The sequence below is a fragment of the Cervus elaphus genome, chromosome 1, assembly GCF_910594005.1.
Source record: "Cervus elaphus chromosome 1, mCerEla1.1, whole genome shotgun sequence".
Classification (NCBI taxonomy): domain Eukaryota; kingdom Metazoa; phylum Chordata; class Mammalia; order Artiodactyla; family Cervidae; genus Cervus; species Cervus elaphus.
In genome coordinates, this window is record NC_057815.1 from 93,445,403 (window position 1) to 93,589,581 (window position 144,179).

General features: G+C 38.2%; 6 protein-coding genes and 7 pseudogenes across 7 annotated transcripts in view; 3 read left to right on the forward strand and 10 right to left on the reverse strand.

The window, feature by feature from the left end:
- Positions 1-5,541: 5,541 nt before the first annotated feature.
- LOC122703004 (olfactory receptor 4C16-like) lies at positions 5,542-6,510 on the reverse strand. The gene has a single exon (XM_043917079.1). The coding sequence runs from the start codon at positions 6,508-6,510 to the stop codon at positions 5,542-5,544; it is 969 nt and encodes a 322-aa protein (XP_043773014.1).
- Positions 6,511-17,052: 10,542 nt separating this feature from the next.
- LOC122675850 lies at positions 17,053-17,953 on the forward strand (annotated as a pseudogene).
- A 6,040-nt stretch (positions 17,954-23,993) lies between these two features.
- Positions 23,994-28,135, forward strand: LOC122675917 (olfactory receptor 4C46-like). Of its 2 annotated transcripts, XM_043875230.1 has the most exons (2): positions 24,009-24,909; positions 28,128-28,135. In XM_043875230.1, exons 1-2 carry the CDS (start codon positions 24,009-24,011, stop codon positions 28,133-28,135), a joined length of 909 nt encoding a protein of 302 aa, XP_043731165.1. The 2 variants fall into 2 exon arrangements, with proteins under 2 accessions (XP_043731080.1, XP_043731165.1); XM_043875145.1 differs by lacking the exon at positions 28,128-28,135 and having other exon boundaries at positions 23,994-24,938.
- A 2,399-nt stretch (positions 28,136-30,534) lies between these two features.
- LOC122703008 lies at positions 30,535-31,499 on the reverse strand (annotated as a pseudogene).
- A 5,312-nt stretch (positions 31,500-36,811) lies between these two features.
- LOC122703013 lies at positions 36,812-53,657 on the reverse strand (annotated as a pseudogene).
- On the reverse strand, positions 40,836-41,768 carry LOC122676025 (olfactory receptor 4C16-like). The gene has a single exon (XM_043875342.1). The coding sequence runs from the start codon at positions 41,766-41,768 to the stop codon at positions 40,836-40,838; it is 933 nt and encodes a 310-aa protein (XP_043731277.1).
- Positions 53,658-73,359: 19,702 nt separating the features above from the next.
- LOC122676090 lies at positions 73,360-74,279 on the forward strand (annotated as a pseudogene).
- A 5,901-nt stretch (positions 74,280-80,180) lies between these two features.
- On the reverse strand, positions 80,181-81,095 carry LOC122703023 (olfactory receptor 4C11-like). The gene has a single exon (XM_043917107.1). It carries the CDS (start codon positions 81,093-81,095, stop codon positions 80,181-80,183), a length of 915 nt encoding a protein of 304 aa, XP_043773042.1.
- Positions 81,096-90,836: 9,741 nt separating this feature from the next.
- On the reverse strand, positions 90,837-91,743 carry LOC122676168 (annotated as a pseudogene).
- Positions 91,744-97,796: 6,053 nt separating this feature from the next.
- On the reverse strand, positions 97,797-98,735 carry LOC122676316 (olfactory receptor 4C15-like). The gene has a single exon (XM_043875538.1). It carries the CDS (start codon positions 98,730-98,732, stop codon positions 97,797-97,799), a length of 936 nt encoding a protein of 311 aa, XP_043731473.1. The 5' UTR covers positions 98,733-98,735.
- A 15,873-nt stretch (positions 98,736-114,608) lies between these two features.
- LOC122676417 lies at positions 114,609-115,518 on the reverse strand (annotated as a pseudogene).
- A 15,088-nt stretch (positions 115,519-130,606) lies between these two features.
- On the reverse strand, positions 130,607-131,532 carry LOC122676479 (annotated as a pseudogene).
- Positions 131,533-143,807: 12,275 nt separating this feature from the next.
- The window catches only part of LOC122676528 (olfactory receptor 140-like), a 927-nt gene continuing 555 nt past the window's right edge, over positions 143,808-144,179 (reverse strand). The window contains exon 1 of the mRNA XM_043875893.1: positions 143,808-144,179. This exon is cut by the window's right edge and continues 555 nt beyond it. Coding sequence (XP_043731828.1) covers positions 143,808-144,179 — 372 coding nt within the window.

The following is a 144,179-nucleotide window of genomic DNA, read 5'->3' on the forward strand; positions in this document are numbered from 1 at the left end:
CTGGGCAGTGACCACTGGGGACGGCTGGGAGGAAATGGATTCTCAACCTTGCCAATGAGACTTTCAGGCTGGCAAAGCTTCCTGGGCCCTCCACGTAACGGCCTACCTTTGCTCTAACAACCCCATTTCTAGGAGTTTATCCTGAGGAAGCAGGTAAAGGGACAAACACCTGTGTGCAAAGATGCTGGCTGTAGAGCTATTTACAAGATCAGCAAATGTCCCATCATGAGGACTGGATTTAATGACTCACAGAAGAGGAGGCAGCTTATCAAAGTGGTGAACACAGACAGATAGACCAGACAACAGGAAAAGGATGAGGCAGAAATACACACACACACTATTCAGTAACACTTAACAAATCAGCTGTACCTTATGACCCACTGCCGTTTCTAAAAACACATTCATGCCTACAAACCATCTAGAAAAATGCACATCCAGTCATTAACTGCAGTTCACTATTTCTGGAGAGAATGATGGGGGAGTTGGGGAGGGGTCAGAAAAAAAAGGACGGTTCCTTTCCAACAAGTACACTTCTGGACTGTTAGTATATGAAGTCGCAAATAATCAGAGGCACACACAAATAATGTGTGATATTAGTAAACTGCTAAGAAAAAGTGTTTGCAAATGGTGCACAAATAAATATGTACATTAGGAATGGACCATTCAGCTTTCAAACACAGAGCTGCCTGCGAGGAGTCATCCATGTAGAGAAGTGATCTGGGATAAATCTATGTGAATGGCATCATTCCATCCATATAGCAGAAATAATCATAGCACACAATAGCAATAATTATGTCATTAACTTAATTTGACAGATGAAAAAATTGAATCTCATCAAGATTAAGAAATTTGTAAGACCCAATTCTCTAACCTACATTTATTTTGCCATCATATACCTTTTTTAGTAATTAAGACTAATCATAACATTGGAAACAAAATTTAAATACACCTCACACACAAAAATATATCAACATGATTATTAATTGATACAAACAATGACTTGTTTAGTCCAAACATGGATATGTAGAACTCTTCTTTGGAGGAACTGCTATGCATAATATGGGTCTCTTTGGCTTCTTTAAAATTGGAGATGACTGTTCCTCAGTTTAATGTAGGGTTATTTTTTTTTTCTGTATTATTGCCATAAAAGTCAATTCTTCCTAATCCTCTGTGAGAAATAGTCATAAAAATAGGTAAAGTTCCTCTGTGTGTCTTCAGCGGTGTGCTGGATACGTTTATATTCACATAACAGCCTGTGAGGGGGGTTAGTCTTCTCACTGATATTAGAAGAAATAAAAATATAAGGTTGCAAGAAATGCACCCCAGATCAAGAAGCTGCAGGTGGGAAAAGGCAAGATTCTAATCTGGGTTTCTAATTCCCAAACTAAGATGCTCAGTCACTGGGATTGTCATTTTCAACATTTTGCAGAAGAATTAGGTGAATTCTTTCTTTTACAATTAAAAATAAATTTTAAAATTTAATTCTTTAAAATTGCTATTGTTTTTGAAAAGTGTTAAAACATAATTACTATATACGTAAACTCATATCAATGGACATGAGTCTGAGCAAGCTCCAGGAGATGGTGAAGGACAGGGAAGCCTGGCATGCTGCAGTCCATGGGGTCGCAAAGAGTCAGACACAAGTGAGAAGCTGAACAACAATATACATAAAGCAACAATCTTTACTAAGCATTACCACTATTGAAGAACCTACCTTCTGGTCTTAGATGATATTAATGATATTTGAGGGTATTCAGAATTAATCCCATCTTCAAACTGACCTCCTCTTAGGATGAGGAACTTTCAATAAGAAAGATGCGACACATTCAGAAAGAAGCTATTTAGAGAACTCAATATCAAATCAATAGGAGATAAATCAATCTATATGTTTACATATTTCTTTCTAGCCTAAAGAGTCAATGAAATTTCACAGAAAACCTGGAACTTGAACTTAGAATCAATTGATATAGAAAACCATGGAGAAATGATCATCCATGGATGGTCTACTCCAAAACGCATGTCTACTCCAAAAGGCAGCAGGCAGAAAATGTGGTGGAAACACCTTCAAATGGATCTTTCAACTCTTGATAAGTCTTTCTCTGGAAATGTAAATAACAAGTAAAATCATTTTCAATTGCATGTGTGGATATTTAACAAGGTTCCAATACAGGTTTAAGGACTTTGTCTTATAGCTGCTCTTTTCTCTCCTAGGAACTAATTATCTGCTTTGATGGAAAGGCTTTTTCTTAGAAGCAGGTATTCTGAAGACACATGCTTGAGAAACACTCATTCTTGAGTGGGGAGTTGTATTCCCTGCACTTGCAGCTAAAATCGGTGAATCCCCTTGATAGGAGCCTGGTTTTCTAAGAAGGACAAATGCCATGTGAATGACAAGGAGAGCAGCATTCCAGCCTTGGGACCTGCGATGTGGTTAATCTGTGCACTCATGTCAGAGAGAGGACTTCTTTCTTATTATCAGTATAACATTCCTGGAAACCCAGTACTGATTTCCTGAGAGCTGGAGCAGCAAGGCCATGAAACTAACGGCAGCCACTTAAAAGTGTGTGAATACAAAGCTTGTTTTTCACAATCATTAGAAGGCTATGACTATAGAGAGAAACTCTGAGAAGTTTTTCAATAAGTTATGTCTGGGACAGTTGTGACAGACATTATGGAATACTAAGTGACATTACACATCTGGATAGATACATAAAACACAGGAAATTAATTCTGATTTCAAAGTTAATTATTTGACATCTCTGTCACTTGGTATCATTTTGGTCCTTGTAGGAAGTATGTAGTGATAAGCTATTGAGGTATTACTTTGATTTCTTGATGACTACTGAAGCTGATAATTTTTAATGTTATATTATAGGCAATTTCTATACCTTTTTTCGGAAGTTTTTTTGTTTTTTTTTTTAAGAGCTCTGTGCAATTTAAAATAGTAGTTCTGGGTTTCTCATCACTAAATTGTAGGTGATATATATATATATATTCTAGATATAGTTCTTCTTTCATATATATGCATCATATATAAAATGAATTTACATATACAATTTTACACATAAATTTATATATAATGTAAAATTTTGTACATGTGAATGTAGATACAACTTTTTCCTACTCTGTGAATTGCCTTTTTATTTTTAAAATGTATGATCTCTAATGATCAGAAGATTTCAAATATTAACAATGTTCAACTTTTTAGTTTCTTTATAGTTCTTGATTGTAGTTTTTTACAGAATTTTTATAGGTTTAGCTTTGACTTCTTGATCTATGACTCATTTTGAGCTAATTTTCGTCTATAGCATGAGATAGTGGTTGAGGTTCCTTTTTTTCATATAATGATATCCAACTGATGTGGTAAAATTTGTTGAAAAATATATTATTTCTGCTTTAATTACTTTGATATCTTTGTAAAACTTTTCAGCTATTTAAGTATATTTATGGACTTTCTACTATGTTTCAATGATTTTTATGTTTATTCTTATATCAATACTTCACAACCTTGCTTTTGTTCATTTAGTTGTTTTTATATTTTTATTTCATATTAAAATACAATTGATTAGCAATAATGTGTTAGTTGCATTAACAGCAGCAAAGTGATTCAGTTATACCCATACAAGCATCCTTTGTTTTTTAAATTATTTTCCCATTTAGATTATTACAGAATATTAACCAGAGACCCCTGTGCTATACAGTAGGTCTTGATTATCTATTTTAAATATAGCAGCATGTACATGTCAATCCCAAACTCACAGTCTATCCCTCCCCTCCCCCCCTTTTCCCTGGGTTATCATAATCATGTTCTCTAAGTCTCTGAGTGTTCCTGTTTTATAAATAAGTCTATTTGTATCTTTTAAGATTCTGGCATACAAGCCATATCATATGATATTTGTTTTTCTCTGTCTGACTTACTTCACTTAGTATGATAATCTCAGGTCCAGCCTTGTTGCTGTAACTGGCATATTTCATTCTTTTTAACTGCTGGGTAATATCCCAGTGTATATATATATACTGTATCCTGTTTCTCCATTCTCTGTTATGACATTCAAGTTGCTTCCAAGCCTTGGCTATTGTAAACAGCAGTGTGATGAACCTCAGGCGGCATGTAACCTTTTGAACCATGGTTTTCTCCTACTGTGTATCCAGGATGCGTATGCTGGGTAACACAGTATTGAGTTTTCTCAGGAACCTCTGTATTGTTCCCCTTAGCTTTCGTATCATTTTACATCCACAGTAGCAATGTAGGAGAATTCCCATGTCCCCCTACCCTCTCCAGCATTTATCATTTGTAGACGTTTTTAATGATGGCCCTTCTGAAAGCTGTGAGGTGATATCTTATTGCAGCTTCAACTTGCATTTCTTTAATACTTAGTAACATTGAGCATCTTTAATATGCCTGTTGTTCATTTGTATGTTGTCTTTGAAGTATCTAAAACAGGATTATTTTCCTTCGCTAAAACTGGTTTGTGTGCTACCTATTCATCCCATTAATTCTCCTTTGGAATTTCCAGAAACCACTATACTTTTTCCTGATTCTAGTTTTTTGTTTTCAAGAAAGGAAATTCATAATTCATATATGTGTACATAAATAATTCTTTCTCAAGCATAAATAACTTCTGACTTATCTCATTCAGCATATTCAATATATTAATATTTTGAAATTCACTAACATCAACTGTCTACACTCTATCTCCAACCCCACATAAATCTATTTATTTTATAATATATATGCTATATTTATAACAGTCCACCATTATTTTTTGAATACCATGATTGGTGTGATTCAAGAGAAACCTTAATATTGTCCCCAAATTAGAAGAAATCATACTAGGAGCACAATATGCACGTGAGCTAAGTCACTTCAGTCATGTGAGGAGCACAGTGTAGATTTTATTTAAAATGTTAAACTGAGAAGAAACTTAACAATTAAATCCTTCTTAAGACTGAAAAAACTGACCTCAGAATGTTAACTTTCCATCTGAGAAGGAACGATCTGGTTAAATATATGGTAAGAATTTGGAGTGAACAATAAATAATTGAAAGAAAAAAAATGCTAGATTATATACTGTCTCTTACTACATGAAGCTACTGCAGTTATTTGAATCTAGTATTAATCAGGGGGAAAAAGGCTAATTGAAGGGCATTGAATAGATATGATGAAAGAGAAGCTTTTAATAAATGTTGAGAAAACAAAAGACATACTAAGTTGTGTATATAAGAATATAAGGCAAGGTTACATAGGAGCAAACAGTAGACAGCAAGGTGAAGAAGGGTGGGGAACACATTAGATGAAAACCACATAGACATTGATCCCAGGCAAGTGAGAGACATAGAGACGCAGCATCTAAGCTACTGGGCTTTAGAGCCTGCTTATACCTACTGTCCTCTCGTCCTCTACGTAAGACTGACTCAACGCTAACGAGTATCTGCGTGCACACATGCTTTCAACCTTAAGGGCAGTGGCTGTCACGCACGAAGATAGAATTACATGACTTCACAACGAGAAGAGAATGGTCTCTATGGACTTTTTCTAGGTCAGTTCAAACACTGAGCAAATCTTGAAATTTCTATCCATCTTTTGTCATCTGACATCAACTTCTTACTCCATAACATCCTCAGGGCATTTTTCACTTCTGCATTCCTCAGAGTATAAATCAGAGGGTTGAACAAAGGTGTCCCAATTGTATAAAACACAGCTATCGTCTTATCCATGGAGAAGATGGTTGCAGGGCGAGTATATATAAATATGCATGGACCAAAGAACAAGATGACCACGATGATGTGGGAGATGCAGGTGGAGAGGGCTTTTTTCCTCCCTTCAGCACTGTGGTTTCTCAGAGAGTGCAAGATGACGACATAGGACAACACCAGCATGACAAAACCCACTGTACAGATGGCCCCGCTGTTGGACACCAGGAGGAAGTTGGTCACATAGGTGTCTGCACAGGCAAGTTTCAACAAAGGCTGCAAGTCACAGAAGTAGTGATCAATTACATTGGGACCACAGAAAGGCAGACTCAAGACTAGAAAAATCTGAGCTGATGAATGCACGCAGGACCCCAACCAGGTCAGGGACATTAGCACACCACAGACTCGATGACTTATGATGGTCGTGTAGTGTAGAGGCTTACAGATGGCCACATAGCGGTCAACAGCCATGAGGACAAGGATGAAGATCTCCAGGCAGCCAAAGAAATGGAATGTAAAGACTTGGATCATGCACTCACTGAAAGAGATAGTGGCATTCTTCAAAAGGGCATCAGCAATCATCCTAGGAGCTATGGAAGTAGAGAAGCAGGCATCATATAAGGATAAGTGGAAAAGGAAGAAATACATTGGACTCCCTAGTGCCCTGCTGGTCTTGATGGTAACAATAATCAGCAAGTTACCCAGCAATATCCCCAAGTAGAAAATCAAGAAAATGACAAACACTATTTTCTTCCTAACAGGATCTTGTGTCAACCCAAGCAGAATAAACTCAGTCACATTATTTTTCAGCTGCATGATTTCGTGAAAGAGGAGATGAGATGAGTACAAAATGATTAATCTGCAAAAAATAAGGAAATAATTCATAGGATGTTACATGATATTATGAAATATTGCTTTTGGAGGCCATTGTACCTATGATTTCTTTATGACTCATGTTAACACTTTGTGTGATAATTTTTAATGGTTACTGCAAAGGTTTACTGTACGTTTCAAATAAACTTCTGAAAGTAATAATTTCCTGTAAGATTTTCTTTTTAGAAAGCTTGCTAAGTTTGATATCAATATTGATTAAATTTTCCAATTTGCTGAATGTATAATTAAGAGATATGTCTTTGTTATTTTTTTCATTTGTTTGTCATTTTCAAAAATTTTATGGCACATGTTTTTCATGGTATATCACTTGGGATTTAGGATATACATGACTGCCTATGGAGGTTCATGATATAAAGTCACACTACACCTTTAACTCTGTTAAAAACATCATTCATAAACACTTATGTATCACATAATTGCTATACATAGAAATATACAATCATATATGTGTATACATATATTTAATATGTTCTACCTCTTCCTTGAACTCTTATTCCAATTATTGCAGCTTGAGCAATGGAACAGGAAATATACCCTTTAAATTATCTGCTGTTAACATCTTGAATGTGAAATTTTGTATTAGACAAATACTAACAATCAGAAGTAAACATTATTTCATATGCCATTATCTCATATATCCCAGTTTATCTTTTTTTCCAACTTCTAAAAACACTATTTAGAATACTCAGAATTCCTGAAGTTACGGTATTAAATGAAGAATGGTGGGTTATTACTCAAAAGTTAGTATTTTTCTCTTAAGTATCTTAGATCTGGAAAAAATTTGGGAGACAGCTGTGTGTCATCAGATGGTTGGTATAGGATCCAATCATGGTTTTATTCCCAGGAGAGTTTGTATTGTTCAAGTATCTGAAAATTTGCAAGTCTCAGAAAAAAGCAAAGAAGGAGAAACCAGAAGATGTACTTTTAAAAAGAAGCAATGCTGGTTTTCAATAGATACGGTCTTCACTTCTACGCTTCAAATGGATGTTACAAATTTAAAATGACTATATTTGTTAAAAATAAAGAGATAATCTTTTGACATGGGAGCTAGGAGAGAAGAGCTAAAAGAAAAGCAGGCAGGCAAAGCTGAAAAATGGATAAGGGTGAAACATTATCTAGTTAGCATTAGGCAGATTCTTCCATGTTTAAAGAGCTATCTTACAGCAGAGGCCACAGGGAGAAGCATCGCTTAATTTAAGGAGACTCTTTGTCCACTTCCCCCTGACTCAGTTGCCCTAGATGTCCATCTTTAGAGGAAATTCTACACTCAATTTATTTCTTTGCAGAACTTGCCATTCTTTGTGAAAAGTTTAACAGATTGTCCGAAGATTATTTATCACTCAATAGTCCAAGTAAAAGAGTATATAATCTACCCTCGTTGAGCTCCTCACTCTGTCCCCACGATTCCTGATTATTATTATTCCTGACCCACAGACACCTTAGAAAACAGCCGGCCTGCGAGTCAGAAGTGCCCCCAAGGTGCTCGTTATTCATGCCATATATATATATATTTATTTATTTATAGATATATTGATAAATTAATACTTCTTTTCTTTTCAGATTGTATTAGACATAGAACTGGTGCCTGGTGGAGGGCCAGGGTAAGTAAGGCCAAATGTGGAAGAACACTGGCAGGTACAGGTGTTGACGAAAAGGGAACATTTCCACCCAGCATTTCTCAGCAGCGCTCATCCCACAGAAAGGGCACATTACCTTTCACCTTAATTATTCTTTTCAGGTCTTCATGGCCATGTTTCTTCCAAAAGCTTTCTGAGAATTAGGTATTCACCTTTTCAAATTAAACCTTTGAAATGTGGAAGGTGCCAATTAAAAACTTGTGGTGCTATTTGGGAGAATATGAGGAGTGATGATTCTGTACTGTGGTATACAGTACTCTGTGCAACGCTGTCACATGGGGGTGGAAGGGTTGCTCTTCTCCCAGAGCTCTGTGGGGGTCACTGTCTCCACGAGCCTTATGCTTATTCCCAGGACTCCTGGCTCCAGTGAGGGTTCATCTTGTCACACTACCTACATCCACAGTACGTATGAACTTTCTCACACTCTGCTGTCTCTAGAATTTGTAATGAAAACAATAACGCATGAAATGCATTCCTCTATTATTTAATGACAATAATGAGCTTTAACATGTCAAGATTCATTGAGTTCATAACATCATTTTTCCTTGTTTGTGTTCATTTACTTCTTATATTAACAGTAAATCTTTAAAAAAAAAAAAAGAACTATTTCTTTTGCAGAGTTTTGTGGTAAAAAGTGCATTCAAAACAGATATGGAAATATATTAGAAAATTGTGATGGCTAATTTTTAATTACACCTCTAGAGTAAAACATGGAAACTGTTTTTCACCTACCTGTTAGAGGACAGTGAGTAAGTGTCGATTCTGACCATCCCTTTTGATAGCAACCTTTTCACAGAGCAGTGAAAAAAATGCTCTTCTCTGAATCCCAGGGGGAATATTTTAAGAAATAATGACATAAGGTTTTGGCTTCATAGTGTTCTCCCTAAAGTTTTCCCCACTATGCTAGTCAGAAACATCTCATATGTAATAAACAGCTTTCATTTGTCTATTTAGCTTATTAGGAAAACAAGTTAATTTTTCTCATGCCCTTTAATCACACATAAACAAGTATTTGGAATTCTTAGCTTCTTCACACTGAACAACCTTACCAGGGAAAAAGAGGAATAAAACAAATGAATGATAGAGAGAATAGGTAAAAAAAAAAAAAAAAGAAAGAAAGAATAAAAATAGTTATTCATGTAAATCCATGGCTGATTCATGTCAATGTATGAAAAAAAAAACTACAATATTGTGAAGTAATTAGCCTCCAACTAATAAAAATAAATGGAAAAAAAAGGAAAAAAAAGAGGATGAGTTAAATAAATTATGGAATGTATTAAAAAAAAGTTATTCATTAAAAAGAAAGTGGGTCATCCAGAAACAACTCTGCTACCTGTTAGTACCTAAATTATCCTTCCTGGTGTTCTAACTTAGCAGATCAGAAAAGTGTGTTATAATATAGTCAATGAAATGAGATATTTAGATAGGATCACGGACTCAATGGACATGATAATAATGACATAGGGCATGAATTAAATATTTGAAGTAAAAAAAAGCATAATCTAAACTAATCTTAGCTCTGCCCTTTTTAGCTGCCTGATTTGAGGTAGGCACTCTACACTTCTACTTCTTAAAGTGTAAAATAAGTATAAAAATGATAGTAGTAACTACAGAGACAGCCAATCCCTAGGCAGGTTGATAAGAAGTCTGGGGTCCCCAAAGAGGAGAAGGGGGTCTGGTGCTCTCAAGGAGAAAAGGACAAATGCTTTTTTTCTGTATGTCTTAGTCAATATAACAATGCATCTTGCTTGTTTCTCCTTAAGAAGAAATTTCTGACTAATCTTGTTATCTTAAAATGTATATTATGGGAGTAAATGTATATTATGGGAGTGGGTCTGGTAATATCTTTCTACTGTTAGTTCTAATCCTGTCATCTTAAAATGTAAATTGTGGGAGTGGGTCTAGTAAGATCTTTACAACCTTGAGACATCATTTTGATTTTTTGTAATAATCAACTGAAAAAGTACCTAACTCCCTTTTCTAAGACTAGCGAAGGGGGCACTCTCCGTCCCCCTCCTGAAGTCTATGTCAGAAGCTTTCTCTGTCTCTTTTCATACTTTAATAAAACTCTGCTACACGAAAGCTCTTTAGGGATCAAGCCTGGTCCCCGGTCCTGACTCAATCTTCTTCTTCAGAGATCATGAATCTGACACCGTTCACCATAAGCTATCACACCTTATGTGTTTTTAATGAAGCCTAAATGACAATGTATCTTTCCTTTACAATTAGCTTTAGCTAATATTATTATTATTTTTTGTGTGTGTGATTTATATTTTTATTTTTTTTTCTTTTTTTTAATTTATTTATTTATTTTTTTTTATTAGTTGGAGGCTAATTACTTCACAACATTTCAGTGGGTTTTGTCATACATTGATATGAATCAGCCATAGATTTACACGTATTCCCCATCCCGATCCCCCCTCCCACCTCCCTCTCCACCCGATTCCTCTGGGTCTTCCCAGTGCACCAGGTTATTATTATATTATTAGTGCTATATAATAAGATTGTTTCTCACCTGTTTTATGCATGAAATAATACCAATCACGATGTGGCCATTTGCAAACCCTTGCACTATACAAATGTCATGAACTGGCAGGTGTGTGGAGTGACATAAGTCTGAGGTTTTCTTCATGGAATCATACAGATCTTCTTCATCTTCAGATTACCCTTTTGTGGCCTTAATGTCATAGACCACTTTTTGTGTGATCTGAACCCTTTGCTCGACATTGCCTGCACTGATACTCACACTCCAGGATTCTTTGTTGTTGCCAACAGTGGATTCCTCTGTCTGTTAAACTTCCTCCTCTTGATGGGCTCCTATGTGGTCATTCTGTGCTCCCTAAGGAACCACAGTTTGGAGGCAAGGAGCTAGGCACTCTCCATTTGTGTCTCCCAAATCACAGTTGTTATCATATCCTTTGTGCCCTGCACATTTGTGTACCTGAGACCACCAGTTACTTTACCTATTGATTAAGCAGTTGTTATATTCTGCATTTTAATAACTTCCATGTTAACTCCCTTCATCTATACCTTGAGAAATGCCCATATGAAAAATACCATTAGGGATGTGTAATAGAAAAGTGATAAAAAAAAAAAAAAAGACGCATGGAACCCACCATGGGTTCCACTGATGCAAATGTCAAAAGTGCATTACTGATGTTTCCATCAAAGAATATGAGATAAAAGAAAAATAGATCGCCAGTATACTTCATAGATTCTGCAAGGGAAGAAGAAATGGGTGCAAGAAAAGTGAGGTAAATTTGGATATCTCACACTTCCTGATCTTAAAACTTACTGTAAAGCCACAATAATCAAAACAGTGTGGTACTAGCATAAAGACAAACATATAGAGCAGTAGAAAAGAGAGCCAGCAATATACCATCACACGAATGGTTAAATGATTTTTTACAAGTGTGCTAACATCATCCAAAGGCAAAAGAGGTTTTCAACAAATTTTTTTGGCAAAACTAGATGTCTATGTGTAAAAGAATGTAGGTAGATCCTTAGCTTACATCATATCAAAATATACTCAAATGGATCAAAAACGTTAACATAAGAGCCAAAATCTTGAAACATTTAGAAAAAATAGAGGAAAAGATTCAGGCCATTAAAGTAGGCAATGATTTTTTTTTTCGATGACACCAAAAACAAAGGCACAAGAAGAAAAAGTAGGTAAATAGGACTGTATCATAATTTAAAACTTCTATGTATCAAAGGATGCAATCAACAGAGAGAAAAGGCAACCCACAAAATGGAAGGGAACAAAGACATATCTGATAAGGAGTTCATATCCAGAATACATAAGGAATTTCTACAAATCAGTGACTAATAACAACCCAATTAATAAATGGGCAAATAAGTTGAAAGGAACTTTTATTCCAAATTTGTATAACCATGTTCTTTACAGTATTATTCAAAAGAATCAGATGTTTAAGCAACCAAAGTATCCATTTCTTCATGAATAAATAAACAGTATGTGGTATGCAGTCAATAGGACATTATTCAACATTTAACAAGGAGCAAGTATATGACTCATGGTACAACACAGGTAAATTGTGAGGATTGTTAAATAAGTTATTCATTTCTCATAGACTTTATCTTCTCTAATAGGTTTATATTTACAGGTGAAGTGAAGTGAAAGTCAGTGAGTTGTGTCTGACTCTTTGCGACCCCATGGAATGTATAATCCATGGAATTTTCCAGGCCAGAATACTGGAGTGGGTAGCCGTTCCCTTCTTTAGGGGATCTTCCCAACCCAGGGATCAAACCCAAGTCTCCCACATTGCAGGCAGATCCATTACTGTCTGAGCCACTAGAGGAACTCATATTTATAGGTAGTTTGTAAAAGCATACAGTTTGCATACACCTCACATTCAATTTCCCCTTCATCAGATTATATTATTACAGTACATATGTCACAGCTAATTAATGACCATATCACATATTTTAACTAAAGTCCATACTTTAATTTGACTCCTTTTTTACTAATGCCATTGCTTCTCCTCCAGAATGTGATCCAAGCAACCACATTATATTCACTTCTCGTTTTTTTCAGCTCCTCCAGACAGTGATGATTTCTCTGACTTTTCTTGAATGACCTAGACCTTGATAGCTTTGAAGAGGACTAGTTATACGCTTTGCCTTAAAACTCTCCCTGGGGGCTTGTCTGATATTTTACTCACAATTAGACCAAGGTTATAGGTTATTGGAGAACCAACCACAGAGATAAAGTGCTATTTTCATCATATCATATCAGTGGGTAAGTACTCTCAGTGTGATTTATCACTGGGCTCTTAATTCTGACCACCTACCTGAGGTACTGTTTGTCATAATTGCTCCCACCTACCCTCCCCCCCCCCATAAATTTACTGTTTTTCCTCATTCTGCACTGCGTTCTTTGGAAAGAAGTCACTTAAGTGTGTGCACAGCTCACACTGACGTGGTGGAGAATTTGAGGGCAGAATATCTATATAAATTATTTAGAGTTCTTCTGTCTATTTTCCCCTAATTATTTAGTTATTCAATTATTTGCATCATTATGACTCGCAGATATTTATCTTGTACTTTCAGGTATATCTCAGTTTTATGTTCTTTGTTTTCTTGCTGACCTTTTTCCTAGCACTGGGCATTGGGGGCGTTCTTGTTTGGCCCCTGTGTCCCTTTGAATTATCTTCATCAGTGTGTGTGAAGGGAGGGGACACTTAAGGGAATGGCCTTCTTGAGAATTCTATACTTTGCATCATCCACAGGTAAATACAAAGGCAAAAGAGATACATTTGCACAGTCAAGGATTTCAGAAAGTGTGGGGTGAAGTTGGAATCATCTCTGTCTTCTGATATGCAGGTGAGGACATAAGTCTCCTCATGAGATCAAAGAATCCCTGGTTCCAGATAAACAGAATTTTAGGATTACTTGTTTTATTCTCAGCCGAGTAAACAGTGTTCAAATTTTCCTTGGGCTGAAAAGAGGGCAACTGAACATCCTAACCTCTGCATGAACTCTTAAAGAGCTAACATTACTTTTATTGAAGAGTAACAGTTTATATGACACTTGGAGAAAGAGAGTCTGATTAATGACACTGTGAGTGTCTAACACATATAGCCCAGCTATGGAGAAATAGAAAGCTTAGAACATTTCTAGGTGTGTTTTGCATTCTAAGGTCAGATGATAGAAATAAAGGACTTGCACAGCAACTTCTGATGAAAATGAGCCCTGCTTGGTAGGACTACTGGAACTGAGGATGCAGGAGATGAACAAATAGATATAATATCTTCTTGTGAGTTTCAGGATATATTCCATAGATATGATAGTTTGCGGTGGATGTATGAGAATGCAGACTTCCCTTTTCCTCAATGGCATCTGTGCATAGTAAAGTGAGAAACACTGCTAAACTGTAATCACAGAAGGTTTCCTTAAAGCTTCCATCCATTCAACAGACATTGGTCAAGAAAAGCACCTACTATTTTCTAGGGGCTCAAATTCAGTAGTTTATGGGTAAAAACTCTGATCCTTGTTGCTTCCTTCCAACTAGTGTGATTTGTATACATGCAATTTTAATATATGTATATCTATATGTCTACATAGTTATACAGATATAAGTGTGTTATGTGAATGATTCACATGTGGCTATTATTGATGTGTATATATATATATATATATATGTGAACATACATAAATATAGATGAGGTATATTTATATAATATTCTTCATATATATAAACAGCAAACAATTTTTTATTTGATTGTTGAAGTCTAGACAAGAGTATACTTGGAAAACACATAATTAGACAAGTACACCTTTAGTTAAATGTAGCTGCTGCTGTTCAATGTGATTTCAAAGCGTTTAGTTCTATAACTACCTCTATTCTTGCCTCAGCATCTTACTCATGCTCTCAAGTCTTATATTCTCTCCAAAATATCACTGTCCCTCCTGCCTAAATCAGAAGACAATTGTTATGGCTCAAGGATGTGCAATTGTTAATAATAACCCATCAACTAAGATGAGGTTTCAAGCAACATTAATTTTTTTTTAGCAGAATAAGTTTGATTTTTGTGAGAAGATTCAGAGTCTTGGGCATTTAATAGAGATTTATACAATAAATTTTTTCAACATCAGAATAAGAAATGATACCTAACTATGATAATTGAAGTATCATGTTTTCTAGAATAAATCTGGTTAAAAGAAATATTGTTTAGTACAACACATGATAATGATGTATTTCAAATTTACCAAAGAGTACATCTTAAAAATTAGGCATGGCTCATGTAGCTGATGCCAGCAAATGTTTCCTCACACAGAGAATACAAATCTATGCTCTTGTTGACATCCTTCTAAATATACATTGTTAATATATGAGTATATACATGTAATATGTATTATCCTATTTTTAATTGACTTATCATTCTAGCATACAATTCTATGCTCTTACTTTTCACTTTAAAAGACTTTAGATAGCATTGATTATGTATCTGCTTTGTTTTTATGAATGGCTCTATCAATGGATGGTATTACTGTAAGCATCCCTATTCATTAAACTCCTTTCAGATGTGTTTTAAGTCATTTTTTATCTTTCGCTGCCTTAGAAAGTGTTGCAATGATAGCTATTGTCCTTATGAGCAAGAGTATCTGTAGGGAATGGAATCACTAGATCCATGTCCATGTGCAGTTGTAATATTATAGATGGTGAAAATTACCTCTTAGGAGATTGTGCCCAATTACACTCCTACAAAAGTGAGGCTGACTAACACCCACAACTCATCAGCGCTCTATGTCAACAGACTTGCACCACAAAGGACACTTTATAAAAAAGATAGATGAAAATATCATCTAAATGGACATTAAATTTGAATGTATTAACTAGTGAATACAAATGAGCACATTTTCATGTGGTTAATTTTCTGATTGCTGTGACCCCATGGACTGTGGCCCATCAGACTCCTCTGTCCATGGGATTTCCCAGGCAAGAATACTGGAGTTGGGAGCCATTGCCTTCTTCAGAGGATCTTCCCGACCAAGGGATTGAACGCTGGTCTCCTGCATTAAAGGCAGGTTCTTTAACATCTGAGCCACCAGGGAAGCCCCTAAATATATTTAATAAGGAGAAAAGACTCTTTTAACATGGATTATTTTGCCTATTATTTATTTTGCCATATTTTAAGCTTTAAAGTGAAATCCATTTATATTTGAAAATTATGATCTTTCTAGCATATAAGTAGTAAACATCCTTTTCCAGTTTGACATTTGTAATCTGCTATTACCTTCTATTTGAATAAAATAAAGGTGTGAATGCATGCTCCTTCACTTAGTCGTGTCCTACTCTGTGACCCATGATCTGCAACTCACCAGGCTCTTCTGTCCATGGAATTTTCCAGGCAGGAATAAAGAGTGGACCGCCATTCCCTTCTCCAGGGGATCTTCCCAACACAGGGATTAAACCCACTTCTGCTGCATCTCCTGAATTGGCAGGCAGATTTTTTTTTTACCATTGAGCTACCCAGGAAGCCCTAATATAGGGGACATAAGCCAATTTGTCTAGTGTTTGGCATTTAGCTAGATACGATAAATAATAATTGCCTTTTAATTTCCATATTTTCTTACTTAAGATGAGAGGACAGGACTTTTAAGACATATCACAAAAATGTTAATGAAATGTTTCAGGTATGACTTGGAGCTTCTTGGGTTCATTTTATAATTTCCTGGTGTTTGATTTTAAACCTGAAAATTGAAACAGTGTTCTGATTTATGGGAAATGTTCTATTTATATTTTTCCTTCATTTTAGATTCACTGAGACTCTGTGTCTTAAGAAAGCATATTGAAAGAAAAAAAAATAATGAAGTGGACAGCATATTATAGATTAAAGATTTTACATGTTAATAACAGGAGCTGTCTTTAAAACTGTAAACAACTCGAAATGTTTGAGAAGTAGAATAAAAAGTAAACTTTGTCAAAAGCAACCTATTAAAATAAGTGACATGATGACCTGGACCAAATTACTGTGTATTCATTACTAAAATTTTATGTTTATTTTTTCTTTCTCTCTGTCTCACCCTCTAGCCTGTGTGTGTACTTATTATGTCTGAAGAATAATTTATTTTTCATTGTTTTCCCATTTCTTGCATTATTATTTTCATATGCAATCAAGGAAATTAAGTATTATACATTCCTTTTCATTCAGATAAAAGTAATACATAGTGGATAAATGAGTGCCCATTGAATAGTGGCAGTCCCACACTTATTTGGGCTCCGACCCTTGTAATCATAAGTAGCTTTCCTTATGATTACAGAATCTTTTTTCTAACCAGTGTTTTCCTCTCATCAAGTGAAACAATGCTGCAAAACAACAGTGTAACTGAGTTCATACTGTTAGGATGGACAGAAAATGGTGTATGCAATCTTCCTCATTTTCTATTTCGGAACCATGGTGGGGAATTTGCTTATTATCGTGACCATCAAGTCTAGCCGGACACTTGGGAGTCCCATGTACTTCCTATTTTATTTGTCCTTGGTTGATACCTGCTTTTCAACTTCCATGGCTCCCAGATTAATTATAGATGCTCTGTCTGCAAAGAAAATCATATCATACAATGAGTGCCTGACTCACGTCTTTGCACTGCACTTTTTTGGCTCCATGGAGATCTTTGTCCTGTCCTCACGGCCATTGATTGCTATGCAGCCATTTGCAAGCCTTTGCATTACCCAACCATTATGAGCCGGAAAACCTGCATCATCTTGATTGTTCTTGCATGGACAGTATCTTTTATACATTCTATGGCCCAGATTATCCTGGCCTTGAGATTGCCCTTCTGTGGATCCAATTTGATTGATCACTCTTGCTGTGATATGCAGCCCTTGTTGAAACTTGCCTGCATGGATATTCATGTGATGAACCTACTGGTGGCGTTTAATAGTGGGTTCATTTGCACACGCAGTTCTATAATTCTGATAACCTCATATATTGTTATCCTGCATTCACAGGGCAGAAGGGAAGAAAAAGGCTCTCTCCACTTGCCCTTCCCACGTCATTGTAGTTGTCTTATTTTTCGGGCCATGTATATTTATCTATTCCCATCCCCCGACCACGTTTCCCATGGACAAGATGGTAACGGTATTTTACATGATTGGAACCCCCTTCCTCAATCCGCTCATCTCCACACTGAGGAATGCAGAAGTGAAACATGCCATGAGAAAGGTATGGCGTGTCAGAATTACCTCAGAAAGCGAGAGATGAATGGAGGGCCTTGCTTGATTACTTACTGAGTCATGGTTTGACTTGTCTGTACAGATATATGAGAGTACGTCTTTATTGTGGGAATGATCTATTCTCTCATAAAGGGTTATGAGTTGCTCCTTTTTCTAGTTCACAAGTAAGATGAATGCCAAAGTTTCTCATTCTTACATGGACCATACTTACAAATTCTAACCTTGTTCTCCTGTTTATTTTGAAATAAATTCAGTAAAATAGTATGAGTTTTCTTTTTCTCATTTTTTTTTAAATTTCCGAGTCAATGCAAAGTTCACTGACTACATGTCATGCATAAGGAGGGCCATATAGTATAAAAAATATTTTTAAAATATAAAAATTAAATATATATATATATATAAAACAATAATGGCTCCATCATAAAATCATCTAATTTACTCCTGTATAAAACCAGCACACACATATATACATACAGACGCTGTACAGGTTGTCATGGTTATTTGTATTTTAGATGAAAAAGTGATGAAGTTAAAGAGATAAAGAAGAAAATAAAATGAGTTAACATGCAGGTGAAAAATAAAGTTAAGATAATAGAATAAGAAGTTGTACAAGGAAAGAAAATTTAGGATTTTTTATGTGTTTCAAAAGTATTTGTAGTTAAAATTTGGAAATAATGCAATCTTTAAACAATTTTTAGAACATCATATACACACGATGCATAATTTTGAATATTTACCTGCCCTCAAAAGTGATTCAGAGAAAAGAGAAACTATGAACTCTAAGCATCCTTTCACTTCTCTCAGGAAGAAGTAGAATTCCTGATATATATCCAGTGCTTTTTTGTTTTCATGCTATGTCTCAAAAAATATTACAAAGTTCCATATGTCCATTGAAAATATACAAACAGAAAATCTGAAGTTCAGAGAAGTGAACATACCCTTGAGATTGTTCTAAGAAGTACCAGAAGCAAGGCTTTAAACCAGATCCATATGTATTCTCTGTAAGAAATAAAGGCCTCTAATCCGCTTTATCCCTTAATTCACACATCTTCAACATGACCTACAACACAGGAAAAGTCAGGAATTGATGAAGTGGTCATGAACTGTTTTTATTCTAGTTTAGAGATGAATAGTAGAATATTATGATTAAGAGTATATGCTTTGAACTCAGACTCTATGAATCTAAATCCTGTCTCTACCATCTTATGGTCCTTTACTTTCAAGGAAAAGAGATGGAATGCTGGGCCTCATTTTTGTGTGTAGATTGAAAATGAAAATAATTCCTGTATTATAGGCTTGCTGTAAGGATTAAACAAGTAGTATACATAAAGAACTCTGAATAAACATGACAATTTAGTAAGTCTATTTTCATCATAAAGTGGATTTTTTTAAAAAATCTACTAAAATGTATAAATTTTAATAATAGCCATCATATATATTTACCAATAATAGTTTTATTTCACTCAGTGAAGGCACTTTATAATTACAAATGTTCAGTAATGGAGAAGGCAATGGCAACCCACTTCAGTACTCTTGCCTGGAAAATCCCATGGATGGAGTAGCCTGGTAGCCTGCATCATGGGTTAAAAAAAAAATATATATTTTTAATAAATAGATAAATGTTCAGTAAATATATCAGTCTAGTATTGTTAACACTATTAAATTTAAATCTAAGAGAATGTTAAACACATTGCTATTGCTTAAGACATAAAGAAATCTTTAGGGCACAAGCGTCAAGCTTTTTACATTTTGTGTCATCAACTTTAAATAGAGTTAATGTGGAATCTAAATCTAAAATCTAAAAACCGAAAGAATAACAAATAATAGTCAACTCACAGATGAATGGATAAAGAAGCTGTGGTACATACACGCAATGGAACAATACTCAGTAATAAAAAGTCAATTCTAAGGAGGTGGATGAAACTAGAGCCTACACAGAGAGAAGTCAAAAAGAGAAAAACAAACATTGTATATGAACACGTATATACATGGAATCTAGAAAGATGGTACCGATGAACCTATTTGCAGAGCTGCAATGGAGACAGACATGGAGAACAGAGTTAGGGAGGAAAGTGGGGGGTGAGAGGCGTGGAGAGAGCAGCCTGCAAACACAGACGCCACCGCATGTAGAACAGAGTCAGTGGGGTTTGCCTTTGGCTCAGGGGACTCAGACTGGGGCTCCGTAACAACCTAAAGGGCTGGGAAAGGGTGAACGTGGGAGGGAGGAACGTATGTACACCTATGGCTGATTCATGTCGGTGTATGGTGGAAATCAAACCCATACTGTAAAGCAATTATCCTTCAATTCAAAATACATGAATAAAAAATAGTCACCGCATACAAAAAGAGAATAGAAAAGTGTGTGCTAGGGGCTGAGGGCTTGAGGAAATACAAATAGGTTGATGAAGCTCTACAAACTTTCAGGGACAATATGAAAAAGTTTTGAAGATATAACGCAGCATAGGATGACGACAGTTGAAAGCATGGTGACTGTATTGCATCACTGAAATGTAAGAGAATAGAACTTAAACACTCTCACCAAGAGAAAGAAAAGAAAGCTGAGGGTATGCATGTGTTACTGAACCAGATGGGAGAAGTCATTTCACAATTTATTGCTGTTGTTGCTAAGGGCTGAACTCCTTTGCTCCGCCGTGGACTGTGTCCGCCAGGCCCCTCTGTCCATGAGCTTTCCCAAGCAAGAACCCTGGAGTAGTTGCCATTTTCTCCTCCGGGAGATCTTCCCGACCCGCCAGGGATTGAACCTTCATCTCCTGCACTGGCAGGTGCAGTCTGTACCCCGACTCACCTGGGACGCCCAGGTTCCTCTGTCCAGAGAATTCTCCAGGACAGAATACTGCAGTGTGTAGCCGTTCCCTTCTCCACGGGATCTTCCCAACCCAGGAACTGAACCTGGGTCTCCTGCATGGCAGGTAGACTCTTTACCATCTGAGTCACTTCCATGGTCCTCTATGTGTGTGTGCTCAGTAGCTCAGTCGTGTCTGACTCTTTGCAACTCCATGTACTAAAGACCACCAGCCTCCTCCGTCCATGAATTTTTCATTCAGGAATTCTGGAGTGGGTTGCCGTTTCCTCTTCCATGGGATCTTCCAACTCAAGAGTCAAACCATGCCTCCTGTGTCTCCTACATTGTCAGGTGGACTCTTTACCTCTGTGCCCCCGTGGGAAGCCCATGGAACCCTCTAATGTATGAAACAGATTTTGAATTCAAGTACTTTGACGTGGCTTCCTGCAATTTTATGCTTGCACTGCAGTCTGTGACTCATGTCTCATGCATTGGCAGACAGATTTTTTAACACTAGCTCTACCTGGGAAGCCCAATCAATACTAGGTTTCCAGAAAAGGTTTAATGTTGAAAAGAAGAGAGAAGTTCTCTCTCTGACATGAGTGTAGAAATTAACTATATTGCAGATCCCACACTAGAATTATGCCATTGTTGCTATTCACATAGAAACTCAGGTTCCGATGGAGAAAGGGAATTCACATGCTTAGGTTACATGTGCAGGGGATACAAGTCCCTACTCAAGAATAGGTGTTTTTCAAATATGTCTCTTCAGACAAAGCTTTTCCATCAAAGAAGATAATTAACTCCTTGGAGAGAAAAAGAACCTATAAGACAAAGTACTTGAATCTTAGTGGAAAACTCTTTAAATATCCATGCATTGCAGGCAACAATGTTTCTTTAGCTTGTTCACATCTACAGAGCAAGATTCATCAAGGGTGAAATGAATCCTTCCGTGTGTTTCCACCTCACATTATTCCTCCTGTCCCTGAGATGAGAGCCATCTGAATCCATTACGAAGTGAAGTTCCAGGTTTTCTCTAAACGCTTTTTGATGCTTTAGGCTAGAAGTGAAGATTTAAGCCTTATAAAATGACCTACTTATGCACTGTGGATGTGGTACTGAATTGTATGAATACTGTCTTTCTGAGTGTGTCATAGTTTTTGTACTGAAAGCTATTTATCCCAAGAGGAGGTCTGTTTGCAAATGGGATTAGTTCTGAATACCCCCAAATATCACTAAGATCATAGAAAATCTGAAGGTAAGTTCTTCAACAGTGCTGATTCTTATTAAAGATTGTTAGTTTCCATATATAGTAATGACTATGTTTCATCGCTTTTCAAATAGGGTAATAGAGCATTTAATCTTCACCCCATTCCTCTAAAGAGAGTTAATGAATATAATTAACCTAATTTAGCAGAAATAATTGAGGCTCATAGAGATTAAGAAATTTGTAGGACTTAATTCTCTAACACCAGATGCTCTTCTTTCTCCAAGAGACATGTCTTTTAATAATTAAGACTAATCATGAGAATGAAAACAAATTTGAAACACACTTCACACTCAAGACTTTTACATTTAGCAATGTAAATACTAAAGGATGTAAATTGTCATTTGTTTAATCCAAACATGAATAGGAAGAACTCTTCCTGTAATCAATCATTATGGATAATGTGAGTCTCTGTGGTTTTTTTAAAAATAAAATCCCAGGTGATTATTCCTCAGTTTATTTCATGGTTAAATATCTATTTGTATTATTGATCAAAATACCAATTCTTTCTGTCTCCTAGGTGCATAGACAGTCATAAAAATAAGTGAAGGTCCTCTGTGTACCCTCTGCAGTGTGGTGGAGATATTCATATATGTTTCCTCAATCAATTCACATAACAGCCTGTGAGGTGGACATCATTGTTCTCATTTGATATGAGAGAGAGAGAGAGAGAGAAACTGGGATGTGAGTTACCAAGAAATATACCCCAGAATCAAGCAGCTGCAAGTGGAGAAATACAAGATCCTTATCTGTTGTGGTAGTTTTTTTTTTTTTTTTTCTGATTCTCAAATCAGTATGTTTAACTGCTGGAATCATCATTTCAACATTTTGCAGAAGAGTCTGTGGGTTAATGCTTTGTAAGGAAATTGTGGAGAAAGGAAATAGGGGTGAGGAAGAGACAAAACTAAAATTGACCTTCAGTGAAAGTAGTACCACATGGTTATTCAAAATTAAGAATTTCAGTAAGTTTTACTGTGTGTGTATGTGTCTGAGTCTGTGTATATATATGTATATTTGTATTTCTTCAATGACATTGCCTCATAAACACTTGCCTCTGGAGTAGCATTAATTATAATTATTGTGATAATATATAAAAGTCTTTATTAGATCAACATAGTTTATTTTAACCTAACAAGATAGAACACTATTGCTAGTCTTAGATCTGCTCTATTTTGTCAAGATCCTTGCTTTCTCTAAGCTTCTCCTCACTAGTGTGAAAAATAAGTGTAAAAATGATAGTAGTAATCATTTCAGAGGTCTGCAGTGATAAATAATCAAATGTCTGAAAAAACATTTAGAGCACAGTAAGTGTTCATCATGATTTTAAAACTAGTTTTATTGTTGCTAGTGATTAGATTAGAGTTTGCTATAATTAGATTTTATTGTTATCATTATTAGTCTTACTATTAACATTAGTCTCTGATATCCTTTACCTTATGAAAATGGATGAAATAATACCATGTACAGGTTACTACCATGTCATACACATAGCAATCAATCACTATTAGCTACGGTTAAGTTACTGGATTTAGGCAACATGGCTTTTCAGTTCTATTACAGTATCCAGAGTCCCCTGTATGCATTCCTTTCCTATTATGGATGCCCCATAACACTTAATGTGAATGCTTAATTACTCTGTTACTTATAACACTTTGATCTCTATCTCCTTACTGAACCTCATCCAAGTCCACTTGGTCCCAGTCACAAAAAAACATCTTTACGAGAGTTATATGCAAAATTCACTCTTTCTCAAATTCGCCTTCATGCCTACACTCATGTGCTCATATTCTTACACTTATATTCTAATATTTACACTCAAATCCTCATGCACTCACAGTTGAAAAATCTTTAAGATATCAGAATATCTTCCATCTTAAAAAATCTTATTAGAATTTAAATATCTATAGAATCTAGGCAATTGCTATTTATTAGATGAAAAACAATAAATTCAAGACTGTGTTTAAAAAAAATGTGACTTTTTAAGGTACTGTGATCAACATGAACACGAAAAACATGGAAAATAGGAACAATGTGACAGAGTTTATTCTACTGGGACTCACACAAAATCCAAAGATGCAGAAAATCATATTTGTTGTGTTTTTGGTTGTCTACATCATCTCTATGGCAGGAAATGTATTCACCATGGTCGCCATCACTACCAGCTCATTACTGGGGTCCCCAATGTACTTCTTTCTGGCTCATCTCTCTTTCATTGATGCCTGCTATTCCTGTGTTGATACCCCTAAACTGGTCATAGATTCACTCTATGAAAAGAAAACCAGTACTTTCAAAGGATGCACAAATCAAATCTTTTGGGAACATTTCCTCGCAGGTATTGATATTAGCCTGCTCACTGTGATGGCCTATGACCGCTATGTGGCCATGTGCAAGCCCCTGCACTATACAACCATCATGAATCGCAGGTTATGCTGGCTGCTAGTGGGAGTGGCATGGATGGGAGGCTTTCTTCATGGACTCATCCAGATCCTCTTCATCTTCAGGTTGCCCTTCTGCGGCCCTAATGTCATAGATCACTTTCTGTGTGACCTGACCCCTTTGCTCAAACTTGCCTGCACTGACACCCACACTCTAGGGCTCTTTGTCGCTGCCAACAGCGGTGTCCTCTGTCTGCTAACCTTCCCTCTCTTGGCTGGCTCCTATGTGGTCGTTCTGCGCTCCCTGAGGACCAAGAGCTCGGAGGCCAGACGCAAAGCCCCCTCCACTTGTGTCTCCCACATGGCAGCCGTTGCCATATTCTTTGTGCCCTGCATATTTGTATACATGAGACCTGCAGTTATTTTGCCTGTCGATAAAGCAGTTGCTGTCTTCTACACGATGATAACCCCCATGTTAAATCCTTTAATCTATACCTTGAGGAACGCCCAGTTGAAAACTGCTGTTAGGAAATGGTTTAGTAGGAAAGCTATTTCAGGTGAAATATAAATGTGGCCAGAACTCAAAATTGATTGAACAGAGGTAACTGCCAAAAGGACATTGCTGATAATCTCTGCAAAGAATAAAGTGAAATAAAGAACAACAACAACAAAATTACGAAAAAGATTCTGTAGGAGGGGAGTAGGAATTGGTGCAAGAAAATGGGAAAAGCCAAACCCAGGACCATTCTTTGAATATGTAGAAAATTTTACCAAATTGGGACTTGATATCACTGAATCCATCAGTTTATATGGATTCAAAATGTTTATTCTAGTAAAAACAAAAGCCATAAAGTACATTCTTTCTTATTAATAATCTCAGTGACAATCCATAGAGATAGGCACTGCTATTTTTCCCTTTAACAAGTGAGAGACTAAACAGAAAGAAGTAAATTCCAAAATGAAAATATCAAAGAGCTAAAAAACAGAATCTAGCTGATCTCTCAAATCATGCTGTTAACTGTCAGGAAACAATGACAGAGGGTAACCTAGTTACCATGCAGAGGGACTGGGACTGTTTCAGACTATATATATATACATATATATATATATATACACACACACACATACATATCTATGTGTGTGTTATATTACATGTCATATATTATTACATGATAATATTACATATTATTAGCATAGTATATACTATTATTATATAATCAGTTACATTCCATGTATAGTAATATATATAGTTACATATACAATTAGTTATATAACATATTATCATGTTAGTATGTATGTGTGTGTGTTCCCAGTCATGTACAACCCTGTGATCCCACAGACTTCAACCCACTAGGCTCCTCTGCCCACGGAATTTTCCAGGCAAGAATCCTGGAGTGGGTTGCCATTCCCTCCTCAAGGGATCTTCCTGACCCAGGTAACGAAACTGCATTTTTGGGTCTTCTGCATTTGCAGGCAGATTCTTCACCACTAACACCACCTGAGAAGCCCTAGTATGTATACTATTATATAATAGGTTATTACATAATAGCTAAATACTAATAATTTTATTAATAATTATGCCTATCTATATACATCATAGTAGATTATTAGACATTGACTTATCACTGTGATATGTAATTGCAGTAGCTAGTCTCTTCTCCAGGGTATCTTCCAAACCCAGGAATCACACCCAGGTCTCCCACATTGCAGCGGATTCTTTTTCAGATGAGCCACCAGCAAAGTCCTAGAATACTGGAGTGGATAGACTATTCCTTCCCCATGGATCCTCCCATCCCAGGAATCAAACTGGGGTCTCCTTCATTGCAGGCAAATTCTTTACCTGCTGAGCTACCAGGGAAGCCCTCATAAAAGCAACAGGGCATTCAATCTCTAAAGGGCAAGTAATGAATATCCCATCATGTGTCCAAATTTCCCTTTAGCATTCAGAATCCTTTTGCACTGTCTATGTGACCTTCTGATGTTTATGATCCATCACAAAGAGTGATGATTCAAATCAAAGAATATTTTAAAGTCAAACAGAAATTTCAATTTATTAAATAAACTGTCATACTCATTAAAACATTTGCTTACTTGATAGAAATTGTTTCTACAAGTAACATGATGTATAGTTTATAATAAATATCAAGTGAATAAATATAAGTATTTACAGCAAGCAGAATAACAAGCACCTAGAATGTTGTCTTCCCTGGTTAGGGAAGATCCCCTGGAGAAGGGCATGGCAACTCACTCCAGTATTCTTGCCTGGAGAATCCCATGGAAACGGAACCCTGGGAGGCTACAGTCCATGGGGTTGCAAAGAGTCAGACATGACTGAGCAATTTAGCATGTGTATGGCACTGTCTAATTGATTATGGAATTTTAGCTCAGGTCACAGGGACTGAACCCATGTGGTTATTTTCTCAGATCTATAGTTGAAATAGAGAAAGAGCAACCAACAGATTCTTATTGTTGTTCATTGTACCATAATCCACTATGTTGATCCATTACATTCATTGATATTATGCTGACTGCATCTTCTGATCAAGAAGCAACAATTGCTTTAGATTTTTTTGTAAGACATTTCTGTGTCAGACGTTAGAATAAATCCAAATAAAATTCAGAGTACCAAACTCAGTGATCATTTATAGGCACAGTGGTATGGGACATATCAAGGTATTCCTTTTAAGGTGAAAGTTAATTTGTTCCCTCTGTCCTCTCCCATAAACAAAGAAAATGCACCATGCTCAGTGGACATCAATGTTCTTTGGAGAAAGCACATATTTTGTGTGGGTGTATTTCAATGACCCATTTATAAAGCAACTCAAAGAGCTGCTGGTCCTGAGTGAGGCCCGGAAAAGAAACAGCTCTCCACAGGTTAGACTGGCATTCAAGCTTCTCAGCCACTAGGGACAAACGATCCAGTAGATCCATGGTCCTTGACGTGTCAGTGGAGATAGGGCTGCGGGAGCCTTTGGCAGGCCTCCACATGTGAGCTGCCATGCAGGCACTTAGGATTGTGGAGCAAAATCTTGTGATCCTTTTCAGATAACTACGCTCATTTTGAGAAATAGCTCTTGGTTGCTTAACAGAGACTGAATACTAAACCATGGGCCACCAAGTTACTAGGCAACCTGGGTTGCTCATCATGAACTTGGTGCTGGACCCATCAAGGACATATTGCTTGGGTATACCCAGTAATAGCTCATTAGTCATTAATTTCATCAAATGGAAGCACAGTATATGTAATCGGGCTGAGTTGATATGTGTGTGTGTTCAGTCGGTCAGTCATGTCTGACTTTGGCCCCGAGGACTGTAGCACACCAGGTTCCTCTGTCCGTGGAATTTTCAAGAAAACTGGAATGGGTTGCAATTTCCTACTCCAGGAGGTCTTCCTAATCCAGGGATCAAACCGTTGTCTTTTGCATCTCCTGCATTGGCAGGTAGATTCTTTATTTTTTTTTTGTTAATCATATTTTAGTTGATTTATTTTTTAACTGAAGGAAAATTGCTTTATAGAATTTTGCTGTTTTCTGTCAAACATCAACAAGAATCAACCATAGGTGGACCCATGTACCCCCACTTCCAGAACCTCCCTGCCATCTCCCTCCCCATCCCACCCTTCTAGATTGTCACAGAGCCCCTGTTTGAGTACCATGAGTCATAGCAAATTCCCGTTCTTTACCACGGCTCCATAAACTCAAAAGTGGAAGGTTGCAGTGCTACAGCCCCATTCTGGGAAATCCCTAAAGGTCAGAAGGAAGGTAACTCCTCTCAACTGATAAAACTTCAAGCAGTGTACATGGTTTTTTACTTTGCTTGGAAGGAAAAATATCCACATGTGTACTGTATACTGACTCATGATTTTAATCAATGGTTTGGCCAGATGGTCAAGAGACTTGGAAGGAACATGGTTGGAAGATAAGCAACAAGAAAATTAAAGGAATAGGTATCTTTACGTACTTTTTTAGATATACTAAAAAAAATATGTGTGTGCCACATGCCACAATGTAAAGATTGGAGTGACACCACTCGCTACCACCTTTAGAAATCTATTAGCAAAATCTGTGCTTTCTATTGCCATTAACTTAGGTTTCACCTGCTTAAAGGTCTTATTTCCAAAGGCAGAAATGAGTCACCAGGAGACACAACAATGCTATATTGATCTGAGAGTTAAGACTCCTGCCTGATCAGTTTGGGCTCCTCATGCTTCTGAACCAAGCAGAAATGTAAGGTAGTGTGATCCTGACTCCTCCTTAAGGGAGAGAAGAAAAGTACGTCTGGAATAGAGTAGCTCCCAAAGGCCCCTCCTGAGTTACCATATCTGATGATTAAGATCAATAGAAAACTGCAACTACCCAATCCATTTACAGTTACTAATGACCAAGAATTTTCAGCAATGAAGGTCTATGCCATCCCACCAGGCAAAGATAATGAACAATTAGGTGATTATTGAAGGCACAATCATTCCTCTTTGCTAAAACAGCTCCACTTAATTTTATCTCCATTTTTACTGTTTTCTGCTCCTTAATCTTTTTTGTACAGTACCTCCTAATGAAAATAACTGTTGCATTTATATATTCTAAAATTCTTCCATTATTTTAACTGCATTTCTTTTCATAAAATCCCATTATCCAGTTCCTTCTCTATTATGATATTTTCAGTGATATTTCAGATCATCTTAAATGATCTTATTTTTAAAAACTAGTAAACTTGCACAAAAGATCTTTTCATAAAAGTGAAAAGTGTGGGGTTTTTTCCCCTAAATTTACTAGAAAATCTTTCTGAGAGTCTCTTCTTCACTTAGTTATAAGATTTCGTTTAAGTATTGTACCACAATATATTTGCTAATCAGTAAAACTTTATTTTAGAGAGGTTTTAGGTTCATGGCTAAACTGAGATTAAAGTACAAAGATCCCATATAACCTCCTGTCCCCACAATGGGACACTCTCCCCCTCAGAGGGATACACTTGTTAAAATCAAAGGAACCTACAATGATGCATCGTTATCACCCCAGATTTACAGTTTACATTAGGGGTCACTCTAAGTACTGCATATTTTGAGGGTTTTGACTTATACATTGATAAAATTCAAAATTATAGAAACAAGCAGAAGAATCTCACTGCCTTAAATATCCTTGGTGCTCCACCTATTCATCCTTCTCCCTTCCCTAATCCTTTACATTCATTTATACTCTTTCTGTCTCCATAGTTTTGCCTTTTTCAGAATGTCATGTAGTTGAAATTACATAGCAGGTAGTCCTTTCAGTCTGGTTTCTTCCATTTGGTAATATGCATTCAAGTTTCCTGAATGAGTTTTCACAGTTTAATAGCTCATTTATTTTTAACTCTGAATAGTATTCCATTGTTTGGATGTACTACAACTTATTTATCTATTTATGTCCTATTGAGGGACATCTTGGTTGCTTCCAAGATTTGGTAATCACTAGTAAAGCTTCTATAAACATCCATGTGCAGCAAAACTGCTTTCTTCGTGTGTGTGTGTGTGTGTGTGTGTGTGTGTGTGTGTGAATCTGTTTATAGGCCACATTTTGTCTTTTTACTAGCTTTTGTTTTGTTTTGTCTTGTTATTTTTCCCCCTTTATTTTAACAGCTCAGTTGGTAAAGAATCTGCCTGTAATGCAGGAGACCCCGGTTTGATTCTTAGGTTGGGATGATCCACTGGAGAAGGGATAGATTATGCAATCCAGTATTCTTGGGCTTCCCTTGTGGCTCAGCTGGTAAAGAATCCCACCTACAGTTCAGGAGACCTGGGTTCGATCCCTGGGTTGGGAAGATCCCCTGGAGAAGGGAAAGGCTACCCACTCCAGTATTCTGGCCTGGAGAATTCTATGGACTGTATAGTCCATGGGGTTGCAAAGAGTCAGACACAACTGACTGACTTGCACTTTTCATTTTTACAGGAGTGGGCTTTGATTCTGGTTCCAATGACTAGCCACTTACTTATCAATTTAGGTAAATAATTTTATTATACAACTCTTTAATTAATATTGGAAATGGTTTTAAATTATGTCATTAGGTGAAAAGCAAGTAAATATGTTTACAGTGATCTGAATTATTGATTCTATCTTTGTATTATTATTATTATTTTCTGTAGGGCACCAAGAGAGTTGACTCACAGGAACCACATTAAAATAGTTGCTACTCTAAATATCTCTCTGCTGCACAAATTCTTCCTTAAAGGTGTGCTTCCTTTGAAAACAAAGCTTGATACTAAATTTTTTCAAAGTATTTTTCATCTCTGCATTTCTTAAAGTATAGATTAAGGGATTGAACATGGGGGCAATGATGGTATAAAATAGTGCAAATACCTTATCCTCAGGGAAAGTAGTGGGAGGTCTAAGATAGATAAAGATAACAGGTACAAAAAATAAGATGACCACAGTGATATGAGACCCACAGGTAGAGAGGGTTTTGTGTCTTCCTTCAGCTGAATGATTTTTTAAAGTGAATAATATAACGCCATAAGAAACAAATAAGACAGCAAATGTAACTAAGGCAACCATTCCTGAAAAGGCAATCACAAGCACACCAGTGATGTAGGTGTCAGTACATGCAATTTTTAGCAATGGAAAAATATCACAGAAATAGTGATCAATTTCATTAGGACCACAGAAAGGCAAGCCGATTGCCATAAAAAATTGAGGCAAGGAATGGACGGCTCCACCAGCCCAGGCAGCTAAGAGGAGAAGATTGCATCTTGTTCTTTTCATGATAATCACATAGTGGAGAGGCTTGCAGATGGCAACATAGCGATCAAAAGCCATGGCAGTAAGAATAAAGATCTCAGCACCTCCAAAGAAGTGCATGATAAGGACCTGTAGCATGCAGTCACTATAGGAAATAGTCTTCTCTCCACTAGCAGATCTCCAATTAATCTGGGTGTCACGCTGGAGGTATAGCAGATGTCTATGAGGGATCAGTGGCTGAGGAAACAGTACACTGGCTGGTTACAAAGAGGACTGCACTGAATGGAGAAGAGGAGCAGAAGGTTTCCCATCAACAGGACAAGGTAACAGAATAAGAAAAACACAAAGCAAAATATTTGTATGTTCTGGTCATGTGCAAGTCCTAGAAGAATGAGTTCTGATATGTTTCTCTGGTTTTCCATTTGAGTTTAGTGTAGGTTACACACAAATGACTTATGTTTCTGAGAAAAAGAAGACATATGCTCGGGTGAATATGAGCACAATAATATAAAATTTACCAAAAATACATTTACATGAATAAAACCTTAATATTAATTATTGATTTAATAAATGTTTTTAATCTAACTTACTTTATAAATCTATTGCAAAACAATTTATAATGAAAATGATTTTGATTTACTCAATTACTTGTAAAGGTTTTAAATGTTTAAACACTATTTTGAAAGTAAAAAAGTTAATTGTTGTTAATAAAATATTTTACAAAACAAAGAAGGCTAATTGTCCCAAGGCAAGAAAATATTCTTTTGTATATTTTTCAATTCTTTTTTTTATTCTTTTTCCATTTATTTTTATTAGTTAGAGGCTAATTACTTTATAATATTGTAGGGTTTTTTGCCAATTCTTGTGGCCACATACATGAAGGCAACTTTCCTTTCCTTCTTTTAAAATTATCTAACCAAATTCCCTGAATTATCTGGGATGAATCCCAAAGAAACACAAATTTATATAAAATCCCAGCTTGAACTGCTGAACATTAACTTAAATAGGGCATCCTAAGGTTTTTATGATGGCTCAAGTAGCAAAGAATCTGCCTCAAAGCAGGAGACACTGGTTTGATCACTGGGTCGGGAAGATCCCCTAGAAGAGGGAATGGCAGCCACTCCAGTATTCTTGCCTGGAAAATCCCATGGACAGAGGAGCCTGGAAGGCAATAGCCCATAGCGTCTCAAAGAGTTGGACACAAGTCAGCATGTACACATACTCTGTGATCAAACGTAGTTAATGGGTCATGGTAAATCAATGTGATTGTTGTTACATCAAAAGGCAAAGAACTTTTAAGAAATATACATTAAGATTTACATTATAATTTATATTTTATTTATATACTATGATTTATACACTATGATTTAAATTGCAAAAAATCTACAAATTAATTTATTTCTCATATTTATATTTCACGTGTTAAGACAATTAAAAGATACATACTGATATTGAAGTTTGTTTCGGATATTGGTAAAGAACAATAAATGTTGTGAAGTTGCTCAGGTGTTTGTTGCTGGAAACTTCACGCAAAAAAAAGCTACTGTTAATAAAAGAGATGATATAGCAACTTTTGGTCCAGTTATCCCTCAGTGGCATGTGTTGCAGTAAAGAATTAGTGAAATGTTTATAGATTTTCATCTTTTGTAACTGAGGGATAATCTTTAGACACTATTTAATCAGTGTAAAATAAGTGCAAGATAGAACAAGTTCACTTCTAGATGTTATTTTAACCACTGATGAGGAATTATTTGTCCACAGTGGGTTTGCAAAAGTTAGCACACTTTTAGTGTTTGACAGTCATAGCCAGGCCCCCAAAGGTCTATTTAAAAGAAAAAAAAAGCAAACAGAGAATGAATGCTTTTATAGCAAGTGCATGATTTTCATATTTAAAAACCGTCAAGTCTAGGGCTTCACAAAATTATTATTAATGTTATTTATAGTCTCATTGATGATTTTAGATGGAAAATAGTTAACAGATAGCATTTTAAACGGCCTGTATGACACCAATTCTATTTTAAACTATTATTCAAAACTGCAATATCACAGAGGTTAAATTTTCTCATTATCCTACTTTGCTTTCACTCTCACTATAAAGCTTCCAACCTGTTTTTCTGTAACTACCAGAACAAAGTATCAGTTACACAGTGTTCATCAATTAGCATTAACTCAAAAGTATTTAAAAGGTTTTTTTGCAGGAGTTTCAGTGCATTTAAAAGTTTTTTTTGAGGGGTTGCAGACATTGTAGAATAATGTCTTCTACATAATTGCAATTGATACATAGATTTTTTTGTTTGTGAGGTGGAATAATATTGATATGAGAAATAAAAGCATTTATATAAAATTGATTTAAAGAAATGTATTATATAAGTAGACAAAAATAAATAAATAAATTAGAGAGAGATAACTTCATTAACTTGAATCTCTGACTTTAGAAGAGACCTAGATAGAGAGTCAAAATAATTCCTGAGAATTGGAAAGTAATTCACTAAAATGAGAACAGACAAAACCCTGACTCTTTTTTAACCTGAGGTTAAACAGGAGAGTTGAGATAAATGAGGAAGAAGGTATCACAAAGGGCAGCAATGAAAATAATGAAATCTCAATTCAGAATCCTCATCTGACCAGAAAGCAACGTGCAAATATTGGGTTAATGAACGTCCAGTATGTCTTTCTGAGTATTTGCACTTGTAAAAAATATTATGTATTTAAAAGAAACACATTTAATTGATAATAGATTAAAACAATATCCTATATTCTGAGTTATTATAATGTAACGAATGGTGTTAACAGAGGTAAAAAGAAATGTGAAAAGTCAGGTGAGGAGAAAACATTGTCATAAAACAACATTTTGAACATGAGATGGTAAGGAAATCTATACAAAATCTGAAGACACAATGGATGAAATAAAGAATACCAGGCAACCGCTAAACAGATGGTTCAAGTAACTACAGCAAAGTTCTGGGAAAGTTGAGGAGTGCTAACCTAACTAACCAGTGTGATTCTCAGGCTAATGGATTAACATGTTTGAAAGTCTCATCGCATTTATCTTAGAATTACGATATTATTACATAATACAGAAATTTGATGAAGAATATAAAATACCCAGTGATATATATGGTTCATAACATACTTCTTTTTAACACTCATTTTTGTTTGAGTAAGTCGTTTAGCTGTCAAAGAAACTGTCATGCCTACATAAAAGTTTAACAAAAAGAAAAAATCCCACATAATTTTAAAAAGTGCAATCACATAAGCGTCAATTTCAACAATATGGTAATGAAAAACTTTCAATTATTTTTGAAATTTTCGTTGGTTATTTTAAGGCAATTTTAACCCATATCAATTGTCTGATTTTCCTTGCATCATGAAAAAAATTCTCCAAAATTATCTTATTTCTTCATTTTGAAAATATCTTTGCTGTTCACTATGCTGTCAGCATAAGAACAGGCCCTCTCATATTTAACTTACATTCTCCAAAATATACTTAAATTTTCTCCTGTTTTATTAAAACATTGCATGTTACAAACTTATTTTTATTGATCTAGATGAAACTAGTCTATGTTAAAATGGTAGATGCTTTAAATGGAGAATTACTCATATTTATGGATACTCAAGCTGAAATTTGGTCTTATCTTAAAAGTAACAAGGGAAAATGCACACAAGTAGGTGATGAGGCGCAATGAAATGCATTGCCAACTCGAGGATGCTTTAATTCCGTTATTAAACAGAACTTTCCTTTTAAATGATACATGATTAAAATTAAATATGCTGTGACATTAGTATAGTAATTAAATTATCACGTTACAAGAGAAGCAATAGCTTTGAGAAAGAAACTACATCAAACAAACACACAGCATTGAATCAAGCTAGCACACGGCTGGGGACAGGACCCAAACCAGGGCCACAGACCTCAGGCCTGAGGGGCTGTCAGGGGAGTTCTAGGACGCATCGAGAAAACTCCTCCCCCAGATACTTACTCTGTCAATTTGTTCCTTGTATAAAAAATCTGAAGTTAATACAGAGAATAAAACCAGTAATTCAAACATAGCTCTCAAATATTTTGGAAAGTTAATGCATCTTAAATTTTCCACAGGTTTACAAGGGAAGCAGGATTAAAATATTCACTAACATTATCAGTAATGAAAGAAGTGTGTCTTTATCCCTCAGGAAATCATATTTAGGTCCTGGGTATCATCTCTTTTATACCTATGCCTGAAGAAAATTTGGTTGGGAAGAACAGAATATAAACTAAGTAACTAAGCAAAAATGAATGTCTTTGAAATCTCTTAATAATTATATTCCCAAAGGTATTTGTAAACATATCCAAAGCAAAGATTGTCAAGCCACTGTCCAGGGTAATGTCCCTCTTCCTCTGATTGTTTACTTTCCAAATTTATCTTATCTTGCCTCAGATAGTATTCACTTGGGGGCTCACAAAGGCTGTAGACAAGGCATTTCAGAAAACTCTGCTCTGTCTTCATCCAGTTTTCTGAAGGCTGGGAGGGAAACTGAAGTAGCTTTCAGAAAAACCTGAGATGACATAGGACAAAGAGAACCAGTCATGTGCATTTAAAGAATCAAACACGTGGACAATCAAGGTCCTACTGTGTAGCTGGTGGCTCAAACAGTAAAGAATCCACCTGCAATGCGGGAGATCTGAGTTCAATCCCTGAGTTGGGAAGATCCTCTGGAGGAGGGCATGCAACCCGGGTCACAAAGAGTCGGACAAGACCAAGCGACTTCACTAAGTCACTTAGACATTTAAGAGATGTCTGAGATCAGAATCCTGACCTCAGAATTTTCTTCAAACTTCATGATGATTGAAGATTCTTGTCTAAATTAAGGAAACACCTGAATGTGCCAAAAAAGATTTTAGTTTAAGCCCTAGTTGTCAGCTGGCTATACCTGTTTCTTAGTCTAATCACCTTTATTTCTCCGTAGAATGAAAACCTGTCTGAGGGAAAATGAGACAGATTGACCTAGTTTGACTAATGGAAGACACCATCAAAACACATTATTAGCATAATGAGAGTGAGGATTAACAAAATGCTTCCCAGGAGCTTCCATTTCTTCAGCTACATGCCTCCTTAAGCTCATGACATTTCACAGAATGGGAGATATTCCATGTTGCACTTTTACAAAAAACATCAGTTTTATATACTCATGAAGGTTGTTTAAATACAGTGATAAATATGGTCATAGAAATGCATTTATAAAAATGAAAAGAATTGCTCATTTTTCAAGACTTTTAATTACCTGAAATAAGGTACTAAGTTTTACTTACAATTTCTGTAAGTGTAGTGTAAGTAGGATAATTATATCCAATACATTGTTTTAGATGCAGGATTTGTTAATGTAAAATATATATATATATATACACAACATTTGTAAAACCTTTGGCATTGCTTTATTTGAAATTATTGCAGTGGAAACCTCAAAAAAAAATGAAAGTGTTTTAAGAAAGCTCTATGAGAGATGTCTCACCCAAGATTATCTGTTTCCTGAAAGAGGTCAGAAAAGCCAATCATGCAGTTTTCACAACTTTCCCTGAAAAAAAGTGCTGAAATGCACTCGTCATGTCAGGGAATACAAAGGACAGAATGTTCCCGAATGTCAGTGCTGGAAAGGACCCGAAGGGCATCAGATCCACTCCCCTTGTGGGCAGTCTCAGTCAAGTGACAGGGGAGAGTGGCTGAGGGGGCTTCACTCCTCAGGGTTGCCCCTTTGAATGACAGCACACGCTCCTTCCGTATCTGTTGCACTTGTCAACATTAACGATTGTGTGGATAAAATAGATCCGGCAAAGGGCAGGACAGCCAGATGTTCGTTTTCCCGCAGAGTGTTTATCTCGGCCCCACACTTTCCTCATGGCATTCTTCATGTCTGCGTTTCTCAGGGTGGAGATGAGAGGGTTGAACATGGGGGCAATCATGGTGTAAAACAGGGCAAAGACCTCCTAGCTCCTGACACAAACAGCCATGGGGACATAAGTGAAAATGAGAGACAAGAAGAACTTGAAGACCACAGTGATGTGTGAACCACAGGCGGAGAGGGCTTTGCGGCGGCCCTCGGATGAGCCAGTCCCCAGGGTGGACAGGATGATGATGTAAGAAATCACCAAGGCAACAAAGGTCAAAATGGACAACACCCCTGTGGTGGTAATGATTGCAATCACCCGCAGTCTAGTGTCCGTGCAGGCCAGCTTCAGCAAAAGGAATGCATCTCAGAAATAGTGGTCTATTTGATTGGGGCCACAGGAAGGAAGTCCAATAATAATACTTGCATGAGAATGGCTAAAGGCTCCGATAGCAGAAGCCATCACAAGGACAGAGCACACCTGTCGGCTCATGATGACCAGCAGTGAAGAGGTCTGCAGATGGCGGCATAGCGGTCACAGGCCATGGCCACCAAGATGAAGAGCTCAGTGGCTCCAAAGAAGTGGGCATAAAACACCTGGGCCATGCAGCTGCTGTAGTAGATGGCCTTCTGCTGGGCCAGCAAGTCAGTGATCAATTTGGGTGCCACCGTGGAGGGGGAACAGACCCCCATCAAGGACAAATAGCTGAGAAAAACTACATGGGCTGTTCACTGAGGCGCCTGCCCCTGATGGTGAGAAGAACGAGCAGATTCCCTGAGAGGATCTCAATACAGCAAAGTAAAAACAGCACGAAGCAGGCAACTTCCTCATTCTCATCAGTAAAGAGCCCCAGGAGGATAAATTCTGTGACATTTTCACGTCCCGTTGCTTCTGTGGGTTTGATCGTTTAGAAGGGCAAGTTAGTATACCTGAAACACGCAACTTTTTCAAGTTATCTATGTATTTCAAAAGTCACTCATCTAGTCAATAAATATATATTGATGTTTCCAAATGAAACAAACATTATAACTGCTGCTAAGGGTACCGCAGTACACAAAATACACACATCTCACCCGCACATAAAGTTTATTAGAGAAGACATACAGTGACAATAATAGCAAAAGGTAATCGACTTATTGAGGTGGAGCCAAGGAGAATGCAGAGTCTGCATCTCCCCACCGTAGGGAGCCTAGATGACAGTGGTGGGGATGTCAACACCCATGCAGATGGGAGGAACCTCTGAGTGACTGGAGAATATTAACTCGAGTGAGGTCTCCTGGAGGTCCACATTTCAACACCAAGACCTGGCTCTACCCGACTCTCTGCAAACCCCAGTGCTGGAAACCTTGGGCCAAGTAATCAGTAAGACAGGAACACAGTCCCGTTCAAAAAAAGGAAAAAAAAAAAAGAGGCAAGAAAAATATATAGATTACAGACAAAGAAGCAAGGTAAAAACCTACAAAACAAAATATATGAAGAGAAAATATATTCTTATATTTTTTAAACTACATGAGAAAAGAATTTAGAGTAACGACAGTAAAGATGATCCAAAATCACAAAAAACAGAGTGCAAACAAAGATTGAGAAAATACAAGAAATGTTCAATAAAAACATAGAAGGACTAAGGAAAACATGTGGAGATGAATGGCACAATAACTGAGATGAAAAGAATCAATAGCAGAATAACTGAGGCTTAAAAAAGGAATAATTGAGCTGGAAGATAGAATGGTGGAAATGACTCCTGAGGAGCAGAATAAACACAAAATGAAAAAAAAAAAATTGAAGACAATCTCAGAGAACTCTGAGACAACAGTAAACACACTAACATTCAAATTTTAGGGGTCTCAGGAAGAAGAAGGAAAAAAGAAAGAGCCTGAGAAGATATTTGAAAAGATGATACTTGAAAACTTCTTTAATGTGGGAAAGGAAATGGCCACTCAAGTCTAGGAAGCTCTGACAGTTCCTCCCATTCAGGATAAACTGTAGGAGAAACACACCAAAACAATATTAGTCAAAGTAATAAAAAGCAAATGCAAAGAAAAAATATTAAAACTGAAAGGGAAAAGCAAAAAAACAGTGTACAAGAAACCCCCATAAGGCTATCAACTGATTTTTCAGCAGAAACTCTGCAGGCCAGAAGGGAGTGATAGGATCTATTTAAAGTGATGAAAGAGAAAATTCTACAAACAACATTACTTTGCCCAGCAAGGATCTTAGATTTGACAGAGAAATCAAAAGCTTTACTGACAAGCAAAAGCTAAGAGAATTCTGCAACACCAAACTAGCTAGCATCTGTTCAAGGCTAGAATTAGCCTTGAAATTCTCAGAATCTAAAAAAAGAAAAAGATATGTATAGAAAGGATCTAGAGTTCATTGCAGAATTCACAAGTTTCCATTTCCACACTGATCTTTTTCTCAAGATAGAGAATATAAACTTCTGGGTACAATGAAAGTAAAACAAATTTTGTGCTCATTATAATATTATTAACTTGTAAGTAGAAATAGAAGCTCCAAATAAACAAAAACACTCGTATTGAATTTTCTGTATGGATACAAATGCAAATAAGAAATCAGGCAAATCATAAAATTTCTTAATGACCATGTAATTAGAGACTTCAGTGATAATGAATGGTGAAAGATGATATCCATCTCCACTGGATACATTTAATTTTCATCCAAATATCTTAGTCTTTCTTAAGTTACTCTACTTTCTATATTGTTTTAAAACTCACTAAAACAATTCATATATGTGGTATAACTATGTTTCAAAGCCTAAATACCCTCCCCTGGATTAGAATGTTCCTAATTCAGTTGACTCTTATTTATAAATTCCCTACCATTGACTACATGTACACATTTCTCTTTTTTTTTCCATTTATTTTTATTAGTTGGGGGCTAATTACTTTACAATATTGTAGTGGTTTTTGCCATACATTGACATGAATCAGCCATGGATTTACATGTGTTCCCCGTCCAGAAACCCCTCCCACCTCCTTCCCCATTCTATCACTCTGGGTCTTCCCAGTGCACCAGATTTCTTTAAAGCTCCATAAATGTATCTTCCTTCATTTGCAGCTTCTATGCTATAATCATAATAAACTAATATTTAAACATACTATTATAATTGGTATGATTCAAGAGAAAACTTAATAGATCCCTCAAAATAGAAGGAATCATTTTAATAGCAAAAAGTTTTTGTTGTTGTTGTTGTTTTTACAGAAAGAATGTTAATATGAGGTAAACCCCAACAGTGAGAACCTCCCTTAGGAAAAAATACTACAAAAGGGTGAATTTTCTCATAATATTCTGTCACTTTTCTAGAACAATTAGGCAAATATACAAAAAAAGATTTTAACTGTAACCCAAGAAAAAGAAGAGAGGTTTCCTAGATTAAATATTTTGTCTTTATAATATGTATGTACTATTATTATTTGAACCTGGTGATTTCTGCTGAGTTAGTAAGAACCACCAAGTTGAAGGTCCATGACCAGATATTTGATCACAGTATCTAAGAAATAAACTCTTTGAGACAAAAATATGTCAGGCTGTAGATAAAAGCATAGAGTGTAATGTTAAACAGAGGAATCCAGAAGTCAACACAAGGGAGGAAAACAGTAGATGAAAACCACAGTGATATTAGACAGACAAGAGAGCCAGAGACAGCAGTGAATAACCAAGACCATGATCTTACATGACTGTGTGTACCTGATGCTGCCAGGTCTACAAATATTTGACTCAGTGCTAACTAGCATGTGTGGTCACATTGCCTATTTTATTAAAGGAAGTAATCTTCATGCTCTGAGTTAGGATTATACTAACTCCACAATAAGAGGATATTATTGTCTATGGGCTTCTTTAATATCAATCCAAACTCTGAAGAAAACTTTGAAACTTCCATTCATCTTTTGTCATCTGAGACCAACTTCTTGCTCCATAACTTCCACATGGCATTTTTCACTTCTGCATTCCTCAGGGTATAAATCAGAGGGTTGATCAAAGGTGTTGCAAGTGTATAAAACACAGCTATCATCTTATCCATGGAGAAGGTGGTTGCAGGGCGAGTGTATATAAATATGCAAGGACCAAAGAACAAGACGACCACGATGATGTGGGAGATGCAGGTGGAGAGGGCTTTTTTCCTCCCTTCAGCACTGTGGTTTCTCAGAGAGTGCAAGATGATGGCATAGGATAACATCAGCATGACAAAACTCACTGTACAGATGGCCCCGCTGTTGGACACCAGGAGGAAGTTGGTCACATAGGTGTCTGCACAGGCAAGTTTCAACAAAGGCTGCAAGTCACAGAAGTAGTGATCAATTACATTGGGACCACAGAAAGGCAGACTCAAGGCTAGAAAAATCTGAGCTGATGAATGCACGCAGGACCCCAACCAGGCCAGGGACATTAGCACACCACAGACTCGATGACTTATGATGGTCGTGTAGTGTAGAGGCTTACAGATGGCCACATAGCGGTCAACAGCCATGAGGACAAGGATGAAGATCTCTAGGCAGCCAAAGAAATGGGATGTAAAGACTTGGATCATGCACTCACTGAAAGAGATAGTGGCATTCTTCAAAAGGGCATCAGCAATCATCCTAGGGGCTATGCATGTAGAGAAGCAGGTATCAGATAAAGATAAATGGAAAAGGAAGAAATACATTGGACTCCCAAGTGCCCTGCTGGTCTTGATGGTAGTAATAATCAGAAAGTTCCCCAACAAGGTCCCCAAATAGAAAATCAAGAAAGTGGCAAACACTATTTTCTTCCTAACAGGATCTTGTGTCAACCCAAGCAGAATAAACTCAGTCACATTATTATTCAGTTGCATGATTTCATCAGTGAGGGGAAGGTGTGAGTGTTAAATGCTTAATCTGCAAAAAATAGAAAAGAATTAATTTGTGATGTGATGTGTGATTTTTAGGAATATTTTAAGTGAGATAAATATTCTTCATCATGGACATTTTAGTTGTGGTTTCTTAACAAGTCACCTCAACACTTAATTTGTAATGACAAACTCATGGGGTCATTATGAGTCCCATATAAGATTGTGAAAAGTAGACTTTTCTGTAGCACTCTTCAAATGCAACTGTTTGTTAATTTTACATGATTCTCATTAATTTTGCTTAATGAATATTAAGTTAAGAAATACAGTTTCCATTTTATTAACTTAATAACTTTCCATGTTCATTTAATCGGGGTGAGGGGAGGAAGCATGTTTGGAGAGTGTATCAGTTGGCATTTTGGATGTATTTTACTGCTTATGGAAGTTCATAATGTAAATGTAAAAATTACAGCCCAGTCCCATCCCCTAAATATGTCTCCATATATCAATGAGATATATATATATATATATATATTATGCTTGTTATACTTACTTATAGAAATGTTTATTTTTATTAGTCTATAATATGATCCACTTCACTGTGCATTCCCTTCCATATGTGGCAGCTTGAAAAGAGGAAGATAAAGTACTTATTATCTTTCAATTATAACATCCTTACTTTGAAACAACTTTATGATACTCACTACTTGAAATACACTAATGGAGAGAAGTGAATGTTCTTCAATGGTTGATAATATCACAAATATTTCCAATCCCTGTTTTCTTTTTTCTCATTTCTGGAAACACCCTTCAAAACATGCAAAGTTCCAGAATTACTTGTAAATTACAAGGGGTGTTCACTCAATAGTTTATATGTTTAAACTTTAAGTGCTTTGCTTAAGCATTTTAGAACTGAGGTCCTTTGAAGAGATGTCAGCAGGTAGTTCTTTTCAGGTCTAATCATGGTTGTAATCCCGAGTATAATTTGTTTTATCTGGGTACCTGGAATCTCCACATTATTGTAACAGAACAAATGTTCAGAAGAGAGAAAGGAACATATATTTTTAGTCAAGAGGAACAGCAGATAGTCAGTAACTGCCTATATTCAAATTGTTTTCTGTCTTTGCAAAATCAATGATTATTCAACTTTGAAACGTCATTTCCTTCAATGAAAAGTTAGTATTTTTTCATGTGTGGAAAGAAATATTATCACTGACTTCACTTCATAGATAGAACAAAATCTTTCCTCCAGGTTTTTATTGTTAATATGATGCTGAAAAGAACACCATTTGCAAGTAAAGATATAAACTGAGTGTGACAGATTTAAATATAATTTGGAAAACGTACCCCACTGTATCCATCCTCAGTCCCACCCGTATCTTCAGTGCATCATCTTGAAAGCTGTGAGCCACCAAAACACAAACTGATAAACCAAATAGACAATGATCCTTACTTATTGCTTTTCTCCCCCTCAATAAATTTTCTTCTCCTCAAAGTAGTTGAATCACATATTATCTTCCTGCAAATTAAAAACCCCTGCTGTGAAAGTGTCGAAGTTATTTAATATTTCTGATATTTTAGAAAATAATCTCTTTAGACCGTGCAATCTTTGGCAAAGATCTTAAATGGTCAAGGAACTGTGTCTTGGTACTTCAGTCAGTGCAATAAACTCATCCTTTCCATATGCATCTGGATGAGTGATCCATCATGAAGTATTTGTACTTGAAAATATGGCCTGTGATTGTGGCCACTCTTTTGAGTATATGGCTTTTGTTTTGTATGTTATCAATCTCTTTAAATTGTCTATTTCTAGAACAATTTTATTTATACATTAGGACATACACTTGTAAGATAAATTAAGAATCATAAATACATGTGTGTGTGTGTTAGTCACTCCGTCATGGCTGACTCTTTGCAAGTCCATGGACTGGCGCCTCTGTCCATGGAATTTTCCAGTCAAGAATACTGCAGTGGGTTGTCATACCCTACTCTGGAGGACCTTCCCAGCCTAATGATCAAACACAGGTCTCCTGCCTTGCAGGCAGATTCTTTACCATCTGAGCCACCAGGGAAGCCCAAAAATACACATGATTAATCATTAACTTGCAAATAATTGTGAGTTTTTATCAAATATTCACTCAATAGTGTATTCAGTAGTCTCCTTCCTTCCTTAATTGTAATTTTATTTCTAGTTACACTGTCTCGAAACTCAGGACCCAGCTGCTAAGAGCACCTATGGCTGATTCATGTTGAGGTTTGACAGAAAACAACACAATTTTGTAAAGCAATTATCCTTCAATTAAAAAAGATAAACTAATTAAAAAAAGAAAAATAATCTCTTCTGAAAGCCATCAGCAATCACTTTGAGATGAAGGAAATTCTCCAGTTCTCTAAGAGTTTCTTTTATAGCTTATCTTATACTATCACATATTATACTTAAAATCAAAGCTGTGTGAACTTCCTTTGGCTGCTTTCATAGAAGCAGAATTTTTGAAGTTTTCAGGATTTTGCTTTCCCGAGATCCAAACCTGATGCCTTGCACAATGTACATGCTTAATAAGTATTTTTAAGCTGAACCTTCTTAGTTACTTCTTGTAATAAACATCTGATTGTTTTAGTACTATTCTGATTAAAAACACATTCACATTATTAATTTACTGTGGCCATCTGTATAGTATGTATGGTACAGTAAACAGATAAATGTGCTCCCAACTTATATATTTGAAAAAACAAATTGGCATAAATTTTAAATAATTTAATCAGCTCCACAACCCGGAGTAAAACATGTTTACTCAGAACAGCACCACTTGCCCATGTAAGATTTTAGGACTTTGGCATGCCTAAGATGATCATCATGAGTTTTCTACACTTTTTACATGAATCCTTGGCCCTTCAAGAATGCAAGGACAGCCTTGACATTTTTCCTATCCTTCTAGCTTCAATGGGTATTTTTCTATACGTTTCTCCGTATGACCATATGTCGACTTTTCCCAGAAGTGTTGACATCTTAAATCAGATCCTCAAAGGTATCTGACACAAAAATGGGTTGTAATAATCTAGAGACAAAACTGCACTGATAAAACAGCATTACTTTCTACTAACTACTGTACTTTAACTCTTCAAACAAGCTTGGCCAGTTTTAGAACAGCTAAATTTCTCAAAACAGCAATAAAGAGATAGTATGTTGAGCTGGGAGCTAAAAGAGATGAGCTGAAAGAAAATCACACAGAAAAGGTGCTGAACAAAAGAGAGTGAAGCATAAGGTGTCATGTTGATCCTTCTACCTGACAGGGTTGTGTGTGCTTAATCGTTCAGTCATGTCTGACTCTTTGCGGCCCCGTGGACTGCAGCCCGCCAGCCTCCTCTGTCCACGGGATTCTCCAGACAGGAAATTGGAGTAAGTTGCCATGCCCTCCTCCAAGGGATCTTCCCAAACCAGGAATTGAACCTCGGTCTCCCACATTGCAGGCAGATTCTTTACCGTCTGAGCCCCCAGAGAAGCCCTTCTACCTGACAAATCTGTTTTATTGCAGAAGCCACAGTGAAAACTTTGGTTTCCTTAGGACTCTCTTAAACTATACCGCCCTATCTGATTTGTTTATCTTTCACCTCTATCTTTAGGAAAATCTCTATATTCATTTAATTTCTATGAAAAATGTACCTTTCCCTGTGGGAAGGAGAACAGATCTGCCCAAGGTTCTTTATCCCTCAAAAGCCTAAATTAGAGAAAGATGGAAATTTCCCCCCACATATATGGCACATTACCCTTCACCCTCATTATTCAATTATTACCTTTCACTTTGTTATGTTTCCTCTGAATCTTCCATCAGGTGTAGTTATTCGCTGTTTCAAAACAAATCTAGATGCATATCAACTACAAGTTATATTCTTAAAATATCATTTTAGAAACATGCAAAGAGTAATACTTTTAATCTGTGATATACAGCATTCTGTTTAAAGCTGTCTCTTAGATGTGGAGTGGCTGGCATTCTCCAAGAAGCTTATGTCACAGTCATTATCTGTATTAGTTTCTATTTCCTACTTCAAGGGAAAAAGCCATATGGAAATATATTTTTAAAATTTGTTAAATTATTCTGCATGATGCCTTTCTCAGTACAATCATGTAAGTAATCTCTCACTTACCTGTTAGAACCCCCTAAATTAGTCGTCTTTCCATCCTTTTTTCAAAACAGCCTTCTCATGGAATGCTGAGAAAAAAAATAAACCTTTCTGTATGCTAAAGGGAATATTTTAAGACATAATGATGTTAGGTATTAGCATCACAGAGAGTAGTATTCCCTAAAGTTTCCCTTCCTTTGTTCATGACAAACATCCCCAATGTTGTAATAGGTTTAACTTTTGGTTTGTCCACTTAGCCAATAGAAAAATAAATTACCCTTCCTTATACTCAAGAACCAAGTGTGTAAAAGGATTTGAAGGCATTAGGTGCCTTGGGCTGACCAAAGTTACCAGGGAAAAAGAGGAAAATTCAAATGGATGGCAGGGAAAGTGACAGAAGAGAGGAAGAAAACAACACTGACTTTAGTTAAAAAACAAACAAACAAACCAGTGGATCACAAAAAAGCTACTCTGCTCCACCCAGTGCTCTAGGGTGCCCCTTTGTTCTTTTTTTTTTTTTTTTTTTACTACAACCAAAGAGATTCAACATTTATTTTATCATAAAAGTCCAGCAAATAAAACTATATACAAGATCCATGCAAGGAATCCAGTTACTCACAAGACACATTTAAAACCTGGTTAAAACACAATCGCCACAACAGCAGGGAATAAAACCGGTGAGACCAAGTATCCTTAGTGAGAAACATAATCGTGTTTATATTTTGGATGCTGCTTGAATCCAATTCTCTGCCCAACAATGAGGCACTGGATCACCCACTCTTGTGACACCACAGGCAGCTGCAATGCTTCAGCACACTTCAGCACGGAGGCTGGGCATGAGGGGTCCGTCACCACCACGTCAAACACCCCTAAAGCAATATCTTTGTTATGGGCACTTGAATGGTCCTGCTTCACAGAGGCTGCCCCCCCCCACCCCCTCCTCCCCCAAATCATGAGGATCTCGGACCAGAGCTCCAGGAAATTCTGCTGTTGGTCTGATACCAAGAGTACCTTCAGATTCTGGAAAGGGTTTTCACGGGGTTGCCAATCCAGAATCCTTTGCTCCTCAAGGCTGTACCCAGCTGGCAGCAGGTAACTGCGGTAATTCTGGAGCTGGTTGGCATGGCAGCTGTCATGGACCCAGACCTGAGGCACAGAAGGAATCCCACTGGCACAGGAAGTGCTTCCGGGTTCGACAGCGCGGATCCGCAGTTAGGAGACACTGGTGGGCGGTGTTACACTGGGCTTCACTAACATCTTCAAGAATGTGGCCAGCTCCTGCTCGAAGCTGGCATTCTGTGTACTGCTTGTTGAAAGGAGGAACTTCTACAAATTCCTCCTCTTCCTCGCTGCTTCCTGTAGGACCATCTGGCAATTTGGAGCAGCTAGCCAACTTGTCGCTTGTTGTGGCATGGTGAGGAGAAAGGCATAGCCAGAAACAAGGTCTTGTTGAGGGGCAGAGGCGCTCTCTGCTCTTCCAGGGCAGAGGTCACCCGGCTTGTCGCCACTCTCACAGGGGCTCCCCAACTCTCCTGCCCCCACCGCACCAGGCTTCGCAGCGACAGATTTCCGGCCTCGCTTGGCAGGGGACCACTCCTCTTCAGGAGTGACGAGCTTCCTTTGGCCCGAGGGGCCCCCCGCGGTGGCAGGAGGACTCTCTGGGACCTTCCGGGTAGGGGTGGTACTGCTGCTGCTGGAAGTGGTGGGGTGGCTGGGGAGTTGACATTACTTCGCCGTCTCCGTTTCCCGTCCACCACGTTGTCCAAGCTGATATCTGCTGCCTCGGTGAGGGGCGTTACCGCCTCCTGTGGGCCCAGGCCATACCGCTCTCGCAGTCTTTCCTTGCTCCAAGGACAGGATGACAGCCATCCGCGTGTACCACTTGCTTTGGCCGTCTTTCCCAAGGCTGTAGTACCGCTCTCCAGACTCCTCCTGTGCCCTCTGACCACTCCTGCACTGAGATACCCATCCTCCGAGAGGCGGTCACGTCCGTGTCCAGGGGGATGGGGTCACACCGCAGGGTGTCTCTGCCCAACACGTCACACTCGTGCCCATCATCAAAGAACAACTTATACTTCCCGGCTCCGACATCTTGTGTGATTTTCCCGGAGTAAAAATAGCCATTGGATGACCACTTGGCTACAACACGGAGCCCGACAAAGCTATTCCCTGGAGGGGACGCATCTAAGCCATCTGAAGGGCCAGCAGCAGTGTGGAACGGAATCTCGGGAGAGTCGCGTGGACGCAAAGCACCAGCACCCGTGTCTGCCGTCTGCTGGAGCCTGGCGCTCGAGGCCTGACAAGGGTGAAGGATTTATCGTCCGGCGACATGCTAGGTGAAATGCCCTCTATGCCCAAGGGGCCAGGCACAGCTGTCTCCCTGGTTCCAGTGGTCCGAGAAGGCGGGCGGCCCCTTGGCCCACGCCCACGAGGCGTGACTGGAGCCTTCCCTGCCTGTCTGATGCCAAGGCCCGCATCACCATCCTCCTCACACACTGGCGTCCCTGCCTTGCTGACCCCTTTTCTAGGACTCAGCTTTCCTGGGCCTCCTCGGGAGCTGGGCAAGGCAAACTCGGCAGGTCCTGTCCCGCTGGTTTTCCCTTTGGGTTGTCCGGCTCCTCTCCCGGGGCTGCCGCTGCTGTGCGTGGCGGACAGGCTCGGCCGCTCGACGTGCGTGTGAGCTGGAGGCCTTGGAGGAGAAGGAATGGTGTCCCCCAGGTCACCTCAGGAGCCGCCAGTCTGTGAAGGGGAGACTTCCGGTTCGCACTCCTGACTCTCCACGATCCGGAGGGTGCCCCTTTGTTCTTATTCGCTATCTGTTGTAAACTATCTGTAATTACAATCTAGGGAAGGCACCAGGGTGCTTGAAACAAGATTTTATTTTGTGTGCTAGAGCTTTTCTTCACCAAGAAACCACAGATTTGCAACAAGTATTCTGAGGATTAAAATGTATACGAACAATGAGTAGAAATCTCATCTTTTTCTAATTCATTTCCATTTGTTTTGATAACTAATAAAGAGACACTTATTAAGGAAAACATCTTATTAAAATAATTTTTATTCACTATTAAGAAAAGTCACTATCTTTTTTTTTTCCTAATAGAATTACCAAAAATGGAGACTGGGAACTCCTGCCTAATTTTACCATAATGGAGACAGCCTGATTAAAAATGAAGTCAACAAAAAAGGAAGCAGATCCAACTAATAGAAGAGACCCATTTTTATAATAAATTTTCAACAGTAGAATTCATCCATTTCCAAAAAATTTGACCATCTTTCATTTGTTCATTTTATATTATTGCCTTTTTGTGCATGCACAGTTGCTCAGGTGTGTCTGCTCAGACATGTCTGATTCTTTGCAACCCCCGTGGACTGTAGCCTGCCACTCTTCTGTCCATAGAATTTTCCAAGCAAGAATACTGGAGTGGGTTGCCATTTCCTACTCCATACTGCTTTTTGGCATTCATGTAACTAATAAAATAAATCCTAGTAAACTTACTACCATCTCAAGAACTAAAATATTACCCATAATTAAACATTTTAAACACTTTCCTATCTGTTGTCCACCTCTTCTTAAAAGTAACAAATATTTTAATTTTGTCCTAAAAATAAAACATTTTTATCTACATATATTTTCCCTGGCTTTGAATTTTACAGAACTTAACATCCTATATGCAGACTTCTTGGAATTGCTTTTATTTTTTTCATCCAACCCTACTGTATTTCATTATGGTTGTTGAATTTAGTTGTAAATTCATTTCCATGGCTGTATCACACTCCATTATGGGATTATTTCAAAATGTATTTATTCAATATCCAGTCAATAGATATTTGACTACTATGAACAGCAATTATGAACATAAGAATATGTTTCCTAAGAGTGTAATTGATAGGTTTTAGGATGTGCCAGTATTCAGATTTACAAAATAATATCATAAATTTCAATAAGGAGTAAGGAGATGCAATCTAGTTATGTGCCAAAAAAGAAGACAAATAGTGTATTTGTGACCAAAGCTGGAAACTTTCACAAGATTAGCAAAGAATTAAAGAAAAGTATGTTCTCTTTTGTTGTTGTTGCTCCAGTTAAGAACATGGATAAAATTATAATCCTCAAAACAACCTGAGTTCATAGCTTTCAATGTCAGTTTACAAATGTCAATTCTTAACCTCTTTTTCCTTGTCATTTGTAAGACAATTTTTTCAACACTAACGTGGACCAGAGTCCTGTGAAGGAAAGAAAATTTCTTTGAGGCAGAAAGACTTATTCCTATTTATTAAATATTGTTAAACTATGTGATCTATACAATTAGATTAGAGGTTTATGATGTTTCTATCAATATGGAAAATATTTATAAAAGTATTTCCATGCTCCTGCTTGCATACCTCAGTTAAAGACCACTTTTAGAATTCAGGAGAAGAGGCATTATAATGAAGGGTCTTTATTAGCGTATTGCAAGATATCATAGTTCTTTGTTCAACTGAATATGGCCTGGATTTAAAACCCTAACCAAGTAGAATAATATATTATGTTATTTAAATGATGAGATGTATCATATTTACTTTCCCATCGATTTGTTAAAGAGCTCTATAAATAGATTAACTTCCAGGACCTTGAGTCCTAAGCAAACCCAGCACCTGGTACCACATAATGGCAGGCACTGTCTGCAAGGACTGTAACCTATGACAGATTCCTTACACTGAGTGAAGGACTCAGAAAGATAGATTACCTTTATTCTATTACATAAATCAGAAATTCAACATGAATCGGTGGGAGGGAGGTGAATAGGTGAAGTGTAGAGGATCTTTAGGGCAGTGAAAACACTCTTTATGACACTATTGATATAATGATGGATGCATATCATTATACTTTTCTCCAAATTCATGAAACATACAACAACAGGAGAGAACCCTAAGGTAAACTATGGACTTTGGGTTATTATGTGTCAATGTAAGTTCATCATTTGTAATAAATTTGGAACAAATCAACTCTAGGAGAAGTTGATAATGGGAGATACTATATATGTGTAGGGGTATGGGTATGTGAGAAACCTGTACATTCCTTTCAACTAAACTGTGAACCTAAAACCGCTCTAAAAAAAAAAAAAGCCATTATTAAAATTTAATCCAATGTATTTACTCCCTGATGTAGAGACTTCTACATGAAAATGCCAGGTGTTTCTTTTGAGTGTAATTCCTTGGAATCATGAGCTACATTGAGGCAAGGACTATGACATATTCTTTAGATCCGCCTTACTTAGAGATGCCTTGGGGCTCCAGTTCCTGCCTTTGCCTCATGAAGCAGGTCAGGAAAAAGTGCATTCTCTGAGGTATATGGCAAACCGTGGTCACTGCCCCCTTCCAATGCAGTCTCTGGGTGTCCATGGATGATGCAATGTTTTAATTATTCAGAACACTTGGTGCCAAAACTTTATCCACACTAATAGACACTTTGGTTTATCAACTCCCCAATGACAACTTCTTTTAGCAACAGTGGTTTCTTGGAAAAAAAGCTTTAGCGCTGAATCCTACTATCAAGCTACTGAAAATGGCTCCCGTTAGCAGGCTGCAATTCCCCCAAAATGATAAAAGGTTCTCTGAAGACATTACATCAGCCACCTTGAATGGTGCCTCTGTCTCTAGTGCCCTGTGCAGTCAGGGTTGGAGACCAAGGCCCCTTTCCTTTCTTCCCATCTGTAAGTTCATGCCAACTCTCTGCTTTCACGCAGAGCATCTTACTAAGATCACTCTTCTCCCACTTCCTGTCCCTCAGGGCATGGGCACAGAGCCATCTTCACATTCAAGACTGTCTGTCCCTTTGTGAAGTGTTCTTTGTCTACATACAAGGCACCTAAGGGTACCTTTTCAATGTGTAGTCAATTATTTCTCATATTTGAGTGTCTTTCAAAAGGTTGCTAAATAGGTACTTTGTGAAGTTCAGTTTCGTGCTTGGTCTTCAGCCAAAATTATTTATCACCTTAGAATTCAGCATTTGAAAGGTAGAAGAGCTAAATGCCTACGTTAGTGTCATTTGTGACCTCCTGCCCCTCTGGGACATGACAGCATAATTTACTGCCACGTACAATCTCCATAATGATGCGTCCACAACCCTGTCACAGGATTCAGATTTATTGTTATACACACGTATGTGTGCTCAGTCTGTCAGGCATGTCCGACTCTTTGCCCCCATGGACTCCAGTCCACCAGACTCCTCTGTCCATGGAATTCTTCGGGCAAAAATACTAGAGTGAGCTGCCATGTCCTACCTCAGGGGTTCTCCTGACCCAGGGATCACAACCGTGTCTCTTGTCTCCTACATAAGCAGGCAGATTCTTTATCACTGTGCTCGCAGGATGCCCTAAGAGAACATTTACTCTCAAATATTGGTGAATATTTTAGGTGTGACTTGGAGACAATATGTCCTTATTCATTTCATTTTTTTTCACTTCAGTTTCTTGCTGCAAATTAATCAACAAAATTACTCAATAGGACTTTCACAGTTCTGTGATATTTAATTGGGTGTATGTGCATACACACACACACACACACACACACACACACACACAGAAAATCCTCTAAAATATATGATATTTATCTCTAAAAATTTACTTTTTGTTTGGTTTGGAGATTTTCATATAATGATGATCATTGGAAGGGGTGTCTGTGAATTCTTCTAATGAGATATTGGAAAATAGCTACCAGATTTGGGCAGGAAGAGGAGAAAGAAAACTTAGGATATAGGATAGATCAGGTTAAAAATGCATGGCCTTTAACAGGGAAGGAAAATAAGTTCTTCTTGGAACTAACTGAGGACGGCAGATGCTCTAGGTACAACATCTGGTACCTACAAATATTTTGAGAATGATCTTTCTGCATTGTTTCTCACCAGGGCATTCTATAACAGAAATTGGCCTGGTGTTCCCAGCTACTGAAATGTGACTGAAGAACTGACAGCTGCCAAGATTTCCATTCTTGCTGTGGGGTGTTGGAGAGGGATGCTGGCCCATCTGAGTGTGCAGGGAGACCACTGTAATATCAGTGGTGTGCGGTAAAGCTAACTCATCATGGGTGATCATCTGAACCAGAACTAAGGAACATTTGGTGGTGACCCAGCCTCCTGGGAACATGTGATGAGAGCTCCTTCCCCCAACTGGGTCATAAAAATCCAGTAAAGTGTGCCCTCAGATTATAGTGGCTTTTGATTAGATTTGAAGTCTTCTGGAGTTGACTTTTGGTCATTTTGATGTTATCCCCGGCAAACTCTAGCCTCAGGGCCTGCAAGTTCAACGTATTTTGGCATTTCTGTTCCCATATCAGTTGTCAAAGGCTGGCTGGATGTAAACCTGATCAATGACCTTAGCTACCTTATTTTCTTTAAGATCTTTTTCTTATACTCTTTGTATTATTTACTGTGTCTTCATTTTTAAAACTGCGGTTTACCATGTATGCAATTGTACATTTTGGGAAATTTCCTCCTCCTGAATTTGGAGCTGGCCCAGAAGACATTTCTTTTTGTTGTTGTGTAATTTACCGCTATTCAAGTGAAGAATTTACAGAGTGCTTTTTCTGTTTGTTTGTTTTTTCTTGAAGGATCCCTGATTTAAATGAGTTAATGTTCTTAAAACTTACTTGTGTCACTGTTGTAAATGCTAGAAATCAAACTCTCATATGACTAGAATTCTGACATACTCTAGCCATTAATATTCTTCCCGATTTTAAAATGATTTAAATTTTTGAGAACATTGCTTACCTCAAAAAAGCAGTAACACTCTTCCCCATATATAGCCAACAAACTCTCTAAATATTCATATGAATGATCAGTCTATTTTCCAATTTATTTAATTATTTGGAAGATCATAATTTTCTTTGAGCTATTTAATTCTCACAGCTTTCATGACTGTCACTCATCTTGGAGAATTTTGCTCTTGCAAAGATACATACATACATATACCTCAAAGTGAGAGTGTTAGTCACTCAGTCCCGGCTGACTCTTTCCTGCCCCATGCACTGAAGCCTGTCAAGCTACTCTGTCTGTGGAGGAACCTGGGGGACCCCAGCTCGATCCCTGTGTCAGGAAGATCCCCTGGAGAAGGAAATGGCTATTCACTCCAGTATTCGTGCCTGGAGAATTCCATGGACAGAGGAGCCTGGTGGGCTACAGTCCCTGGGGTAGCAAAGAGTCGGACACAACTGAGTGACTAGCACTTTCATGACGGATACTTCAACTTGCAAATAAAACAACCACACAGAAGATGCACGGAGGCTCATTTTCCCAAAACTTTCCCAATTGCTGTCTTTCTCCACTTGCTGAATGCAACAAACCTAATGGGAAATCAGAGCAGCAATTGCCACAAATGCCCCATCTCCATCCACCACCCTACCCCACTTTGAACAAGCTAAGACAAGAAGAGCTTCTGTGCTCCATGAAATCCTCATAACATTGGACCATAGGAAGCTGAGCTCTCCTGCGAGCATGAGGCTAGGATCCTTGATCATCCACGCCTTTCCCTGAATACTCACACAGCTAGGAGTTCCCAAAATATAAACACAGGTCCTTCTTCTCACTACAGGTTTAAGAAAATGACTACTTTTACCATTCTTCTTTCCTTCTCACTTGTTCTCATTGCTTAAACTTTTCCATTTTCTGTATCTCCAGATTTCAAAACAACTTAAATATGGCAGAAAGCTATTATTTCTCCCCTAAAAGCAGTCCCAAGAACACTGTTTATTCCTGATTTTATCCCAAATATTTGTTGCTAACTATTCTTATAATGAGGGATTTCTTGGTAGACCAGATGGTAAAGAATCTGCCTGCAATGCAAGATACCAGGGTTTGATCCTTGGGTTGGGAAGATGCCCTGGAGAGGAGAATGGCAACTCACTCCAGTATTCTTGCCTGGAAAATTCCATAGACAGAGGAGCCTGGCGGGCTACAATCTGTGAGGTTGCAAGGAGTTGGACAAAAATGAGCAACTAACACTTTCACTTTCATTCCTACAATAGCCAGATTCTACTGAATAGCTAGATTCAGGACTTATAATTGAAAATGTGGTTCAAGTCAGTATTCATAGGATAAGTTGTTAAAATTACTGTTCTTGATAGGTTCAGTTCAGTCACTCAGTTGAGTCTGACTCGTTGTGACCCCATGAACTGCAGCTTTCCAGGCTTACCTGTCCATCACCAACTCCTGGAGCTTGGTCAAACTCACGTCCACCAAGTCAGTGATACCATACAACCATCTCATCCCCTGTCGTCCCCTTCTCCTCCCACCTTCAATCTTTCCCAGCATCAGGGTCTTTTCCAATGAGTCAGTTCTTCTCATCAGGTGGCCAAAGTATTGGAGTTTCAGCTTGAGCATCAGTCCTTCCAATGAATATTCAGCACTAATTTCCTTGAGGATTGACTGGTTTGATCTCCTTGCAGTCCAAGGGACTTTCAAGACTCTTCTCCAACACCACAGTTCAAAAGCATCAATTCTTCAGCACTCAGCTTTCTTTATAGTCCAATGCTCACATCCATACATGACTACTGGAAAAACCATGGCCTTGACTAGATGGACCTTTGTGGACAAAGTAATGTCTCTGCTTTATAATCTGCCGTCTAGGTTGGTCATAACTTTCCTTTCAAGAAGTAACTGTCTTTTAATTTCATAGCTGCAGTCACCATCCGCAGTGATTTTGGAACCCCAAAAAATTAAGTCAGCCACTGTTTCCCCATCTATTTGCCATGAAGTGATGGGACCAGATACCATGATCTTAGTTTTCTGAATGTTGAGCTTTAAGCCAACTTTTTCACGCTCCTCTTTCACTTTCATCAAGAGGCTCTTTAGTTCTTCTTCACTTTCTGCCATAAGGGTGGTGTCATCTGCATATCTGAGGTTATTGATATTTCTCCCGGCAATCTTCATTCCAGTTTGTGCTTCCTCCAGCCCAGCATTTCTCATGATGTACTCTGCATATAAGTTAAATAAGCAGGGTGACAATATACAGCCTTGATGTACTCCTTTTCCTATCTGGAACCAGTGTGTTGTTCCATGTCCAGTTCTAACCGTTGCTTCCTGACCTGCATACAGATTTCTCAAGAGGTAGGTCAGGTGGTCCGGTATTCCCATCTCCTTCAGAATTTTCCAGAGTTTATTGTGATCCACACAGGCAAAGGCTTTGGTATAGTCAATAGAGCAGAAACAGATGTTTTTCTGAAACTCTCTTGCTGTTTTGATGATCCAGCAGATGTTGTCAATTTGATCTCTGGTTCCTCTGCCTTTTCTAAAACCAGCTTGAACATGTGGAAGTTCACGGTTCACGTACTGCTGAAGCCTGACTTGGAGAATTTTGAGCATTACTTTACTAGCGTGTGAGATGAGTGCAATTGTGCGGTAGTTTGAGCATTCTTTGGCATTGCTTTTCTTTGGGTTGGAATGAAAACTGATAAGTAACCCTTACAATACCACCTTCCTTTTCATCATTATTAGGTAAACTTTCTAGACTGCACAGTCATAAAATAATTTTGCCATAGTTTTCTCTGCTACTTTTCCAGATACTTTTCATTTAAAGTTTTATCTATTTTCAAATAAATAAATAAATAAAGTTTTATCTATTTTCATTTACCATGGTAAAAAAGAATGTGTTTCAGATAGCTACACATTGTCCTGGCAATTTTTTTGAATAGTTTATATTTTTCCAGTAATTTTAGATACCACTTTAACCTTATTCCAAAATCTCTTATCCACTGTGTCCCTTTTTTTTTAAAGGTTTTTTTTTTTTTTTTGATGCAGACCATTTTCTAAAGTCTTTATTGAACCTTGTTCCAATATTTCTTCTGTTTTATGTTTGGTTTTTTTGTTTGTTTGTTTGTTTGTTTGTTTTGGCTGTAAGGTATATGGGATCTCAGCTCTCCAACCAGGGATTAAACTCACACCCCCTGCATGGGAAAGTGAAGTCTTAACCTCAGAGCCATCAGGTAAGTCCTTTATCCATTATGTTCAATTTCAGGAGTTTGTTCTCAGTTTAAATGATATGCCTATTCTATTGTTAATACCACATGTTTATAGTTGTTGTAGCTGTCTGCTATATTTTTGATATCTGGTAGGTTTTCCCCTCATTTTTTGTCCAGAGTTACCAGCCCATATTTTGGATATTTAATTTTTCAATATGAATAAACTTTTTTGACTAAAACATGTATTATTAATTATTTTACTGGAGAACAACACTTTAATGTGTGAGTAACACTGTGGAGAGCTAAGACCCTAAGGATGTTGAGTATCTTTAGGATATCAGGCAAGCTTAGTTCCCAGAGGAAGTAATCCTCGGAACTCACACAGGACCTGTAATAGTTCTGGTTTCCTACCCATCAGAATAGAAAGCTGCCTGTCACTGGGCACCAGGTACAGTGTCCAGAAATGCAGTGTTTTTGTAGTGAGGAAGAGTTCACCGTAATCTAACCATAAATTCTGGATGATCTGTCCATTGATGCAAGTGGGGCCCTAAAGTGAAGTGAAAGCGAAAGTCGCTCAGTCGTGTCTGACTCTTTGCGACCCCTGGACTACACAGTCCATGGAATTCTCCAGGACAGAATACTGGAGTGGGTAGCCTTTCCCTTCTCCTAGGGGATCTCCAGGGATGGAACCCTGGTTTCCTGCATTGCAGGCAGATTCTCTACCATCTGATCCACAAAGGAAGCTACCCCCACCTCTGCCCATTATAAGAATAGTTAGCAACACATATGTGGGATAAAATCAGGAATAAATAGTGTTTATTTATTATTTATTATTAGGGGAGTAGTAATAGCTTTCTGCCAAATGTAAGTTGTTTTGAAATCTGGAGAATTTGCCAGATACAGTATTCACAGAATTATTAACTGAAGCACAACATTTCTGTTCAGACTCTTTAGGAAAAAAAAAAAAACAGAGACAAAGACTTTTAACCTGGAGGGAAAAGGAAAGGCTTATTACTACAGAGTTCTCTACACATTTTTTTAAGTGGAGAATTTGTCACACCTGAGGACAAATAAGCTAAGACAATACTATGATAAATGCTCAGATAAAGATCAGTTCCCAGGATTATTTCCTAAACAGACAGGGGGACAGATCACACAATCCAGGCTCTGCACAGACTAGGGTAACCTGTTCACTGATGGTTTCTGCAGCTTCCACAGCCCTTCGGTTAATCTGACACCTACGCTATCTGCCCACAGGGTGGTGCTCAACTCAAATAGTGAGCTAAATCAAACTTCAGATTTCACCTAGAAATTTTGTAGATTTGCCTGTCTTCAGATAAATGCTAGCAGACTGTGTGAATTTTTCACTGAATTGTGGTTCATCCTGTGAGTAGTGTTTCAGATCACACTGACCAATCTCTCTTTAAATTCTTGACCTGGATGTCAAGTGAGTCGAAGCAGCTAAACCGTCACACGGCAGTTTCACTACCCATCTCTTCTCTCACTGTTCTAAAGTGCTTACGGGACTATTAGGACTGTCGTGATAAAGGGCTGTAATGCTAGAGCAAAATTCCCATCTTTTCCTCTGTCTTTAAAACCCCAAAACCTTCTTCCCTTTCTTGAGTCCCAATCAGTGGCTTTACCTTTTAGTTCAGGGAAAGCTTGACACAATTAGGAATAAGTTTTGCAGATTGACTTCACTCTGTCTGCTCACCTCCTATATCTGTACCCACATGATCAGCCTCCCTGCCTGTTACAGAAGTCAGCCCCCTGTGAACTCCCAGTTATATCTCAAGCCAATACCTCCACTTGTGTACCAGATCTCATTTCCTCCTGCTGTGTAAGAGCAATGGTCTGATATTTCTCCTCTTGCAACCACTCCAGTATTCTTGCCTGGAGAATTCAATGGAGGGAGGTGTCTGGCAGGCTACAGTCCATGGGGTTGCAAAGAGTCGAACTTGACTGAGTGACTAACATTCCCTGTTAGCAACATTTGCTCTTTGCAGGATCATTTCCGTAGGCATGACACATCTTGTTTTGTTTTGTTTTGTTTTCATCGCAAAATATCACTTTTTAAAACTCCACACTCTTTCCAAATACTTTTTCCATTAATTTCTTTCCCTTCTTAGTGAAATGTATCAGGAGAGCTTTTATACTTTCTCTATATTATTCATTTTCTCTCACTCCATCTCAAGCCAAAACTAAGCAGACTTCCCCAACACTCCACCTTAACAAACTTTCTTTGGTAATATTGCAAATGACCTTTACCTTGCTAAATCCATTGCTAAGTTAATTGCTGTTTTCTTGATACAGTTATTTCATTGATTTTCAATTGACTTGCCTGTCTTGATGTTCCTCCTACTTATCAGGTCACTCGTCATTCTCCTTTGTTGATTCTGCCTTTCTTCTCTATATAAGTCCTCAGTAACCTAGGGCTTAGTCCAAGTCCCCTTTTTCCCTCTGTCAATGTATACTACCTCAATAAATGTATCCAGCCCTATAGCTTTAAATGTTATCTAACTGCTCAGTGTTCACATATATATATATATCAGCATCCCAGACCATGGTCCCTAATTTGAATCTCATATATGTACCTGTCTGTCCAAATCTCCACTTTGTTGTTTAATAATCATCTCAGATTTTAAATGTAAGAAATGAACTCCTGATTCCACTTCCACTCACCAACACCCCATCCTCACCACCATGCTATACTCTTAGAGAAGGACTCTTCTTCTCTATTGATGGTGACTCCATCCTATCCATGTGAAAAGTCAAAGTGTTAGTCTCTCAGTTATGTCCGACTCTTTGTGACCCCATGGACTGTAGCCCCAGGGCTCCTCTGTCCATGGAATTCTCCAGGCAAGAATACTGGAATAGGTAACCATTCCCTTCTCCAGGGTATCTTCCAGACCCAGGAATCAAACCTGGGTCTCTCCCGCTGCAGGCAGATCCTTTATTGTCTGAGACACCAGGGAAGTCCTGTCTTACGAATTTGATATATCAGGCCAAAAACTTTAAGTAACTCTGCAATTTTCTCTTCATACCCGCATCTAGTTTAACACAAAATTATGTTGGTTCTACTTTCACAATATATCCAGAGCTCAACATTTCATGCTATCTTTATCAACACTAATTCGAGTAAGTCACATTTAGTTCTCACCTAGATCACTGAAATTCACTCCCTGACCCGTCTCCCTAATTCTGTAATTATTGCCCCTGCTTCACCCCAGTCACGCCCTTTGGAGCAGTCAGAGTGATCCCGTCACAGATAAGTCAAGGCTTGCTCTTCTCTATGACCAGAGCTCTCTAATGGTTCTCAGTTTCACTCTCATCAACAACGAGTCATTAATCAGCCTGTCAGGCACCATGTGAAGGGACCGTATCTCTTGCTACTTTCTGAGTTCCCCCTCACTGGCCAGCTTACTGTCTCCTGAACCCACCGGACACATGACTGCATGTGGTTGTCCTCATGGCTGACTCTCTTAACCTCTTGCAATATTTATTCAATTAAGATGCCCCTCATGGAGACTATCTTGATCATGCATTTAAAATTGCAGGCTGCCCCCTAGCGCTAGTGATTTTCCTTACAATATTCTGCTTTTTGTTTTTCTATAATACATATAAATGGAATGAAACATGATATCCACTTGTTTGTGTGTGTGTTTAGTCACTCAGTCATGTCTGACTCTTTGCGACCCTATGGACTGTCCGTGGGATTTTTCAGGGAAGAATACGGGAGTGGGTTGCCATTTCCTTCTACAGGGGATTTGCCAATATCCACTTGCATGTTTGTAACTGTAATTAGCAATTTCTCTCTCCTTCTCTAGAATCTAAATTCACGAAGGGGAAGGAACCTTTACATGTTCTGTTCACTCTTTTAGCTCAAACACCTAAAATATGTCTGGCACACAGTAGTTAATAAATAAATATTTGTGAGAAGATTTAGATTTTTTTCTAAAATGTATAGAACCAAAAAATTAAAAAATTCAGTAGGCTCAGATCGTTAGTCAAACATAGTGAAAATAAACTGAAACAAATCTGCTGCTGCTGCTAAGTCACTTCAGTCGTGTCCGACTCTGTGCGACCCCATAGACAGCAGCCCACCAGGCTCCCCCGTCCCTGGGATTCTCCAGGCAAGAACACTGGAGTGGGTTGCCATTGCCTTCTCCAGTGCATGAAAGTGAAAAGTGAAAGTGAAGCTGCTCAGTCATGTCCGACTCTTAGCGACCCCATGGACTGCAGCCTACCAGGCTCCTCCGTCCATAGGATTTTCCAGGCAGGAGTACTGGAGTGGGGTGCCATTGCCATCTCCGGAAACAAATCTACTAGACTTCAAAGAGTCACCGAAACATTTGCAAAACTTTTCAAAATATTTTCAAAACAACCCATTGTATATAAATATCTGTAAACCATATGCATTTTTAAAATACTGGTTACTTAATAAATTTGAAAAATTGAGTGTTAGAGAAAGTGATCAGTTTGTTACTATATTTTTAGCCAAATGTCTTAGAATTCATTGCTAGACACTAAGGATGCAAACTATTCCGGTTACCAGGGAATTCCTATCCTGCCTTCTTTTTTTCCCTTTACTACTTTAAAAGAAAATTAAATAATTCCTTGTATGAAAAACTGATTCTTGTGAATAATTCTAGTCTATATTTTAAACTTGTACTTAACACTTTGCATTGGCTCTCTAGACCTCTATCCCACCTACCTTCACTTTGGAAGTCTTTGGAATGCTAAAAGCCCTGTTCCTCCCACTCCCTAGATCTTGATCTCTGTAAATTATATTCTTCCCTTTATATGCACTATTGAGGAATTTGGAAGGTGATACTGCAGTGTCCATCTGGATTCAACTCTTGGCGATTTATGCATAAAAAAGACTAACAAGAAATAAGTAACTTGCTTTATTCCCAAAGTTCCACAGCTGGTAAGGAGCAGTACTAAAGTATTTCAATTCATATCTTTAAACTTCAACTCAATGCTCTGGGTGCTAAAATATAGCTTTATTAGTGTATAAGTTTCTGTAGATAATATTTGATTATCAGACTTCAATTACACCTTCAGCTGTTAAAAATAATTTGACTAACTAGTTAGAAAATCATCACAAAGTTACCAAAGTACTTAATCATTTGTCTATTTTGGCAATCATGTTCTTCTGTGAAAATGTAAAATTTCTGGCAAATCATCTGATAGTCATTTCCTACCTGGGAGGCTAGAATATAACCACGGACAAGTCAGGGTCAGCACTGGAGAAGTATTGAAGTAATATCATTTACACCAGGGCATAAAGCAGATTATGGGATTATAAAAGCAAATCATGTCTCGGTCAGTAAAGAATCCACCTGCAATGTGGGAGATCTGGGTTTGAGCCCTGGGTTGGGAAGATCCTCTGGAGAAGGGAACAGCTTTTCACTCCAGTATTATGGCCTAGAGAATTCCATAAACAGAGGAGCCTGGTAGGCTACAGTCCATGGTTCCTTGGCCTTAGGGGCTTCCCTGGTGGCTCAGATAGTAAAGAATCTGCCTGCCAATGCAGGAGACCTGGGTTCAATCCCTGGGTCAGGAAGATTCCCTGGAGAAGGAAATGGCTACCCACTCCAGTATTCTTGCCTGGAGAATTCCATGAACAGAGGAACCTGGCAGGCTACAGTCCTTGGGTCTCAAAGAGTCAGACATGACCCTGAAACTAACACACACAGCAGGGCATAAGAAAATATTTAAATGGTATTGTTAGGTAGTTAGAATAGGAAAAAGGAGTCTAAAATAGCAGTGGCTAAAAGACAAAGAAAGGGAAAAGCCTGTGAAAATAGAACAGAGGAAGGTGTGAGGACCAGAGTGAGAACCTCAGGTGAAGCAAACAGCCCTCCTGGCTAGCCCAGTTTACATAGGGCAGGCTCAGGGGCAAGAGCAAAAACATAAAAAGAGGAGCCAAAATCGAGCCTCTGGCTTCTTGTCTCTTCTCTTCACTTCTTTTGAGTTGGCCTGCCCTCACTCCTGGAGGATATATTTTCCTTTGCTTGCCAAATAAACTGAGCTGTAACACTGGTCCGTCCATGGCTTCAAATTTTTACCGTGGTGAGACAGAACCGAGGAAATTACAAACTCCCCTTATAGTATCAAACTAATGAATGGTAGTCTACAAGAAATCTGAAGCTCAGTGGAGGAGTTGCTAAAATAATTATGATTGAGAAATAAGAGAAAAAATGGCAATTGTAAATTAAGAAGTATCTATTGGAAATATTGGAGGTAATGTAAGTCAGTTTGAATATCTCAGAATAGAGAATCTTGATACTTAGGAATTATTTGAAAGAACCAAGTTTTGCTTTCCAGTTTTGTTGTGAAACTGCTCAAGGATATCAATTTAATACCATCAAATAAAAGACTAAGCGGGTTCCAAAAGGAGGGGGAAAAAATGCATGCTAAGAAGCATATGACTCTGTTAGATGATATCACGCGTGGCCACTCTGTAATTGAGATGACAGTGAAGGAACAGATGATTGAACATTTAATGCTGTGATCTATATTTCTGCTTGCACAGCTACTTGCTGATCGGGCCCCAGTGATATCCTTGCCCCAGGGAACACCTGTTATTAAGGTAGGTGGGTGAAAATTCACTGGGTTAGGGGTTAGCATCACCATCAGAGGAGAATCAGCCTCAAGGGGTCAACTAGAATGAAGTAAGTCTGTTTCACGTCACAGCTGCTCAAACAGGCACTGAACTCTTATAGTCCAGGTTCATCTCCCCAGGGAGAACAGTACATTCATAATATAATTTCTAAGAAGTTGAAAGAGAAATGTTTCTACTTTGGCCTCAGACTACACTCAACTAGGATGCAAACAAGGATCTAAATGATTATGTAAGCACTGTACCTGGGTGACTTTTAGCAGTCATCCCTAATTAGAGAGAATGTAAATCCTTTGGTAAACCAGACGTGGAGAAGGAAATAGCAACCCACTGTAGTATTCTAACCTGGTAAATCCAAAAAGTTTATTTCTTCATTAAGACCATAAATATTTAAGACTTCTCTTTTAAATATCTCTTTGAAAGCAATAAAAATTATAATTGTGCAAATTTGACAAAGAAGTAATAAATGGATGATATTTACTTCACCTGTATCCCAGACAGCTTGTCTTCACTGTGAAAAAAAAAAAATCAATTTGGAATAATTTCTCTTGGTTCTTGGACTCCCTAAAGTTACCTTTTGTGAATGGAACTTGAGTTGGTAAGATCTTAGGTTAGATCTCAGATGACCTTATAACTTTTATTTATAGAATTTTCCTTTTTTGACCAACTGTTGTAACTAAGCCCTAAGAATCATCTTTATTTATAAACTATTTCATATGTAGAGTTTTACTTATTTCATAGAATTATAGCATAGAAATTACTTTCAACATATGGCAATCATTAATTAAATGAACTGCAGTGAACAAGTAGATAGATATCTGTCACTCTTAAAATGCATAAATAATTCACACTCAAGATCTCTTTTCTTTATCTGTAAGCAATATATATTCTCTGGCTTAGGGACTTCAGTTTTCACTTGAGTTAGACTAAGTTATTTTTCTTGATCTGCTTTTGTATCCTTTAGAGCAAGCTTAAAAATTGAATGAGTGCCTCTCTTAGAAATGAAAATTGCTAAACAAACTAAAATGTGTTTCAAAAAACAGCAGTTGTAGGTAGCAAGAAAGGAGTGGGTAATGTACTGGAAAATAGTTACAAGGAGTTTCTTTGATGGACCCAACAGAAGCAGAAGATATTAAGAAGAGGTGGCAAGAGTACACAGAGGAACTGTACAAAAAAGATCTTCACAAGCCAGATAATCACAATGGTGTGATCACTGACCTAGAGCCAGACTATCTGGAATGTGAAGTCAAGCGGGCCTTAAAAGCATCACTACGAACAAAGCTAGTGGATGTGATGGAATTCCACTTGAGCTATTTCAAATCCTGAAAGATGCTGCTGTGAAAGTGCTGCACTCAATATGCCAGCAAATTTGGAAAACTCAGCAGTGGCCACAGGACTGGAAAAGGTCAGTTTTCATTCCAATCCCTAAGAAAGGCAATCCCAAAGAATGCTCAAACTACCACACAACTGCACTCATCTCACACGCTAGTAAAGTAATGCTCAAAATTCTCCAAGCCAGGCTTCAGCAGTACATGAACCGTGAACTTCCAGATGTTCAAGCTGGTTTTAGAAAAGGCAGAGGAACCAGAGATCAAATTGCCAACATCTGCTGGATCATCAAAAAAGCAAGGGAGTTCCAGAAAAACATCTATTTCTGCTTTACTAACTACACGAAAGCCTTCGACTGTGTGGATCACAATAAACTGTGGAAAATTCTTCAAGAGATGGGAATGCCAGACCACCTGACCTGCCTCTTGAGGAACCTGTATGCAGGTCAGGAAGCAACAGTTAGAACTGGACATGGAACAACTGACTGGTTCCAAATAGCAAAAGGAGTACGTCAAGGCTGTATATTGTCACCCTGCTTGTTTAACTTATATGCAGAGTACATCATGAGAAACGCTGGGCTGGAAGAAGAACAAGCTGGGATCAAGATTGCCAGGAGATATATCAATAACCTCAGATATGCAGATGACACCACCCTTATGGCAGAGAGTGAAGAGGAACTGAAAAGCCTCTTGATGAAAGTGAAGGAGGAGAGTGAAAAAGTTGGCTTAAACTCAACATTCAGAAAACTAAGATCACGGCATCTGGTCCCATCGCTTCATGGGAAATAGATGGGGAGACAGTGGAAACAGTGTCAGATTTCATTTTTGGGGGCTCCAAAATCACTGCAGATGGTGACTGCAGCCATGAAATTAAAAGACGCTTACTCCTTGGAAGGAAAGTTATGATCAACCTTGATAGCATATTAAAAAGCAGGGACATTACTTTGCCAACAAAGACCATCTGGTCAAGGCTATGGTTTTTCCAGTGGTCATGTATGGATGTGAGAGTTGGACTGTGAAGAAAGCTGAGTGCCGAAAAATTGATGCTTTTGAACTGTGGTGTTGGAGAAGACTCTTGAGAGTCCCTTGGACTGCAAGGAGATCCAACCAGTCCATCCTAAAGGAGATCAGTCCTGGGCGTTCATTGGAAGGACTGATGCTGAAGCTGAAACTCCAGTACTTTGGCCACCTGATGTGAAGAGTTGACTCATTGGAAAAGACCCTGATGCTGGGAGGGATTTGGGGCAGGAAGAGAAGGGGATGACAGAGGATGAGATGGCTGGATGGCATCACCGACTCGATGGGCATGGGTTTGAGTGAACTCCGGGAGTTGGTGATGGACAGGGAGGCCTGGCGTGCTGTGACTCATGGGGTCGCAAAGACTCGGATACAACTGAGCGACTGAACTGAACTGACTGAACTGATTCCAATTTCACTTTCTCTTATTCCCCCTCCCTCTTCTGCCCCCTTTCTATTTCTCACCTGTTTCTCCTTGTGACCTTTTATCTGTATCTCTCACTCTCTTTCCATTGCTTTTTTTTTTTTTTCCTTTCTTCTTTTTCCCACAGTCCAAGACTTTTCTCACTTACTCTTGGCTTCTACTGTCTGTCCAGGAAAAAAAAAAAAAGAAGTACTACCTATTTTTCTTAAAATGTATTTTAATTAATCAATAATACATTGAATTCATGGCTGTAAGAATGAGAAAATTTTAATATTTCTCTATATGTCAAAACATCAGTACTGCATTTAGTTTTAAGTAGATCTACACACAGGAATGACTGCAGTCATGGTGATGCTGGTGGTTTAGTCATGCTAATGGCGCTAACTCAGAGGAATCATTGGTAAACACTAATAAGTTATTGTAGACTTTAATTTTTTTAAATAACAGCATTATTGTCGCTTTCATTCTAAAATTTCTACTGCAGTTGGTTGCACTCTACTAGACAGTCCTTAGTTTTATGAAAAGAGAAAGGCGCTTGTAAGATATTTGTGTGAAGAGACTGTTTTGAATTCCTTAAGTGACAAATCTGATCCAGTTGAATACCCACAGAGTTCTATAAGCTAAGAGTGCACTGAATACACATATAATTGAAAAATCAAGTGCAAGCACTAGAACCATCTAGGTACTCAGGTGTTCCCTGGGGAACGTATATATTTATGTATCAAACAGAATTGAGAGAAAAAAAAGCTAAGCCACAGAATCAGGTTTCCTGGAGTTTAAATTCAAGCCATACTACTCACTAACTCTGAGACCTCAAGGAAGTGACAAGCCGTGTAATTAATAAACGCTAATTATTATTATTACAGTAAATAGAAACAATATTTATGAATTGACAAAATAATTCTCACTGTCTTTTATCTATGAAACTAGTTTAAATATTTTTTGAAAGTTTTTCTGAATTATTTTCTAACGTACCATGTATTCTCATAGGATATGAGTTAGTAGAAATAAAAGAGTTCTCTGATGTAATATGGTTGAGAATAAACATTTTGAACGAAGAATATATGGGTATCTATTTGGTTTAAAATGTTTATACTCATTGATTCTGTAATTCCATTGTAAACATGTTTCTTTCTTATAGAAACAACAAATACATATACATAGAATCACAAGAAGATTTAACTGCAGTATTGTTAAAAGAGCAGAGAATTAAAATAAGGTAAATCTTCCTATACTGACAAGGAGTGAAATCAATGATAATATTTCTCATTAAATTGTAAAGTGCAGTGTATATGTGTACCTATTGTATAATTATTTAACTGTATGTATAAATATGCAAATTCAGCATTTCTAAATACAAATGCACATGGCAAAGAATGAACTACACAGCTAAAATAGTTACGGGCTTCCCTGGTGGCTCAGGGGTAAAGAACCTGCCTGCCAAGCAAGAGATGCAGGCTCAATCTTTGGGTCAGGAAGATCCCCTGGAGAAGGAAGTAGCAGCCCACTCCAGTATTCTTGCCTGGGAAATTGCGTGGACAGAGGGACCTGAGGGGCTACAGCCCATGGGATTGCAAAAGGGTTGGACACATTAGCAACTAAACAACAACAAAAAAAAGTTACATAGCTAAAAAGTGACCCAGAAATAAACTCTTGAACTGTGTGTGTGAGCCAAGACCCTTGATCTCTCTTTTAATTGCACGATGTCTCTTCATTCTACCTCTGGGCCTTGGCCCACAGTGTTCCCTCTGCTGGAAATAGACCTACTCGTCCTGTCTCTTAGCCATGGTCTAGCTCTAAGGTTTACAATAATTGCTTTGATAATTGATTTTCTTTCATGTATTACCTTCACAATGATTATTTATTTTTAAATTTATCAACCCTGCCTTTTGGTAAGGAAATGAATCACATCTGACAGACTTTCAAAATACTTGCCATCAGCTTAAATATTAGGGAAAAGTGAGGGAAGTAGACTGGCAAAGGCAAAGAAGAGTGCTAATTAGAACTGCCCCTGTCTTCATTTTACCTCCTTGCTGACCCACTGTGAAAGAAGTATTAGGAAGGTAATGGGCTGTGTGATGCAACCCTGGACTGGACGGTGTAGATACTCTCTAATTCTTGGTTTTGGCTGAAGCACATCTAGGAATCCCCGTGCAGACAGTCAGTACACAGCATCGTTGTGCCTGGGTGACAGAGAAATACCAGCCAGGCTCTGACGGCAGAATTGCTCTCAAACCCAGAGATGAGCTGGCTCCAGCATACCCTGCGCCCTATGCCTCACTGCAGCTCCCCTCCAAATGATGAAATGCCTTGGACTGTGTTGATACAAACACATTCTTAGCAATTTATTAAGAACTTGCAGAAGTGTGAAAGAAGTGACAGTCCTTAAACATGTCCCTATGGACATAAGAGAAAACATGAAATAAGCATGAAGGAATAATATAAAGAAAAACGTACTTAGTCACTCAGTCATGTCTGGCTCTTTGTGATCCTGTGGACTATAGCCTGCTAGACTCCTCTGTTCATGGGGATTCTCCGGACAAGAATACTGGAGTGGGTTGTCATGCCCTTCTCTAAGGGACCTTTCCAACCCAGGAGTCAAACTCTGGTTTCGCTCATTGCACGCAGATTCTTTACCATCTGAACCACCAGGAATTCCCTACAGTACTGGAGTGGGTAGCCTATCCCTTCTCCAGGGGAACTTTAGGACCCAGGAATCAAACTTGGGTCTCCTATGTTGCAGGTGAATTCTCTACCAGCTGAGCTACAAGGGAAGCCCCATGAAATAATAGTATATTAAAAAATATTTTATGAGCAAGTGGCATAAATGTTCAGGCTGGTGAAGGTGAGGGCAGGCCTTGGGGAATGTAGCAGGCATGACACTTGCTAATGGTTGGTAAAAGGAGAGCAAGCAAAGGCAGTAAGCAAGCCTGGAACTCACAGAGATAAGGATGTGCTCAGGAAAAAAAGTGTGAGTCTTGCTTTCCAAAGTTTTTCCATATGTATGACCTCCTTGGACCTTCACAACAGCTCTGTAATGCAGGAAGTGAGTACAGCGGGCTGGGAATTATAGGAGTCAATAGTAGGACTATGGAATGAATCATACGCATTGCAAGGAGGTCATCACAGGTTCTCTAAGCCTCAGTTGCTACTTCAGAAAACCCACACAATTAAAATACTTACAGCACTTGGTTGTTTGTGATGACTGAGAAACACCAAAACAGAAGCTTTGCACATTTCCTTCAGATAGTAAGCAATACATATACAGAATCTATGGTTTCTCTTTTACTAATTGCACCAGTGCAGAAATTGAGGCTTGAGGAAGCTGAGGTTGTGTACGAAGCAGTAAACGGACTGGCAGTGATTAGAGTTATTAATAGGTTTTCTGTGTCTGGACCCAGTGACATTCCCTGTAAACATAAAGGCAGGTATGAAAAATGAAATGATGTGAGTCTGGCAGGAGGTGGATGAGATGACAGTGAAATAAAGTGAGGAAACAGGAACATTGAATAAAGAAGGGAGGGGCGCTGATGACAGGAGTTGAATGTCAGGTAGGAGTCACTCTGGTCATAAGGACAAAAGGGGTACTAGATATTATTTAGAGCGGTGGCTTTTTCTTTTTTTTTTTTTTTCTTTCTTTTTTTTTTTTTTACATGAAACAAATCACCTAAGGAAATCTTGCCCAGAGGCATAGTCAATGAATATGATTAAGGGTAACTATATGAAGAGGACAGTTTCCTTTCCATTGCCACTCATGAGTGGACCATCCTTATACTGAAAATGAGGAGACAGGCTCAGAGGTGCCAGCAACACGCTCAAGTGATAGGCTAGATTAGTGACACAGCCTGGAACGAAACACACTTCTCACTTCCTGACTCCTGACCAGTGCTCCTTATAATTCACAAGGGTGCTCGCAGGAAAGATCTCAGCTCTTGGGCTGGGAGGGAGGGGATGAGATTAAGGAACGTATACATGGCAGTTCCATAGTCTCCTGTGGATGCTTGCCATTTTGTGCAATGTGTAGGGGTGGGGCTGGCGTTGTTGAACAGCCAGAGTGACCTTTCATCATTTGCCAAGTATTACAGTCCAAATGTCAATTTGAAGCTAAGCTCCTTGCAAAATTCATAAAATAAGGCAGCTAGCTTCCCTGAAAAATCCCAATAATAGGAAGCATATTTTCATTGTAACTTTTTTCCCTAGGTTGCACCAACTCTCCTGAAACACCACATAAATCTGTTCTCTTTTCGAGTAGTGGAAACAGAAGATAAGAATTTGAGCTATGTGACCAAAATGCCAGCTTCATAGCACACTAGTTATATAATCTTATGCAATAGATTTAACAACACCTCAACATTTCAATTTCTCTTCTTTAAAATTGGAATATTAATGGTACATAGTTCATATGGTATCATATGAGAATTAAATCATATGAGGTCTAAATGAGGCAATGTGGATCTTGGCACTTTGCCCAGCAGCATAGTTAGTGAACCTAAAAACTAATCATTGAATTGTCACTATTGTATTCTAGAATCCTTAACTCCACTGAGGGAACAGAGAAAACTGAGAGGAAGGACTAGGACTGACTCAGGTTTGAGCGGATTATTTTGTGACCTGGGTCTTTGCTGATCGTCATGCTTTGTGATCTTCATTAATAAGCAATATATTATTCAGAAATTATAGTTTTAGATGTATTTCATTAACTTAATATTTATAAGTAAGGCACTGAATTACTAAAGAATCATCATAACATTTGAAAAGAGCACAGAAAGAAGAAGCTACTTCTTATTTATTTGAAGATAAAGCAGGGTTGTATGGTATATTGTAATATACCTAGCACCATGATTGGTAAATGATAAAATCAGAACGCAATGACCAGAGAAGAAATATTGATGTTTGAGGGCACTGATTCTGGAGTCAGAAAATATGGTCCACATTCTGGCTTCACCACTCACTTGCTGTACAACCTTGGCTATGTTGCCTCAAGTCTGTGAGAATCGGTTCTCTCATTTGTAAAAGAGAGTCAGTCGTGGTGTTATTCTAGTGCCTGGAGAAGGTGGGTGCTGACAATCAATAATAAGAGTGAAAGGGAGAAATGTATTTCACATGAAAACACCATTTAAAAAGAGAAGAAGAAAAAAAAAAAAAAGCCTGAGGGGAACATAGCATTAATGAAGTAGCTCTCTTTTAAGCTCTTTATTTAGCAGGCTCAGTTCAGTTCAGTTCAGTTGCTCAGTCGTGTCTGACTCTTTGCGACCTCATGAATCACAGCACGCCAGGCCTCCCTGTCCATCACAAACTCCCGGAATTTACTCAAACTCATGTCCATCGAGTCAGTGACGCCATCCAACCATCTCATCCTCTGCCGTCCCCTTCTCCTCCTGCCCCCAATCCCTCCCAGCATCAGGGTCTTTTCCAATGAGTCAAGTCTTTGCATGAGGTGGCCAAAGTACTGGAGTTTCAGCTTCAGCATCAGTCCTTCCAGTGAACACCCAGGACTGATCTCCTTTAGGATGGACTGGTTGGATCTCCTTGCAGTCCAAGGGACTCTCAAGAGTCTTCTCCAACACCACAGTTCAAAAGCATCAATTTTTCAGCACTCAGCTTTCTTCACAGTCTAACTCTCACATCCATACATGACAACTGGAAAAACCATAGCCTTGACCAGATGGACCTTGGTTGGCAAAGTAATGTCTCTGCTTTTTAATATGCTATCTAGGTTAGTCATAACTTTCCTTCCAAGGAGTGAGCGTCTTTTAATTTCATGGCTGCAGTCACCATCCGCAGTGATTTTGGAGCCCCCAAAAATGAAGTCTGACACTGTTTCCACTGTCTCCCCATCTATTTCCCATGAGGTGATGGGACCAGATGCCGTGATCTTAGTTTTCTGAATGTTGAGTTTTAAGCCAACTTTTTCACTCTCCTCTTTCACTTTCATCAAGAGGCTTTTCAGTTCCTCTTCACTCTCTGCCATAAGGGTGGTGTCATCTGCATATCTGAGGTTATTGATCTTTCTCCCAGCAATCTTGATCCCAGCTTGTTCTTCTTCCAGCCCAGCGTTTCTCATGATGTACTCTGTATATAAGTTAAATAAGCAGGGTGACAATATACAGCCTTGATGTACTCCTTTTCCTATTTGGAACCAGTCTGTTGTTCCGTGTCCAGTTCTAACTGTTGCTTCCTGACCTGCATATAGGTTTCTCAAGAGTTAGGTCAGGTGGTCTGGTATTCCCATCTCTTTCAGAATTTTCCACAGTTTATTGTGATCCACACAGTCAAAGGCTTTTGCGTAGTTAATAAAGCAGAAATAGATGTTTTTCTGGAACTCCCTTTCTTTTTTGATGATCCAGCAGATGTTGACAATTTGATCTCTGGTTCCTGTGCCTTTTCTAAAACCAGCTTGAACATCTGGAAGTTCTTGGTTCACGTATTGCTGAAGCCTGGCTTGGAGAATTTTGAGCATTATTTTACTAGCGTGTGAGATGAGTGCAATTGTGCGGTAGTTTGAGCATTCTTTGGGATTGTCTTTCTTAGGGATTGGAATGAAAACTGACCTTTTCCAGTCCTGTGGCCACTGCTGAGTTTTCCAAATGTGCTGGCATATTGAGTGCAGCACTTTCACAGCAGCATCTTTCAGGATTCGAAATAGCTCAAGTGGAATTCCATCACATCCACTAGCTTTGTTCGTAGTGATGCTTTTAAGGCCCGCTTGACTTCACATTCCAGATAGTCTGGCTCTAGGTCAGTGATCACACCATTGTGATTATCTGGCTCATGAAGATCTTTTTTGTACAGTTCTTCTGTGTATTCTTGCCACCTCTTCTTTCATTGTATATGCTGGAGTGGATCACCATTTCCTTCTCCAGGAGATCTTCCCGACCCAGGGATTGAACCCGGGTCTCCCGCATTGTAGGCAGACGCTTTACTGTCTGAGCCACCACTGAAGTCCATTTAGCAGGTTACTAAGAGCCAAATGCTGGATAATGAATAAATGGGGGTGGGGGGAGACACAAAAAACAAAACAATCAAAAAACCCATGAGTTCCCTGAGATCCCAGAAATACTCGAAGTCAAATAATCACTATTTATAAATCAGGTGCTGCTTTTTCAGGTCTTCTAACTCTTAGCTGGAGCTCATATCAGCAGCTGACACATGGGAAATCAAAACAGTGTGACAGAATTCATTCTCTTGGGCATTATGCGGTATCCAGAGCTGCGGAAAATACCCTCTGCCGTGTTTCTAATCATGTCTCTGTCCACCGTTTTGGGAAACCTCCTCACTGTGGTAACCATGGTTACGAGTCAGAGTCTGAGATCACCCATGTATCTTTCCTTACCTCCTGTCCCTTTTGGATGTCACTTTCTCTTCCGTCATTGCCCCAAGATGACTGTGGACTCCCGCTCTGAGAGCACTGCCGTCTCCCTGGAAGGCTGCATGGCCCAGCGCTTCGCTGAGCACTCGTTTGGTGAGGTGGGCATCCTCCTCCTCACCGTGATGGCCTGTGACTGCTCCGTAGACATCTGTGAGCCTCTTCACTATGTGACCATCATGAGGCCTCGGATGTGCTGCCTGTTGCTGGGAGGGGCCTGGGTGGGGGATTTTTCCATGCTGCAGTACAGCTTCTCTTCTTGTATCAAATACCCTTCTGTGGTCCCAATACAATAGACCACTTTATATGTGATTTGTTCCCCCTGTTGAAACTGGCCTGCATAGACACCCGCACCCTGGGCCTCTTAGTCATCCTCAACAGCTGGGTGATGTGTGTGGCCATCTTCCTCATCCTCCTATGTGGTCATCCTCTGCTCCCTAAAGTCCTGCAGCTCCAAAGGGCAGCGTAAAGCCCTCTCCACCTGTGGCTTCCACCTCACTGTGGTCAACACGTTCTTTGTGCCTGGGATGTTTTTGTATGTCAGGCCTGTGGCCACCTACCCCATAGACAAGGTGATGGCCGAGTCTGATTCCATCATCACACCCATGTTAAATCCCTTTTTATCTACACCCTGAGGAATATGGAGGTGAAAAATGCCATGAGAAAACTGTGGATGAAACTGGGGAGTTTGGTTGGCAAGTGACTGTCATGCTCAGAATATCATGTGTTTCCATTAAAGAGAACTCTGTTCTTTCAGAAATGTGGGGGAAACAAAACTATCCTTTCTCCACTAACAACCAGAGAGATTTCTTAAAAATATAAATCTGATTTTGATTGACAGTATTTGCAATTTAAGGATTATGATATCTTTCTGCTTTCTGTTCTTCTTTAGCTTCCTATTGCCTTCATAGCTTTTTTCATTTTTCCTACTTATTTTTAAATTATAATTAAATTATAAATATAATATATATAATTAAATTATATATATTATAATTTTATTTTTTATAATTTTAAATTATATTAAATTTTAAATTATAATTTTAAAATTAAAATTTTATTTTTTATAATTTATAATTTATTATAATTATAATTTCATTTTTCCTACTTATTTTTAAATTATATTAGAATATATATTTATTATATTATATATATTAAATATTATATATTATATTATGTATAATATGTTATATATTAATATTTATATATTATAAATATTATATATTATATATTATATATATTAAATTATATATATTATAATTTTAAATTAAATTAAATTATAATGTCCCAGAAAATATCTCAACAGCTTAAATCAAAATGTGAATAAATGCAATTATTTTAAGAAATAACATGAGAAAGGAGAATTGATGGAAAAGTTCATTCCAAGCAAAATCGTCAAATTTCTTGCTATTATTCCTATTGTTATTATTTTTATTTTTAATTCATTTTCATTAACATAATTCCAATTGGATTTTGATAGTTCTATCATAAAGCTGGATAACAAACTATCAAGTACTTCATTATCAATAATGAAAAAATACAGCCATCTCTTGGCAGAACCACTTCTAGGTAAGAATGTTTTCTGATAGTTTATTTTTTTGTGAAAAAAATGAACTTTTTAAAACCACAATTTAGTATAAAATTTAGATGTTTTTCTTGGACTCGTTCTTAGTGACTTTTGAAAGTGCAATGTACCGGGCCTGGTGCACTGGGAAGACCCAGAGGAATCGAGTGGAGAGGGAGGTGGGAGGGGGGGATCGGGATGGGGAATGCATGTAAATCCATGGCTGATTCATGTCAATGTATGACAAAAACCACTACAATATTGTAAAGTAATTAGCCTCCAACTAATAAAAATAAATGAAAAAAAAAAAGAAAGTGCAGTGTACACATTTTTTAAATCTCAATGATCCATTTTATTTATTGTTTATCGGTTATTTGGAATCTCCTTGCCTTGTACTAGAATTTCCTGGTTAATCTTTCTACTTCCTCTAAATCTCTAATCACATCTTGAGTGCCTCACCCAACCCCTTGGTGTGCATCAGACATCCTGAGATTTGTCATTTGCCCTTAGGACTTTCCTGGCGGCTCAGTCAGTAAAGCATCTGCCTACAATGCAGGAGACCTGGGTTCGATCCCTGGGTTGGGAAGATCCTCTGGAGAAGAAAGTGGCAACCCACTCCAGTACTCTTGCCTGGAAAATCCCATGGACAGAGGAGCATGGTAGGCTACAGTCCATGGGGTTACAAAGAGTCCAACACAACTGAGTGATTTTCACTTCACTTCTCTTCACTTCTTAGATTCATGAAAGATTTTCCTTCTCTCTCTCTCAAAACAAGCCTTCAGCCTACTGAGGTGACTACTTCTCTCCAACTTCTGGTACCAGATGAAGAGTCGTTACCTTAGAGAGCCTTCCCCTGTGACTCTATTCAACGGTTCTTATACTCTCACCATTGTTCTCTATGTCGATGTTTTCATTTTCTTAGTAACAATGACCAAAAGCAAGTTTATTTTGTATAATTATGCTCTGACTTTTATTACATTCCATGCTGGTCTAGACTGGGCATGTCTCCAGGAAGGGATTTTTTTTTTTTTTAATTTTTATTTATTTTTTACTGTGCTGGGTCTTCACTGTCTCATGGGTCTTTCTCTAGTTGCAGCAAGCAGGGGCTACTCTCTAGGTCCTATATGTGGGCTTCTCATTGTGGTGACTTCTTTTGTTGTAGAGCATGGATCCTAGAGCTTGTGGGCTTCAACAGATTCGGTTCACAGGCTCAATAGTTGTGGTACCCAGGCTTGGTTGCTCTGTGGCACGTGTGACCTTCGCAGATCAGGAACCCATGCCTCCTGCATTGGTAGGTGGATTCTTTACTGCTGAGATACTAACGAAGCCCAGAAGGGGTTTTTATTTATCCTTCCCATGGATTCATTTTTCAATAAATATCTGTTGGATGAATATAAAACACAAGAGCTTATATTTTTCAAATAGCCAAATTCAGATGGTTGAGGCATAAAAAGAAACAAACACTAAAATTAAAAGTAACTGAAACAAAAAGGCAGAAAGTGAACATTATAATAGAGTTAATGGAAATGGCAGGATGTGATTATTTCATGGAAAGTACTTCTTGTTGGGCAGTCAGAAAAGGATTCCATTAGCATGCATCTTTTAAACTGATTAGAATTCTGTTGATATTACATTAGAGAAAAGTTATGAGCTATATTAATATTTTAATACCAATGAGCTGAGTAGTTACAAAAATGACCAGAAGGAAACAGTCATGTGAGGATTAGCGAGATAAAGATTCTAGAGAGAGAACACTCTAATTCAAGAAATATCATGGTGTTTTTGAGGAAATAAATGTAAAATAACAGAGTGAATGGAACATAGTGATCCAGGCAGAGAGAGGCCAGGAGCAAGATCAAAAATGTATGAGAGACTCAGATCATGTATGCAATGCTGATACTTCTGAGTTTCTATTCAAGCATGGGTAAATAATTTCCCCAATATATTAAATCTGAATAAACAACAAGAAAAAAGAATGAAAGTTATATTTGGATTATGTCTTGTTTACTTAAGATGACACCACCCTAATGGGAGAAGTAAAGAGGAACTAAAGAGCCTCTTGTTGAAAATGAAAGAAGAGAGTGAAAAAGCTCTCTTAAAATCAACATTGAAAAAAAGAAGATCATGGCATCTGGTCCCATCACTTCATGGAAAATAGATGGAGAAAAAATGGAAACAGTGACAGACTTTGTTTTCTTGGGCTCCAAAATCACTACAGTTGGTGACTACAGCCATGAAATTAAGATGCTTGTTCCTTGGAAGGAAAGATATGACAAATCTAGAGAGTGTATTAAAAATCAGAGATGTCACTTTGATGACAAAGTTCTGTGTAGTCACAGCTATGGCTTACCTTGAAGTCATGTATGGATGTGAGAGTTGGACCTTAAAGATTGAGTGCCAAAAACTTGATGCTTTTGAACTGTGGTGTTGGAGAAAACTCTTGAGCATTCCTGGGATAGCAAAGAGATCAAACCAGTCAATCCTAAAGGAAATCACTCCTGAATATTCATTGGAAGGACTGATGCTGAAGCTGAAGCTCCAATACTTTGACCACCTGATGCAAGAAGCTGACTCATAGGAAAGGCCTTGATGCTGGGAAAAATTGAGGGCAGGAGGAGAAGGGGGTGACAGAGGATGAGATGGTTGAGTGGCATCATCAACTCAATGGACATAAGTTAGAGAGAACTCTGGTTGATAGTAAAGGACAAGGAAGCCTGACATGAGGTTACAAAGAGCCGGACAGGACTGAGCAATTGGATGATAACAACTCAAGAACCAGTAACACTTAATGTAATCCTTATAAGACCAGGGGCGTCCCTGGTAGCTCAGCTGGTAAGGAATCTGCCTGCAATGCGGCAGACCCCAGTTCAGTTCCTGGGTTGGGAAGATCCCCTGGAGAAGGGATAAGCTACCCACTCCAGTATTCTTGGGCTTCCCTAGGGGCTCAGCTGGTAAAGAATCAGCCTGCAGTGCAGGAGACCTGGCTTCAGTCCTTAGGTTGGGGGGGGCGGTCCCCTGGAGGAGGGCATGGCCACCCTCTCCAGTATTCTTGCTTAGAAAATGCCCATGGACAGAGGAGCCTGGAGTCCATTCAAAGAGTCAGACATGACTGAACAACTGCATAGGATCAAATGGAAATGCTTTAAAAGCAGAACTTCAGACTTAAAAGTAGAAAAATGGGGGGTGTTTATTTGGAGGGAGCATATAGCAAGTTTACAACTTGTGAATATGATATTAAAGGCTCTGACAGATGTCATTTTTTTCATTTATTTGTATTAGTTGGAGGCTAATTACTTTACAATATTGTCATACATTGAGATGAGTCAGCCATGGATTTACATGTATTCCCCATCCCGATCCCCCCTCCCACCTCCCTCTCCACCCGATTCCTCTGGGTCTTCCCAGTGCACCAGGCCCAAGCACTTGTCTCATGCATCCAGCCTGGACTGGTGATCTGTTTCACCCTAGATAATATACATGTTTTGATGCTGTTCTCTCGAAATATCCCACCCTTACCTTCTCCCACAGAGTCCAAAATTCTGTTCTGTACATCTGTGTCTCTTTTTCTGTTTTGCATATAGGGTTATCGTTACCATCTTTCATGGTACATATACACAAGATGTAATTTTTGTTCTTAAATATTTTTTTTTCCTGTCACTACTTTTTGTATTAGAGCTATTGGGGATCTTAGGTGCAACATACTAACATTTTGTCTTCATTTGACAGAAATGCTTCCCTTAAAGCAATACTTAAGTACTTGAGTATTAAATGATACTTAAATATCACAAAATAATACTCTTGGTGCCAATTTGAATTGGAATTATAAGCTCAGGTTCTAAAATAGCATGACAGTACTTAATCATGAGATGATATAGTGGTTGTGTTAGTGGGAGTGGTAAGTGAACATTATTTATATATTAAGCTATCTTCAAATACACACTTTTTAAATAACCTTATATAAAATAAAAGATCCAGTTTTGAGAAGTGCTAAGCTTTCAATTTCAGGTTCTTCCCAGAATCCTGAAACTTGAGTTTTCAGATGTTATGGGGAAGCAAAAGAACAAAAATGCTTCTTTCCTGTACACAAATGAATATAACAAAGAAAACTTAATGATATGGGAAGAGCCTGAAACTTCATTATTTCCTGCAAATGTTCATATTCCCAAAAGTGATTCTCAAAGTATAAGGAAGATGAAGCGCCTTCTCTCCTTCTTGGATAAAACAACCACTTCCTTTCACTTGTCCTCTTTATAAAGCACCTTTTCTGTCCTCCCTCCTGCCCTTTACCCTCCCTTCTGCACATTCATGTTGCCAAACTCTTATTTCCTCTTCCCTCTCCTTTATGAAGAGCAATGTGAAAGACTCTGAAGGGCAATTGATTGACTGGCTGTTGTTTCCTATTAAGCCAAACATAAGACCCTTCACCTTCTTAACTATTCATGATATTTTAAGAAGTTTTTCAGGGATAGTCTAGGTTTTCACTGATAGTTCCAGCTTTTATAGGAGTTTGAGGATCATCAGTGTAGATACACTAGTGAGGTGGTTTCAGGCACTGATTTCCAGAGTAGCATTTTCTCAGAGAATCTTCTCTAACCGTTAGGTTGTCAAGACAGAAACTGTGATTCTGTAGAGTTCCAGTCCCCTATGGATAAGCTTTTATGACCACCTTCATAAGAACTAAAATAAAATCTAGAAAAAGAATCAATGTGCGCACATACACACACACACACACACACATATTCTGTCAGTCCATTTCTCTCTGAAGAAATATTTGTGCAAGAAACTAAATTATCATGTGAATATTGTCTGATGTTGATAGAATTAAAGTAAGAGTCATCAGAGGTTGTTCAAAATTGTTATGGGTTTTAGTTTCTAATGCAAGCCTCTCAGAATAAGGATACTGTGTATCTCTGTCTTTATATCCTTGTATTTCTCTACTCTTGCTTCTGACAAAAATATGCTATCTCTTCTGTCCATAAAGCAGAACTAAATCTTTAAGGAAATATACACAAGGATTCCTCTATATACACTTATCAACTGAAGTCATGTTTTGCTACACCATAACATTTTCGTGGCATTTTTCACTTCTTCATTCCGTAGTGTATAGATCAGCGGGTTAAGTAAGGGTGTCCCAATTGTATAAAACACAGCCACCATCTTGTCTATTGGAAATGTGGTTGGTGGGCGTATGTATATGAATATACATGGGCCAAAAAATATGACAACCACAATGAAGTGGGAGGTGCATGTAGAAAGGGCTTTTCGCCTTCCTTCTGCACTGTGGTTTCTCAGGGAGTGTAAGATGACAACATAGGAGATAAACAAGATTATGAAACTCACCATACATATGGCCCCACTGTTAGAAACAACAAGCAAATTTATCACAGAAGTGTCCATGCAGGCAAGTTTCAACAAGGGCTGCAAATCACAGAAATAGTGGTCAATCACATTGGGGCCACAGAAGGGCAACCTCAAAACCAGGAAAATCTGTGCTGACGAGTGAATACAAGACCCCACCCAGGCTAGAATCACCAGTACACCACCGAGGTGCCGGCTCATGATGGCTGTATATCGCAAGGGTTTGCAGATCGCTATGTAGCGATCAAAGGCCATGAGGATGAGCACAAAGATCTCCATGCATCCAAAGAAATGGGCTGCAAAGACCTGGGTCATGCACTCATTGTAGGAAATGGTTTTCTCCTGAGAAAGGACATCCACAATTAACCTGGGGGCTGTGGTTGTAGAGAAGCACGCATCAGCAAAGGACAGATAGAACAGGAAGAAATACATGGGACTCCCAAGTGTCCTGCTTGTCTTAATAGTCACTACAATAAGAAAGTTCCCTAACAGTGTTGCAAGGTATAGGATCAAGAAGACTCCAAATATCACTTTCTGCTTTTCCGCATCCTGTGTCAAGCCAAAGAGAATGAATTCAGTCACACTCTTATTCACTGACATGGTAATGACTGTAGACAAGATCTAGGTGACAAAGGTTTAATCTGCAGAAAGAAGAAAAGAACAGACATCTCAGGAAGATAAGTGGACTGAATTCTGAAGTTTTAGTTTCTGCTGCATGCTCTGTTTTTTCCAAATGCTTTTAATCTGATCTGAATCTCTGGAAATCTGCACATGTCCTAATCTCTCCCAGATCTATCTATGATTCAGAAGTTAGCAGCCTTGGATCAAAGTTTTTGCATTTTGAGAATACAGAATGAATGGCCTTTAAAATTTTTTATTCCAACCAAGATCACGAACTCCAGAACTAGTACTTTCCTTGGACAAATGACTTCAACACTTTGAAATTTAGCTTTCAGACAAGAAATGGGGTGCAAAGACTTGCCATATCTTATTCTGAGTTTTCCTGAAAATTTAAAGCCGATTTTGTATCCACATAGACATCAATATACACAGGTATATTCCAGGCAATATATATCTTTTCTATGTTCTTTAAAATCTAAATAGCACTATTTCAATATTAAGTGCTAACACTATTAGAGGCCCTGCTGAAGAAACCATCCTTAATTTGGTTCATTTTTGTGTCTATTATACCTGACTCCACTGGAGTCTTGGTTGAAGTATGCTTTGACAATTTTTACCTATGCTTCTTGTGTTCAAGATGTCAGCTTCACTGATGGTCATAATATAACAAATGCATGGATAATACACTAAGGTTTCTATAATTTGGGAAACTACTGTTTACCCTCTCGACTATACTCCTGAACTTACCCCATTAAAGTGCTAAGCCTTTCTGCCTATGGATTTGACTTGTTAAATTTCCAATATGTGTATAATCTAATCTATGATCTTACTTACACATGTCTCTCTTTACTCTAAATTTTCCACAGTATTTTGCTAAAAATATTGTTTGAAAAAAATCCTGCAATTCCAATATACAGTAATACAATTTTTCTATTCCAGATATTTGTTAATATCATATATAGTTTGAATGAAGTCATCATTGTAGTTTCTGACTTTCACTTAGAATTATTATAACAATTTTCACATTAATATGTGAAATTTCACAATAATTTCCATAGTTTAATTATTGACTTAATGATATAATGGTATATAAAGCTTTAGAATATTGCAGAAAAATCAATGCACATACAAGCAAAGTAAAGAAAGCTTATTGTATTATCTCACTTGGTTAGCAAAAATGTATTTTTATTACATGCATATTAAATTATATTACAAGCCACATTTTATTTTTTACTACATCTTTATGAAAACATATGGTCCTGAGTATCTTTTATCTTTTGTTGTCTTATATTTTGTAATTTTGGTATTTTATTTACAATCAATATTAATCTAGCAAAATGATATTTCTTAGTAAAGAATACAGTTGCTGGAGTCAGTTTGTCTGGGTTCAAATCCCAGATTCACTATTTACTATTTGCTAGTAAACTAGTTACTAGTTTAGTAGAGGTAATTATGGTTACTATGCAGTTAAAATGAAGAAGTATGTGGCTCATAGTAAGCGAGAACTACATAAGTCTCAGTCTCTGCTACTTACTAGTTTACTAGACATAATTATGGTTACTATGCAGTTAAAATGAAGAAGGATGTGGCTCATAGTAAGCGAGAACTCTGTAAGCCTCAGTCTCTGCTACTTACTAGTTTACTAGACATAATTATGGTTACTGTGCAGTTAAAATGAAGAAGGATGTGGCTCATAGTAAGCGAGAACTACGTCTCAGCCTCTGCTACTTTTTGCACTTTTATGACTTTGCTTCTTTTCTTCTTCTGTGACCTTGTTCTTTTTTATAAAATACAAGCTGTCAATTTTCCCATTTTAGGGTAGTCTATATTTTGAAAAAACTTTAAAATAGTAATACAGTATCCACTCACCTTCCATAATTCCATAATTATCTTTCACTTTAAATACTGAATTGAAATTGTTTGGAGTTATTGTGAGGAATGTGGAAAACATCCTCCCTGTTCTTAAAAGTTTAATATGAGTTTTAAGGTACTTGGAGATAAGATCACTAATTATGTAAGTCATCATACGATTGGTGTTTTAAGAGTAGAAACCATCTGCAGAGAGAAAAGTACAAATTCCTAAAGAGTACATTGGTCAGTGAAAAATTAAGGATTTTTTAAAGAGATGAACTTTAACTGAAGAAAGTTAGGTTTTAAATCAGGTCTAAGAGGTGAGTTAGCATAGAATCTGAGGCCACACTGCCTAGATTCACACTCCACCTGCTGCCTATGAGGGTGTAATATTTAACAAATTCCTTGATTCTATGCATTTCATTTTCTCCAGCTGTGAAAATATGTGATAAAGCAATCTACCTTTCAAGATTGCTATGAAGGTTGGATAATTCAGGATGTGCAAAACATATGGAAGATTCAGGTATGCGGTACCTTCAAGTGCAGTGGTTACTTCCATTATGATTATGAGTGTTAGCTTTCCAAGACGGATTTTTCATTTTTCAAAGATACCAATTCCAAATTTTTATTTACCTATAAAACAACTGCACAACTGTTTTAAACATTAAGTTCCCTTTCTAAGTAGCTGAAATCATATCAGCACTGTGTATCACACCAGTTTTCTCATGGTGACCAGAAGTTAGGAATGATGCTTTCAGAAATTTTAATATGTACTTAAATATAAATAAACAAAAGTACACAACACATTCAGTAATATGGGCCCATGATAAGAGAAAAGTAGAAGGAACATGGGCCCTTGGACGTGAAAAAGTCTAGAATCCAGAGACAAAATTCAGAGGAGTGAGGGTTTTGGAAGGAGGGAGGAAAGCAATATTTTAATGGACATGATACTGCTGCTGCTAAGTCACTTCAGTCGTTCAGTCGTGTCCGACTCTGTGCGACCCCATAGATGGCAGCCCACCAGGCTCTCCCGTCCCTGGGATTCTCCAGGCAAGAACACTGGAGTGGGCTGCTGTTCCCTTCTCCAATACTTGAAAGTGAAAAGTGAAAGTGAAGTCGCTCAGTTGTGTCCAACTCTTCATGACCCCATGAACTGTAACCTACTAGGTTCCTCCGTCCATGGGATTTTCCAGGCAAGAGTACTGGAGTGGGTTGCCATTGCCTTCTCCAAATGGACATGATAAGGCAAATGCTTTATCAAGCAAATAAAAAGAAAATCAAACCAAAACTTCTAGTTTAGTTGGATTATTCTGATGCTGGGAAATACTGAAGGCAAAAAGAGAAGAGGGTGGCAGAGAACAAGATGGTTAGAGAGCGTCACCGACTTAATGGATGTGAATTTGAACAAAGTCCAGGAGGTCATGGAGGGAAGAGACGCCTGATATGCTGAAGTCCATGGAGTGGCAGAGAGTCAGACATGACATAGCGCCTGAACAACAGCAAAGTCATAGTAGAAAAGCTTCGAAAACTAGGTTTTCTACCTAGCCAGAGGCCATGAAAACAAGAGTGTATTGTTTGAGTATGTTTTTTTAGGAATATATAAAATGTAGAGGACTAAAAAGATGTAAACAGCTTTTATTATGATTTATTCATTACCTAAGAACAGAAATAACTAAGCTGTTTAATAAAATTGTCATTAAAAAAAAATCCAATTGGAATTTAAGCTCATCTGCAATGAAATATCTACCTTCTTGAAGATATGCAGCCTCCAGGGGAGATATGTCTTTCTATTCCCTATACTAAGAAACTAAGTGGGAGGCATACAAGTTGATCCACTGTGGTCCCAACGAAATAAAGCCTGGACCCTCAGTGACCCTAGATATGATTCGTTGGTGACTTTGGATTTCTTACTTCCTTCCCTGGAGAAGGGAATAGCTACCCACTCCAGTATTCTGGCCTGGAGACTTCCATGGGCTGTATAGTCCATGGGTTGCAAAGAGTCGGACATGACTGAGCGACTTGCACTTCTTAGAGAGGGATCTTAAATGCTCCTTTTTGATTAGTCTCATGCAAAACAACAAAATTAAATATATCTTTTTTATATTTATAGGATCATGTGCTGTCATTGTTATCATTTTTAAGGCTTTATTTTTTTATAGCAGTTTTAGGTTCACAATAAAATTAAGAGAAACGTTCAGAGATTTCCCATACAGTCCCTGCCCCAACACATATATAACCTCCACCCCATTATCGACTATCCCACCAGAGTGGTGCGTTTGTTATACTGCTGAAGCTACACGGACACATTGCAATCACCTGAAGTCCATGATTTACCACAGGGCTCACTCTTGGCGGTGTACATTCTATGGATTTGAATAAATGTGCGATGATGTGTATCTATTACTATAATATTATAGAGAATATGTTCACTGCCCTAAAACGTGATCATTTTTATATTTCTAAAACATGGAACATAGTAAGTCTTTTCACAGAGTACTTAATTTTCATTCAATTCTAAATAAAATGTCTCACACAAAAATTTAGTGGATGAAAAGTAACACTTTGAGTGAGAGCTCTCTGTGTGTTTTGATTGTAAGAATTATTAGCTCCTACATACCATAAAGTCGGGCTGATATTTCATAAACATCAGTTTAACAAATGGTCGTCTAGTGGTTAAGACTCCATGCATCTGGTGCAGGAGGCACAGGTTCAATCCCTGGTCAGGGAACTAAGATCCTGCATGCCATTAGACAAGGCCAAAGGAAAAAAGAAAGAAAAGGGAAAGTGAACATTTTAAGAGACATGACACCTCATAAATGCAGTAAAGTGATTACTATGGTTTTCAAGAACAATGACTGAAATACTCACTGTGGCTCTCAGAGTCCTCTAACTCAGTGCTTCTGCTTCTGCATGCAGCAGCCCAGCCTGGCTCTGTCAAATCACATGCTTGCTAATGGCTATCCATTTTAAAGGGCATGTTTGTGTGTGTGTGTGTGTGTGTGTGTGTATTTACTGAATTATGCAATCCTTTCAGATTTGCTTTAATATTTTTTGTTCATTTGATTTTACCATCTCATAAGGCAAGTTCATGTGTTATTTTTTTTTTAATTTTTATTGGAGCAGAGTTGGTTTACAAAGTTATATTATTTTCTGCTATATGAGAAAACCATAATTCCAAAAGATATATGCACCCCAATATGTATTGCGGCACTTTTTACCATAGTCAGGACACAGAAGCAACCTCCATCGACAGAGGAATGGATAAATAAGATGTGACACATATACACAATGGAATATTACTCAGCCATAAAAGGATCAAAACTGTGCCATTTGCAGAGATGTGGATGGGCCTAGAGACGGTCATACAGAGGAACGTTCATACTATTCTATTTTTTTTTTCTTCAAGTTAAGCTGGGAGGCAGGATTTAGCAAAGAATAGTCAGAGAGGAACCTGGACTGGAACGGAAGCATTTGTGCTCCATGGCAATTCTTGCTAACACTCTGCTCCACACAGTTACATAAAATATCAGTCTCCAGACATCCAGGAGGAGCCAGCATAAAGCCAGAAAATCCTAAGCAGGTAAAGAAGTAAACCTCTGACATGTTCAGTGCATGTCCTGACTAGTAAATGAGTGCAAACTTCCAGATGGGTCAAACAAAGAGATCAGCATTTTAGATGTATATCTGAAAAATAATAGTAAGGATTAAGGGATAGAGAGATTAGAGAATGGTGGGAGAAACCAGAGCAAAAGGGGAAAATTTGATTGTGGGAAAGAGCCAGAAAAAGAAGAAGAATCAGGGGATGAAACAGGGCAAATCTCACTAGACAAGGGTGAGCAAAGATCCATGTTAGGGATAAAAAGTAGTTTATCTCAGGGTTTCACTAGAGAGTTGAGAGTTGATCTTTCTCTTCTCCAGTCCTCATATTATCCCTTACTCCAATCCCAGAAGAAGAATGCAATTTGGGGCTGTAAGTAGGGGTGATGGTGTGTCCTGGATAGAAAATGTTAGTGTAATAATTAGGACAACAAGTATCACAACATCACCTGTATCAGTGCATACCCACTGCACATCATTCATCCGCACCCTTGTCCTTCTCCTACCCCTATGCTTTGTAAATGAGAAACGTGTAGGCATAGAATACTGTGCCTCTGCTCCCTTCAGTATCTCCCCTTTTTGGATAAGAATTGGGCCTGAGCCAGTGTTGCATTAGCAGAGACCAACGAAAGAAGAGGCTCCCCCAAATATCAGAGCCCTGTCATCTCCAAGAGAAATGTGTTTCCTGAACTTGAGGTTTCTCAGGAGACAGAACTGGGTAGAGGCAGCTGACCTAAAACCCAGTCTTGAATGGGAGGCAAGAAAAAGGAAATTGTTCAGTTGGGCTTGAAAACTTACCTTTTTTCTTTGTGGAAATAAAAAAAAAAAGGATAGAGCTATGAGCTCTTGCTCCTTCAATTCTGATTTACTATGAAGATGAATCATGCTCAGTATTTGCAACACGTACATTGTACTCCAAATAGATCCACTCTGCTTTCCATCCCAGGACCTATGGGGAGAGAAGATACTCCATAGATACCAACCCTTCCTAGAAGGCCTGGGTTAGACTCTTCAGAAGGGTCTGTAATACTGGCAGAAAGTTGCTTACTCTGCTCTTATAAATTTCTAGAATAAATAGGAAATATTCCCACTAGTCTGTGATAAAACTATCTCTAAATAGCCAGATCCAATAACCCCAAATCATTCCCTGGCAGAGCATGTAAATTAAATATTTCCTCTTCCTCCAACAGATATTTATAGGGACTTAATGAAAAGTTCTTTGCCGAGGCTTTGAAGGTAAAATGTCATCACCCTTCCCACCCAACCCTGAAAGACTTGCTAAATGAGCTATTTAGTTCAGTTAATCCAGAATCACAGCAAACCATGAGGCTAATTAATCCCAGACAAGATTGTCAAATGGGAGATTCTGCCCAGAGAGCCCTCCTCTCCTCCTACTCTGTCCTAATGATGGGACACCTTCCATTTCAGTTGCCAAGAGCTCCACTCATGTACCTACTCCAAGGGAAAAAACACACTTTCAAAGTCACATGGAGGTATAGACTGCAAAAAGTTACCAAAGACTCTGTCTTTTAAGTCAAATGTTTCCCAATGACAGAAGCAGCTCTGAGTGTAGGTAAAGGTTCAGATAGATCTGATCTAATAGAATTCTAGCTTCATGACTTATGTTTCTGTGGCTTTAAGCAAGTTTCTTAACTTCTCCTAGTTTCATATTTTAGAAACTGTAACTGTTAGATATATTAATTATTATATAAATCCTGATGATACCAGTGAAACATACCTAATGACGATGAAAACTACTAATTTAAATTTCTATAACCCCTATAGCATTTTGAAATCAGTCACTAGATAAAGGAAGGGAGAAGAGAAAAATGGAAAGAAAAATGTTTTTACATACTTTTATATTTAAATGAACTTCTTAAAGTATGATTTACATATGATAGACTGCACCATTTTACACATATAGTAAATAAGTTATGACAAATATATACACTCATGTAAATGCCACCACATGACAGGAGAATATTAATTTTGTTCTTCTAGTCAAAGGACCAGATTACGGCTTTCTGTGTGTCTTCTCTTCATAATTATATTCTTTATTTTTCCTTCTGCTCTTCATTATTCGGTATTATAACATGGCTCCTTCTGAAGTAACATAGACAGTCCATTCCATGCCACTCTCTAGCCTCTGGTGGTTTACATATGTTTCCACAATTATTTATTTATTAGCTCAACAGGTACTTGACCATTTCCACCATGCCAGGTGCTAGTCTAGGCACTGAAGGTGTAATATTATTTTTAAGACACAAATTCCTACCATCATAACCAGCAAATAAAATGAATAAACTGTATGACAGGTTAGAGAATGATAAGTGCTAAGGAGAAAAATTAAGCAGAGACGGAGGAATAGGAGATATGGAAGGTTACTGGGTGGTTGTTGCAATTTTATGAAGTAGTCTGAAAAGTCATTGAGAGGATGCATTTTAATAATAAATCAAAAGTACTGAGGGGATAAGCTATGAATATATCCAGAGGAAGAATAATTGAGATACAGAAAACAGGCTTGCAAAGATCCTTAGAAATGATCACAGCAAGAAGACCAGTTACTATCTTTAACCATAAAAAGTTGTTAACAGAAGAGAATATAATCAGATCTTCCACACTTTGATTGTCAGAGTCTGAAGGTCCATGAGTGCTGAGATTCCCAAAGAGACACGCTCATGTGAAACATCTCAAAGTGGCATCATATGAGTTCATCTGCCACAGTTTACAGTCCACTTTTCAGATCTATAGGGAAATCAGTCAGTGCAGTCGCTCAGTCATGTCCGACTCTTTGTGACCCCATGGATTGCAGCATGCCAGTCTTCCTGTCCATAACCAACTCACAGAGCTTGCTCAAACTCATGTCCATTGAGCCAGTGATGCCACCCAACCATCTCATCCTTTGTTGTCCCTTCTTCTCCTGCCTTCAATCTTTCCCAGCATCAGGGTCTTTTCCAATGAGTCAGTTCTTCACATCAGGTGTCCCAAGTATTGGAGTTTCAACTATAGCAAAATAGTCTTGATTATATTTATTCTCAGAGATAGACTCAATGTCTGTTTCCTTGTGGGCTGGCTCCTACTGTTGATACTCATTAGTGAACAGTACTCAAACAAGAATGCAAATTTAGTGAGATGCATGAAAAATATGAGCTTCCCAGGTGGCACAGAATCTGCCTGCCAATGCAGGAGATGCAAGAAATGCAGGTTTCATCACTGGGTCAGGAGCATCTCCTAAATAAGGAACTAGCAACTCATTCCAATATTCTTGCCTGGAGAATCACAAGGACAGAAGACCCTGGCAGGGTACAGTCCGTGGGGTCTCAAAACAGTCAGATATGACTGAGAGACTGAGCACACACACACACATTATGACATTATTTCTATTTTATTTGTCAATTATTGCCTTTTTCATATGTATGATCTCATCTGTGAGATCTTAGTTTTTATAATATAACTCTAACAGCTTTATAAAATGGTCATCCATTCAGAAGTAACCAAAGATTAGGAAAGTGTCCATGAACTTAAACTACAAAAACAGATATGTATAAAAAGCTAAGAAATATGAAAATAATAATCAACATGATGAACAAAACATATTAATGTATATACAGAGAAATTATGTATCAATACAGTGAATATCTTTGTTATAACTAGAATTACCTGATTTGAATAGGAAGTGATACATTATTTCCCTATACATATGCAGGCAAAGAAAGAGCTAATTTTTCAGAGTATTACAAAGGGGAGACAAGCCACAAATAGAGAGGCTTGACTGGCTGATACTTATGCTTCTCGGGGAGCATAGGTTTCCAGGAGTGATGTTATGCTATTGACTCTTGAGCCAGAAAGTATATGATACAGACATAGTACTCCCAGACCTGATTTACCAACAAAATGGATGATAGAAATCAGGGGCAAATATTAAACTTGGATAAGAAAAAAACATAATAGTGTACAAAACCAGAAGTTAAACCTACAGAGAGAGCAGGATGTGGTTCACAAGCAGAAACATCAAAGCAGACAGCAGACATGAGGAATGGGCTTGTGCCCCCACAAAGATGATGGAACTTCATGTTGTCTCTCTGGGACATTGGTTAAAATAATACAGATTTTGCCAGGTGCTCATTCTGCCTATTCCCCTAAATGCCCCACTGAAACACATTTATACTGTCCACAATAGAATGAGAACATTTTCTCTTTTCCATCAGTCCAATTATACTTAAACTCTGACAGAATTAGCAGTTGGCTTCTTCTGCTCTTTGTCATCTCGAGTCAGACTTTGTTGCACCATAACTTTCTCATGGCCTGTTTGACTTCTTCATTCCTCAGAGTGTAAATCAGAGGGCTGAGTAAAGGTGTCAAAATAGTGTAAAATACAGCCACCATCTTGTCCACTGGAAATACAGTTAGAAGGCAAGCATATATGTATATACATGGTACAAAGAATAAGACAATAATGTGGGAGGTACATGTGGAAAGGGCTTTCCTCCTTCCTTCTGTGCTACAGTTACTCAGAGAATGTAGAATGAAAACATAGGAGATTAGCAGCATATGAAACTCACCATGCACATGGCCCCACTGTTAAACACTATGAGTAGGTTGATGACATAAGTATCCACACAGGCAAGTTTCAACAAAGGTTGCATATCACAGAAATAGTGATCAATGACATTGGGGCCACAGAAGGGTAATCTCAAAACCAAGAGAACCTGTGCTGAAGAATGGATACAAGACCCCATCCAGACCAGTCTCACCAGTGGCCACAGACATGCTGGCTCATGATGGTTGTGAACTACAGGGGCTTACAAATGGCCACATAGCGATCAAAGGACATGAGGACAAGTACCAAGATTCCCATGCACCCAAAGAAGTGAAATGCAAACATCTGGGTCATGCACTCATTGTAGGAGATGGCTTTCTTCTCAGATACAGAATCTACAATTAGCCTAGGGGCAGTGGTTGTTGAAAGACAGGCATCAGCAAAGGATAAGTAGAAAAGGAAGAAGTACATGGGGCTCTGAAGTGTCTGGCCACATCGTGCGGTCATCACAATTAGGAAGCTTGCCAACAGAGTCCCAAGGTATAGAAATAAGAAGGTAACAGGTACTACTTTCTCCTTCAGTAGATCCTGTGTTAACCCAAGCAGAATGAACTCCTTCACACTGCTGTTCTCCTCCATGGTTATGGTGAACATAGAACAGACACAGCTGAAAAGTGGTTCATCTGCAAAAAAAGAGTTGGAGAAATGATGACTTGGCAATGGCAGTTTATTTGCATCCAGAATTGCAACTTTTAGAGTTCTAATTTCATCAAACGTATAATTTAGTGTTTCTCAAAGTTTTCATAGACTATACCCACTCAGGATTTTTTTTTTTCTAATGTTGACATGCTTTAAACATTGGCATTGATTCAAGGTCTTCTTATTGGTTGCCAAGATTTTTTTGTGGGGGAAAAAGCCCTCAAGTGATTGAGGGCACTCTGCCATGGTCTGAGAACTAGTGAATTTGCTTTATGATCTTGATAAAATCATTTTAATGTCTTGAGGCTCTTTCTTTATACGATAGAGACTCTAACAGATACATTATTAAGCATATGCATATGATACATATATGTGCATATAACATATATGCACATCAATTACTGATAATAATATCCTTATATAATTTAGAAATAATACATTTGGAGATTCTCTCCTGAGTGAATACATTTGTTTATTTGAACAACAGCTTGTACCCATTGTTCCTGATCTCTTCAGTATCTCTGTTGGGTTATACTTAAGAAAAAAACTTATTTTTCCATCTTTAGGTTCATTGCAGCTATAACTTTACCTTCATTGCTGGTTAGGGTACATGAGATATTTGAACAAATCATTTAGGCTAGCAACAATTTTGAAATTGCTATACATTTGATATAAACCATTACATACATTAGATGCATGCTAATAAATTTCAAATTCTGTGGCTCCAACCTGTTATTTCACTTCCTATTTTTCTGTAACCTGTGTACTATCCTCCTTCATATCTGATTCTCCTACCACTGTCATCTAGAAGATTGCATTCTTTCCATTTTTATCACTTTAATGTAAGTTTAAAAATGTATTTCAGAAATTCAACATAAAAATACATCTCCTTGCTCTCCTTTACTTTTCCTTATATGCATATATCTATATAATTTCAATCATGTTATTATATTTTCTGATTTTCCTGTTTTAATTTAAAAGCCTTTGCTATGTAGTTAAGCTGTATTTGTAGTGTAATTATCTACTTAGCAGTTATAAACAAACATGGTGTCAGTCACTCAGTCATGCTTGACTCTTTGTGGCACCGTGGACTCCACCAGGCTCCTCTGTCCACAGTGTTCTCCAGGCAAGAATACTGGCCTGTGTTACCATTCCTTCCTCCAGGGCATCTTCCCAACCCAGACATCAGCCCAGGCAGGCCTCCTTCATTGCAGACAGATTCTTTACCAGCTAAGCCACCAGGCGGGCCCAAAATTAACATATCAAAATCTTACAAATCTTGAAATATAAATTCTACCATTTATTTGTTTTTCCAAATTTTCATCTTAATTAAAATATTTTTAATAAACTCTTCTCATATAGCTTGTGCTTATTTTAATAGTTTCATCAAATATATGCCCAGGAGATTCATAATATAAATATCACTATTTTAAGTCAATGTCCAACTCTTATAATCACATGGACTGTAGCCCACCAGGCACCTCTGTCTATGGGATTTTCCAGGTAAGAATACTGGAATGGGTGGCCATTTCCTTCTCCAGGGGATCTTTCTGACCCAGGAATCGAGCCCACATCTCCTGCATTGCAAGCATATTCTACCACTGAGCCACCAGGGAAGCCCATAATTATTGACACTGTTCTCAAATAATCTTTCAATTTGGTTGATTTAATATTTATTAGAAAATTAATTACTGTATGGATACATCTGCATAATAAACTTTCTGGAGCTTTCAGTGCATTACAGGGTGAGAAAAGGGACCTTCAAAAATTCGTACTTAACCAATCTCATGTAGTGTTAGTCACTAGTCCTGCCAGACTCTTTGTGACCCCATGAACCCCACCAGGTTCCTTTGTCCATGGGATTCTCCAGGCAAGAATACTGGAGTGGGCTGCCACTCCCTTCTCCAGGGTATCATTCCGACCCAGGGATCAAACCCAGGTCTCTTGCATTGCAGGCAGATTCTTTACCATCTGAGACACCAGGGGAGCCCGTAAAACAGAAGTAAAAGTTAGTTCCTTACACATTCTGCTGGGTTTTCAGATATATATGTATGTATATACACACAAATGTATGTGTGAAATATTTTATATACAAATTAGATCATTTTCCATTGTTTCTAAAACTATAACAATATGACACAAATTATAAATAAAAATTTAACTTGAGGCACTATTATATTTGCTTAGTTAACATAATTAACATTATGAAATATATATTTTGATTAGCAATACAGTATAACATTTTTGTATATTTTAATTTCTTCTATTTCATTTGCTTTGAATTTTGTATGCTTTGTCTAATTTTTTTTATATCTTTAAGTTTTGAGCTCTTTTTTTCAACATTATGCAATAAACTCTATCAATTTTATACTCCTGTTTCCATTTTAGTCAATCACGCCTTTAAAATTTAATGTCAAATGAAACAAATTTTAACATGAATTTTGATGTACACTTCCTCTTTCTGATTAATCATCAATTCTTTAGTGATTCAATAACACCATCAAGTCAGTCATCAAATGTGTACTGAGAACCTACTCATCATATCTGGAGTCAATTTACAGGGCATGAAAAGATGTCCTCCACCTCCTCACAATGACATTGGAGGGATGCCATTTCTCTATGTAAGATTCTCAATCATTGAAAACTACACAAAACTCTGTGATAAAACCAAGTGAATTTTAACTCCATGTTAGAAAGATACTGGAAAATAAATTGATTGGTCGTTAAAGGTTTAAACATGGGGAATAAGTGAAATTATGGCTTTAATTGAATTAAGCTGCAATTTCCAACAAGGTTCTCTGAAAACTAAATATTCAAAAAGTTTATAAAGGGTTTTCCTAAGTAAGATAAATATATTAATATCAGTAAGTCAAACTGTTTAACTCTAGTAAAGTTACACATCTAAATACAATTAGGTTTTCCTTGCAGTTGAGCTAAAATAATATTAGTTCACTGTGAGAAATTAGAAATATCACAATAATTGCAAACTCTGATTGGGTGTTTCAATTTTCTCTGATGATTATTAAAAAAAGAAAATAAATCAATGATTATTTAATTTTAATACATTAGGTTTCCAGCAGGGGATAAAAACAAAAAAGAGGGAGCCCTTTGCTATGAAAAGAGGAGCAGTTAGGATAGAAGAGTGACTAAATACTTTTAGAAAGGGAACATGCATTACTTCAGGAAAAACAGATGCCCCCTTCATTAAAAACTACACTCTCACTAAATCCAAAAGTTTTAAGAGATAAATTTTGGGTAGGTAACAGACAACCATGAAATCCAGTTCAAGTAATTCTATTTTATTTTAAGTAAGCAAAGAGAAGATTTGGAGACATAAAAACAGGAAAGCATCTTTGACAAGATGTATCCATTAGGTCAAACCAATACTACCTGAGGACTTTATTATTGAATTCAACCATTATCTCCAAACTTCTCTGGATTACCCTGCCTCTTTGATTTAGGAGGGCACCATGGTAACAGAAGGTCTTTTTACTTCCTTGATCCTTAAATTTTCCTTTTACCTACTCAAATGTTAACTAATTCAAATATATTTGGTACCAAAATTCTTCCATTCTTCCTATAGTAAATAAACATCTGCCTCTATCTCCTATGTTCCATATATATATATCTTGTCTTTCAAACAAGTTTTTGCTTGTGTTATTTCATTTGACCTACACTTTTTTTTTTTTTTGCAAGGTAACTGGCCATGTGATTCATCCATTTCTATTTACAAAGCATGACCTGTGATACAGAGTGTTTTAATTAAGGCAGTTAGGCTAGAACTAGAAAGGGATGTTACTAGGTAGCCTCTCTCTCAGCGTTCACCCTACATGTCATATAAAATATCAAGTCCTAATCATCATGTAGATAGCATCTTAGAAAAGAGAAATCATGAGTAATGAGAGAAGGATGACAATTGATATCTTAAATTTCTGTCCTGGCTCCAAAACCAAGTTCATTAAACTGCATGCTGAGGCTGATATCAAAGCAAAAGAAAATAAAGATCTAACTGGATAATAGTGAAGAGGAGGAAAGAAGCAGGCTCATGTAGTCAGAACAGGAGAGAGGAGTGAGCAGGTACCAGGGAAAGAGTCGGGGATGGGATATAGAGAGACATGGAGTGAGGAGGAGAGCAGACATCTTAGAGAAAGTCGTTTAATCTGAACTTTCATCCCACAGTTCAGCTTCTTTCTTCCTGAAAAACCACGCCTTCACTTACCCCAGTTAAAGAGAGATTGTTGCTGTGTGTCATAGCAAGGATTGTCAAGGATCTTGAAAACCCAGGTGTGTAGAAAGTGAAGCCCAAATTCATACTCTGTCCCAGAAACCTCAGCCCTGGCCATAAACTTTGAGCCAGGTGCTCCCCAAGATAGAAACTTCTGCCAAGCTGGCCTTGATTCAGTGTGTTGCAGCCTCTGTGAGCAGAGATGCCATTGAGAGATAGTTCAGCTATGTGCTGAGACCAGGGAAGGCCTAGGAAGCCCGAACCACCATCTTCTTCATTGGTAGAAACACTCCCCAGGAGCTCTATCATTTGTTAGAAGATACACTGAGTATAGATTCCAAGAGATCAGTGTTTAGGGCTCAGATGGTAAAGAATCCGGCTGCAATGCAGGAGACCTAGGTTCAGTACCTGGGTTGGGAAGAACTCCTGGAGGAGGGTATGGCAACCCACTCCAATACTCTTGCCTGGAGAATCCCATGGTCAGAGGATCCTGGTGGTCCCCAGTCCATGGGGTCACCAAGAGTCAGACATGACTGAGAGGCTAAGCACAGCACAGAAGAAAATATTTCAGACAGATGGAGAAACTTACCTCTTTTCTTACAACCAAACAGATGACTTCCAACAGAGTGTATTTTTCATATCTTCAACTCTCATTTACTTAGAAGGTGAATTATGTGATGCTTGAATAAAACACATAAACTATACTTCACTGAGATTTATCATTGCTTTCTATCACAAGTGATGATGGGATGTAAAGAGTTTATGGAGAAGGGAACACTTCATGTAGCCATAATTCACACAGCTCCTTCCTGCAAACACTGGGTTAGACAGAACAGCAAGGTCTGTAGTGGAGCAGAGAGGGTGCTCTGAAAATGGAGTGAATTTCTTAATTCGGTTCTTGGAAACTTAATTGGAGTAAGCTCTTCCTACACTCTGAAATATGTGTGGTTAACTACTCTTATTCATGTTATATGAAAGTTTGAATTGGTTTCTCTGGTGGCTTAGATGGTAAAGCATCTGCCTGCAATGAGGGAGAGCTGGGTTCGATCCCTGGCTTGAAAAGATCCCCTGGAGAAGGAAATGGCAACCCATTCCAGTACCCTTACCTGGAAAATCGCATGGATAGGAGAGCCTGGTAGGCTACAGTCCATGGGGTCACAAAAAAGTTAGACACAACTGAGCGACTTCACTTTCACTTTCAAAGTGTTAATTATAGTTATCATCAATATCAAAGGGCTAATATTAGCAATAATTACCATTCTTTGCCAAATTTGAAATATTAATATGTTTATGTTTTTCTTTCTATTGTTTATTTTTTTAAATAGAGTTGATTTGTAATATTTTGTTATTTTCAGTTGCACAGCAGTGATCTGGATACATTAATCTGGGCAAAAAGTTCATGGTATACATATATAGTTATATGTGTATAAACCTAATCTCTAAGACAATTTTGTCTTCCCTCCAGAAATATTTTCCAAGATATCAAATTAGTAGCAAGAAGTGAGAGTAATTTTTTTCATTCTTTTTTGACTTTTAGATTTTAAGTAAGCATAAAATTCAAGTCTTCTTAATTTTCATTTGAGGATATTGAATTGTCAAATCAGAGTCCATAAGTGATCTAAGAACAAAAACTAAATTACTTCCTGGAACTTATGCTATTTTTTATAATATTACATTACTTTACTCCCTGTCAAACAATGCTCATCCATATAAAATTTTTGTCTGATTTGATCAGAAACTTTGAATTTTTTATTCAACTTTAAATGTTTTATTTTTCATTAGAAACCACCATTACCCTATTCCACACTTTCCTCATGGCACTTTTCACTTCTTTGTTCCTGAAAGTGTAAATCATAGGATTGAACAAGGGAGTTAGGATGGTATAAAATATGGCTACCATTTTGTCAAAGGAGAAAGAATATGGAGGTCGTACATACATAAATATGCATGGGATAAAGAACAAAACAACAACAGCAATGTGAGATCCACAGGTGGAGAGGGCTTTCTGCTGCCCTTCAGAACTATGGGTTCTCAGAGACAGCAGGATGACCACATAGGAGACAAGCAACAAGGAGAAGATTAAGATGCAGAAAAACCCACTGTTGGTAACTACCAAAAGCCCAAAGATGTGAGTGTCAGTGCAGGCAAGCTCCAGCAGTGGGTACAAGTCACACATGAAGTGATTGATGACATGGGGGCCACAAAAGGGCAGCTGGGAAGTGGAAAGAATCTGTATCATGGAATGCAGGAAGCCCCCTGTCCAGGCTACCGCCATCAGAAGGACGCAGAGCCTATGGTTCATGATAGAAGAATAGTGCAAGGGCTTGCAGATGGCCACATAGCGGTCATAGGCCATGGCGCTGAGGACAATCACCTCCACCCCAGCAAAGAAGTGCTCAGCAAAGATCTGGATCATGCAGCCTTTGAAAGAAATGGTTTTCCTCCAAAGGAGAGAGTCCACAATCATCTTTGGGGCAATGACAGAGGAGAAGCAAGCATCCAGGAAGGACAGAAAAGCCAGGAAGAAGTACATGGGGGAGACCCGGAGTGCTGGGCTGCTACTGATGGTCACCACCATTAGCAAGTTGCCCCCGACAGTTGCAGTGTAAATGAACAAAAATACAACAAATATTATTTTCTGCATGGTTGGATTCTGTGAGAGCCCCAGGAGGACAAATTCCGTTACAAAGCTTTGGTTTTGCATAATTTCCAATGAAAAGGTGAAAGCTACCACAGTGAGCATGTGGAATCTACAGAAAGAAAAAAGACAAACGTGTCTCAGACCAGTTTGAGGGGTCCTCAGTCATCAACAAATTGGTGCTTCCACGTGAAAAATTAACTTATGTTCTTGTGCTTGTTTTATCATTGAGAACACAAAGCTAGAAATTTGTTGAAGGTGCCAGGGGGATACCAGGAAGAATTGAAGTACAGATAAATTATTAAATATTTTAAGATAGAGCTTCAATGTAGGAGAAGGATAGGGATCCACCTGTGGGGATAAGAAATAGTTGTTATCTCAACTGCCAGCTCTGGTCATATGTTAATAGTAGTGGTTTCCTGGAGTGAATTGTGAGAAGAGTTCTGAAGCCACATCCATGATCTGAGGAAAGGAAAATTGCAGTTTATTGGTCATGATTGCCATGTGCATGGATGTGAGAAGCAGGGGGCAGGGGGGTGTTGCAAGCTGTCCATGATTAGGTGACTTCCTTATCTACAGATAGAAGGAGAAATAAGACAAAACTGAAGAGGTGCTTGGATCATGGCTATTCCCTTAGTTATTTCTTTAAAATTCTAAACAGAATTGAGAGTTTAAAATCAACTAATTCATTCTTTTAAGAAGAGAATAATCATTGGGAACACACCTTGCTGAAGACTAAAACATAATAAATATCCATGTGTTAAGTTGGTTTTCTCTTCACTCATTATTTAAAAACAAGAATAGAAGCTGACAAAAATAAGTAATACCTACTAATGTGTACTGTTATGATGACTAAGCTAAATAATATAAGGAAGCAGTTGTTCAGAGTTAAGTGGCTAAGAAACACTCCACGTTAGATTTTATTACCCAATTTTACTGGTAGGAAGCCCATGCTTAAAGAGATAGAATTAAAGAAATAACAGATGCTGGCTCTGTATCTTAACCCAGAACCTCTGACTCCAGCATGGAAGTGACTGACTACAGTGAAAGAAGAAGTTTTTTGTTTTTGTTTTTGTTTTTTTCCTATCAAGAGCTTCAGAGCAGGAAGGGCTTCTCTAGAGTCTCCATTCACTGTAGAGATTATAACCTTCTGATTTCTGTGTTAAAGTTTGACTCATGTTTCTTAATGAAGGACACAGAGCCAATGATGTAGAATCAGAAGGTAATGGTCCAATTATTTACAGATACAAATTGACAATAACCACATAGGTAAGGATTAGAAACAGCATGCTGGCTATAGCCAGAGCCTGAGGCTTTATTAATTGATTGCTAAGTATTTATTCAATGTGGTCCAATCAGACCAAGTAATACTCACCAGTGTGTATCTGTTTCAAATGTATATGACTTACTGTAATGTAGGGAGATTCACATATAACCTCCCTACTCATTTCATACAATTATAATGAGGGTCAAATTGGAAAATGTGAAATTGCTGCTTATGATAAAATGCCCTTACTGATTTTAGTGACTTTTCTCCCTCTCAAAAAGCCAGACAGCTTACCCACAGAAAGGCCAACTTTTGGCTTCATTTCTTATAGCAGGACATGTTTGAAGAATGACTGTGTCCTTTGTTGTTGTTTAGTCGCTCGGTCGTGTCTGACTCTTTGTGACCCCAGGGACTGTAGCCTGCCAGGCTCTTTTGTCCATGTGATTTCCCAGACAAGAACCCTGGAGTGGGTTATCATTTCCTTCTCCAGTGGATCTTCCTGATGCAGGGATCAAACCCATGTCTCCTGCATTGGCAGGCAGATTCTTTACCACTAAACCACCAGGGAAGCCTGATTGTGTCCTTCCTTGTACATATGAGAGGTTCATCAGTCAAGGGGCAAGTGAGTATGTGTGTGTGTGCACATATACATACGATCTATGCTTGTTAAATAGGGAAGTAAAAGAACAATTGGGCTTTCTGAAAGAATTAAAAATGAGCTGATTTTTATGAATGACACTGACAGCTAACAAAAATGATTGAAAATATGAATAAAACTAGCACATATGCAGATATACATGCAATATGTCTTTTACTTACTTTAAAACAAATTGTTTCCAGGATACCAGACTTTCCTAAGCAGCCCCTGTGCTCTGAACTCCATATTCAGCTGTGTCATCAAGTAAACGAGAACATGAAACCAACCTTGTAAGATCATTGGATCAGTGAATGACTATATATTAAAAAGTAGAGACTGTTAATATATGTGGAGCCAATGAAATGAAATAAAGACAGTTCCAGAGTCACAGAGACCTAGGTTCAAATTCAAGCTCTTGTGCTAAGTTATACTATGTGATAAGAAAAGTTACTTAAAATTCTCTAGAGTTCAGATTCTCTGTAACTGGGTATTTTAGCAACACCTATTGATAAGGTTCTTGGAAGAATCAGATAAGGCAATACTGATATTGATAAAACCATGAATGCAGTTAGATGCACTGGAGAAAGTTGCCATCAGTGAGAACAACTCCCAGAGCCTTTGACACAGAGCAGAAATGACAGTGCTTTTACTCCTAATGTCTGCTTTCCCATGATCTAGGCTTACAAATGTCTTCACTCATCCTTTTACATGTTCACAAATATAAAATATTTTAATTGGTTGCCACAGTGAAGATATGGTATCATTTAAGTGTGCAACACTTTTAAGTCTTTAATAGCTCCTGAATATAATTGTATAATCTTCAGACCCTCACGTGTGCGTGTGTGGGTGCTAAGTTGCTTCAGCTGTGCCCAACTCTTTCTGACCTTATGGGCCGTAGCCCGCCAGGCCCCTCTTGTCCATGGGATTCTCCAGGCAAGAATGTCGGAGTGGATCGCTGTGCCCTTCTCCGGAGATCTTCCCGACCCAGAGATCAAACCTGCATCTCTTCTGTCTCCTGGACTTGCAGGCAGGTTCCTCACCTTTAGCGTCACCTAGGAAGCCCAGATCCTCAGGAGCCCACTTCTTTTTCAGGTAGTGTCATTGAACAAAGAACATCAAATAATGCAAACAGTGGAGAGAAAGAGCAAGGATCTGTATTAATCTAACAAGTAGTTCTTAGGCTCTGGATGTCCCTAATCTGTGAAGTTTCTAAGAGAAGTACTATTTTAGAATCAAAATGCTCATCAAACATGAACAAATCAAACTGCTCTTTTTTTTTAGTATAAAAGGAATTTCCAAAATTACTGTTAATACTTAGGCAGTGGAGAGGACAGTGTCCTCAGAGTTTATGATCACAAGCTTTATGATTAGAAATCATTTAAAAGGTACTTAAATGTGCTGTGTTGTCCTGGATTGACCCCTAGAACAGAAAAGTGATAGAAGTGGAAAAGTTAGTGAAACATGAATAAAATCTTGTGCTTCTTTAAGAGTAATATAGCAACATTCATTCCACAGTTTTGACAAAAGTGCTACTAGTAATGTTAGATGATAATTATTAGGGGAAAATAACCAAGGAGTAGACAGAAACTCTATAGTATCTTGGCAACTTTTCTATTAATCTAAAATTATTCCAAAATGAAAAGTTAATTAAAATAATATAACAATTGCTCACTTTCCTATATAAAAAAATCTAGAAGCTACAGATTTATAGTCATGTGTCCCTGAAGAAACCACGAAGCTTCTAAGTCCTTTCCCATAAAATAGAGTGACATTTGTTCAAGCTGCTGACCTGTGACTGTCAAATAAGACAGTTACTATGAACGGCTTTTCAATGCATAATTCAACAGGGAGATGTGTAATATTGATATAAACTTTAATTTTAAATAGTGTTTATACATACAAAGTGCACTGAAGAATTGAATCCATCATAAAAATAAAACAGGTTTCTAAGTCAGATTTTTAAATAATGACGTCTTCTAAATTGCAACAAAATACCTCATTCATATTATCTAATCGGGAAATGTTTTAGCAAATATTTTTAGAGGCATAAAAATCACTATATTTCTCATATAAGTAACCCCAACCCTGAAAATTATTCTAAAAGTGAAATGAAGTGATATAAGTTTTATGGAAGATGATATTTCATTTATAAAAAAAATTAGAAATATCCAAAATGTTGAACAAGATGTTTATGTAATTCAGTCTACTATTTATTGATAACAAAATATGCTATGAATGAAATACTAATTAATAATATAAAGACATACTTAGTGAAGAATTTTTGCAGCATGTTATATGAAAAATTATAGCAACCCTACTCATCTATACAGACATCTTAATTTAATTTTTAAAATCAAGAAGAATATGTATGAAGATAGTAGAGACTTTTTATTTTCAACATGCATTTTGAAATAATTACAAGAAAATTAACATTAAAAATAAATTTTAAAGCCCACAACATCATATTATTAATCACCTAAGTATTTGTTCAGGAAAAGATGATGTTTGAGGATAATTTTATTACTTATCCCGTGTAATTAATTTGTACTGGTGGAACAAACATGCTAACATAACATAGAATCTTTCACTAAAAGTATTTACCTGCTGTAAAGAATCCACGGATAGCCAAATCATAGGCCTAGCCCTCCCTATCAGTTTTAACTACATATGTTTCTCTTGGAAACAGCTTGCTCTGTTCACATTTCTGAGAGAATGTCTCAGGGACCTCCCTTTCCTGACAGCCGCATTCTTCAGACGCTGGAGATGCTCAGCAGATCGCTGAGGGCCCTTCGCACCGTGCACTGTGGGCTCCGCGTCGTCTCTCGGATCTGGGGCCCTGGAAATCTTGCCTCCTGCCTCTTACTGTTTTTTCCCATTCATTTTGGCAGCAACGTTATTCTAGCATTGATCATTCTGAAAATAATACAGAAATCCCTGTGTCTAATTTAAAGCTGACATAGCTATTATACAATAGTTTACATAATAGTGTTATAAAATATACTATTCAAAATTATGTGAGAAATTAGGAATAAGGATATCATCATATGCAGTGTTTTCTATTTTAATATTAACTTAATAGATTAAAAACCCATTCTAATTACCTTCCAAGTTAAATTCCTTGAATCCACTGAATTTTTATCCAACACTGCTAGTTGCTTCAACAATAATAGTTTAATTTTTCATCTATCTAAATATATTCTTTTCCTTTACGGCCTGAGAAATGTGTTCTCTTCAGATTTCAGATCTTTTTCTCTCCCCTCAACATTGCTCTGCTGATTGCCCTGAAAGTCTCAGCTTCTATACTCTTACTCTTTGGGGAATTTAGAAAAATAACCTTTCAGTGTTCTTACCTGTGTCCTTCCTGATGGACGCCTGAGCCTTTTTTCCTTCTGTTATCCTAGTGATTTAGTTCATATTAAGAGAGAAAAAAGCCACAACAACTAGCACTAAAGCAGTTAGAAACTTCAGTCATTTAAATATTCTTGAACAATTCTGCAGCAGAAATTTAATGCTATTTATGACATCAAGTGTATGTAGAGAAAATACATACACTTAAAACCAGAAGACTCTGCTCTGTCAGTTGAGTAAGACACTATTACCCTTCATGTCCTTTCCTGGGCCATTCTTTAGTGCTTTTTGTGGGAAATTAACTGCTATCTAAATAAATCACCTTCCTTCTTCACTGATATTATGTAGTCCACTTTTTTAAATCTAAAACACTAGGATGAGGGGTCAATGAATGATAAATAAAACATATTAAGAAACAATAATTAAATGATAACAAATTAAGAAACAATAATGATAAATGATAACATATCAACAAACAGTAAATAAAATGCTATCGACTAGCTCTAACAAAAATACTCAGACAGAAAAAGGGACACAGATGTATAGAACAGACTTTTGGACTCTATGGGAGAAGGCGAGGGTGGGATGATCTGAGAGAATAGCATTGAAACATGTATATTATCAAGTGTGAAACAGATCGCCAGTCCAGGTTGGATAAAATAAAAATAAAACTGTTCAACAGTAGGCACATCTGCCTTGAATATAATAGCCTCCCTATCACATCAAGATCAATGGGTTAAACATTTGTCTGTGAAGTTTTCAAGTGTTCCTGCATATACAGGAATATTAGAATAGGGAACCTCAAAGTTTATTTGTAAATCAAAGTGTCAATAATTCTATGGAAAATAAATTGTTCTCTGTAGAATCATTTACATTACCTACCCCGCATCTAGTAAATCTTTTCAGATATATTAACTGAAAAAAAAAAAGTTTCATTTTATAGTTATTTGGATTTAACTTGAAGATAAAAAACTGATGATATCTCTAATTTCATTAGACTTGAATAGGAACTTGCAACCCTCCAAAAATGTTTGTATTCAAACAGCTGCTATATATTCAACACTTAAATTATGTCGTCCTATCTAATTAATTCCACATGTATTATTTTATTTGTTTCCAAATCCTTTGGCCTTGTGAACATATAATCTCCATTAAAAATAAACATTCTAAAAAATAATAATAATAAAAAAATAAAAATAAAAATAAACATTCTGAGGGCAAAAAGGTTTACAGAACTGGCCCAAATGTACACAACTAAGTGATAGACCACAGCTTGCCTTGAACTTGGGAGCCTGCCCCACAATACCCATACTTTTATGTACTACATCACAATCTAAAATCACCTATGAATATGCAAAATGTGAATTATAAATCTCACCATGTGTCAATCTCTTGAAAATTCTCGTAATGGTAGTATGCTTCTCTCTATGGCAAAAAACCCATTCAATAGCTGGTCAAAATGTGAAATATAAAATTTCTAAGTCTTACTTCTACATCTAAGAAAGAGAGATATTGCAATTCTGGTAAATGAGGTAAAGAATTTCCCCTACTGATTCTCAAACACTGTCTTCATGGTCTCAATGAAACATAAAGAAGCAAAAGTTTCCTCCTTGACCTGTAAGTGGAATTTAAAGAGGTTTCCCTGAGAGGTCATGAACATTAGAATTGGATCTCAGCTCCCCTCAGGGTATGGAAATTTCCCATCACCTCATTTTTGCAAGACACAGTTATTTATGGTTTGACTTGCTCAAGTGTTTGTAAAAATTTTATGACCCGAATCAGGTAGCTTATTTTTTTTTTTTGCTTCTCCTGGGCTGCTTCTATTTGTAGATGCTTTCAATTCCTTTCATGTTCAGAAAGAGAAAACTGTATAAATTAGGACAAAACATAGTCCCTTTGCAGAGTGCAATGAAATGTGTGTTTATTTGCTAAATGCAAAAGATGACTTCTGGGATAAGGCATAGCATCAATCCAGAAAGGCATGTACTGTGTGGGGACTAGAGCAACAGTCATGCTTACTAAAGAGTAACAATTTTATATGTGAATGTTTTTCATGCAAAAATCTATACATTAATCCAAATTCCGCTTTTCTTCTCTCAGTACTTGATCTCTATATGCCATAATTTTGAAATTAATTAAAAGTACAATTTCCAGATCTTAAAGAAATCTTTCTCTTTTAATTTTTTTTTTTTTTAAGAGCAAGATTGACTGTTTACTCTATGAACTGTAGCATTGCAATTGAAGCTGGAGGGAAAACCAGGGCTTAGCTCATAAAGTCCTTGCAGAGAGTCTATACCAATGATGTGCCCCTCTATACACTCTTGTATTCTACCTGTTTTTAATGCTTAGTCACACTCCCCAGAAAGAAGCACTGTTGAAGTGATTCATCAGAAAGGTAAATATTCGTAATTGCCTAGACTTCATTTGCACATGGTATTAAGGGACAAGTGCTATTATATTTTCAGTTAAATTTTAGATGCTTTTCCTGACATGGAATAGCCATCTGACACAGACCAACCACACTGCTAGAGGGGATATTTTAAAATTATTGCTCAACAGCAGGACTCCAGCAAGTAATCCTGGAATTCTGGTTCCTACTTCAAAGCACATGTAGCATCTTTTACTTTATTCCAAGTCCTGATTTACTTAATCCTTTATTATTTGCTTCAGCTAGAGGAAGTGAGTGGGATAAGAAATAATGCTGTGATAATAGGATGGGGCAGATAATGTAACAGGTATGTTATAGAAATAGGGTAAATTCAGAAAAACCTTACAAATCAGAAAAGAGAGAAGGACATGAGGGGATGATGTAGAGGGGAGTTAGTGACAATATGGCTCTTCCAGAATTTATCCAATAGTCCATGCTTCCTGAAAGATTAAAATTCCATCCTGAAAATTAATTAATTAAATTATAGCATTTATATTAAATCTACAAACATAAAGGACTCAAGTCTGTACCATTTCTTCTGTTCTTTAGGATTGTTTATTCATGGGAATATAGCAAAAAATTTACAAGCTAAAGCCTTGTGGTATGTTCTCAGTTCAGTTCAGTTCAGTTGCTTAGTCGTGTCTGACTCTTTGCGACCCTATGAACTGCAGCACACCAGGCCTCCCTGTCCATCACCAACTCCCGAAATTTACTCAAACTCATGTCCATCGAGTCGGTGATGCCATCCAACCATTTCATCCTCTGTTGTCCCCTTCTCCTCCTGCCCTCAATCTTTCCCAGCATCAGGATCTTTTCCAATGAGTCAGCTCTTCACACCAGGTAGCCAAAATATTAGAGTTTCAGCTTCAACATCAGTCCTTCCAATGAACACTCAGGATTGATTTCCCTTAGGATGGACTCGTTGGATCTCCTTGCAGTTCAAGGAACTCTCAAGAGTCTTCTCCAACACCACAGTTCAAAAGCATCAATTCTTTTGCATTCAGCTTTCTTTATAGTCCAACTTTCACATCCATACATGACCACTGGAAAAACCATAGCCTTGACTAGATGGACCTTTGTGAACAAAGTAATGTCTCTGATTTTTCACATGCTGTCTAGGTTGGTCATAACTTTCCTTCCAAGGAGTAAGCATCTTTTAACTTCATGACTGCAATCACCATCTGCAGTGATTTTGGAGCCCAGAAAAATAAAGTAGCTATTGTTTCCACTGTTTCCCGATCTATCTGCCATGAAGTGATGGGAGTGGATGCCATGATCTTAGTTTTCTGAATGTTCAGTTTTAAGCCAACTTTTTCACTCTCCTCTTTCACTTTCATCAAGAGGCTCTTTGGTTCTTCTTCACTTTCTGCCATAAGGGTGGTGTCATCTGCATATCTGAGGCTATTGAGATTTCTCCCAGCAATCTTAAACCCAGCTTGTGCTTCCTCCAGCCCAGCGTTTCTCATGATGTACTCTGTATATGTTAAATAAGCAGGGTGACAATATACAGCCTTGATGTACTCCTTTTCCTATTTGGAACCAGTCTGTTGTTCCATGTCCAGTTCTAACTTTTCTTCCTGACCAGCATACAGATTTCTCAAAAGGCAGGTCAGGTGGTCTGGTATTCCCATTTCTTTCAGAATTTTCCACAGCTTATCATGATCCACACAGTCAAAGCTTTGGCATAGTCAGTCAATAAAGCAGAAATAGATGTTTTTCTGGAACTCTCTTGATTTTTTTTGATGATCCAGCAGATGTTGGCAATTTGAACTCTGGTTCCTCTGCCTTTTCTAAAACCAGCTTGACCATCTGGACATTCACGGTTCACATATTGCTGAAGCCTGGCTTGGAGAATTTTGAGCATTACTTTGCTAGTGTGTGAGATGAGTGCAATTGTGTGGTAGTTTGAGCATTCTTTGGCATTGCCTTTCTTTGGGATTGGAATGAAAACTGACCTTTTCCAGTGCTGTGGTCACTGCTGAGTTTTTCAAATTTGCTGACATATTGAGTGCAGCACTTTCACAACATCATCTTTTAGGATTTGAAATAGCTCAACTGGAATTCCATCACCTCCACTAGCTTTGTTCCTAGTTATACTTCCTAAGGCCCACTTGACTTCATAGTCCAGAAGCAACTCCCTTATGATTATACAGTGGAAGTGAGAAATAGATTTAAGGGATTAGATCTGATAGACAGAGTGCCTGATGAACTATGGACGGAGGTTCATGACATTGTACAGGAGACAGGGATCAAGACCATCACCAAGAAAAAGAGATGCAAAAAAGCAAAATGGCTGTCTGAGGGGGCCTTACAAATAGCTGTGAAAAGAAGAGAAGTGAAAAGCAAAGGAGAAAAGGAAAGATATACCCATTTGAATGCAGAGTTCCAAAGAATAGCAAGGAGAGAGAAGAAAGCCTTCATCAGTGATCAGTGCAAAGAAATAGAGGAAAACAATAGAATGGGAAAGACTAGAGATCTCTTCAAGAAAATTAGAGATACCAAGGGAACATTTCATGCAAAGATGGGCTCAATAAAGGACAGAAATGGTATCGATCTAACAGAAGCAGAAGATATTAAGAACAGGTGGCAAAAATACACTGAAGAACTGTACAAAAAAGATCTTCACAACCCAGATAATCACGATGGTGTGATCACTCACCCAGAGCCAGACATCCTGGAATGTGGTGTGTTCTAACAACTAGTAAATCTAGTTTCCTATTCTTCTCTTTTTTTCTTCTGTCACCAAACTTATTTAAAGACAAGCACACATGAATATAATTTTAGAATTGTTATATCAATTTCCATGAAAATATGCTTTGTCATTGGGGCCAGTTTAAGAAATCTATTAGTCATCCAGGTGGAAATACCATGGAAGAATTTGGATTTCCAGGTCTCAACCTCAAAGAATCATTTCTCAAAGAAAGTGTGCCAGGAAAGATGGGATGAAACACTGCTGATGGATTCTGTAAGATGAGAAGTGAGTGATGACAGCTATGTGGAATAACATAGAGGGCACTGGTGACCCGGAAAAGAGAAGTTTAACTGAAGTGTGGCTGAAAGGGTTTAAGCAGAACAGAAGGAGAGAAAGGGGAGACAAGTGTTAAAGAATCTCTTGTGTTTTGTAAGAAAGAAGAGAGAATGAAATGAAAGAGTAGCTGATAAAGAAAAAGGAATCAGTGGGAGATATTACTTTAAAGATGAAAGGTATAGCAGATTTGCTTCTTTGCTGAAATAAAATGATCAAATAAAAAGTGAAATGTAGATAAAATAGATATAGAAGCTATTTTTAGACCAATGCCCTCACGCAAACAAGAAGGAAATAAGGTCTAGTGTACAATAAAGAGGTTGATTGCTTTGCATAGGAGCATAGATAATGAATGCATTTTTAAGAGTAGGTAAGAAGGTAGCAAATATCTGAATGGGTGCTGGAAAATTGGTAGATAGAGTTGCAAGAATCTAAAGAAGTTCCCTTCAGATAGTTTACATTTTCAAAATGAAATAGGAAGTAACCTTATTTAATGTCTCCAAATAAGTTGGATGTTTGCAGTTTTTTCATGTTTTTTTAGGCCAATACTCTCCTTCAAATTAAAATGTTATCTTATTACTACTTTGTAATGTCTTTGTATCATAAATAGTGTTAAAATTTTCTATTCTGATACACAGATTAGATTTATAATCAATTATCTACAGTGAGTTTCTTTTAAAAAGCAGCAAGACCAAGATTTTTTTCAAAATAAGAGCATTAAAGAACCAAACAAAAAAGGTGAGCAATGAGCTGAAAAGTAATATGTTTAATCAATAAAGCTATTTCATGTGAAGAAACTAGGGAGACCTACAGAAGAGAGAAGAGATTTGTGGAATCTAATTGCAGATAATAACTTCAGCATGAATGGTCAGAATGGCCTTACCTTCGTAATAGAAAATGTAAATTCTGAACCTACTCTGTTGCTAGAGAATTGCCAAAAATATTATTTAGCTTTAGGGATCTCATTATGAACCTTCCAATTTTCATAATTAAAATAGTAAAAGTGATCATCAGAAAGTTCTCACAGAGATCAACATTTACACACTGTCAGGACTGCAAGGAGATCCAACCAGTCCATCTAAAGGAGAGCAGTCCTGGGTGTTCATTGGAAGGACTGATGTTGAAACTGAAACCAGTACTTTGGCCACCTGATGCGAAGAGCTGACTCATTTGAAAAGACCCTGATGCTGGGAAAGATTGAGGGCAGGAGGAGAAGGGGATGACAGAGAATGAGATGGTTCGATGGCATCACCGACTCAATGGACATGGGTTTGGGTGGACTCCAGGAGTTGGTGATGGACAGGGAGGCCTGGCATGCTGCGGTCCATGGGGTCGCAAAGAGTCAGACACGACTGAGCCACTGAACTGAAACTGAGCAGTTTTTTCTTCTTCTTTGACATGAGGCAAGAAAAATAATTATTAGGTGAATCCAGATGTTCAATTTGAAGATATTTTAGGCAGCCAGTAAACATTGCTCTCTGTTATGACGTTGCAAAAATCAAATGGACACTCCCTGCCAGGATATGTGCATGTGTACCAAGTTGCTTCAGTCATGTCCTACTCTTCACGACCCTATGGAGCCCACCAGGCTCCTCTATTCGTGGGATTTTCCAGGCAAGAATACTGGAGTAGGTCCCTACGCCTTCCACCAGGGGCTCTTCCTGACCCTGGGATTGAACTAGCGTTTCTTATGTCTCCTGCGTTGGCAGGCGTGTTCTTTACCACTAGCATCATCTGGGAAGCCTATGTGCAAAGATGTTTGATGCCAAATTGCTGAGTCATCCATAAACACATGGAGGATATGATTTTTAATTATTATTCTAATCAAAATTATTCTGATGCCCATAATTCTTTTTGAACTTAAAAGTCAGAAAACAACAGATTTCTTGATCAGAAGAAATTTGTCTAATTTTCACATCTCTCCTTGCATCAGAAGAAACCTGTGTAATTTTCACATCTCACCTTGCATCACATTCCCTCCTGTCCACTGATTATCCTGACCTTCTTCTATTCAAGCTGGCTTCTACCTTATAAGTTTTTCACAAGCTTTTCCGTAGTCCCTTGAAATGCTCTTCTCACGGATGTGTTTAAGGATGATTCTATCTCATCATTTAGGTCTCAGTTTAGAAGTAACCTCTCAGAAAAGCCCCACTGTCCACCTAACTAAAGTTGTCTGGTCACATAGGCACCATTCCATTACAGTTTCTGACAATCTGTTAACACTTCATGACTTTGTTTTCATGTCTATGTATTGTCTCCTGCACTGGAATGCAATCCCCAAGGTAAAAGAGAAGCATCACCTTATTCATGACAGGTGTCCCTGATCGGACACGTCATACAATGTAACCAAATATTCTTCAGTAGATAAATGAACCTCAAAGTTTTCGAAAATAGCTGATGATAACTAACATGAAATATCTACTGTACACATGTTTTGTGTATAAAAATAAATACTGGCTTAAGTATTGTCTTTGCTTTAAATACTATGACTGATATTGTAACTATTTCTATCATATATACTATGTATTTTTAAAGCTAAGAAAACTATAACAGAATGCTAATTTAGTCTAAGACATTAGATTTCCCATATGCTAGGTAAGGGAGACTTTTTAAAAGATATCAGTGTCTCTCTGCTGCTGCTGCTGCTGCTGCTAAGTCACTTCAGTCGTGTCCGACTCGGTGCGACCCCATAGACGGCAGCCCACCAGGCTCCCGTCCCTGGGATTCTCCAGGCAAGAACACTGGAGTGGGCTGCCATTTCCTTCTCCAGTGCATGAAAATAAAAAGTGAAAGTGAAGTCACTCAGTCGTGTCCGACTCTTCACGACCCCATGGATTGCAGCCCACCAGGCTCCTCCATCCATGGGATTTTCCAGGCAAGACTACTCTCTAGTGACAGACAAAGCAAGATCTGGAGGAAAAGAAATGTCACTTGGATTATAAAATCCAGCTCTATGATGTAACAGCAAGAAAAATTTTCCCAGAGTTAAAGAAAAATTTAGACCTTTACAGAGTTACTTTTTTTTCATAAAGGCCATAGCTACAGACACTAGATTCTGAAGTATCTTGACTCCCAGTGTGAGTGATTCTTATTCTGCTTCTCTAAAGGAGAAATAACAGCAGCAGAGAGTTTTGGCAGTGCTGTATTCCTTATTAAATAGTAAAGTACTGAGTACAGTACTAATCTGAAGTTGTGTTTGCTTCCAAAAGTTTCCAGAAAAGACACTTGGAAACATGCAAACCAGATAATTCTAACTCCTATATTGTATATATACATAAATACACACACACACACACACACATATTCACCTCTACTTTTCAGTATTAATTTGTAATATTAAAAAACAAGTTACTTTCACACTTATATTCATTCAAAGATATTTATTAAGCACCTACTAGCTTACTGACAGTGTTCTATCCATAGCATGAAGCAATAAACATAACCCTTGACCTTACAAGGATTACAAATTTGTTCGAAGGAAAAGGTAAAATAAAAGCCAAGAAATATACATGTTTCGATGCTGTTCTCTCAAAACATCCCACCCTCGCCTTCTCCCCCAGAGTCCAAAAGTCTGTTCTGTACATCTTTGTCTCTTTTTCTGTTTTGCATATAGGGTTATCATTACCATCTTTCTAAATCCCATATATATATATGTGTCAATGTATGACAAGATCCACTGCGGTATTGTAAAGTGATTAGCCTCCAACTAATAAAAATAAATGAAAAATAATAATTAAAAAAAGCTAATGAAAAAAAAAGCCAAGAAATAATTTTTAAAGTATAGTTTGTGACTTTGATATTAAGGATATAATCAGATGAAGAGTTAAAGAGTAACCTAGAAAAATGGCTAGAGAAAGCCATCAGGGAAAACTTGTCTAAGGAAATGAGAGTTCATCTGAAAGAGGGGGAAAAAATGAGATAGAGACAGAGAAGAAAAACTCTGGGAAAGAGAATTTCGGGAGTAAGCAGAGTAAGAAAAGCAAAAGCCTCAAACCGGAAAAGGCTTGAATTGCTCAAAAGGCAGAATAAAAAAATAGAGAGAAAGAGAAAGTGGCCAGAGCCTTGTGAGAAAGGGTATGGAGCCCAAAATGCACTGGAGAGGTGGGGAATAACAGGATTACAGAATCTTCACCTGATTTGCATGATTAAATAATGCCAGTGACTGCTATATCCTCAATAGATTGGAATGAATGGGAAGGTAAAGGCACCCTGTATGCAGGTGAGGAAGCAACAGTTAGAGCTGGACATGGAACAACAGCCTGGTTCCAAATAGGGAAAGGAGTATGTCAAGGCTGTATATTGTCACCCTGCTTATTAACTTATATGCAGAGTACATCATGAGAAACACTGGGCTGGAGGAAGCACAAGCTAGAATCAAGATTGCTCGGAGAAATATTAATAACCTCAGATATGCAGATGACACCACCCTTATGGCAGAAAGTGAAGAAGAACTAAAGAGACTCTTGACGAAAGTGAAAGAGGAGAGTGAAAAAGTTGGCTTAAAACTGAGCATTCAGAAAACTAAGATCATGGCATCCGGTCCCATCAGTTCATGGCAAATAGTTGGGGAAATAGTGGAAACAGTGGCTGACTTTATTTTTCTGGGCTCCAAAATCACTGCAGATGGTGATTGCAGCCATGAAATTAAAAGAGACTTACTCCTTGGAAGGAAAGTTATGACCAACCTAGACAGCATGTGAAAAATCAGAGACATTACTTTGCCAACAAAGGTCCATCTGGTCAAGGCTATGGTTTTTCCAGTGGTCATGTATGCATGTGAGAGTTGGACTATAAAGAAAGCTGAATGCCAAAGAATTGATGCTTTTGAACTGTGGTGTTGGAGAACTCCTTGAACTGCAAGGAGATCCAACCAGTCCATCCTAAAGGACAGCAGTCCTGGGTGTTCATTGGAAGGACCGATGTTGAAGCTGAGACTCCAATACTTTGGCCACCTCATGCGGAGAGCTGATTCATTTGAGAAGACCCTGATGCTGGGAAAGATTGAGGGCAGGAGGAGAAGGGGACAACAGAGGATGAAATGGTTGGATGGCATCACCAACTCGATGGACATGAGTTTGAGTAAATTTCGGGAGTTGGTGATGGACAGGGAGGCCTGGCATGCTGCTATTCATGGGGTCTCAAAGAGTCGGACACGACTGAGCAACTGAACTGAACTGAACTGAATTGAACTGAAAGGCACGTTGTCCTTGTAAGAAAGACTGCTCTTGGCATGTAAGCTAATGACCACACAAGGCCCCTTGTCTCATCCACAGTTTCCTCATGGCGTTTTTCACCTCCACGTTCCTCAAGCTGCAGATCAGGAGATTTAACATGGGTGCAACGATGGTGAAGGACACAGCCATTGCCTTGTCTATGGGGTAAGTGACCACAGGCCTCACATACAAGAAAATACAAGGCATGAAGAACATGAAGACCACCATGAGGTGGAGAGGGCTTTATGCCGCCCTTCAGAACTGCAGGACTTCAGGGAGCAGAGAATGACCACATAAGAGGTGACGAGGATGAAGAAGATGATGAGACACATCACCCCACTGTTGAGGATGACTAAGAGGCCCAGGGTGCGGGTGTCCATGCAGGCCAGTTTCAGCAACGGAAACAAATCACACATAAAATGATCAATGACGTTGGAACCACAGAAGGGAATTTGATACATGAAGAGAAGCTGCACAGTTGCATGGATAAATGCCATGACCCTCCCAGTAGTAGGCAGCACACAGGAGGCCTCATGATGGTCTTGTAGTGAAGAGGCTTACAGATGGCCACGTAACGGTCATAGGCCATCACAGTGAGAAGGATGATGCCCACTCCACCAAAGAAGTGCTCAGCGAAGAGCTGGGCCATGCAGGCTTTGAGCGAGATGGCAGTGCTGTCAGAGAGGGAGTCCATGATCATCTTGGGGGCAACGACGGAAGAGCAGGTGACATCCATGATGGACAAGGAGGTAAGGAAAAAATACACGGGTGACCTCAGACTCTGACTTGTGACCACAGTTACCACAATGAGGAGGTTCCCCAAAACGGGGGACACGTACACGATAAAAAACACAGCAGAGAGTATTTTCCGCAGCTCTGGGTTCTTTGCAATGCCCAAAAGAATGAATTCCGTCACATTGCTGGGGTTCCCCATTCACTGCGGGCTGAGGTAGGCTTATCCCTCTAAGCTGGAAAATCTACAAAAGAGTATTATTCTAAGTTAGTAATTATTACAAATTTGGGATTTTTATTTTCTGGACTCTCTCTCACACCGTCTTGACTTACCTTTTCCTTCAGCCATCAGTACAGCAGCTAGCTGCAAACAGTCGTATCCTGATGACACCTTGATCCCTGTCATTACCCCTGTAACACCGCTAACCAGTGTATCTCTTGCTTTTCTGACACTTGCTGCTTGAGACACTTAGAAGATCCTGGTTCATCACCCTGGGATGTAAATCATGTGGCAATATGGAGAAGTAGCATACCTTTAGGAAAGCCTAGATCGCCAGTCGATAGGAGCCAGTGGATAGACGGTAACCAGCCTAGCGCAATCTAAGATTCAGTTTTGCTCCTCTCCTGTTTCACTCTCCGCTATTCACTACCTTCACTCTCTTTTCCAAAATGAACTACCTACACACAAGTCCTCTCAGCTGCTGCCTTTTAGGACCCTCAAGCTAGGAAGCTGAGCTTAATATATCACTGGGCATACCTAGTAACCTCAGAACATTTTATTTTATTCATTTGTTTCATATTCCTATTGATCACTAGGATGCTCTAGTTGAAGAGCCTGCAAAGCAGGTAGGTCATATCCCGAGGCCTCTCCATTATTAAGAACTATACCCCAATAATTTCTATATCATAACAATCCAGAGAGGCAAATGCATGCTTCCTGTGCTTATCTTATTCAATAATTCTACAGTAAAATTCAATAATTAATCCAATGATGAGACTACAATGAAGAATAAATTTTTATTAGAACTATAATCCGATCCTGAAACCATGATTTATAACCTTTAACTAACCTCCCGAGATTCTAATTATTTTGCAAAAATGCTGATTAAAGAAAACAAAAGCTTAAATCTCTTTGCTCCAGGAAGACCCAGATTCAACTTGGCCTGCCTCATCCCAGCAGACAAGCCTGAGTCAACATAAATCCTTTCTTCCATTTTTTTTTCTTGTAAAGGGGAGCACCCAGATAAAGCCATAGATTCTAATGAATAATAAAAACATTAACAAAGCAACTAATCTGTTTTTCACTCACTATGTGATGAAAGGTGATCGGTCTGCTGTTTGCATTATTATATTTATTTTCATATCACTTGGGACAAGGTACTGTCACAGATCTCTTCTTGAGGATGAGGAAATGGAGGCTTAGACACATTGAGCATCTCAGTTAAAAAAAAGTGAAAATTACAAATCCGCGTCATCTCATTTTAAAACACAAGTTCTTAGTCTTTGCCTTATACCACTAAAGAAGTCAATGGTGGCCTCCACTGGCTAAACGCACTTGTTACCACAGTTGGATGATGAGATATTAAGAGAAGTGCTTCATTAGCCAAGGACTCTTTGCTAGGGATACTTAAGTAGAGGCTGTCTTGGTGGACCTCTGTTAGAGATGATTGCTTTAAATGGGGAAATGGGGATGCAAGCTACACAGTTTCTGAGACTCCCGTAAACACCTAAGACCCACTCTTGGGATTATTGCTCTTGCTAAACAAAATTATGCAACTTCCAGGACACTCTTTGCAAATATACAGTGTAGATTAACTTCATTCTCACTCATCTCCAGCCTAAGAACTTCAGAAAATTTTAATAGAACAAATGAAGTGTAAAGGACATGTTCTTGGAAATCAGGATAACTTGGTTTTATTCCAGGTTGTCCCTCTCACTCCTAGTGTTGCTACATTGTTCACTATTCTGGGCCTCAGTTTTCTTGTCTAGAGAATGAGGTAGCTATGGCAGCTTATTAGAGAACTGGGGTTCAAAGGAGCCCGCATAGAGACTCTGTTCCTTTCAAACACAGCAGCTCAGCTCTTATCTACATAAATGTTTACACTTCCAAGTAATATTTTGTCTGAACTATCTCATGACTTCAAATATTTTAAAACAAAGTACACTGTACTAGATAACAATGCCCCTTCTATTTTAATATCTATTGACTACTAGTCCACATCTCAACTTCCTATTTTGAAAGTCAACACCCCTTACCAAAGTAGTCGAGCTCATCTTTTTCTGTGACTCCCTCCCACTGCCATCAAGCCCATCTCTGTCAGAACACATCCGAGTGTGATTTGTACAGTGGGAAAGTCCATGAGGTCAAGAATGACCAACTCAATTATCCACTGCAATCAGGCCACTTACTGACTACCTGACCTTTACATCCTGTAAAAATAAAACAGCGCCACAGCAGTTAAAGCCATTAAGTGTCAAGGGGTCATTATTTGAGGGCGCTGTGCTAAAGTCTTTATGATTTTCTTTTTTAATTCTCACGGAAACCATATGGAATAAGACCTAGCATTATCCTGATTTTCTAAAGCAGTGAATAAGACTTAGACAATGTGTATAACTTGCTCAAAGCCTCTTGATGCCTTTGTGACTAAGTTGATAGCTCAGGTCACTGACCACAGCTCCTCCACAAAGTTTACACCCTGTCTCACAACACTGTCATGAAAATCAAAGGGAGCAACAGGCATGAGAATGTTTGGAGAGCTCTGTCCAAGCAGTCAGCATGGTTATCTTCCATTCCTATAAGCTCCCGGCCTCCCCTTTCTACGCTCATGTCATCTGGTAAACAAATCCATTACTCTCAGCTTTCAGCCTCACATCATCTCCCAAATCTCCTTCACCTGTTATTCTGGATATATGTTATCTGCATCTGTAAAGCTTACATATCAGAATTCAGGTATCTCCTTAGTTAGCTAGCTTTCAGCACTGTTTATAATAGCCAGGACATGGAAGCAACCTAGATGCCCATCAGCAGATGAATGGATAAGGAAGCTGTGGTACATATACACCATGGAATATTACTCAGCTGTTAAAAAGAAATCATTTGAACCAGTCCTAATGAGATGGATGAAATTGGAGCCCCTTATACAGAGTGAAGTAAGCCAGAAAGATAAAGAACATTACAGCATACTAACACATATATATGGAATTTAGAAAGATGGTAATGATAACCCTATATGCAAAACAGAAAAAGAGACACAGAAGTACAGAACAGACTTTTGAACTCTGTGGGAGAAGGTGAGGGTGGGATATTTCAAAAGAACAGCATGTATACTATCTATGGTGAAACAGATCACCAGCCCAGATGGGATGCATGAGACAAGTGCTCGGGCCTGGTGCACTGGGAAGACCCAGAGGAATCGGGTGGAGAGGGAGGTGGGAGGGGGGATCAGGATGGGGAATACGTGTAAATCTATGGCTGATTCATATCAATGTATGACAAAACCCACTGTAATGTTGTGAAGTAATTAGCCTCCAACTAATAAAAAAATTAAAAAAAAAAAGTAACGTTTATGAAATAAATTTTAAAATTACGTGGTCGCTTAGGGATAGCTAATTTAATCTCTTCCTATCAAATTTTGAATGCTGCTCTCTGTACACTCTGTGTGTGTTAGTCACTCAGTCGTGTCTGACTCTCTGCGATTCCATGGACTGTAGCCCACCTTGCTCCTCTGTGCATGGGATTCTCTAAGGCAAGAATACTGAGTGGGTAGCCATTCCCTTTAAGGCCCAGGGATCAAATCTGTGTCTCCTGCATTGCAGGCAGATTCTTTACTGTCTGAGCCATCAGGGAAATTTTGTTAGTCACTAAGTTGTGTCCACTTCTTTGTGACCACCGGACTGCAGTGCACCAGGCCTCCCCGTCCTTCACCAACTCCCGGAACTTGCTCGAACTCATGCCCATCGAGTCACTGATGCCATCCAACCATCTCATCCTCTGTCATCCCCTTCTTTTCCTGCCCTCCACCTTTCCCAGCATCAGAATCTTTACTAAGGAGTCAGTTCTTCCCATCAGGTGGCCAAAGTATTGGAGCTTCAACTTCAGCATCAGTCCTTCCAATGAGTATTCAGGACTAATTTCCTTTAGGATGGACTGGTTGGGTCTCCTTGCTGTCCAAGGGACTCTAGAGAGTCTTCTCCAACACCACAATTTAAAAGCATCAATTCTTTGGTGCTCAGCTTTCTTTCTGGTCCAGCTCTCACACCCATACATGACTACTGGAAAAACCATACCTTTGGTTATATGTATATTTGTTGGCAAAGGGAGGTTTCTGCTTTTTAATACACTATCTAGGTTTTCCATAGCTTTCCTTCCAAGGAGTCATTTAATTAAAGTTAGATATATTCATAAAATTGAATTTATCTTAAGAAAACTGTACTCAACTTAGGGCACAAGCAAACCAGTGACAGTCTCTACCTCCAGAATTGAGAGTGCCATTGTCAGAGCTTGGCTGTTCTTCCTCTGACAATCAGGCTCAAATTTCCAATTTGCCATGGTTCTTTTTTTTTTTAATCATTTTTATGCTTTAGCAAAACCAAGTGCTGAACCATACCTTGGGCTTCCCATTCAGTGTTAAATTGCTGCCATCAAATCCTCTTTGCAATGTTATCTCTTTCCAGTGTTCCTTGAAATACCATTGCACAAAAGACAGTCCATACAAAGAAGTGAAGAATTTTGTTTCTTCAATTGCCTAATTATTACTTAAACTGTACATATTTCTCATTTATAGCACATCTGATGGTGTGAGAGGTACAAGGCAGTGGCTTCCCCATAAGAGGGAGACAGAATTAGCACTCCTGAAACAATGCATGTGCAAAAGGTAAAACATCGGTATGCTCTTCAGACTTCAAAAAAAATGAAATCAGCTATCCTTGATGTGAGATTTTAGACAATTCTAAATTTATAAATTTTTGTAATTTTGAAATTGAGTAAGAAGAGCAACAGCATGATCAAGATATGAAGAAAATAAAGTGAAAATACACACACGTTATCAGAAAACCTGGATTTCATTACGGATCTTCCAGGGGTATAATTAACTCAAAGTTACTTATTCTCTCTAAATCTCAATTGCTTTTTTCAGAGTTATTATATTAAACAAATTAAGTTTCTAGTATTACAGTTTATATTTTAACGTTCAATGTTATAAAAAAGTGGTTTAGTTACTCAGTCGTGTCCAACTCTTTGTGACCCCATGGACTGTAGCCTGCCAGGCTCCTCTGTCCATGAAAGTTTCCAGGCAAGAATGCTGGAGTGGGTTGCCATTTCCTTTTCCATATTAAAAAAAAATATGATTAAAGTGTGAACTTAAATTGTAGCTTAAATATTTTAAAATATTGCAATGTCCTGGTATATGTTGTGTGTCTCATGAAAGTCACCTACATGCCTTTTAATCCCATATATGAGTTACTTTGAGTAGAGGCATTTAGCCATACTGGAATCCATTGGGAATAAGTAGTAAGAGCTATGAGCTAAGATGCCACAGTCATCCCTGACTCTGCGCGTTCTTACCACTAGCACCAGGTGAGAAGCACAAGTAAGAGCTATAATCTTAAAGAAACCTACCTAAATTCATGATTTTTCACATTACAGTTTGTTCTTTCTTCTGAGCTCTATAATATGTCAGATAACCTCACATGGAATTTTCCCAGGCAAGAATACTATAGTGGGTTGCCATTTCTTCCTGCAAGGGATCTTCCTAACCCAGGGATTGAACCCACGTCTCCTGAATTGGCAAGCCAACTCTTTACCACTGAGCCACTAGGGAGGCCCAAATTAAAGCAATGTAATATCTGTGTAGAGATATTATAATATCTGTGTAGACATACATGATCTGTGCATGCTAAGTCGCTTTAGTCATGCCTAACTCTTTGTGACCCTGTGGACTGTAGCCAGCCGGCTCCTCAGTCTGTGGGATTCTCCAGGCAAGAATACTGGGGTGGGTTGCCATGCCCTCCTCCAGGGGATCTTCCCGACCCAGGGATAGAAGTGGTGTCTCCTGCAGATCCTGCATTACAGGCGGATTTTTTTTACCACAGAGCCACCATCTATACACATATCCAAATCAAGCTAATAATAAATTATTTAGTATATTCTATATATCAGACATTTTGCTATTACTTAATACATGTTTTCTCACTTAGTCCTCACATCTAACTATGAGGAGACACATTGTATGACTGAGATAAAGCGGAATTATTAATTTGCTTAAAGGTATACAGTCAGTAATTAAGAAAGCCTTGATGTGAACCCAAGAAGCCAAATCTAACTTGATATGTGTTTCTTGTACCTGAATTTCTCATGGAGCTTAATGATTTATTCCATAAAATCTTGGATAACAGGAAGTGATAGCAAGGTATTCAGGGAGAGCCTCTGGGTCATCATTTTTAAGGAGCAACAGTGTCCTGTGTTTCTTAGAAGACTCATGCCCTGAGCACAGGCATCATCAACAGACTGTCTCTAATGAAGGGCATTAAAAGGATTATTTATGTCCCTGTCTTCCCAACTCACCTGCTTTCCTTCAAAGAGGAATAGACATGTAATTATATACAGCAGCATAATTTTGGATAGATATCATTGTAGATGATTGTATATCATTGTAGATACAAAATTAATGCTTTCTTGAAATGACTCCAGAGGCAGGGGCCTTCAACCCTGAACAACCGCTTGCTTCACCCTCAGGACCAATGCAGACACCACCCTTATAGGCAGAGCTCCTAGAAATAAATGCCTGTGTTTTAACATATATATATATATATATATGCAAATTTAATATGTATTATTTATATATATAAATTTAATATATGTATGAAATAACTAGAATCAATAATTTATCAAAACAGAAAGAAAAAATACTAAATAAGGTCTTTATCAAAGGTGACTAATAGAAAAGAAAGGCAGTTGGTAGAAGAGGAACACAGAACTATATCTATGTATATGCACGTATACATTGCTTGTATAACACACAAGCACACAGAATGTTGCTTGAAAGAAGGGAAACACAGTCTGTCTACAACTATCCTGTATGTACCAGCTACTCCCATTCCTGCCTTTTCTAAGACAAGCCGCTGACATGTAAACACACAATTTATTTGCTAATCTCATGAACTGGATAGAGACAAAAAAGTAGACACTTAAGTTCTGGTAATTTGCCCAAAGAAAGAGTTTAAAGTAAATTAAGCTAAAAATTGTTGATAACTCAAGAATTTTCAACCTGAGGCTAAAATTTGCTTATAGAGACAAAACAGGTTAACAACTGACATTTAAATAAAATTGTGTATGTATATGATTCAGTAATTTCAGTGACCTCAAAGCAGTAATTCAAATTAATAAGACCATGTTTAATACTCAAAAAATTGTTAAAATCACCTCCAAAACTCAATTTCATGTCATCTCTCCAATCTGTAACTAGAAGGCAGAGAGTGTGTGAGTAATTTTCTAAGATCATATCAGAGTAATCAAAAGTGTGGCTCCATCCAGGATATACTTACATGAACTTTTCTCTACAAAAGGTCTAGAAATCATGATGTATTATAGTTGCAACTTAGAAAATTCAAGTATGGAATGAAGTAAATCAGGATCACACTGGAAGCAAATCATCTAATCAGTCAATGGGAGGTAATTTTGTTAAGACCAGAGTTTCTAATGATTTTGAAAGACACATTTAAGACATATCTAAATGTCCAAGGATTTATATAGGAAACAACCTCTGTGGATAGGAGCAAAATTCAAACATGAACGTTTTCTAAAAAAGGCAGCCAGATATAAACTGTTTGCAAAATCATTCATGGAACTACCTGCCATTTAGCTATATTTGAGTTTAATTGGTAAACAGTTTTCAGTACATATCTTAGTAAAAAACATCATTACTAAGACGTTTTCCTTTGGGTAATAGACTCGGGTTAAAGAGGACAGAGTGTTATTTTCAAATGACACAGGATTTCAAAAAGTGTAGACTTGCATCAATTCAACTGCACCCCTTTGAGGCTGTGTCTCCACCGCCTGAGACATTAATCACCATACCAGGGAATTCCCATCCACTCCTGCAATGACCCACATCTCCCAGGAGTGGAACCTCGCTGGAGCGAGGCCAAACTGATGCTCCACAAACACAACCGGTCACGGTGGGTGATAACTATTGAGCTATTTGTTGAATTAAGTTCTCTTCTTCAGTAGAAGAAAAACCACTCAGTGATTCATCTGCCTGATAATAGAGATGAAGAAAAGTCAGTAGGACTTACTCTTGATCACCTCACTAGCCCCAGGGCTGAATTTTCCATCATCTGATCTGGAGTTCTCTGTATCTTTTTTTTTTTTTTTTTTAATTTATTTATTTTAATTGGAGGCTAATTACTTTACAATATTGTGGTGATTTTTGCCGTGCATTGACATGAATCAGCCATGGGTGTACATGTGTTCCCCATCCTGAACCCCCCTCCCACCTCCCTTCCCATCCCACCCTTCAGGGGCATCCCAGTGCACCAGCCCTGAGCACCCTGTCTCATGCATCGAACCTGGACTAGCGATCTATTTCTCATATGGTAATATACATGTTTAAATGCTATTCTCTCAGATCACCCCACCCTTGCCCTCTCCCACAGAGTCCAAAAGACTGTTCTACACATCTCTGTCTCTTTTGCTGCCTCACATACAGGGTTATCATTACCACCTTTCTAAATTCCATATATACGTGTTAGTATACTGTATTGGTGTTTTTCTCTGTATCTTTTAAGACTGTCATTAAAATAGTATCACATCTATCTGCCATTATAAAGCATTTAAAAATGTTCCTCAGCAAGAAAAAAGAAAGGCTAAATTCTTTCACAATCCTTAAAAATTGGTATTCTCAAATAGCATGTTTAAAATTTAAAAATATTTGGGGGCTAGGACTATTATTCTTTTTCTACTATTAATAATAAAAAAAATCAGTATCCTACATTTGCAACATACTTCACAGACTATAACTGGTCCAATAAACATACTTGACCACACTCGCAGAAGTCTCCAGAGAAGCAAGAGTCTCTCAGTCTTACTGAGGGTCAGGAGATGGGCCAACCTCTGCTTGGATTAACTTTCCTGGCATTCTAAAATTACTTCATGCTCTCATCTAACAATATAGACATGAGTTAGGGCAACTTGAACTTCCCAGATGGCTCAGACGGTAAAGAATCTGCCTGCAATGCAGGAGACCCGTGTTCCATCCCTGTGTTGGGAAGATCCCCTGGAGGATGGCATGGCAACCCACTCCGGTATTCCTGCCTGGAGAATCCCATGGACAGAGGAGCCTGGCGGGCGACAGCCCATGGGGTCGCAAAGAGTCGGACACGACTGAGCGACTGAGCAGAGCCAGCACAGGGCAACTTAGCACGATTCCCTTTTTCAGTGCTGCCGCCCCAAAGGGTATTTTGTTGGATGTTTCGTTTCCTTAATCGCTTCCTCTTCTGAAATGGGAATGCCACAAATTTGCTACCTTTTTATGTGATGCATGTATGTCTGTGCATTATATATAAAAATAGTAAAAAATGTTCATCCCCCAAGAAACCATTTTTACTTACTTGGGAAAGATATTACCCTCATTTCAAATGCATGCTTTTAAATAACTTGCTTATTTTTGAAAATGGAAGGAGGATAGTATGGTTATTTAAACTCTGAGTAAACTGAAATTTTAGCTGTGCTTCAAACAACTACACAAATCTATATCCAATTTTTCTCTCCTACACTACCCTCTCATAAAATATTCTTCATATTACCCGTTACTAACATTTTATTTTTTTATTTGTTTACTTGCTTATTACTTACCTACTCACCACTGGAATTAGTTCCACACAAATACAACCCTATTTGTATTATTCAACGTCGTAGACCTAAATCCCACAGCTTTTTTTCTTTTTTCATTGTAGACACCGAACAATATTTTTTGAATGAACTAAATGTCTAATTTCCTAAACTGAATTGGCCATGAAGCCATTTTTCCAGTAAAGATGGTAACATTGTGGGATAACAATGGGAAAAGCCCTAGAGAAATGACACCAATTAGCTCTTCAAGGTGCTGTCCTCAAGCCCGAACTCAGGATCAGTCTCCTCAATGATTCAGCAATGTTTTTCTTCCAAATGTCTTTCACCCAAGTGCCACTTTCTTTGAAATTCAACCACTGAATTTCATTTCTTGAGCCCATTATGTTTCACTTTTCATGATGCCCATGGAGGGTAATATATCTTCAAAGATGAGATCATCTGGTGGCTTCTCTCTAACAAAAGTGGAATCAGGAAAGTGCAGTCGCCCAAAGAATGAAGGTCAAGGGAGAGCGGAGAGAGGGCAGCGTCCCCGCCCCACCAAAAGGGGGAAACGTCTCAGCGGCAGTATCCACAATGTGCCAAATGATCATATCTGTGTTTTGATATTTTCATGTCATGACAACAAGGACCACTGTTGTCAGGTGAGAAGAGCGAAAGGAAACAAAGTCTAAAAGACTTGATGTGTGGCTTACCTTCGTTGAGTCATCTTTTTCCATGAAATGCAGTCAAGTCCTTAATTACACTTAAATTATTTAAAGAACCTACGCAAATATATGCCTTGTAGTCGTGTTCGTTGCTCAGTCGTGTCTGACTCTTTGTGACCCCATGGACTGTAGCCCACCAGCCTCCTATGTCCGTGGGATTTCCGAGGCATGAATATTGGAATGTGTTGCCATTCCCTTCTCCAGGGGATGTTCCTGACCTAGTGATCAAACCTGCATCTCTTGTGTAAGTGGTGCTGGTCTTCATGCACATGGTTTATTAATTTTACTCAAAAACAGTTAGTCTTATTATTAAGGTAAATCTTAAATCTATGTTTAAATATAAATTAAAATTGTTACTGCTAATTAATTCAAATTTTAAAAGCTCAGCCATGACTTCAGATGCAATACAGCAAGTACTTCAATGTTGCCACACTGCAGAGGGAGAGTCTTCTTCAGTTACTGGTCATTAAAAAAAAAAAAAAAATCACTTCAATATTCACTTTTCTATTCTAGCATGCTGGTATGAAAGCTTCAAGCTCTAACTCAAACCTTTTCACTAGACTGTATATAGACAGTTTCACTGTATTTGATTGGTTTCATAGGAAAACAAGAAGGGGAAGGAAGAGAAAAGCCTTATAGCTGGCCTTCAACAATAGAGAACTCACTTTCCTCATTTAATGCCTAATAATTTCACTAAAGTCCAGATTAAAATAATGTATCCTTATGTAAAGATCCACACATTTATGTCATTAATTTTAAGGAAACATACTTGCATGCTTATATGTTTTATTTTTTAAAAATTGGAAATAATCAGGTAGCTGTTAGTCTTCAAGAGACATTCTTGATGATGAGTATGAAGGGACATCTTAATATACCTTAAACTTACTCTCAAGCCAGAAAGTCTCCAACTGAGAATGCCAGATGGCCTTATATTTCCATCTTCAGCTCTGGAATCTTCTAAGTTTTCTGTTGACAATTTTTAATATACACCTCATTAAACATCTCACCCCTCCAGCAAGCCCTTCATATAGCCCCTAAAGCCCAACCATTGGCCTCAGTTTTCCTCTTCAGATCCTTCCTTTATCTTAGAGTAGAAGCAATATTTATTCAAGAGTTTCCTTATTCTTATCCCTGGATTATGCTCAGCTAATCTCTGTCACAAGAAAAAATGAACCACATATTATTTAAGTCTATACCCTTGAAATGCTTAATTATCATTATCAATTGTAAACTTGATCATTTTAACAGCCTAAGGGTGTTACCCTTAACTGGGTGGACCGGTTAGATCCCTGGGTTGAGAAGATCCCCTGGAGGATGGCAAGGCAACCCAGTCCAGTATTCTTCCCTGGTGAATCCCAAGGGCAGAGGAGCCTGGCCAGCTACAGTCCTTTGGGTCACTGAAGACCAACATTAGTGCTCAATTTCACTAATGGGGAAAGAAATAGAAGAAGAATTTTGCTTTTCTAAGAAAGAAACAAATCTGTTACCATACTAACATTGGCCTTTTGTAAAAGTGAGTTGGCATAGCTCACTATGCCGAAGTGGAAAAAAAGAGAGAGAGAAAAAAAATTGTAATGCTGAAATACATTGCTACATGTGAGAAGAGACTACAACAGATTTAACTCTATCTTCTTGAAGGACATGGGCTTTCCTTATAGCTCAGTTGGTAAAGAATCTGTCTGCAATGCAGGAGATGTCTGTTCAATTCCTGGGTCAGGAAGATCCACTGGAGAAGGGATAGGCTACCCACTTCAGTATTCTTGGGCTTCCCTTGTGGTTCAGCTGGTAAAGAATCTGCCTGCAATGCAGGAGACCTGGGTTTGATCCCTGAGTTGGGAAGATCCCCTGGAGATGGGAAAGGCTACCCACTCCAGTATTCTGGCCTGGAGAATTCCATGGACCATCCATGGGGTCGCAAAGAGTCAGACATGACTAAGCAACAAAGTAAATCATTAAGACTGCAGATATTTTCCTCATCTACAGACCTGAACATACCACAGACAGCAATGTTTCATTTGAAAGAAAGTGAGACTGAGTTTGAAAGACCTGAATTGGGTTGATTGCTGAAACTTTTTTTTCCATTTATTTTTATTCATTGGAGGCTAATTACTTTACAATATTGTAGTGGTTTTTGCCATACACTGACATGAATCAGCCATGAAACTTTTGAAAGGACTGGATTCCAGTGTAATAGTTCCTGACATACTAACGAGGGAAACACACGTGATGTGAGGCAAGTGAATCTCTGTTGGCTTCAATTTGTTCTCTGTAAAGTGGGGATAATAAAAATGAAACTACCAACTTAGGACGTGGATGAATCAACTGAGGTGAATGTGTCTGATGGATAATAAAATGATCATGTGATGTAAATACATTTATCAGACTTACGGAGCAATATCTTTACAACCTAAACATATACCTGTTATTGAAATTTAATAAAAGATGTTTACCACCCCCTGCCCCCGCAAAAAAAGATCTTCACAACCCAGATAATCACGATGGTGTGAACACTCAACTAGAGCCAGACATCCTGGAATTGAAGTCAAGTGGGCCTTAGGAAGCAGCAGTACCTACCAAGCTAGTGGGGGTGATGGAATTCCAGTTGAGCTATTTCAAATTCTAAAAGATGATGCTGTGAAAGTGTTGTACTCAATATACCAGCAAATTTGGAAAACTCAGCATTGGCCACAGGACTGGAAAATTTAGTTTTCATTCCAATCCCTAAGAAAGGCAATGACAAAGAGTGCTCAAACTACCGCACAATTCCACTCATCTCACATGCTAGTAAAGTAATGCTCAAAATTCTCCAAGCCAGGCTTCAGCAATACATAAACCGTGAACTTCCAGATGGTCAAGGTGGTTTAGAAAAGGCAGAGGAGCCAGAGATAAAATTGCCAACATTTGCTGGATCATGAAAAAAGCAAGAGAGTTCCAGAAAACATCTATTTCTGCTTTATTGACTATGCCAAAGCCTTTGACTGTGTGGATCACAATAAACTCTGGAAAATTCTGAAAGAGATGGGAATACCAGACCACCTGACCTGTCTCTTGAGAAATCTGTATTCAGGTCAGGAAGCAACAGTTAGAACTGGAAAAGAAACAACAGATTGGTTCCAAATAGGAAAAGGAGTACGTGAAGACTGTATATTGTCAGCCTGCTTATTTGACTTCTATGCAGAGTACATCATGAGAAACACTGGGCTGGATGAAGCACAAACTGGAATCAAGATTGCTAGGAGAAATATCAGTAACCTCAAATATGCAGATGGCAGAAAGTGAAGAAGAGCTAAAGAGTCTCTTGATGAAAGTAAAAGAGGAGAGTGGAAAGTTGGCTTAAAACTCAACATTCAGAAAACTAAGATCAAGGCATCTGGTCCCATCACTTCATGGCAAATAGATGGAAAAACAGTGGAAACAGTGGCAGACTTTATTTTGGAGGGCTCCAAAATCACTGCAGATCATGACTGCAGCCATGAAATAAAAAGATGCTTACTCCTTGGGAGAAAAGTTATGACCAACCTAGACAGCATATTAAAAAGCAGAGGCATTACTTTGCCAAAAAGGTCTCCCTAGTCAAGGCTGTGTTTCTTCCAGTAGTCATGTATGGATGGGAGAAGTGGACTATAAAGAAAACCAAGCGCCAAAGAATTAAGGCTTTTGAACTGTAGTGTTGGAGAAGACTCTTGAGAGTCCCTTGGACTGCAAGGAGATCCAACCAATCCATCCTAAAGGAAATCAGTCCTGGGTGTTCATTGGAAGGACTGATGTTGAAGCTGAAACTCCAATACTTTGGCCACCTGATGCAAAGAGCTGACTCATTGGAAAAGACCCTGATGCTGGGAAAGATTGAAAGCTATAGGAGAAGGGGACGACAGAGGATGAGATGGTTGGATGGCATCACTGACTCAATGGACATGAGTTTGAGTAAACTCCAGGAGTTGGTGATGAACAGGGAGGCCTGGCGTGCTGCAGTCCTTGGGGTTGCAAAGGGTTGGACATGACTGAGAGACTGAACTGAACTGAACTGAACTGAACCCCCACCCCAGTTTCAATGGCTCAATCCTTGGTACAGAAAAAGAAAATATTTCCCTCAGATTCAAGAAAAACTGTGAGCCATAAACATATTTAAAGATATTTAAGAGCAAATGAAGAGTAATTTCAAAATTCTGGCTTAGTTTTTGTGCTAAAAGAGAATTAAATTGTGAATTAGTATTTCCTCCTTTTGTGGGTGTTTCTTTTGTTGAATTTCATAAATTAACAGAAAAAATCAACATTGAGTTTTTCTCTCCCCATCTGTCCCTTTCCCGTGTATCTATCAAGAATTTTCTTTTACTGGATTTATGATAGCCTAAGAAGATACCAGGGATTCTAACATGAACGTCCTATGGAAAAATCAATTTTATACATGTGACATATGTGAGAATTTGGAAAAGCAGCAATAAAACACTGGAGACTAATATACTCTACAATTATTGAACTAGGAGTTTATTGTTTTTGTTTCAATTAAGTATTCTAAAACTATGAATGTGAATATTGAAGCCTTGACAAAGCAATTTAAAAGTTATCAAAATGCTAAATAAATACCAATCTGTTAGTAAATATTCAGCAAATATTATTTTATAGGCCTTTCTTTTTCATCAGCGATCTGCAAAATTTATTAACTTTCTTTTTCACAATCGAAAACAGGTGTAACCCTTCCTATGTATATAAATAATCACTTTCTTGGCATCCTGAATATCCTAAGTGACTCTCTTCTTCAACAGATTGCTCATAGCTTTTTTCACTTCTGTGTTTCTCACTGTGTAAATGATAGGATTTAACATGGGACAGAGGATTGCAAAGAACATAGTCACCCACTTGTCCACAGGGTAAATGACCACAGGACGTGTATAGGTGAATATACAAGGACCAAAAAAGAGAACCACTACTATAAAGTGGGAGCCACATGTAGAGAGGGCTTTTTGCCGTCCTTCAGAGCCATGGGATTTCAAGGAGTTCCAGATAGCTCTGTAGGAGGTGACCAGGATGACAAAAATAAGCAAACACATGCCCCCACTGTTGGCTGCCACCACCATTCCCAGCCTGTAGGTGTCGCTGCAGGCACGTTCCAACAGTGAGGAGAAATCACACGTGAAGTGGTCAGTGACACTGGGACCACAGAAGGTCAAGTCCATTGAGAAAAGGATCTGGACTGTGCCACGCAGGATCCCCCCGATCCAGGCCATCACCACAGGAGCGGGCAGAGCGCCTGTCACATGACGGTCGTGTAGCGCAGAGGCTTGCAGATGGCCACGTAGCGGTCACAGGCCATGGCCATGAGGACAGTGATCGTTGGTCCTCCCAGGAAGTGCTCCAAAAAGAGCTGAGTCTGGCAGCCTCCCCAGGAGATGGTTCTCCTCTGGAACAGCAGGTCAATGATCGTTTTGGGCGTGCTCACAGAGGTGAAGGAGGCATCTAATGAGGCCAAGTAAGTGAGAAAGAAGTACATGGGAGCCGAAAGTGTGGGACTGAGGGAGATGGTGATGACAATGAGCAGGCTGGCCAACACAGTAAACAGGAAAATGAACAGAAAGACAACAAAGAGTATTTTTTGCAGGTGTGGATTCTGTGTGAGTCCCAAGAGAACAAATTCAGTCACATTGTTGGGAGGCCTGAGGACATCCATTCAGCAAGTAATACCTTCCTGAGCCTGCATTACCTACAAAGAATAAAGAATGATACTTGTTAATCATGATGGCATTGTGATCTGACTGTCTCAGAATAAAAACAGTGCTATCTCAGTGACTGTGGCGCATATCCTTGGTAATTTGCCCCAGTTCTCCTTTCAAGCCTTTCTTTTTTCCATGATGCTTTCCATTTCTTCAAACACTCAGAGCTTGTCACCTGTAACATTTGATGTTATAATTTACCTAGGACAACATTTGATGTTATAATTTACTGTTAAAGCACTGGGCTCTCTCCATGAGATCTGGATTCTCCTAATGGTTTCAACTCTATGTGACTCTACAAAGTCATCTAAGTGCTCCATACTTCCGTGAATTCCTCTGTGTCTGTGAGGCTAGCAACTGTAATTTTCAGATGTGTCTTTTTTTTTATTATTATTAGTTGGAGGCTAATTACTTTACAGTATTGTAGTGGTTTTTGTCATACATTGACATGAATCAGCCATGGATTTACATGCATTCCCCATCCCGAGCCCCCCTCCCACCTCCCTCTCTACCCGATCCCTCTGGGTCTTCCCAGTGAACCAAATGTGTCTTATAAGCTGAGAAGAGCTACACACAAGTCAGAGTTATTTCCTCTTGCATGAAAATTTGCATTTGAAATCTCACATCTGTGGGAAGAAAAAACATGAACAACAAGTGTGTGTCATAAACAGGGACTTTAGGGAAATGTACGTTAAGTCCTTGGTAACAAAACTCACTGGTACCTACCAGAACACGTTAGCTATTCAGGTGTGTCTCATCACTGTCCCTACCATAGTGGCTGGCATAATATCCACAGTGTCTGAAACCTATTAGGTGATGAGTGTTTGACACTGAATTGCCCTTCTCCAAGGATCAGCATATACCTCCTTCCCCAAACCATAATCTCAGATGAATTCAAGTGATCTTCTCCTCCAGCTCTGCCCACCTATAATCTCTCTACTTTCTGAGAAAATTAAATAGATGTTTAAAAGGAAGCTGCACTCCAATTTAATAGTTTCTGAGTGAAGAAGTTGGTTTAAAACTCAACATTCAGAAAATTAAGATTATGGCATTTGGTCCCATCACTTCATGGCAAATAGTTGGGGAAACAGTGACAGACTTAAGTTTGGAGGGCTCCAAACTCAATGCAGTTGGTGACTGCAGCCATGAAATTAAAAGATGCTTGCTCCTTGGAAGAAAAGCTATGACCAACCTAGACAACATACTAAAAAGCTGAGACATTACTTTGACAACAAAGGTCTGTCTAGTCAAAGCTATGGTTTTTCCAATAGGCATGTATAGATGTGAGAGTTGGATTATAAAGAAAGCTGAGCACTGGTAAATTGATACTTTTGAATTGTGGTGTTGGAGAAGAGTCTTGAGTGTCCCTTGGACTGAAAGGAGATCCAACCAGTCCATCTTAAAGGAAATCAGTCCTGATATTTACTGGAAGCACTGATGCTGAAGTTGAAGCTCCAATACTTTGGCCACTTGATGCAAAGAGCTGACTCATTGGAAAAGACCCTGATGCTGGGAAAGACTGAAGGTGGGAGAAGAAGGGGACAGCAGAGAATTAGATGGTTGGATGGCATTACCAACTCAATGGACAAGAGTTTGGGTAAATTCTGGGAGTTGGTGATGGACAGGGAGGCCTGGCGTGCTGCAGTCCATGGGGTGGACACGACTGAGCGACTGAACTGAGCTGAACTGACACACCCTCTAAAGTAATTATGGAAATATTTAATTGCCTCTTGGAAAGTTCGTTTTATGAGTCATTTTACTTTCAAGATAATTAGTGTGCTAATTTGTAATTTATATTCTTCAATATTATGTTCCGTGTGTGTGTGTTTTTGTGTGCGTGCGCGCATGCACGCGCTCATGCACGCTCAGTCGTGTCCAAATCTTTACAATGCCATGGACTGTAGCCCCGCCCAGCTCCTACATCCATGGAATTTTCCAATCGAGAATAATGGAATGGGCTACCTTTTCCTGTTCTACATACAATTTAACATAGTCATATTCTGTGAATTTACCATTTCAGTAGACTTGATAAAAAAATATTCTTGCATAGGTGTTCAAAACACAAGGATCAAGTAAAGAAAATCCTTATTTTCAAAGTTCTAAAAATAAGAAAAAAATTAATGAGGAGAACAGAAACAGTTGGCTAGAAAATTCCGTCGGTGCACTATATTATATATATATATTATATATATATATATTGTTGATGCACTATATATATATATATATATATATATATATATATATATATATATATATAGTACCCCAACGACAGCAAATAGCATTTAGTTAATTCAGTCACTAAGTCGTGTCCGACTCTTTGCAACCCCATAGACTGCAGCACACCAGGCCTCCCTGTCCATCTCCACTCCCAGAATTTACTCAAACTCATGTCCAGTGAGTTGGTGATGCCATCCAGCCATCTCATCCTCTGTCATCCCCTTCTCCTGTCTTCAATCTTTCCCAGCATCAGGGTCTCTTCCAATAAGTCAGTTCTTTGCCTCAGGGGGTCAAAGTATTGGAGTTTCAGCTTCAGCATCAGTCCTTCCAATGAATACTCAGGACTGATTTCCTTTAAGCTGGATTGGTTGGATCTCCTTGCAGTCCAACGGACTCTCAAGACTCTTCTCCAACACCACAGTTCAAAAGCATCAAGTCTTCGGTCCTCAGCTTTCTTTATAATACAAAATCCATTACTTATTAGTTCCTACTACAAGCTCATTCATTCAAGAAATATTTATTGGATACTTACTACATATATTATGTTGTTGTTGTTGTGTATGTTGATCACAAAATGTCATAAATGCGTCGTTATCAACTGTTATTAATGCCTGAACTTCTATCACCAAACAGCAGCAGCACATCCGTCTGTGATATGAATGACCTTCCCCTCCTTCTCATGCTCTCTCCCATCTTTTATAGCGTCCAGTATCCATCACTCCCAGTTACAGGAGGAGTGGGTGCTAAGTTGCTTCAGTCATGTCTGACACTTTGAGACCCCGTGGACTGTAGCCTGCCAGGCTCTTCTGTCCGTGGGATTCTCCAGGCAAGAATACTGGAGTGGATTGCCATGCCCTCCTCCGGGGGATCTTCCCCACCCAGGGACTGAACCCAGGTCTCTGTGTCTCCCACAATGACAGTCAGATTCTTTACCTCTAGCGCCACCTGGGAAATCCAGTTACAGGATACTCCATTACTAATAGAGTGAGAGAACTGGAGATGTACATTTGTCAAAGAGAAGAGAAGTAAATATAATAAAATGTATTTGGCAAAATGTAACTTTCTCTTTCAAAGATAAATTAATAAAGAACTTTATTTTTAATCATCTAAGATGAAAATTTTATACAGATCTTAAATCAAAGTGCAACAGCTTCATTGCAATCCCCATTCTGAGGTAAGATCTCACAACAGATTAAAATAGACTAGAATGTAAATAAAGTAAGAATTAAACATAACAACTATGAAGAAATATAAATTACTTTTTACCTTTTCTTTGACTCCACAATACTTTTTCAAGGAATAAGCCCTAATGTAAGATATTTTTAAAAGAGAAAGATCACTAGGTATAAATATGTTCAACACAATTATTAAGACCTATGGAAAATTAGAAACAGTGTGGAATATTCAAAAGTGAAGAACAAAATAATTAAAATATAATCACTTTCTTTGAATAATATGTAGTTTTTAGCAAAGCTGCATCTAAAATTGTGCATTATCATTGAAAATTTCTGAAGTTGTAATATTAAGTGGGGAAATTTTGGATGCACGTTTGAGTTGTATAGAAACTCTGTTATTTCATTGTAACTAATTATATTATTCTTCTAATGGATTTAAATATATATTTATAATATAAAAGACCCAAAAATATTTTTACCTCTAAATTGTTAGTACTGTATTTGAGTATACCTCACTTGATGCTTTGTGCACTGAAGAAGGATTTAAATCTCAGGTAAATTTGGATGACCAGTGATTATATGACCTGCAACATGCATTTAAGTATGAGAATCTAAAATTATATAATTTCAAAAAATAATCTCACCTATGAATATGTCTGACATAGCTCCATGGTCAAGCCCCAGGCAGCTTCTAGTTCACTAGGAAAGAAGTGTTAAGTTATAAGATTAAAAATGCCAACTGGCTCAGCTGCAATAAGTGTCTTTGTTGATTTATAAATGGTATCTTTGGATAAGCCTTAAAAACACTACCACATATCCTCTTTTTGGGCAAAGTCTAGGAAGTTTCTTCTCTGTGGCTAATTGACCTCAGGGGTATTTCTCCATCATCAGCAGGTCTTGCCAATAACCCAATTATTTTAAACAAGGCATCTGAACATCAGAGAAGAGCTTTTACAATATTCATCTTTAATTTTAAGCTTCATCCTTAAGTCTACATGAAAACAAAACATCATCACAAAATAAAAAAGCACCAAGATGACCACTTACAAACTTGCATACTTGATACTAAATGAGCTTAAAAACGGAGCATGAATTTTTGATACCATATAAATAAAACACTTAGGTGTGTAGCTATCTGATTTTTAGATTTTATCATAATATTTTATTTTTACTTATCTACCAGTCATGGCAATCATCATTTCTATATATTGCTTTCAGGTGCACATTAAATGATTATTATGAACCCTATTATACTATTAACACTTCATGCTAGATAAGGTTTACGGTACTTCTTCAAAATAGTTGTTTCTTGTTCCAGTTCTGGAATTAGACTAACATGATAATAATGAAAATTATTCCATTGTTCAAATATAGCCAAATATGGTAGAATGCACTTGCCATTTAAATTTAATCCTGCAGCATACCTACAGAATATAAAAAATAGGAACTAATGCTCACAATTTGTATAAGAAAATGTAAGAAAGGGAATAAAGACACCATTTACCAAGGGAAAATAAGAAGCCATACAACTGAATCCTGGGGCAGGACCCCAATCTTTAAATTATATTTTCTATTACTAAAGTGCCATGAGACTCTTATGCTGCCACCAATTGTGAAGCCCACTATAATTACTTAGTAAAATAAAGCTGACATTAAAATCATTTGGCAAACAAATTCAATTCAGAAATATTTTATGTGAAATCACAGCTACTTCAAGATATTAAAATATGCTTTCTTTAATAAGAAGAAAAATAAATTGTAGATAACTCTAGATTGACCCCAGCAATTGTGATCACTGAGAGCAGAATGTGTCATGAAGGAAAACAGCTTAAGAGAACTGAAAACACATGACCAAACCTAATCTGACTGGACATTGTAACATTATAGTTCTGCAATAGTATCTGTGATAGCAGATGCCAAAACAGTTTCAATGAGGATTGTAACCTGTCTAAAGACCTCTGGGGGATATGAATTTTGCAGAAGTATCATCATGGAATTGTCTTAAACTTGCTGTTTCAACACTGGAGTGAAAGAAAGTTAAATCACAGAATTAGCATGTATTGACAAAGTCACCATCCCCAACTTCATGAAAAACTGAAATCCATTCAACCATGGCCCTTTCAATGTCCATCCAGCTTTGACTTTAATAGCTATAGTGCTGGGTAGAGAGATTGCTTGAAAACCCCTAAATCTCTCTAGTCCAGCTCCCCAAGGCTTTAGAGAAGCATAAAAGGGCAAGAGAGCAGATTTAGATGTAAAACAGTGAAGATTGTCCATGAAAATACTTTTCAAAGAAGAATTCTGGGGCTATGCCAGTCTGTTTCTGGAATACACATCTGAGGCGGTTTATGAATCCTGGAGAGATAGTAACAGAGATTCTCCACTCGAAAGGCAAACCAGGAAGAAAGCAGAGAAACAAAAGCCGTGCGGATCGCGTCACAGCTGATCAGGGAGGAGCTGCGGTCTGTTTGATGTTTGATAGTTTTAGGGGCTAATTTCACACAAAGAAGCAGATAGGTATCAAAATGTTCTTATGGGCAGATTCATGAACTTCAATAGGTAGAGAAACATGTTCTCAGGATAGCAAAGCAGTCAAGAGAGAGCTCACGATGTATTAGTCCATCCGAAGGAACTTTCATCCCAGAAGGACATCACCCATGTTGTTTACGAGGCATGAAAAGTTCTGGGAGGTAGGCTGTGGTATCATAACCTTCCAATGTTGCTTCTAATTGAAGTAGAAGCAAACATAAGAAAATTTATGACAGTAAACATATTAGCTAGGGTAGAAAGACAGAACTTGGAAACAACTTGCGGTTTACCTGAGTAAACTACTTACAGAAATAGGGAGAACTGTTTAAGGCTCTAGAGTATAAAGTTGCATACTGTAAAATAAAACTCATATCTCCTGTTTCCAAAAGTGGTTTTCTTACTCTCTATCATGTATTCCTAATTATATGCCTTCTGAATATTTTTCTATCATGGATCCATTAATTTCTCAGATAATATACTATTATGTGTAAAACAGCTAGCCAGTGGGAAGCTGGGAAAGACTGAAGGGAAAAGGAGAAGGGAGTGACAGAGGATGCAATGGTTAAGTAGCATCACTGACTCAGTGGACACGAATTTGAGCAAACTCTTGGGGATAGTGGAGGACAAAAGAGCCTGGCATGCTGTAGTCCATGGGGTTGCAAAGACTCGGGCACGACATAGCAACGGAACAACAGCAAGATGGGAAGCTGGGGAACACAGGGAGCTCAGCTGAGTGCTCTGGGATGCTCCAGAGGGGTGGGAGGTGGAGGTGGGGCGAGGCTCCGGAGGGAGAGCGTATACATACACTGCTGTAGAGCAGAGGCTGACACTGCACTGTAAAGCAACAGCTCCCCAAGCGAAAAACAAACACACGGTACCCCTGAAATCAGAGGCTGGACCTTTCTGTCAAAAAAGGGAACTGTGCACACTTCTGTGACATATACACACACTCCCATTTTAAAAGCACATTCCAGTTTAGAAAAAAGCCAGAATTAATTCACAACAAAGCCTTCTAAGTTATGTAAGTGAGCTGAGAAATGCTTTCTTTGGTTAACTGTGGAGTATTGATTTTTATCTGGTTTTTATTATTCCTTATAAATAAACTGTGGAGTATTGATTTTTATCTGGTTTTTAAGATTCCTTATAAATAATCTTCTAAAGTAGTTTTCAAAGAAGATTGCAAACTCAAGGAACTAAATGTAAGCCAAAATTCTAACACTTATATAGTAATATGCTTCTTTCTATATAACAGTCCACATCATCCTAGATACTAGTAAGTCAAATAGCTGTCTTAGAAACAATTGCTTAGACTTTTAAGCATAAAAACAACTTTTATGAATATTTATTTATAAAAGACAAGTTTTAAATTCCTGTGATATGAAAGAGGTTCTGATGAAACATCTTTTCTCTGATATCTTTGAAATGGTTGAAAGAGTATCAAAACTGGATTTTGAAGAATGCCGATGTGCATACTAGCTCTGTTTCTGATATTAGACAGATAATTAAATAAAGACTTTCTACTCCTTTGGATTTTGTGTGAAGCCCAATAGGATGAAATAAGTTACACTGTTCCTTGGTTCTGTTTTGTCTGTATAGGAGCTGAAGTTATGTATTAGAACCAGATAAGTTACAAAAGAAGAAGGGGGAATTTTTAATGTATTGTAAGTTAATCTTGCCCTTTATCCAATCAATTAAAACAATGTAGGGGTGCTAAGTCATCCCAGTCATGTCCAGGCCTTTATGACCCTATGGACAGTAGCTACCAGGCTCTCTGTCCTTGGGATTCTCCAGGCAAGAATACTGGAGTGGGTTGTTATGTTCTCCACGGAATCTTCCCGATCCAAGGATCACACTTGTACCTCTTGTCTCCTGCATTGGCTCTTTACCACTAGCCCCAACTGGGAAGCCCAAACTGTGCGTATAGTGTACCAGTTCATGTCCAATGTGGCAGATACACTGTGATGACCACATTTGAAAAGGCCTAGTTCCCTGTCCCCAGGATATAACATATAAAGATGCATCAGAAAATTCCAGCCCAATGGAAAAACAGCTATTATAAAAATATTGGCAAAATTCTAAGGGTTACAGGGTAGGAATATGTCCATCAAACTGAAATCAGAGAATTTAGTTCAGATTTAAGGAAATAGTGACAGAACAAATAAAGATGGAAAGGGAATTATATAGAAATATGTACCATTATGCAGTCACAAAGGCAAAATTATTGAAGCACAAAGGAATTTACACATCAAGCGTGAATAGATCAAACTGTGAAAAGATCATTGACTTGGATTGTATAAGAAATGACTGAGATGCCGTTCAGTGGCTCCTTACTTGGATGTTCCCATTTCCTGACCTATGAATGCTGAGGCTATCAAATGCTGCATCACTAGTTCTGACATCTACCCTTATTTTCCCATTTTTGTATGCCATATCTCCAATTCTGGACATCTGCATTTGAATATCAATTTAGTATATATAATACATAATTTAAAATTTCCACAATGTAAAATTGTACCCATCTTGTTAAGTGGTACCCACTTCAATGCCATTGCTCAGACAATAAATCTCAGTGTTCTTCACTCCCTTATTGATTTCCCATGACTCATTCTTGCCTTTGGCAAATCGAGTTGTCTCTACTTTCAGAATGTATCCCTGATTTGATCATTCCTGCCTCAACTCCCGGCCTCTGCAGCAGCCTCCTGAGAGTTAGGTCTATCTTTGCTCCAACCTCTAACAGTTTGCTTTCCTGAAGCAGCCAAAACTATTGATTCTTTTTCCAAATCTTGTTCTGATTGTATCTCTCCTGTGCTAGTTTAATGTATCACTTTCAATATTTACTGTAATAAGACAGAAATCTCCATTTTTTAAAGAACCTGAGGCTAACCCCATCTCATTAATTTCCCAAAAGTCAAACATGTTAAGTGATAAAACCAGAATTGGAATCAAAGCTTTATTTATTTCAAAATAATTTAATGTCTTACATAATAAAGTTGCACAGTTGGGAAGCCCGATTCCCAATATCATGTGTTTTTGTCACCATATGGAGGCTTGATGTGATGTGATGTGGAGGCTTCTGCGTGACTGAAGACTTTTTAAGTTACTCTGAATTCATCTTTCATCCATGATGACAAGTCAGTGTGACAGGCTGCATTATTATTTGTAGAAATATTTTATTTCATTTAACTGTGTCTCCATTTTCTCCATGGAGTCTCTGATTATTCAGAAAACTGTTATTATTTACACTGTAGATTATTCCCTATGGAAATTTATTTTAGTAACTACTTTTCCTACTAACTTCGAAATAGAAAATACCATTCAGCTGCTTAGTTCTTCTCATTCTGTCATGTTGGTGTGGCCAGACTAGATAACTTGAAATTTTGGGAGACATTATTGTGTTTTATTTTCTTTCCTTTATGCATTGCTTTAAGGCTAATAAAGGACCTCCCCCAAATTTTATAACATTTCTTAAAAGGGTATCATCTTTTTATCCCAATAGAGTTGAAGATCACTGTACATTTTATCCATTTCTAACTATATAGATCATTAAATCTTAGAACTGGAATTGGTCCAAAACTGATTCTTACTCAATTAAGTACACCGGGATTTTTCTACTAAATTTAAAAATTATGTTGTTGTTCAGTCGCTCAGTTGTGTCCAACTCTTTGTGACCTGTGCAGGCAATGTCTCCCTCAATAATCCCCAGCTTCAGTTCAGTTTAGTTCAGCCTCTCCGTCGTGTCCAACTCTTTGTGATCCCATGGACTGCAGCATGCCAGGCTCCCATGTCCTTCACTGTCTGCCAGAACTTGCTCAGATTCATGTCCATTGAGTCCATGATGGAATCCAACCTTCTCATCATGTGTAGAAACACTACTAAACCGTATCACTGATTAAGGTCTGTAAATTGTGATGAGATGGTTGGATGGGATCACCGACTTGATGGACATGATTTTGAGCAGGCTCTGGGAGTTGGTGATGGACAGGGAAGCCTGGCATGTTGCAGTCCATGGGGTCACAAAGAGTTGGACACGACTAAGTGACTAATCTGAACTGGAGATGTGACAGTGATAGAAGAAAAAATATTTTATAGCCATTTTCAGACTATTTACAGTTAAAAACAAAGTGCCAGACCAGTTGTTTTGCTTCAGCAAAGATGAATTTATCATGTATTTTTCTACATGTCATTGCAAGTTTTTCTCTCTTTTTATTTAGTATTCAATATATTCTGCCTTGATGTTTGGTCTATATATAAAAATTTACCACCAATTCAGATACAGTGTTTAAATATTTATTCAATTATTAAATTGGATAATACTACCTATTTTAATACTGAAAATATGCTATGGCTGAGGACACTGTAATTAATAAAACAGGGTAATATCATATGAAAGTTTCTCCTTGCATGAGTATTATATTTGTATAATAGATTTCACAACAGAGAAAATGACACTTTAATAAAGTAGTTACAGTCTTATTCAGTCCCTTCATGGATCACAGCCTTGTCTTGACAAAGCGATTTGCACAACTCAATGAAGCTATAAGCCACGCCATACAGGGCCACCCAAGATGGATGGATTATAGTGAAGAGTTCTGACAAAATATGGTCCACTGGAGGAAGAAATGGCAACCCACTCCAGCATTCCTACCAGGGGAACCCCATGAACATATGAAAAGGCAAAAAGAAGTGACGCTAGAAGATGAGCCCCCCGGTCAGAAGGTATCCAATATACTACTGGGGAAGCACGGAGGGCAATTACTAATAGTTTCAGGTAGAATGAAGCGGCTGGGCCAAAGCAGAAATGACACTCAATTGTGGATGCATCTGGTGGTAAAAGTAAAGTCTGACGTTGTAAGGAAAAACATCACATAGAAACCTGGAATGTTAGGTCCATAGATCAAGGTTAATTGGATGTGGTCAAGCAGGAGATGGCAAGATTGAACACAGACATCTTAGGAATCAATGAACTAAAAGGGACTTGAATTTAATTGAGATGACCATTATATCTACTGCTGTACACAAGAATCCCTTAGAAGAAATGGAGTAGCCCTCAGAGTTAGAAAAAAAGAGTAAGAAATGCAGTATTTGGGCAATCTCTAAAACAACAGACTCATCTCAGTTTGCTTCCAAGGCAAACCATTCAACATCAGTGTAGTGCAAGTCTATGTCCCAACTACTGAAGCTGAAGAAGCTGAAGTTGATTGGCTCTGCAAAGACCTGCAAGACCTTCTAGGTCTCACACCAAAAAAATATATCCTTTTTATCACAGGGGATTGGAATGCAAAAGTAGAAAGTCAGGAGTTATTCAGAATAACAGGCAAGTTTGGTCTTGGAGTACAAAATGAAAAAGGGCAAAGGCTAACAGAGTTTTGTCAAGAAAACACATTGGCCATAGCAAACACCCTTTTAAATGACCCAAGAGATGACTCTACATATGGACATCCCCATATGGTCAATATCACAATCAGATTGATTCACTGCAGAACTAGACTGCAGCCATGAAGTTAAAAGACAATTGCTACCTGGAGGTAAAGCTATAACATACGTACAGCATATTAAAAAGCAGAGATGTCACTTTGCAGACAAATGTCCATATGGTCAAAGCTATGGTGTTTCCAGTACTCATGTACGGATGTGAGCGTTGGACCATAAAGAAGGCTGCATGCCGAAGAATCAGTGCTTTTGAACTGTGGTGTTGGAGAAGACTCTTGAGACTCCCTTGGACTGCATGGAGATCAAAGAAATCAATCATACAGGAAATCAACCCTAACTATTAACTGGAAGAACTGATGCTTCAGCTGAAGCTCCAATACTTTGGCAATCTGATAGAAAGGATCAACTCATTGGAAAAGACCCTGAGGATGGGAAAGATTGAAGTCAAAAGGAGAAAAGAGGCAGCAGAAGATAAGGTGGTTAGATAGCATCACTGACTCAATGGACATGAATCTGAGAAAATCCAGGAGATAGTGGAGGACAGAGGAGTCTGCCATGCTACTGTCCATGAGGTGGCAAAGAGCAGACACAGCTTAGTGACCGAACAACAAAAACAACGTGAGCTTTCCTGGTGCCTCGATGGTGAAGACTCTGCCTGCCAATGCAGAAGATGCTAGTTTGATCCTGGATTGCACAGATCCTCTGGTGAAGGAAATGACAACTCTCTCCAGTATTCTTGCCTGGGAAATCCCATGGACAGAGGAGTCTGGCTGGTGGCAGTCTATGGGGTTGCAAGGAGTCTGACATGACTTAGCAACTGACTATTCACACTTAATCATCCCAATGTACATAAATCATCACTTTATTGGCATTCTGAACACCTACACTACTCTTCTCTTCATCAGATTCCTCATGGCTTTTTTCACCTCTGTATTTCTCACTGTGTAAATGATAGGATTTAACATGGGACTGAGGATTGCAGAGAACACAGTCACCCACTTGTCCACAGGGTATGTGGCCACAGGACGTGTGTAGGTGAACACAGAAGGCAGGAAAAAGAGCATCACTACTATAAAGTGGGCGCCACATGTAGAGAGGGCTCTGCGCCGTCCTTCAGAGCCATGGGATTTCAGGGAGCTCAGGATGGCTATGTAGGAGATGAGCAGCAGGGAAAAAATGAGCAAGCACATGCCCCCACTGTTAGCTGCCACCACGATTCCAGGTATGTAGGTGTCGCTGCAGGCAAGTTCCAA

Bases quoted from the DNA above. Each gene is read 5' to 3' on its own strand.
- LOC122676025 (XM_043875342.1), bottom strand. From the start codon at position 41,768: ATGCAACTGAATAATAATGTGACTGAGTTTATTCTGCTTGGGTTGACA.
- LOC122703023 (XM_043917107.1), bottom strand. From the start codon at position 81,095: ATGTCAGTGAATAAGAGTGTGACTGAATTCATTCTCTTTGGCTTGACA.
- LOC122703004 (XM_043917079.1), bottom strand. From the start codon at position 6,510: ATGCAGCTGAAAAATAATGTGACTGAGTTTATTCTGCTTGGGTTGACA.
- LOC122676316 (XM_043875538.1), bottom strand. From the start codon at position 98,732: ATGCAAAACCAAAGCTTTGTAACGGAATTTGTCCTCCTGGGGCTCTCA.
- LOC122675917 (XM_043875145.1), top strand. From the start codon at position 23,994: ATGAACACGAAAAACATGGAAAATAGGAACAATGTGACAGAGTTTATT.